At 44.1% G+C, this 144179-nt stretch overlaps 2 protein-coding genes across 3 annotated transcripts; both read right to left on the minus strand.

The window, feature by feature from the left end:
* Nucleotides 1-12315: 12315 nt before the first annotated feature.
* On the minus strand, nt 12316-69573 carry LOC133270141 (neuronal acetylcholine receptor subunit alpha-7-like). 2 transcript variants are annotated; one of them, XM_061455075.1, is made up of 11 exons: nt 68863-69573; nt 53825-53964; nt 39904-39948; nt 36381-36490; nt 33921-34000; nt 31648-31815; nt 30317-30511; nt 28935-29021; nt 27022-27102; nt 17723-17832; nt 12316-13353 (listed from the first exon to the last, which is right to left on the minus strand). In XM_061455075.1, exons 1-11 carry the CDS (start codon nt 69047-69049, stop codon nt 12829-12831), a joined length of 1728 nt encoding a protein of 575 aa, XP_061311059.1. In that variant the 5' UTR covers nt 69050-69573; the 3' UTR covers nt 12316-12828. The 2 variants fall into 2 exon arrangements, with proteins under 2 accessions (XP_061311059.1, XP_061311061.1); XM_061455077.1 differs by lacking the exon at nt 27022-27102.
* A 28363-nt stretch (nt 69574-97936) lies between these two features.
* On the minus strand, nt 97937-122727 carry SLC49A3 (solute carrier family 49 member 3). Its single transcript, XM_061455078.1, has 10 exons — nt 122579-122727; nt 114551-114709; nt 113443-113662; nt 107503-107579; nt 107263-107400; nt 106202-106318; nt 104488-104640; nt 102458-102615; nt 101320-101432; nt 97937-99917 (listed from the first exon to the last, which is right to left on the minus strand). Exons 1-10 carry the CDS (start codon nt 122705-122707, stop codon nt 99763-99765), a joined length of 1419 nt encoding a protein of 472 aa, XP_061311062.1. The 5' UTR covers nt 122708-122727; the 3' UTR covers nt 97937-99762.
* Between the last annotated feature and the right edge of the window lie 21452 nt (nt 122728-144179).

Below are 144179 nucleotides of genomic sequence, written 5' to 3' on the forward strand. Positions count from 1 at the left end.
CAGGGATGGAGCATTCACAACCTCTCTGGGCAACCCATTCCAGTGCCTCATCACCCTAACAGGAAAGAATTTCCTTCTTATATCCAATCTGAACCTCCCCTGTTTAAGTTTTAACCCATTACCCCTTGTCCTATCACTACAGTCCCTAATGAAGAGTCCCTCTCCAGCATTCCTGTAGGCCCCCTTCAGATACTGGAAGGCTGCTATGAGGTCTCCACGCAGCCTTCTCTTCTCCAGGCTGAACAGCCCCAACTTTCTCAGCCAGTACATTGGCTCCTGCCAACCTGCTGCTCTCAGACACACAAGAGGGAATATGTAAGTCAGCAACATATCACTACTTAGAAAAGCATCAGAAGGGAATGTTAATGCATGGTAAATTCTATTTGTTAGGCACCTAGTTTCCAATTTCTTCAGTTTCCGTAATCAAAAAAAGCCTCTTTTCATTTGAGAAAATGATTCTTAGAAAAGGGAAGTGCATGAAAAATGTGATTAATTTAGGCTGAACCCCTTTTCTAATTGACCTTTTCCCATCTGTTCTGTTTTCCAGAAGCTACTCTTTGATAAGCCCACCAATTGTATGGGAATAGAGAAGGGGGAATGGACTCCTGGGTCCGGATCAAGCACTAGACATTTTGTTGTGCAGTAGAAAAGTCTCAATGAAGGAGTGGAGCAAGTCCCACTGAATTCAGTGAGACTGGATGCTGACAAGCAGGAGGCTCTTCAACATGTCAGTGTAAACTGAAACAGGCAAAATATTTCACCAGCACAGTTCTGGCTTCTGGGTGAGCATATATACAGTTGTGAGATATATACATTTTAGGTGATGTGGGTGTTAAAATTTTCTTTTAGAAAATAAATTAAAATAAGAGCTAAGGGAATGTGTATTCAAAGCTGTTCACCATAAAAGAATGGTAATTTCCCTAATGGAACAAAAGATGTATATTGTTGCTATGATACCTCATCATGTCAATTTATTTGAGCAGTAGAAATGATTTTTCTAATCACTTAAGACTTCCAAATCCTTTTAGAAATACTGCTTTCTTTTCATAGGTATGCACTGCAGCCAATATAGGGCAGTCAGTACAGAAGCAAGTCAGATACAGTCACTGTTATGCTATGTTTTTCTTATGAACACTTCCCCTGTTTGCCTATAAGAATACTATACCATAATTTTTACCATAATTTTTAAGGTGTTCAGTTTGCTTCTGTGTTGTATATTTGAAAGAGTGTGATCTTAATATTTCAATATTTAATGCTTAGAACACAAGGAAAAGCATTGATTTTAGAACACCTTTAGGGAAGGAACTTCCTTAGGGTTTATAGCTTATTTAGAGAAGAATTTTTGAAGATCCAAGTACTTAAACCATTAATTTAGATCTGTGGAAAACAAAGGCTCTGATGATCATTCAAAACAAAGACAACCTGTATTTAGATACTGAGGTGTGAAGGTAGGTACCTGACTAGGAGCTAGCTATTTGAAATCATCCTTCTGATGCCCTTGAGAATGAAAAGGACTGACATTTCACTCAAGATGTGTTTGTGTTTTAGTAGCTAGTTGTCCTTGATCTTAAAACTATTTTTGCAATGCTGCTTGTAAGCAACAAAACCAGCAGGATTTAATTACAGCCATGCAATTGGTAAGAATCATAGAAAAGATGTGCCATTAATGTTTCTTAGAATAGAAGAATACCGGAATAAACTGATCGGTATTGTAAGTTGAAGTGTGTCTCACTTTGCAAATCACCCACTCCTTTATCACTCCTCAAGTCAGTAAACAAAAGTAAGTTCACACTTGTATCGATAAATAATAATTAAAGATAAAAGAATAAATCAATAATAATTAATATTATTAATAAATTATTTATAGTAATTAGACCTTCCTTCAGTAAAATGCTGAAGTAAGGTCTAATTCTCCCTTGAGTATAGACAGTACACTCTGTCATGTCTGTCTTTATCTGGAAATTGCACTCACCACAAGTACAGGATCAACCAAGAGCACAGCACCTATCTGTACACATTTCTCAGTTGCAGTTCTCTGGTAATGCCTATCACAGTACAGAATGCTTTTATCAGTCAGTCTGTATCAGGCAGCTCTGGGTCCATCCATCAGGAGGGGTCCATTCCCATTATGACTTCACCACAGGTACAGCCTTTCTGAGTTACCTTCTCCATGCTAAGTACAAACAGCAGCACACAAGCCAGCACAAAATCCTACACTACAGTCAGAGAAGAAATGTATTCTCATTCTGTGTATGTTGTGGGGAGAAGTATTCCCTGCCAAGATAAAGAAAAAGAAAAAATGAAAAAATGCAGCCACCACTTGTATTATTTTGCCTTACTTGTGAGAATTCCATAAGCTGAGAAAAGGTTTAGGAAGGGTGGCTGAATAACAAAACAGTTTTAAACAGAGCTTATCATTTTTAGAGATGTGTATTTTATTAATGGATTTTCCTGTCAGGAAACTTTCACCTTTGCTCTTTAGAAGGTTTACAGATACTCAGTGATATTTGTGTTGAGCATGGTTATGAATGAAATCCGATGTCAGCCAAGGGAGCTTGTCACTGCCTTGATCGGTGCAGTATTTTGTGAGCACAGCAAATGACTTGTACGTATTCAGTTGATGCACCCTGTTTTTAAGATGTTCACTCTAAAACAGATTAGTACTCCCATGTCAGGTACCTGCATAATCCTAGCTCTGAGCTTAGGGTAATACCGAGCTCTGAACTAGATCTCCTCATGAAGAGGAGAATATTAGGAGCACACCAGGGAGTTCTTAGTATCAGGGAGTTAATATATCGCAAAAGTGTCATAACTTATTTGCCTTCTGCCCTTTACAAGTGGTAAATAGTATGGCAAGATGCTGCCTGTGATGAACACTGAAACCTCAACAGCTGGTTATGCCAAGGGCAAAGTCCCCCATTTCACTTGTCACATTCTTCTGTTTGGGAATCTCATCAGACAGACACCAGTTGTACCACCTGGAAAAACATACATCAGCTAAGGCAAACTACACTGTCTGACAGCAGAACCCTTTGCCACCTTACCAAGAAGATTCGAATAATACATGTTACAAAAGATATGGTCATAGAGCTACAAAAAGCTAAAACTATTTTGTGTTGGTTGGTCAATGAGATAAAAGCCAGGCTCTTTTGATGTGTCTATGGGAAGGAAGCTTATGTCCAAAATCAATAATAAAAGTAATTTTTACTTTTAACAGTAAACTTTAACTGTAACAAAAGATACAATATAGTATTTTTACATCAAAACCTATCTGAAATCATCAACAAAGTTGTTGCTTTCTAATCATCCTCAGTGCCTACGGCTCCCATCTTTTCACAACCATGGCAAAGAGCATGGTCAGATTTTTTTGTCTCATCCACTTTTAGAAGACCAGTTAGTCTTTATTTGCAGTTGAACTACGTGGCCTGACATGCATCCCCAGGAGCTGTGGAAGAGACATTTCTCCTTACAAACAGGTCTACCTCTCTCTCACTACTGAACTCAGCCAAGTTCACAAGAATTGTCAGTGCTTTGCAGATTTTGATTATCTACCCTTAGTTTTCCAAAAGCCCAGATTTTCACTTGGCAGTCTTGGATGCCCCTGGTGTAAATCTGGCTGCTTTCTGCTATTGACATCCTCTCACAAATACCAAAAGTTGAAATTAATAAAAAGCATGTTATTCATTTACTATAGAGGCAACTATGAGAAAAACACAGCTCTGAATAACAGACAAGTGACCCACTTCTGATTCTGTTTGAAATCTTGGTTTTAGTGCTTTCTGGAAACCCCCAAAAAAGCTATTGCCGGGTTTGTGGTTATGTCAGAAGAGACAGAGAGTGTTCTATAGCATGCTTCTAAACAGTCCGGTTCCTACGTGAATCCAGCATATCCTCTGGAGCCTTTAGGAAGCTGAGTACAAGATTTTGTCCTCAGGATAGCCCTTGTAGATGCTATATGGGAATTTCATGGTGAACTTGATCTCTCTCAGCTTACACTACAGAAGCTGCTCAGAGATATGAAGGAAGAAGCTGACCCAAATTTGCTGTGTAGCTCTTTCTCCAAAGGTAATTTGGAATTAAATTCTCAAATTCACAGAGAGCACCCCCTAAAACGTCTGTTATTTGTTATTACTATTAAGTTAGTCAAGACTGTTTCTGAACATCTGGTTTCAATCTGCTACTATTCAACAAAGACTTCTGGGAAGTGAGGAGAATGCTGAAACGTGGCCCTTGTGCCACATGTGGTAGTCTGCACCTCCACAGCTCTAGCCTTCCAGGTCATTGTGCTTCACCAGCCTCTGAGATCAGGTCTTCTTCATCTGTCTGATCTGTCTGGGGCTACTCTTTTCCTTTCCTCTTTGAACAGCATGTGCTATTAATGGTGCATTCCCAGGCATGTATTCAGCAGGTTTCCAGCAGCAGCTTTACAATGACAGCACTTCAAGATAATGAGAGATACCTAAGTCTCTAGCTGTCCCCCTCACTACCACAAACACTACTTCTCCAAGCATCCCCTGCTGAGAACCTGAAACTCAAGCAGTCATTTCTGCTGATATTACACCTGTTTTTGCTGGAGTATGCTGGGCCACTGCGTCTCAGAGAATATTCCTTTTAAATTCAGCATCAGCAGGAATTTAGCAGAGAGATTTGCTAGGGTCATAGTATGCAGTGGACACATCTTCAAGGAGTACCCAATGGACTTTGATGAAGCATTTCAAATATTGGGTTTGAAGACAGTCAAGTGCTTGAGATTATGTATGCTACAGATTCCTAAAATCTGAACTTCTCCTGTTTGGGATCTTGTCCACCCTATAACCAACCTAGAAACTTTCCTTTTGTCAGTTCCACTTCCTTCTGCTTATTACTGTGTGCCTGTGCTATGTAAAATTTGGCACCCTTTCTTAATTAGAGTTTGACATTTGGTTGCACATAATTATAAAACTGGAAGCTTTCAGAACTGGCAAAAAACCTCTGTGCCTTGTCTCTGAATGAATTTTGAAGTCAAATATTACAATTGTCAAATATTACAATTCGGAGTGCTGAGAAAATGTGGCATTAAAATACTCCAGTCATTTGCAGAACTGTTCACACTAAGCATAAACATGTTTTATATTCTCATTACTTCTCAACATGTTAATTCATTAAGGCCTCTTAGTTCCAAAGCTGTAGAAACAAATTTCAATTTAGGAAGGCATATATTCAGATCACAGGTATTACTGGTCCTCTTAAAAGTTGGATACTTGGCTAGAAGGGTCTGTCATCAATCCCACTATAGCTACTTTTAAAGTACTTCAGATGGGCTGAATTTAGCCATAAACTTCAAAGTTTAACAAGTATGATTTAAGTACACAGAAACCTCACAACTAATATTAACTGAAATACTCAGGTTTTATAGTCTTTAAAAAAAAAAAAAGCTTATACAAAAATCTTTCTGGTTCTTTGATTCTTCTTTTCAGCAAGGATTTTTGACAGGTAAAAAATTTAAAAAGAAGACCAAAAAAACCAAAAAACAAACCCAACACACTGTATGTAAATACATTTGCTTGCCACAGAGTTCTGAGTTGTAGTGCTAGTTGTCTATATTATTCTTCTGACAGGGTGTCTCCTTTTAATTGTCCCTAGCTAAGAGGAAGAAAGGAGAGAGCAGCTGCCATTTGAGATAGTTCTTATGGCCTAAGAGACTCTGCAGAGATGTAAAGGCCATTTTGTACCATTCCTATTGATTTTAAAACGAAAAACCTTGCCTTTTGCACAGATATTAAGAAGAGGTTTTTTTCTCATGAAAAACAGGTGTCTGCAAGTTTTGGATGCACTTTTGAAACTTGTTACCAGAGTTGTCAGGAAGTGTATTTTCTTAATAAAATAAATCTGACAGTGCTAATCAATTAAAAATAAATCCTTAACTCCAGATCTTATGTCTTTGTTAGAGCTCACAAAAACTAGTAAAAAAGGTGTTTCTAACTAAAATGAAATTTAGAATAATTTTGGTAAATCTGTTTTTAGGGTTTCTGTAAGGGCACGAATCTCTTCAACTACCAAGCATATGATAAAAGGCAAAAGCATATGTGAAACCCCCCATCGTTGCCATTAAAGACCCCTCCTATGTGCGATGTACTGGGAGCTGCACATGGATCTTGTCAGACACAAGCTGAAACATAAATGAAATTCATGTTAGACAAAATGTATTTATAGGTATGAATGCATAGAAATATAGTATACTTTTAGTATAGTATTCAGTTTTGGACATTGGGACAGATAGAACACAAAAGGATGGGAGCTGCTTTAAAGTTACTTTCAGAACTTGCTGCGTGAGGGCAGAGCGAAGGTTACATCAGTGTGTAGTATAATTCTGTACTTCATGGACTGCAGAAACCTGAACCTGAAATATCCTCAATCCTACTTTTTCTTGTTCCCCAGAAGTTTCACATTGTAATATTTTCCCCCATGCTTTTTTTTTTCCTTTTTTTTGGACATGAAATTTCTGAAAAAACAAAAGTGTTATTTGCTGGCTTTTTGAAAGATACTGTTCTTCCAGAAATAGCTAAATACACAGTTGTAACCTTGAGAAATGCAGACAGTTAAAGTATGTTGGTATTACAAAGTACAATTTCCCCTTATTAAATATGTTCTAACATTGAATGTAAACAATGGCTGTGCCCTGAAAATTTTAGAATGCAATGTCATGTATAAAAGCCAAGAATGTTATAGATAAAATTTTGAAATTTATTTTTATTAGAACTCAGTGGACATCCCTCTGTACAATGTTGCGTAAGCATCCACTTTTTGGATGTTGTATAACCAAAAAATATATTTCTACCAAAATAATTTTCTATATAAGGCAATAGGTACTCCAAAAGCCACACTGCCCTATTCCTGTCCTTCATCTGAAATCTATAACCCACTTTCTGTAACAAATTGGTTTAAAAACCCAAGAAGATATAATGCTTGTAAGAGAAAAGTATGCATCCTGAAATTGCCAATCTTTCAAAGTTCTCTTTTCTGCAATAATAACTCTTTTTACAGTTTACCATCAGAATGCCTGCATGTTTTTTTCCTACTATTCTGTCCTTTGTTACATTTTAATTGTATTTGCATTTATTTTTGTCTAGACACTAGTCCTGCCATTTTTTTTCCTTTAGTTAGAGGAATCTATCTGGTTTGTGTCAAAGCTAGGTTTTACTTGGGAAGGTCTTTACTAATTTATTGCCTTAAATGAAAAGCTATACTGGCAAAGTACTGACAGTCTTTGTAACAACTCAGAGGTTTTTTTCACAGAGGAAATTGACTATGTGCTGAAGCAGTAAGAAACTTTTTCTTCCAAAATCATAACCGTGACATGATCTTCCCAGTATTACAACTGTCACGGTGGATGATCCTTGGTACTTTGATTGCTAATAATCATCATGATTATCAATATAAATATATTTTTTAATGATGCTAGGTCAGCAACAATCCTGATATTGCGCCTTCTCATACGAAAGGTGTTTTTTAAGTGTTTGAGTTTAGTAGATTCCTTTATATGCTAGAGATAAACAAGCAGTGATAAAATATGTAATGATATGTTAGGTAAATTGAATTCTCTGTTATTGGAGGTTTAAGATAATTTCTTGAAAGCACTTGAGGCACAGCTGCTCTTGCTACTGTACTGGGACAGAAGAAAGACCGTGTGAATTATTTGTACAATTCAACAAACTTAATGAGGAGATGGAGTTAGGGATCTGAAGACCATTTTAAATGGTGACAGAAAGCAGTTGTGATGGATGCCTGGATGGCCGCACACAAAGAGTTGTGGTCAATGGCTCAATATCCGGCTGGAGACCAGTAACGAGTGGTGTCCCTCAGGGATCGGTGTTGGGACCGGTCTTGTTTAACATCTTCGTTGCTGACATGGACAGTGGGATTGAGTGCACCCTCAGCAAGTTTGCCGATGGCACCAAGCTGTGTGGTTCTGTTGATACGCTGTGGTTCTGTTGATACGTATGAATGGCATCCAGAGGGACCTTGACACGCTTGTGAGGTGGGCTGATGCCAACCTCATGAAGTTTAACCATGTCAAGTGCAAGGTCCTACACCTGGGTTGGAGCAATCCCAGGCACAGCTACAGGTTGGGCAGAGAAGAGATTCAGAGCAGCCCTGCGGAGAAGGACTTGGGGTGCTGGTCGATGAGAAAATGGACATGAGCCGGCTTCAGTGTATGCTTGTAGCCCAGAAAGCCAACCCTATCCTGGGCTGCATTGAAAGTTGTGTGACCAACAGGACAAAGGAGGTGATCCTGCCCCTCTACTCTGCTCTTGGCAGATCTCACCTGGATTATTGTGTGCAGTTCTGGTGTCCTCAACATAGAAAGGACATGGAACTGTTGGAACAAGTCCAAAGGAGGGCCACAAGGATGATCAGGGGACTGGAGCACCTCCCGTATGAAGACAGGCTGAGGAAGTTGGGGCTGTTCAGCCTGGAGAAGAGAAGGCTGCGTGGAGACCTCATAGCAGCCTTCCAGTATCTGAACGGGGCCTATAGGGATGCTGGGGAGGGACTCTTCATTAGGGACTGTAGTGACAGGACAAGGGGTAACGGGTTAAAACTTAAACAGGGGAAGTTTAGATTGGATATAAGGAGGAAATTCTTTCCTGTTAGGGTGGTGAGGCACTGGAATGGATTGCCCAGAGAGGTTGTGAATGCTCCATCCCTGGCAGTGTTCAAGGCCAGGTTGGATGAAGCCTTGGGTGAGATTGTTTAGTGTGAGGTGTCCCTACCCACGGCAGGGGGGTTGGAACTAGATGATCTTAAGGTCCTTTCCAACCCTAACTATTCTATGGTTCTATGATTCTAAATCCAGCTTTAACAGCTGCTGTGTCAAATATAAACCTCAGAGACACTTCTACTCTTTTCTGCCCAAAACCTGTATTAAGTAGACCCTTGATAGCCTCCAGTTCATTCAAAAGAAAGCAAGCAGGATAGCTTTCTGAGCATATAATTTAAAATTTAGAGTTTTGTATGTTTTGAGTTCTTTTTCCCTTAGTCTGCATGTCATCAAGAGAAAAAAAGACTAAGAAAAGTTTGATTTGTTTATAATTCCAAACTGGATATCTAATTCTGGGAAAAGGAAGTCTTCTAGCCAAAGGACCACTGCACAGCCCAACCTCTTAAACCAAACGTAAGCTCACTGAGTTTCAAATTTTTCTTCAAAATTCTGCTAAGAGGAGACTCACAAAAAGAAATGTATTTCACTCAGTTTCAACTCTATTTATTTCTGTGTTTGACACTCGCATTGTCTAAAGTTCCCATACTGGTCCTGCTTTCCATTAACATTATTCTGATTTATACCATTTCTTATTCCGGGCACATGGTAATTTAGAATAAGAAAATGGGTTTAGGTTATGATCCTCTCCTTTTTTGTTTTACTCACTACCCGAAAGTTAATGTTGAATGAAAGAACTATGTAACTTTAATGTAGTAAATACTTGATATTCACTGTCAGGAGTTACACAGCCATACTGCTCATGGTGGCAGGTAAAATAGCAAACTTTCAAGGGTGATGAAAAGTTTTAAACAAAAATGGAAAACATACAGTTTTAGGAGTCAAAATAGGTAAGAGGCTTCAAAAAAACAGGTAACCTGTGAACCAAGTCAAAATTATGTTTGATGGTAACTACAGCTTTTTATGTTCAGTGAATAAATCAGGGCAGTTTCTCATCTTCCTGCGCTTGAATACCTCCATTAGAGAAATCTATCATGCCTTCTGGGAAACAGTGTACTTTTCAGTAAGAGAAAGTGCACAAAGACCTTTACTATCATGTTGCCTTGTTACCAGGGACTGGTACTGGTTTACCATCATTCTTTACGTAACTTTTGTTTAAGTGCCTGGATTTTGTAAAGGATATTATGGATTAGTTTCTTGTTGCCATTTACCTTTTGTAATCAATTTTGTATTTTTTAATTCTTTCAGAATCGTGTAATACCTTGACAGGTACTTTGTGACACCAACTAGAGATGCCATGAAGAGCTGTGAATCAGGATGTACAGATGATGCATCCGTCTTTCAAAGTGTACTGCAGTTCTCAGAAAAGTCTTACATGCTTTGCACTTTGTAATCTATAGTGCTCTGTATGTACAGCAACCATTTTTCTGTGCCATTTTATACTATTTTGTGCTAAAATGTTATTACTTTCCAAAAGGCCAAGTGACAACTGGATGTCAGGAGAATCTGCGTCACTTTGTCATTTGAAAAAGGGAGCAGCAAGCAGTTTCAACCTAGTATAAGGATTTTTAAACCACATACCACTAGCAGAATTTGTGTTTTATGACATTTCTATAAAAGACAACTTAGCCTTGGCAATCTAACTGTAGATTGGTAGTAATAATAAGGTAGTAATCTACAAATGGAATATTTTATTTGCACTGGCTTCTATAAAGTAAAAGAAGTGATTGAAATTAGTTTTCACTATTGTTTCCAGATAGTTTCCACCCTCCTCCTGATCCTAAGAAAGATACAGTCATCCAGTTAATAATACTGTTATACAATAACTCTGTGTTTCTTGTAAGGAAACATGTTTTGCATTATGATGCTAAGTTATTGTGACTGTGTGCTTTAACATTAGCTTTTATCTTTTTATCCTGTCACTGGAGATTACTTTCAAAAATAGAGATTTTCAAGCAAAAATATTAGTGGTCCCTGAACAAGTGTTCTACAGTTCATTTGGCATCCTGCTTCACAAGCTGCAGAAGAAATTGGATATTTACACCTTTTATCCATTGGTTGTCGTCATAATAAAAACATTTAATTAAAATGAACATTTCAGCTGCTAAGAGCAAAGCCTGATATCAGTAACCCAAACTCTCAGACCTGTTCTGCTCTTCAATTAGAAGTTTTCATTAGTTAAACCCCTCTTGAATTGCATTCTGTACCTCAGTGAGACAAATTTTGTAAGTAGAAGCAGTAAAATGGGCAGGAGAAAGAAACAGTAGAAGAAGAAAGAAGAAGTAGAAGCCTAGGAGTTTTCTCATGCAGGTTTAAAACCAGCTAGAGCCCTAATGCTCCTGTGAAGGAAAATTAAGATCTTTCTGAAATATGGATTGAATTTCCAGACAGGCTTTTGCTATAAGCCATTGTTACCCCTTTGAACTGCACCCAGAACTGAAGTAACTGCGAGAAGTGCAAAAGCCAAGTGAAGGATAAAACAGGTCACTATAGTCAGACTGCCAACGGCTTTTAGATGCCTTTTCGAGCATAACTCCAACCAATGTGATAAATCCATTCGTGTGATCTTTATTACACTGAAGTCTCACTTCAGTCTCACTTTAAGGGAGCCATCTTGACCTAATGAAGGAAGAAGTGGAAAAGCAGCTTACACTAAAGGGGTATTTTTTCAGCCTCTAGGACAACTAGCTTCACCATCAATTTTTAGATGGAAATATTTTCCATTGAGTAATAGTGACATGATCTGCTTCTTTCTTTCTAACCAGTTATGATGGAAAGAATCCCATCACATGTATATGGGAAATGTTAATTTTGGTACACTAACACTGGGAGAATGGGAAATTGAAAGCCAGCCATAGACGATAACAGTTTGTCACTTTCTTTTAGTGAACATCCAGAGAAGTGCTGTGTTAGCCCAAAGATGAAAGATGTCTACATTGGCCCACATCTTTTTGTAGCTCTGATGTGATCAGTAGGCAAAATAGAATTATACCAACAGAGGTGTCATTCCCACCAACAGTAGTGAGTGGAAAGAAGCTGCCATCTAAAATAGTGCTATTTTGCCCTTATCTTCCAGAGAAGTGGCATAATTGGAGTCTTTTTTATTAATATATAGGCATTATAGTAGAGTACTTCTGGAAATAAATTGATAATAAACATTGTTATGTTAAAATTTAGCAAAATACAATCAATCTTTTACACATGCGTTTTAACAAGCCCTACTGACCAAGCTGGAAAGAGGATTGTACTAGTAGGATTTTCAAAAAATACTACTTCAGTGGTGTTGACTAAATATGAAATCTGAGACCAGTGAAATCAGTGGCAATTTTCCTACAGATTATGCAGAGCCAACATTTTTGCCTAATTACTCAGAGTTAGCCAGTATTAGGTTGGCAGCCATATCCCAAGAGATCAGAGATATTTCAAATCAAGTAGAGTTTCTAGATGACAACAACAGTTAAGCAGCAAGAGAGTTAAAAAGTCACCAATAATGATATAATAATGGAAAATTAATTTTTTTCCATCCTCACAATCAGCATTTCCTAATTAAAAAAAAAAAAAATACACTCTGTTAACATATTTACTGAGAAAACATTCCAGTCACTGTAATATTAAGAGCTAACATGATGATAGTTTATTTTCATGAATTCAATATACAGCGTCATAAGACTGTGGAGATATGTCTATCAAATCCAAGAAGTAAATGTCACAGCCACGTTAAAAATGATAAATCACAAATATACTGAAAACAACAAAACACTGTAAAGCTTATAGTCATCAATGATAATTTAAATTATTAGCAATGTCTAAAATTTCACAAATCATAGTAGTACATTAATACCAGTGTTAACTTGTAATAACTATACTGTAGATTTAAATTCTCTATCACTTGTCACAGATCATGACCTAATTACACGTGGCACTAGTCTACGAAATAAGTAACAGGGCTCAATATGTTTACTTTTCAGTAGCTACAATCACTAACATCAGGAATAATTACCTCCTGAAATTATTTTCATCCCCTTCTCTGTATGTTAGCACATATAAGTACACTTCTCTATTTGAGTTATATCATCTAGCAAAATTACTGGCAATGTCAACTTCTAAGTGGTCATGCTTATCTTAAACCCTTATGCAAAATCCTTTGAAACAGCTTCTATAAAATTTGGAGCAGACATGAGTATTGTAAATGTGCAAATGATGGCGAAAAGGGTGAATGCAACCAGGCATAATCTGTCTATGACAGCAGCTGCAAATTTCCACTCACTGCAGATCTCTTCACCCTCATCTTGTTTCCTAAAGCGCATTGCTATGAACTGAACTTCCTCCAGAATCTTCACAATCATCACTGGAATAGTATCTGTTAAAGCTTTCTTTTGAACAAGGTCAGTATCTTCTGGTAAGGAGCAAGTAATCTTCCCACTCTTGCTACCCAGATCATTGTTTTGGAGGCAGCATGGATTATCCATCGTATGGTAGCTATAGATCGTGTTGCCATTGCTGGACTGGTGGCCAGGCAGAACATTCATCTCCATGCTGCTTACGCTCAGATGGTGCTTGGGATAGCTATATTTGCAAGAGAGGGGCTTTATACTTTCCCCAGGTTTTTTCATTCGTAAAAACCAAGCACACCAATTCAGCAGGATGACACGGACCTGAAAGAGAGTGATCATAATAGAAATAAAGGCAACTCCCTGCATTTAAAACATTTTTGAAAAATTTTGTGACTATTATAGTTAGCCTGTATGGTCCTTTAGAAAGACTGACTGACTTCTGTGTTCTCCAGCTATCTGCTTTGAAATTGTTTTCTGTGGGAGGTATCTGGCTTCCTTCCAAGGATGACCTTTTCTTAGATATGTCTTAAACATAGAAGTGTTGAATTCCCACTTAGCTTATAAAGCAAAAGAGATGTAAAATCTTACTTTACAAAATGATTCTTGAAGTACTATCTTTAGCAAACAATCCCAGACCTCGGCACAAAATTTGCTGCATGTGTTTCAACCATTTCTCAGTTAGTACGGAAACAGATACACCTAAATATTAGTGTGTTCAATGATTCGGTTCTGCTGAAAAAAAACACACACTATGCAACTGGCTAACAGCTGGGTTTAGCACATTCTCCACCCCAATCTCTATTGTTTAAATAAACAGCCTTGGTTGTTTTTCCTTGTTGTGTTTTGGTTTTGGTTTGGTTTTGGGGTTTTGTTTTTTTTTTCTTAATTTGAAAGTCATTTTAACACTCCTTTGAAGAGTTCAGCCAGATAATACAGCAAACCCTTTAAAACGCATACTAGTAAACCAATTAACTTGAGCAGTTCAAAATCTGAATGCTGTTATTAACTGCTGTCATTTCCCTGTTCTCTGGTGTACAAGTGCTCTGGTGTATCACAAAAGCTCTCTAACCTGCACATGACAGATTTCTTTTTTTCTTGTCAAGGTCATCAAATAAGCTAACACCAGAGAATAAGTCCAGTATTTTTTCCAGTGAACTGATCTTCAGATGTCTTGTCTGAAATCTGAGCCTGCTATGCTTTCTACTGTTTTCTGAGAGAGGCGCTAAAAACGTGAAATGAGGAACTCAATAATTTAGTTAGGACAGCTAACTAAATCAGTAAAATCTTGTAATTATAAAGTCCCTCAGATATTATGTGTACAAAATGCACATTTGCAGTGTGCTTGTGAGAGTTCCTTCGGGAAGGTAGGTGGGCTTTTTAATGAGTTTATTATTCTGGCTACAAGTCAAATTATCTGATGTCCAGGAGCGAACAGACACGATGCAGTCCTGGCCCAGGACTCTCTTTTAATTCTGCTCCAGTCACTTTGGCCATGTTTGACTCAGCACCACACTTATTTCTGAAGCTGTTTTAGGTGCAGGATTAGTTGTCTCCTGTATTTACAAAGAACAGATGCAGGGATGGGAAAACTATAGCTAACACTTTGAGTTGCTGCTGTAGTGACAAACATCATTTCAGAAAGGAGGAGGCATTAAATACCACAGGTGGGACTAATAATAGCAAAAGCCCTAAACAACGACCAGTGTAAGATGGTTACAGTTTCTAATTCTGGAATGTGAGCTCTCCTGAACCACAGGGCTGTGCCATTTTCTGTAAGCCTTTCTGCTTCTCTCCCACTAATGGATCTTTTATACTACATCCTGAAAGACTATTTTCCTGTAATTCATATTATTCTGTTTTCATTGTGGTCTTTAAATATTTTATTAATTCCTCCATGGTCAACAGAGACAAGTAGAAAACTATAATGTAGCAGCATAAAAAACTGATCCTGCGTTTAATTGAACTTACTTAATTACAATGTCCTCTGCTTATGGACATAAAATAGAACATCATGGAACAAAATAAAGGTCTTAATTGCAACTATATATCAACAGTATCTGTGGCAAAGGGGAGAGAGAAATCAGTTATCCAGTACGGTGAAATTCCAAAATCCTAAGCCAGACAAACTTTGTTATTAGAAAATAAATAACTCTTAACTCTTAACTCTAGAATTTGCCTAGACTTCAAAAAGCCTATTTCCTTGAAAACAGACACTCAGACATCAACCTGTTCTTACCATACCAGTTAATTGAGAAGACAGCTGCAGCATAAGGGTCGCTGGAAAACAGTCCAGGCATGATAGTATGGCACTGAAACCCATTCCTGATTGTCTGTTCCCAAACTGCTTCTTAGATGGACTTTCTTTAATGCTTTTTTCCATGCTAGTTCAGGTGACATTGCCAGAAGTGCCAAGCAGCCAGCAGCTCTCACTTTTCAACCAAGTAGCCAACAAATGCCCTGACTGCAGACTTTGGATTTAATGCCTCTCCTGGAAAATGTTGGCTTTAGTAAGTCATCAAAGATTAATAGAAAGGAAAGCAGAATTCTCAGCAGCGGAGTAAGGGAAGAAATGGGCATCTACAGAGAGGCTATATACTAACATGCACATCTCTTCCTTCTGGTTCAAAGGCCAAGCACAGAGCCCTTGAGAGACAAGCAGGGGAAAAAAAGATGCTCCACTGTAAATAGTTTAGAAAGTGGGAGTTTAGGCAATGCAGTCAGTCAAATTTTATAGATGTGGAATTGCTCCCACACAAGACCAATGCCTTCCCCTACAGCTTCCTCCACTAGCTAATTCAATTTAATCAGGAGGTGAGAACAATCCTGTAACAATATCCAGTGAATCAGGGTTAGAGCTTTGCAATAAACTGATGTCTGGTTTTGGCACATTTTTGTGGAGTCAGCCTCTTCCCTACATGCTTGGCATTCATCCTTTTTCTCTTGAGATCTCACAACCCTGTCAGCTTGCCTGATCTACAGCATTCACAGCCTATCAGCTGTGCTTCACAGTAATGGCTTCCACAGTTCTGCTTCCCAATGGCATTTTGTTTTTAATATATGCCAGTTCAGCTGTTAGGCAACTGAACAAGGCTCCTCAAAAGCGAGAATCTGCTGCATGCTGAGTTTCCAACCAATAGAGCAAGAGACTGGTAGAGAGCAAGAGACTGGTAGAGAGCAAGAGCTGACCTGCAGGACCTGTGAGCACATTTAACATGAGCCATTGTGTCTAGGCTCCTCAAAAACAGACAAAACAATAAAATTGTCAAGTGAGAGCTGTTGTGCTGCCACATACCCTGTCCGTGCAGACCTCTGAAGTATGTTTACTGAGATTTGTGCCCTCAGGTCTTGCTTACACACAGATTCGCCCAGAACACACATGTGCCTCTGTTTTGAAAGTAGGATGATTTTAAACAATACAGCACATTAAGAAATTGTTAGTATGGTTAATTGCTAGTGGACTTTATTTATTTATTTACTTTTTTTAATTTGCGTTAATGCTGCAGTTTATTTTTAGAAAGGCTAAATTAGAAAGCTGTTCTGTGCTCAGGCTTATGTTGGTAACCATGTGACATTCAACATCATGTCAGGATAACTGTCGAGCATGACAGATGTGGTGAGTGAGATATCAGAGGATGTTGTACAACCAGACTTCTGTGAAACCAAGGTCGGTAGGTAGCTAACTGTGACCATTTGTATCTGTTTCTGCTTTCATTCCTTTGCTTTTTGTAAACACAAAGTATACCTTGCTTATTCTAAAATCTATTCTTAGGAAAAGAAAAGAGAGAAAAAAAATCATTATCTTTTAAGTTTAAAATCTAAAGGTAACCCATTCTTCCTAACGGCCAGCTGGCATTGGTACCAGACTTCAATGGGCTAACCTAGTCTGCTGCTGCAGAGGAAAGAGGGTCCACATGTTAATGCACAGAGAGCCGATCAGATGATAGCAGATAAAATTGTTTTTCCACACAGACAAATGGATATGGTTCAGCAAAAGGCATATTTCCCAGCCAAGAAAGACAAGGGGTCTCCTTAGTACAGCCAGACTAACACTGCAGTGTTGCTTCTCTGTTTCTGCTGGTGGTGAAGTAACTGAGCTCAAAGATGTGAGAAGCACAGCTTGAGTTCAGTATTCAACACCATTACCACTCTGTGGTATTGAGGTTTCTGATCTACCAGCAACTCAGACAGCCGGCTCATAACTGAAAGAGTTGTAGACAGAAGTCAATTGGCTTCACCTCCTGTCTTTGTTTCAGGAGATTACAGCTCTGTCATGAACTACAGTGAGAAACTTTGTAAAGGCACAAAGTAGGCACTCGGCCCAGCAGAGACTAGTATGTGTTTGTTTAGTACTTTGAAATGTCACATTCTATTAGTACTGGTGTGGGATCAGAAATCAAGTCTACCCACAGGATTAACACTTGTAAAGATGCTGAGCAAGATTACTCTGCCATGACTCAACCACCCCACTGTAAATTTAAATAAAACCTTCATAACAGATACTGCAAAACCAAATTTAGTATGTTTGCTCTTTCCCTCCAGTAGCAAATTTAAGCGTCAAACATATTGTCTGCAGCTGACAGCTCAGATCAGTGGAGAACAACTGTTTCTCTCTATAACTAGTTTATTTTAGCTTTTAGATTACTTTTTTCATTCAGTAGACTGTTAAATATTTACTGCCAAAGCTGCTTACCCATTTGGGCATCTTTCCCGCTTGTGGGTCATGATGGTGAAACTGCAGAACCAGTACTGTTACCACCACAGACAGCCCAACAATGACCATGATGCTAGCAAAATACTGAGCTGCAAGTAAAAGAAGACTTGGTTAGGAAGAGAGAACACAAATAAAAGGCAAATAATATTCACTGGTTGTGCTTTAAGATCTACATTTGAGAAGCACTGCGTAACATCCAAACATCCTCTTCTCTGGTATTCCCTGCTGGAGCATTTGAGGCCTTTGAGGTTTTCAGTGTATCTGCTCACCTATCTCCTCTCCAGCAAGGGAAGGGATAGAACCAGTGAAAGGCATAAACTGCTTGTTTTTTTTTTTTCCTAGAGAGGAATGTAAAGCTACCTGCAAAGAACCATCTCCCTGCCTGTTGCCAGGACAGCAAGAAGCTGAGCTGACAAGACCAGCTGAGCATCAGCATCCCCAGTGCTGATCCATACCACAATACCAGCAGAGATGCTGCATAGTGTCCTCACAGTGTCACTGGAACCCTCAGAAAGTGTCACCAGACCCCACTCCCTCCCTCACCCCACCACTGCTCACAAGGTGTTAGTCGGATTTTTTAGCATCCTCCTTAGCCCCTCAAGACCACTTCTTTTTGTTCCTGTGAAAGCACCCTACACCCTTGCTTACCACTAAATTTAAGCCTGCCATACAGGAAAGAAATCAGTATCTTGAAAGCAAGAACTGAGACTTGAAGCTGTATCTCCTAAGTGGCAGTACAGCTTCCTCAAGCAATGACTGAGGCTAATGCACTGGAGTGTAAAGCAGAATTACCCACAGGGCTAATGGCATTTGAAGGCGGCTGTGGCAAAGTATCAGAGAGCATTACTGCTGGCTGCTACGATGGGGCAATGTGGGACAGCATGTGACAGTGCCCCAGACTGCAATATCCTCCCTTCCTCAGTCCTTCCTCCTGCAGCTTGCAGAAAAAGCCAGAAATTCAGTACAAGCTCCAAGACAAGTTTTGTTCCAGCTGTTTCTTGATACAGATTCCTACTGTCTCAGCAGCAAAAAGCTTGTTCATAATAATGGGGTTCTCAGCCTTCCTGAAAACAATGCTGCAATTGCTTCAAGAGGTGGGCATGGCTTTCCATGGCAAAACAAATTACGCAGCTGGATTAGAATAGTCCTGAAGGTGAGGTGAATTGAAGGGTCTCTGTTGCACTTGCTCATGAAAAAACAGTCAGGCAGAAGTAGAGTAAAACAGGAACTCAGGTCTCAGGGAAGCTGGCTGATCTGATTCTCATATGCCCCTCGTAACAGAAACACAACAGTATTGCTATTTCTGGTTTAAATACTGCCATTAAGTCATTAAATCTCTTCCATAATTTCTACACATTTTGATGCCACCAGAATTCAAAGGCCTGAAATGCTCTATTTAAAATGATGTTGGCTAGGATTTTTCACAGATCCTTAGAAAATTAGTCACCTGATTCAATTTAGAAACAACTTGGTATTATCTGACTCAAGATCCCAGCCAATGATTACCAAAGGAATTCACACTCTCAGTTTTTTGCACCATAAACCCAGGAACAGAGGGCATGACCTATGAAGACTTGCTAGTAAACAGGAAAAACAGTTTTATCAGGAACAGACTGTAACTGTAGAGGACCTGTGAATGCATAAAGAAAGATGTTTTATGGTTTGTCTGGTGATAGGCAAGGAAGATAGCTGGGTGTCCATCATCTGCATTTGGAGGTGGGAGCACTTCTGTTCAAGGTACAGTGAAGTTTTCAATTGGAAAGTAAGGATGGAATGTGGTACTTCAGATGTATTACCAATATCAGGTAATCAAATGTCACAACATATCTGTGAAATAAGCAGGTAGACCTATGCAGCCCAGGTAGTTGCAGATGCTGTATTTAATTTTTGGGGAAATGAATTTCACATTCATTTGCATCCCAAAGCCTTGGAGCAGACCAAACCTACTTTAGGGCTGGATTTCTCCAACCCTGAAGAACCAGCAGTGAAAGGGAAGGAAGGAAGTAGCAGTGCCTGGCACACCTGCCACATCAGCCTTCCACATCTCTAACTGGGGATTTGATGAAGGCCCTCATGCACCTCCCCTAAAGCATGGCTTAATCCTCCTCCAGTCCACTGGCTCAGCATCTCTGTTCCTGGCAGTCTTTAATCCTCACATCAGCCAAAACAAGCCCATCACTTGGTGAAAGCTACAAAGGCTGCTGTCCCTTTTCACCTCTACCACCACCTCTGATATGACCATGACTCAACCTTCTCCAGTAAGCATGTGAGCAGAGGAGCCTATGTGCTGAAAGGATCAAGCTACAATGTGCATAGATAACATGTTCCTCAAAACCACAGGATTGCAGTCTTCATTCACTTTGCCCGAGCCCCAAAAGGCCCTGTATTAGCACACTGTGTTCCTGTGCCTCCACTGATGTGCTGAGCACAGAAACAGGATGCTTTCCTGTGAGATGTGGCATGGGAGACAAGCAGTGGAGTAAGTACTGAGCTTTGGTGTCCCAAGTGGCAGCCACAGACCAGCCACCAGACTTTTTTTTTGCCAGTATTTTCAGTCCATCTTAAAAGCCTACAGCAGTTATGCAGTTAAGGCTTTGAAGCTGCTGCTCCCACAAAGTCCTACCCCATGTGTCTCTTTGCAGGGGTAAATGCAAATCTGATTTTACAAAGAAACTTCATTTAAACTGCAGAAGGGAAATGCTCAGCAACTTTCACTAAGCATCTCTCTGTATCCTACTTAAGAGCTACTGGTAGATCATTCCTGGTATGGATGGGTCAGCTTGCATGCTTTACAAATTTCTTCACCATGGGCAATGTAAGGAACTTCACTGTATTTGAAAGAGCATTTGAAATTCCAGACTCCAGTGTATTTGAAAGAGCAGGGACCTTGTTGCTGTATGTCAGCTACTCTGAGGCACAGCTGGGAAGGGACAGACCTCTCCTGGAGGGGAACTGCCTCATTGCTCTATGCCCTGGCTCATACCCTCTGCCCTGGACAGCTGCCACAGGCCAGCACAAGGAACCAGAAGACCTTTGTTTGGAGCCCCTCAATATCCCTAACTTTACACAGAGACATGCCCCAAGGATACTGAGGTCTGCACCGTACATTGCTAGAACCTATTCATGTGTTTTTGAACCTGCATGCTGCTTTGTATATGTGAATGGAAAAGCTCTTTGGGATGCTCGGTTGAATCACTGACAACAGCTATTTGTTCTTGCAGGCAACTTCAGACATTGCCTATATCAAAAGGATGGCAATGACTTGCAATTCATAACTTGAGGGGCCTCCAGTACCATTTTTGGACCTTCTGTCTTAAAAGAGTGAAAGACTTCAGGATTGGATGCTGTGTCTTTCTTTTAGTTACGGTACTTATAGAGGGCATAGGGAAAGTGTTTTTGTTGTGTTTTCAAACTCGTCTCCTCTCACATGCTTTTGAAGAACAGAAGTGCGTGTTTGAAAAGTAAAACTGTTTTTTTTTTTTTTCAATACTGAAAAAGTATCCAGGACTCATGGCTTGGGGAAAAGCGCCTTTGATCATAGGCATGAAAATAACAGCTGCTGCAAATGAGAACTTCTGTTTCACTTAAGAACTTGAGCAGGGTCCTGCCACCAGCGAGATACTAGACATGAACATGAAACAGAAAGGGGGAAAGCACTCCACAAAATCAAAAAGAGACAGTGAAGTGGCAGCAGCTGAGAGCATACAAGCAGATGACAGAAGATGTAACAGGAGATTAATCTCATTTTCTCTCTCTAGTCAGAACCACTAATGCCTTATGCTCCTAATTTAAGCAATCTGTAACTCCTGGAGGTGGCAAACACCATATTGCTTCCTTGTCTTAACAATTTGCAGCTTCACTTGCTGTATGACTATCTGCAAGAAATCACTTGAAGCATCTGCTGCCAACATACTTATTCACAGCCTAAAACTTTCATTCTTACTGAAATAATGTAGGCATGATAACGAATGGCAAGGAGGGGCAAGCTGCAAGTAAGTGATGATAGTAGAGCCCTAAGCAGCGAGTAAGTGTGGTTTTTAAAGAAGCAAAGGAGCTCAACAGAAGAAGAAAGAAATGCAGGTTTGTTACCTGGAGGTCAAGTCAACTTAATTTTAGTGTGCACTATTTTATACATCTTGCCAAGATGTCAAGCATCACATGGATGTTAATCATGGGAAGCAAGTTCCTCATATTCATAAGTCCACATTCCCCTTTCAAACACTCTTTGCACACACCAGCTTTCAGGTGTTCCATGCTTTCTGCTACAAAACTCCTTTCAGAGCAAAATACAGAGTCTTGATCCAAACCTAATGGTGATGTTTTGGAGAGAGCTGGAAGGCAATAATAATTTGCAGTATTTAGGAGTTATTTGGGCATGGAAAAAAAAAATCAGAATTACTAAGCACTTCTGTGCAAGTGGACGCCTTGAGTTTTCAGGTATAGAAAGTGTTTAAGGTAGAAACAAATCATCTGACTGGCCTGAGGTCTGAACGTTTCATGTAAAGATGTGGCTTTGGGGCGGAGGCAAACCTTAGCTGTGTTGACAAAGTACTTTGAAAGTGACACTTTCTCAGAGCCCTGGCTGGGGTGAAGGGAGGGACTGGAGCTTCTGGCAGCTTTGGTCTCAAGCTGAAAGTGTCCTATGTTGGGTGCTCCTAGCTGTTTCTGTGCATGACTGTACTTTCTGTGCCACCGGGGGTTGAAATCACAGACTCCAGTTATTTTTGGACCAATACAGGAGTGCAGAGCTGGGGGGGATTTTCAAAGTAAGCATTTTAGGGTCTTTCTCTGTACTGTGTCACCTTGCTCCCACACTGGTGGGACTGCAGCAGAGTAAAAAAGAGGTGAGAGCAAGGTGGATATAGGTGGATGGAGGTGGGGCTTCTCAGAGAGGAGAGAGGAGTGGACACGTTAAGTCATGTTCCTTAACATGATTCCTTATCATGAACTTGTTCTTAATGCATGATTTCCTAGCCTTAATTACAAGGTTGCTTTCAAATGTAAAACAGAGTTTAATGAAATGGGTCAGGGATATTGAAACTGGAAACAGGGAGGCAGAATACTCTTTAAAAAAAATTGAATTCAGGCATGTGTCTTGCCTAAGGAAGTGTCGTGGTTTAAAGCCAGTCAGCCACACAGTTTCTACTCCCCCCCTCCCCACCTCCAACCCTGCTCCGAGAGGGATGGCAGAGAGAGTCGAAAGAATGTAACTCCCACGGGCTGAGATAAGAACAGTTCAGTAACTGAGGTATAACACAAACCACTACTGCTACCACCAATAATAATAATGATAAGAGAAAATAACATGGGAAGAGAATACAATACCACCTGCTGGAACAAGCCCGACCCAGAAGAGAGCGAGTGCCCTTCCGGGTAACTCCCAGTTACTTCCCTGGGCATGACATGCTGTGGTATAGAATACCTCTTTGGCTAGTTTGGGTCAGGTGTCCTGTCCCTGCTTCCTCCCATCCTCCCCTTCTCCCTGGCAGAGCATGACACTCACAAAGTCCTTGGTTAAACATTACTTAGCAACAACTAAAAACATCGGTGTTAACAGCTCTGTTCCCAGGATGAAAGTCAAAACACAGCACCTCACCAGCTACTAAGAAGGAGAAAAATTGACTGCTACTGCTAAACCCAGGACAGGAAGGAACTCATTCTTTCTTCAGAGATGGTCATAAAACCATTATCAAAACCAGATCTGATTATACAGTGCTATTTACATGGATCATATTGTCTTTACAGAAATAAAAAAAAAAGCCTTCCAGTTGAGATCAAAATACCTTAAATGGAGTTCTCAAGTGAATTACCTAAGCCTTTTGTTTCAATGGGTGGGACCTCAGCTTGTACAGAGCTCTAATTAAAATAACAGTATTTGTTTCATTTTGATTTGGTCATGGAACCAGGAAATCAACAAAGTGGGACATGGATACGCCCTCTTACTTAACGCGCTAGACTGAGTGCAACAGTGTTACATGGTACGCCCAGAAAGGCTCATCAAGTTCCCATAAAATTATATGTATTTGTAGTGTTAAACAAATAAATGCATAATTGCACAGGTTTTTAGAAGCAGAAAGAAAAATTGTTGTAGTGTACCTGAGCTGTATTGCACAGGGTTTATAATTTTGCCTAGGGATTAGTATACTCAGACCAGTAGTTTCAGGTGTGCAACACATCTGGAGTTCTCTGCATTACTCTATAGCCTTTCTTCAAGTAATGAACTCCAGCTTCCTACTTACAGACTCTTGATAAAAGTATTTTTAAGGAGAGAAATCAAAAGTAAGTCAAATCACGAGTGCAGGCAGACACGCTTCTGCAAGGCATGATTAATCTATACTAGGAAGGGTGAGTTTAGGACACATCTGCTTCTCTATAGTCATGGTCTGAAAGCCTTTTTGGAGCTGCACTCCAGCGATTTTAAGTGCCAGGAGGGAACTCCAGGACCCTGTAGTGAAACAAGCCTTGTTCATGTAGTCACCTTGTGTTGGATTCTGGCCAAACTCTTGTGTTTGTAGCTATCCTGGGACTTTAATGCTTCTGATCAAAATGGCTGAGCTGATTTCTGTTGCTATGGGTGGTTAATGTTTTAAACAGAAATAGGTGTCTTTGCTCTGGTTCCCAGACTTCTCCCTTTTTCAGCATCACATATGAGTTTGCAGAAAGGCAGGATTTAACTTTTGAAAGATTACAGTGCTTTGCACACATGCATGGGCTTCAGAAATGTCTTGTTTCCCCCAAAAGGGAGGTGCTCCTAGTGCAGACATTTTGCGAGGCAAGGAGTAGCTAGTCACTGATGTGAATGCAAGCCCCAAGAAAGCTGAGTTCTGGTATCCAAAGGTGTTGATTAGCCTGCTGTTGATTTCTAGGCCAAACTTTTTAGTCTGTTCTTTACAGAAAGTAATTTGGTTGGTTTTAACCTGTATTAACATAACAGTCAGTAGACTATATAGAAATTGGAGTCCCTTGTGTGGGCAAGTTAGACATGTGGAATGAAAGATTCTCTGCTCTGGGCAGTGTTAAGAACACACAGACAATGCAGAGGACATACCAAGGAAGAGGGGAGCCACTTTGCAGAGAGGTAGAAAAAAGCAAGTGTCTTGCCCCACCTGCCTCCTTGTGATTATTTAGGCTGAGAGGTGCTTCATTTATTGTAAATGTAAGTTGAAGTCAAGGGAGAGTGGCCTCAACTGAGAAGAACTGGGATGTGATTTCAACATTTCTTTGCAAATTTACCGATCTCAGAAGGTAGTTCTTCTCTTGGTGTCATATTTGACTAGCTTTCCTTTGCTATTTGGAGTGGAGCAATGACTTAGAAGCAGGGCTTTAAACTAGGAATGCTGTGGAAGGGAGACTACAACCCAAATTTAAATGGAGAAACAGTGGACAAGGATGGAAAAAAAGTGGTGCTGGGCAGCCAGAGGAAGAATGACCTCAGGATGGTGACAACAACATGGATGGGCTTACCTCCAGAGTCTGTTAAATATGCAGGAACAACTGGAACTCTGTGTATGGTCATGAAACAGTAATACTGCTGGGACAACTGAGACGTGAAGGAACATCTCTCATTACCTGAATGCTCTGATGCATAGCTACAAGCTTTTTAGGAGGAGCAGGCAACAAAGACATCGTGGGCTGCCCTCTATGTGAAGGAGCCACTTTGATATGAAGGGCCCCTCTATGGAATGGATGAATGCAGCTTGTAGGTCAGGTTCAGTGAAGAGCTCTTCAGTGAGAGTGAAGCTGTGGTGGTATTGCATTCTCCAAACACAGTGGATACAGGGATGGGACTTTCTTAAAACAACTAAGGGAAGCCTCCGTATCACAGATCCTGGTTGCCACAGGAGACTTGGATCTCCTTGATGTCTGCTGAAAAGGCAACACAGTGTAATGCAAACAGTCAAAGATTTCTGAAGGATGTAAGCAATAATACTCGATAAAAGGACAGGCCAGGCCAATCAGATGTGGTGCACAACTGGCTCTGTTCTTCGCTACCAATGAAGAACTGTTTGGCAACATGATAATCAATGGCAGCCTCAGTATAGTTATTATGAAAAGTGGGAGTTCAAGATCATGAAGGGAGTGAGGAATTCAAATGGCAGAGTATAGACCTTGGACTTCATGTGAACAGACTTCAATTTTTTTGAGGAACTAGTACCTGGGATCCCACTGGAAGAAGCCCTGAAAGATAAAGTGGCACAAGAATACTTCAAGGGCTTAAAGTACAGCAGCCTCAAACTGCAAGAAAAGTCTGTTCTATTACTTAAAGAAATAAGCAAGCACATCAGGACACAAGCATAGCTAAACTGGGAGCTCATGGTGAAGCTCCAGTGCAGAAAAAGTGGTATGCAGGAAGGAGGGACAGGCTGCAAAATGAAATGCCTGTGCATTGGTGTTAGGAATGTTATATAGCTCAGGAGCTGAGACTGCCAAGGGAGTCAAGGGGAACAGGAAGAGTTTCTACCACTACACAAACAGTAAAAAGCTGAACAAGCAAAATATGGGCTTGCTGCTGAGTGGAGAGGATGATCTAGTGGCAGTGGACAGAGATACAGTGAAGACAGTATGTACAGTTTTCACCACCAAGGTCTCCTATGTCTCCATACTTAGCGACATGGTTAAAGGAATGGGAAAACAACCACCAGTGGATCAGGATGGAGTCAAGGATTGACTGTGAGATCTGAACCTGAAGAAGTGCATGGGATCATCTAGGTGTCACGAAGAGTCCTAAGGGTGTCCTTGCAAGGTCATGGAGGTGGAGTAAGATCCCTGACAACTGGAGAAAGACAGATGTTGTATGCATCTTCAAGAAAGTCCAAAATGACAATCCAGAGAAGTACAGCTCTGTCTTTCTGACTCTGGTCACTGGATAAATCAGGAAGCAAATCCTTGGGGAACATTTCTGGACACTTGAGGGAGAAAGTGGTGACTGGGAGCAGTCAGCCTCCATTTGTCAAGGTTAAATCATGTCTGACCAACATGATTGTCTTCTACAATAAAATAGCAATATTTGCATATAAGAGGAGAGCAGTAGATCTCATTAATATCAAATTCAGAAAGGCTTTTGACACAGTCTTCCACTTCTGAGGTCCTTTATACCCTGAACTATCTTGTGATCCTATGAAACAAGAGATTCCATTGCAACAGTATTGTTGAGTTTCAAAGCATGGAGGCTGAGCACACTCCAGTGTGTGAGGGTTTAGTTTTCTTCTGGGCTGTAACAGGGAAGCATCAGATGACAGTAGCCACAAGACTTTTTTAGACATCCCTCATCTGAATACCCGAAGTCAATCTCCAGGGTGTTATGAAGCATCCATGTGCAAGGATTATTCTTTTGCAGCATTTCACAATACAAAATTTGTCTAATGAACAGATGAAAGAAACAGACTGTGTTTGACCTAAATGACAACTTTGAGAGGTGCATTTCTAATACATTTTATATGCTCTAATTATTTGGGCATAAGGAAATAACTTTCAACAATACAAGCAGTCAACAAAGCATACTTCTGAATAGGTTATCACCATCCTTGACTGAGATCCAGAAAGAGGGAAAAGATGTGAGAGGTCCTAACAGCTGAGCCAATATTCACCTGGAGAAGGGGGACTTAATGCAACAGAGGTCCCCAACACTACTGCCCCTCATCTTTTCCTTATAGGTGTTCACATGGCTATGCTATGTGAATATAGCTATACCACTATGTGATAAGTGGAAATTAATCTCTTATTACAGAACCAAAGTCTGCAATGTGACATAACTATTCATAGATTTTCTTGGTACAAATCTTACCTTCTGTGGAAGGGGATTGTACCAGTATAAACTGGTCTGGTTAAGGCTAGTGGACTGGGAATAGGGCATATGCATTTCTTTACTCATTCCAAATTACTTTTGTTACATATTACCCAAATCAAAATTGTGTGAAGGCTGGGCCAAGATGGCTTATCTGTCCTCCCTGCACACAAAGTTTCTTTTAAAATTGTATCTGCCTCTGTGGAGTCCTCGGTACATGTCAGAGAGAAGTTTTGTTAGTTTTTTGGAAGTTCCTGAATGACTCAGAGGCTATAGTCCTGCTGACTGTCAGTAAGAGGCTTTCAGAAACTCTTGCCTATAGTCATTGTTGCCCGTACTGTTGCATAAACAACCTCCCCCCCAAAAGTTAGGTCTGGGATTTTAATTCATGAAGTTATCTAAGTTAAATGCCCTTTTGTCTTACATGTAACTTGTGAGGGGTTTTAATTACACAATGGTGAAGTGCACCTTGCATCAGCAGCTAGATATATTGTTGAATATTTTGTTCATTTCTACTGTCCAGATTGTGTACTTTAGTCATGATTTGTACACAAAGATAGACCTTAGCTCAGGAAATGATACTTAAATAGGTTCTGAGTTTTCCTATGGTATTCCTACTTCTTTATTTTGTAAACAAGAACAGGTTTATTCTCTCTATTCTGAGTTTAGGGAAAAATGTTTTCTTCAGTTCACAGTTGAGAAACTGAGGCTCCATGAAACTAGGGTAAAGGGATGTTCCTATGAAAACAGAGGATGTTATAATGCCTGTCTGGCCCACATCTCAAGATGATAATCTATCCAATAGTTTTCAGTACATGTTAAAAATTCTCCAGTGATATATTTCAATTTTGACTGTAGCATCCTGAGTTGCTTTTCCTGGAAAGAGAAAAGAAGGAGAGGGGAGCAGGCAGGGAAGTGATACATAACAGCAGGGAAGGCAGTCGATGCTGAAGAAGACAAGTAAATTTTCTCCAGACAGCAGCACTGGGATCAACACAGCTTCATCCAAAGTGCTGTTGAAGGGACTTTATGGACAGACTCAGTGAATCCAGAGCTAGGTCTGAGAACTATGCTAGGGCTGAGTACTATTCCAGTATCCCACTCGTGCCTGTGCACTGGAGGTGTTGGCTTTGTGCTTTAGTTACCCAAACCTCCACATTGCGTGTTGATTCTGTGTCCCCTCGATCCTTGCAATTACCATCTTATCTGATTATTTCCAGAGCCTTTCTGTATCCCTCATGTAGCCTCATTTCATACACGCAAGCAGTAAAGGCCAGGCAGAGATTTACCCCTGATATTGTTGAAATACAAAACTATAGCAACAAAAAGAGTCAGTCCTCAAGTAGGCTTTGAACAACTCTTGAGAAGCATCATACATTGTGCATAGAACAGAAGAAATCAACTTACCTATTAGTGGGACTGAGTCAGAAGTTGCAGGCATGATCTCAGCCACAAGCAGCATGAATACAGTCAGGGAAAGCAGGACAGTGATACCTTCCGGGAGTGAACATAGAGGGAAAGGATGAGAAACGTGAATTCTGCAGCTGCTACTCTGATGTCTTTGCTGTTAAATATAACCTTGTCCTGATCTGCAGCTAAGCCAAACCCATGACTTCACATCTGTCAGTGAAGATAAGAACTTCCACAAAGCGAGAGCATTTTTGGATGCAACTTTATCTGCTGTCTTTTCACTTTTCTTAATTACACCCAAACCTTTTCTCCTCTTTAAGTAAAGGAGAAATCTTTCCTGCCAAGTGAAATGAAGCTTGCAGAACTGGTAAATTATATTGCCTTTCCAAAGAATAGTGCAAACAAAGCCCAGATGGTTATTAAAGGCTAGGAGAGATTTGCACAGACATGACTCCAGGTTTTGGATATTGTATCTTACAGAACACTCTCCAAAGAGCTGTAGCCTATTTTAAAAGAAGCTCTTTGTTTGTTCTATCTAGAAAGATGGTTGCTAAATGTAACTGTCATGGTACTGAGAAATCACAAGGTCAATGCAAGAACATTATCTCCTATTTTTTTTTTGTCAGCATTGTACGTCAGCTCAAATAACACTTTTCCTTGTCTCCATCTTAAGTTTCATAGACAGCAATTGTATCCTCCATAGCCTGTTTTACTTCTTGTAAGACAGGCTGCTCAAATCCCTCATTGTTCTGCTAACACTGAGGGCACTTCGTATGATTTAAAGGTCTCTGTCCTGAAAAATGCACAATTGACTCCTAAGGTCTAACCTGAGCCAGTCTTGTGTATTTAAACATCTCCCCATCTTCTCTTTGAAGCACCCCTCCTGTCTTTATCAACACACACAACAGTAAATCTCATTTAGCCCTTCCTTGGCTGTCACTGCTTTGCGTTCGTGGAGGCTCATGGCTTGGTGGTTTGGGAGCTGAACTTGGAGGTGAAAACCCAATGTTCAGCTGCTGCTGCTCACACCCCTTCACTCTCTGTGTCTTAGTATGTCTTGTCTCAGAAAGAGTTAACCAGCTGTGAAATACATTGAAACATGCTAAAGACAGAACAACAGGAATTGAAAGAGTACTATCACTGTTGCCCGTGCCAGGGACAAATTCTGCCTCATTCCACGGTAAAATCCAAAAATTTTACAAGTGTTCAGCACAGGTTGTATGATTGCCATAACAGAAAGCTGCTCCCCTGGTTTCTGCAACCATACAAGTGCTTCTGTTGCTCCTGAAGGGAAATCTTTATTCATCAAGCACCATGAGGTACTTGTTTTCCATTTCATAGGAAGCACTTATGAAAGAAATTAATCCTTTAGCACTTACCTAAAGAAATTTTCTCCCCTGAATCAGCTGGCAAAAGGAACACAAGCAGTGCCAAGCCAGATATGAGAACGCAAGGAATGAGTAGGTTCAAGCCATAGTAGAGCGTTCGTCGACGCATGGTGATGGTATACGTCACGTCTGGGTATGGTTCTTTACAGCATTCATAGTACATCTCATTCCTCTTGCCTGGGACACCTACAGGGAAAGAGATCAGAGTAGGAAGAGAAGCATGACTACCATGTATCTCCTTAAAATGGGCCAAGAACTGATGGTTTATGAGCCAATGTGCAGCACCTCCAACACACACTGTGCATAGAAGAGTGCTTTTAAGTGTCCTGTAGCAATTGGTAACAGAGAAAAGTTACCAGGCAGAAGTAATTTTTCTAACACTTGCAGCCAATGATGCATACATGTATTAATAGATTAAAGAGGACAAAAGGCAATGTGCCTCATGCACCATAAAGGAGCACTGTAAAGTCAGGAGTGTTTTAAAGTGGATGCACTTTAGTAGAACTTCCCTACAGAGTCCTTCATCTTCTCATGAAACTGAATACCAGTGATGTTTCTTATTGTATTATTTCTCAAATGCCCTGAAAGGTAAAACTACTGCATGCAGTTAGTCAGTTATATCCTTGTCTGCATATCCAGACAGAAGATGATGTGCATCTTCTGCAAGCTTTTCTCAGAGTGGCCTAAGCTCTATCCATTGATACTGCTTCTGACATGCAGCTACATAAATGAGCTCAAAGTAACTCAGTAGGAGCTCACACTGAATATGAGCTTGCAAGTTCTATGCCCAGACCTTGAATAACTAGTTCTGGGCATAGATTTATCTTTTAAAAAAACAGGTATTCTCTAAAGCACAGAAGGGAATAGAAACATACAGAACTGCAGTTATTTGCAGTTATTATGTACTGGTAGACACTTTGATGGTTTTTGGGGTGACAGAGATCCATCTTTCTAAATGCTTATTCCAGTTTTGCTGAAATAGTGGGATTAACACCAATCAATTTTTGGCTGACATGTTAGAATAGATGTGACAGTAGTGTTCCATGCATCTACATGAGGCATCCAAGTTTAGATATACCATTCAGATGCATCAGGACCAGTAGATTTCATTATGTACTCAGCTGCATGCAATTGCTTCAGATCACAGCCTTTTCAGACACAGTTCAATAAATGCAGCTAAAAAGATGTCTCTGATTTGTGATATTTTTTCTCTTTTTTAAATATCTGTATTTCATGTCCCAGTGGGATTGATCATTTCTATATATTTGGGGGTTGCCTTTGAAAATTGGGATTACTAAAAATTTCTAGGCCAGATGATTTACCCACTAAATCCCATTCTCCATTTGAGATGTAGTTGGAAATATCTGCCTCGAGCATCTGCAGGTCAATCAACCAGCCACTGTGAGTCCAGGAGCCAAACTTCAGATCACATTTCTGCACATCAAAGGGGAACCAGCGGACGTCAATGTAACATGTGCTCTTCAAAATACCTGTGAATAGAAATCAGGCAGAAGCAAGCATGTGCAGGGTGTAATTAATTTCTACCCTTATCTGTCTGATCGACTGTGAGCAACTTTGCTCTCCAAAAGTCTGTCTGATGTAGTCACAATGTAATCAAACAACTAGCGCAGGCAGAAGATGCTGCCATGGGTGGAATAACCTTCTTTCCTAGGGTATCCAAGAAGATCCCTCTCTCTTTCACTGCATCCTTGAGGAAGGCTGCCCAGGACATTCTTGCCACTCAGGAGCAGCCCAGCCTGTCTTCTAATGCTGGCTGTACCCAGCAGATCACAGTCAGTGCTGCAGGGCCTGACAGAAGCCAAGACTACATGGATGTCGACTACACACTCTGGCTGCAAGTTCTACGACAAGTTCTTTGAAAGGAGCTCTGTATTAGACCCTGCATTATACCCACAGTCCCTTGAAAATACATGCTATGCTAAAGCTCATTCAGTGCTGGCATTGTCTTCTGTATGTTAACCTTGAATTTTACTCTGGATATGCCTAGTCCACTGTCATTATTTCATGTGACATTTTAAGCAGCTTAAGAGATGAATACTTGTTTATTGTTGCAATCTATTTTTTTGTTGTTTTTTTTTTTTTAATTCAGCTGAGAGAACTAAAAAAAACCCCTAACTGATGCTTCAACCTTTATTTGTGGGGCCAGAGCTGCGGCTGTGGGACTTCCTCAGTTGTCCAGGAGTATGGAGGGCTTGGAGAGTGGGGAGATGATCTGCGCAGTCTGTAACACTGGCAGCTGGTGGCAAAGTACAGAGGTCATGCCTGCAAACCCTCACCTTTGTAGGCCTTCACCTTACCTCATCAGCTCACTGCATGCTGGCCAGTTCAGAGGCACTGTGTGAGGAAAGGCAGCTCTGCTTTGTTGGAAAATTATCACCAGTACTGCACCTACCCTCATATTTGCAGTTATTGTGTCTGTATGCCCCCTAAAACACCAGCTAATGCGAGTCCCAGCTCCAAGTCATCTAACTGATCAGAGTTTGGTGTTTTACAGTAAGTTCTTGAGCTGTGCCTTCTGAAGATAAAATCTCCAAAACAGATATCCCTGAATACTGACTTTGCCTTCTGCTGCAAAAGCACAGGGCACTGTGTCATAACCATATGTGCAAGACTATGTTCCTGATCTGGGATGGCTGGGTTTCCTTTGATTTTTCTCTTCAGAATCTGGGAGGTCTGACTCCCACCATCATGGCCATTTTTGGATGGGCTACATGGAGGCTCTGATCACAGCTTCTCCTGAATCTTGGCTGTGATCTTTTCCTTAACAGCAGACGGTTGTTCCCTTCTTGTGCTTTCTTTTCCTCCAACTATCTTTTTTCTCTAATTGAGAACAACAATGAGGACAGCCTGTTCTTAGAGTCATGGGAAATAAAACTTTCATGAAGCTTTGGAAAAACCATTTTTTCCACTCTTCCATGTTTTTCGCTGTCTTGATTAATCTAGCTGCTTCTGTGAGTCCTTGTCAGTTAGCAGGCTGATTATAAACTTTTTTCTTCCAAAATTTTGCAGATTTTTGGCAGCAGTTAAATCACTGTAACAAAGGATTTCCTGTATTTTATACAACAGATTTCCTTTATTACTTTTTCTGTTTACTCTTTCTTTTGGTTCTTAAGTAATGAATTCTTTACCATGAAGTTTGTAGCTCACCAAGAGATGAGCAGGATACTAGATCAGCCTACATAGGCAACCTCTGCATCGCCTCCTTACCTAGAGGGATGGAAAAGTCTCTTCTCTGGTACATGTCAATTTCATTCCTGTGGTCACACGCCTTTCCACTCTCAAGAAAGAACTAACATGAAACACGATGTGAGAGTGCACACTACTTTGTTTTAGACAACACCTCAACTGGGTCTCTTAATGTTCTAAGCAAACTGCTTAGGAGAGTAATCTATTGATTTGTGAAGTGGAAATACACCACTAATAATGGATATAAATTATATCACTATGTCCCATAATTATATAGCTTGCAAAATTTCCACAGACTGCTTCTAAACACCTTGGTTTCATGCATGAAGAAAAACTTCTTGTATTTATTTGACTTTAAGCAAACAAATGCTTTCTGTGTCCTACCTACCTGGAGGTATATATTGGCAGGATCCAGAGTAATTCACCAACACATTTGTGTGAAATGTCGCATCAAATCTTTCATCTGCACTATAACAGAGTATAAACAAAACAAACAAAAATCAAGCTGATGTTTGAGTTAAGATGTAGTAACTGTCAGCATAAAAACAACGTTTTGGCTGAATTTTATGCACAGACTGAACTAAGGTCTTACACCTGGGTGACATGTCCACCCTCGATCAGTATCTCAGCTTCTCATAGATACTGTTGGCCTGCTCTCAGGTGTGATGGTTCCATGCTGCAATGTCCGCAAAGAAGTGAGAAGCAAAGTTGCTTGATGTCTCGGAGAAAACACAGAAGTGAAAGGAGCAAAGGTGTCACAGTATCTGTATCCTAAGAGTAGAGAGTCAGGATGATATGGCTTTTCTGGGGCTTCTGTCAGAATCAGGCAGCTACAGTGAAAATCAAGTTATCTGTTATCCAGATACCTTTTGCAAGAGTAATAGTGGCCTAAGACAACAATTCTGCAGTCTTTCAGGATGCAGAGAGCCACGGGTTTGCTTCCAGCAGTGGAGGAAGGCACTGGGGCTTGTAGGAAGAGATTGAGACTCTAAGAGGAGAAACTAGGTGAAAGGGACCAAGAAAAGATAATTTCTTTACAGTTCCAGCAATTATGAGTAAAACGGGAGTAATGAGCCAGGCAAAGACAAGAATTCTTCAAGGGAGCAGGCCTGGAGACTTGCTCCAGAGGGTCTCTTGAGAAGAGTTTAACTAAAGTGGGCTCCCCTACAGGCTGATGGTGTAAGTGCCTTGCCTATCACGGCTGTTGCATGACACAGCCTGCACCTTACACACCCTGTCTCACAACTAGCTGTAGAAAATTCAGACCCTCTGTTTCTCCTATGACCTCCTTTTTATTCCATTAATACTGAATTCTCAGTCCTCAGTATTGTCCCCAGCACAAAGCAAAGGGGATAAAATCGAAAAGGCTAAGCGCAGAATGAGTAATAACTATGAAAAGACATGAAAAGCAGCAAGAAAGTTATTTAAAAATGCAGGGAAATCAGGAAAACACAAAGGACCACATAGATCCTTTCCTTGCTGTGGGAGGAAAGGAAACAAGTGCGCAGACAACTGCAGTCTCCTTTACTCTCTATGCTTTACTCTTCACAAGCTGAGGCTCACAATTAATTCTCATACAGTGGAAGGAGTTCAGAGCGGAATAGGGGAGGAATAGGCTAAAGAAATGCAGATAAGACAGATTCCAGTTGGCAGGGCTGACGAAATTTACTCTTGAGAACTGAAGACACTGACCGAAATACCCTCTGAAGCATTAACAATTATCTGTGAGAGCTCGTGGAGAATATGGAAGGGCTCAGTGAATGAAGAAAGATCAAAGAGAATTTTGATTTATTTTTTTTTAAAGGTGAAATTATAGACATATCAACCTAACTTCAAAGCTCATGAGGTGAAAACAGCTGGCACAGATTTGCCAAGGGTCAACTGCATCAAATCTATCCACTTTTCTAACTGACTGAGCAAGAGGAAGCAGGTGATCTATCTGAACTTCAGAGAGCTTTTGCTACATCATGTCCTTCTAATGTAATATGGACCAAGCTATATGCCTCCTTTTTGAAGACTGAAAAGGAATAAAGAGACTGTGAAGAGTAAAGCTGAAGAAGAACACTTAAGCAATCCAGGTCACTCTAAGACTCCTTTGGATATCTTCTCATGAGCCTTAGAATGTAAAATGGATCTTGGTGAACTGGGGAAACAAACAGAATGAAATTCAGTCTGGATGGTTAGAAAGCTTTACCCTTGAAACTCCCAGAGAAGGGCAGATCAGTGAAAATCTACTAAGGCAGCAAGGTTGAAGTACAATGTCTGGAGTTTGTGATAGATCAAAAAGTCCAAAATTAAGCTGTTAGTCAAAGCAAAACCCAAATGCCCTCTTCCTGGAAAGCATTAAAGAAACATCTATCTAGAGAGCTTCCACTCTATTCAACACTGCAGAAGTGCTGGCTAAAGACCTGGATTCAGTTGTGGAGGAGGAAAAACAGATTACAGTGTTCAGAGGAGAACAGGAATGATGGTGAGATTTATAAAATATGAGTGATGAGGAAAGAGGGAAGAAAATCTAGTTTGTTTAGTTCAAGCAGGCACACTATAGAAGATACCTGATAATAATTTTCCATGAGAGCCATGGTAATTATAAGAAGAATATGGATTGTTTTCTGTGTTCACTGGGAAAAAGGTAAAGACATCTGCAGAGCTACATCAAGGAAGACTTCTATTGGCTATTAGAACAATCTATTAGTGGGTGCTTGTTTGCTTTTATTGCTACTATTTCTAGAGTAAAAGCCAAATCCCCAGATTGCAAAAGCCCCAAAATATCAGTGAAGCATGGCCAATATTCAGCATCAAATGGTCTAGTTCTAGGCTTTCACCAGCTGCTGCACATCTTGCTTACCTGTTATACAGAAGAATGTCTGGTACCCAAATCTGGTCGGCTGGAAATCGCAAGTTCTGCACCCCCGGGTATTCATACTGATCCCAAGACAAGTAAACATCAACCCAGTACTGTTGGCAAATACATACATCAGATTATATGAGCTGGTAAAAGTCTTCAGAGCTGTCTGGAATATTATGGGAACAGAATGGATTTTCTAGTAGTAATAGCAGTATTATGATAATTGTTTTATTCTAGACTTTAATTATTATGAAGTATTAGCATATACTGAGAAATCCACAGTGTGATGATTGAATGCTGTGAGCTTTATTTTAATTTAGTGTCTAACCTCTCCACCTTGTGGCCTGAAGCCAGGCATCCCAAACCTTTTCTGACGGGCTGGCAAAACACTGGCAGTAGGCATCCCCATGAGGCATGGTGATTCTGAGCTGAGGTGGTTTGAATGACTTTGGTATCATCAATCATACAGGTACTACAGACTGAAAGTCCCTATTCAGTGGAAATAATTTAATCCGTTACAAAGGTTGGGTGACTCTTTTAATAACCACCTTGCTAGGACAGGTAGGCAAGTGAACTTTAAATCCTAAGGGGTTGTTTCTAATGCCCTATCCTACAACTCAACCCAGTTAATTCAAGAAAGGTGCTGGTACAGCTTTTATGCTGAACTTTGTGACTTTCAGCAAAGCTCTGTGGGAGGGTTGCAAGGGAAACAGTTATCAGTGCTATAACTGAAGAACACCTCTGTTGGGTCAAGACATCCACAGGCTCTTGTCTATAGTCCTATAGGTTGGCCTGGGTTTGTTTTTGCAATAGGAAATAACTCACTTCTACTGCAAATCCCAATAGGTAGCTGAGGAAGAAATAGTCTGTTCAGTTGCACCGATTAACATGAGACAGTTTTTGGCCGCTGAACTCAAAGCAGAATTAGTTCAATCATTCAAGTCTCCCACAGGTTATTCCCTCCAGAACTACATCCTTACTGAGCACAAGCCATTAAGGAGACTGGTTTACACACCATGAGAAAAGATCATACCTACCATACAAATTTTGCCTTCTTTGTCTCTGTCTACTTGCCTTCTTTGTCTCTGTCTACTCTGCTGCGGGCAGTCCTGAAGAGCCCTGTACCCCTGAGACCTTAGATGAAGTCAGGTCGATGGAGCGGTTTGCCTTAGTCGATGAGGAATGGGTTAGAGACCAGTTGAGCAATCTGGACATCCATAAATCCATGGGTCCAGATGGGATGCACCCGCGGGTGCTGAGGGAACTGGCGGAAGTCATTGCTAGACCACTCTCCATCATCTTTACCAAGTCTTGGGAAACGGGAGAGGTGCCTGAGGACTGGAGGAAAGCAAATGTCACTCCAGTCTTCAAAAAGGGCAAGAAGGAGGACCCGGGTAACTACAGACCGGTCAGCCTCACCTCCATCCCTGGGAAAGTGATGGAACACCTTATCCTTGGTACCATCTTAAGGCATATCAAGGATAAGAAGGTTATGAGGGGCAGTCAACATGGCTTCACCAGGGGGAAATCATGTTTGACCAATCTCTTAGCCTTTTATGAGGAAATAACACAGTGGATGGATGATGGCAGAGCGGTGGATGTGGTCTACCTTGACCTCAGCAAAGCATTTGACACAGTCTCCCACAGCATCCTCACGGCTAAAATGAGGAAGTGTGGACTGGATGATCAGGTAGTGAGGTGGACTGCGAACTGGCTGAAGGAGAGAAGCCAGAGAGTTGTAGTCTATGGGGCTGAGTCTAGTTGGAGGCCTGTGACTAATGGAGTGCCTCAAGGGTCAGTACTGGGACCAGTATTATTTAATATATTCATCAATGATTTAGATGAGGGAATTGAGTGTACTATCAGCAAGTTTGCTGATGACACTAAGCTGGGAGGAGTGGCTGATACGCCAGAAGGCTGTGCTGCCATCCAGCGAGACCTGGATAGGCTGGAGAGTTGGGCAGGGAGTAACTTGATGAAATATAACAAGGGAAAGTGTAGAGTCCTGCATCTGGGCAGGAACAACCCCAGGTTCCAGTATAGGTTGGGGAACGACCTGTTAGAAAGCAGTGTAGGGGAGAGGGACCTGGGGGTCCTAGTGGACAACAGGATGACCATGAGCCAACACTGTGCCCTTGTGGCTAAGAAGGCCAATGGCATCCTGGGGTGTATTAGAAGGGCGCTGGTTAGTAGGTCGAGAGAGGTCCTCCTTCCCCTCTACTCTGCCCTGGTGAGACCGCATCTGGAATATTGTGTCCAGTTCTGGGCCCCTCAGTTCAAGAAGGACAGGGAGCTGCTGGAGAGAGTCCAGTGCAGGGCAACAAAGATGATTAAGGGAGTGGAACATCTCCCTTATGAGGAAAGACTGAGGGAGCTGGGTCTCTATAGTTTGGAGAAGAGGAGACTGAGGGGTGACCTTATCAGTGTCTATAAATATATAAAGGGGGAGTGTCACGAGGACGGAGCCAGGCTCTACTCAGTGGCAAACAATGATAGGACAAGGGGTAATGGGTACAAACTGGAACACAAGAGGTTCCACTTAAACTTGAGAAGAAACTTCTTCTCAGTGAGGGTGACGGAACACTGGAACAGGCTGCCCAGGGAGGTTGTGGAGTCTCCTTCCCTGGAGACATTCAAAACCCGCCTGGACGCATTCCTGTGTAACATTATCTAGGTGTTCCTGCTCTGGCAGGGGGATTGGACTAGATGATCTTTCGAGGTCCCTTCCAATCTCTAACATACTGTGATACTGTGATACTGTGTGATACAGGGCCAGCAGCAGACCTGACAGAAAACTCTCTCACCCAGAGCCCCTCAGTGAAGACCAGTTTTGCGTATACTGCATGACTGGTGCAGGTCATGCCTCAACTGCAGCAGGTTTCAGAAGAGGAAGGGGGAACATTTATGGATGAGGTTTGTAAACCAGGAGGAAAAGCAGTTTTCCCAATGACGTGCCTGAGCACTGCTAGCAGGGGCTGCTTGCCACACCTGGCCACCCCGCTGCCCAGCCCAAGCAGTCTCCATGTAGTCCAGCATGGCTGCATCACTGCTGTGTTTGGTGGCAAGTGCAGGGGATATTTGTGCCCTGCCCTCCTCGCGGGCAGCCCTGGCTCCCCGTTTCAGACAGAGGTGGGGATTTTTCCAGAAGCCATGAGTGCAGGATGCCTGGCTCTTGCTGGCATTTGGCTCCTTCACAAGAAGTCCCTGTCACCGGCCTTGGAGAAGGCCTTGAGCCCCTTGAAGAAACTCTTCTTCAGCTATGGTGGGACCCGATCTTTGGGCTCTTTGTTACTAAACCCGTACATCTGCTGGCCTAACAATGCTGCAAAGGTCAACAGGTCCGCCCAAAGGATTTATGACATCTCAGTGCTAAAAGGAGCACTAGAGGAATTCTAAGATGCCTGCTTTTTTTCACATTATAAACAAGTTAAAAATATATCAGTCTTGCTTTTTGGCTAAGATACCACATTCAGTAGTTTGCTATTAGAAAAGAGGTTTTTCCTTATTGACATAGGTTACTCACCATCTGCAGCCAAGCATTTGTAATCAACACCTGATTCTTCTCATCCTTTGAATGAAAGGGGGAAGGAAAGGGAAGAAAAGACAAAAAAGAAGGTGAGACTCAAAGTACAGCTTGATTACAGGTCAAGAGTTTCCGTTTCCTTTAGAATACTCAGATTCTCAGGTTAAATAGCCACAAACTTTATGGAGTAGACTGAGCTCAGTGCAAAACCACTGAATTGTATGGCACAAAAAATAACAGTTCTTTTCTACCTCTAAACCTACAGACCTCCTGCATTTACCATAACTGATCAACAATAAAAGTGTAAATACTAGATAATTGCTCTTACTTTGCTGGGGACAATCAGACTGCTTACCAAAAGCACAGGCTTTTCTTTCTAGCTAGCTGGTCAAAACAAGACAATTTCCAGTATCACAAGTTGGAGAGATTTTATGCTTTATTTGCTGTACTGCAAAACAACTGTGAAATGGTGCTGGAACTGCTGCTCTTTTGGAGTGATCACATTATGTAGCTTAGCTGAGGCTGGAGGGGAAGGAAGCGCTAACCTTGGGCAAAAGGATACAAATGCTGCTTTAGAAGAGCTCATATGGTGCCTACACAAATCAGGAGTCTATAGGTTCATATACCTGCATGAAGAGGCCACAGGGATGCAGCTCTAACGCACAAAAGAGAGAAGCTGTCACCCAGCTGGTCTCCAAGTGTTGTGGGGAGCCACAGCGTGCCCAGCTTGCTGCAGCTGGCCTGCAGGTGCAGCACCCTGCAGGGCTACTTCCAACTGCAGGGATGGAGAAGCAAGGCTGCAGGGTTACTTCAGGGTTACATTCCAGATCCACATCCCTGCCCCACACAGCTCCCATTATCAGCACATGCCCTGGGCTTCCCAAGAGCTGAGGCTGGGGTACTCAGTGGGGCTGGCTCATGGTATGCCCAGCTGTCTCCACACCATTGGGAGGTGTTTCTTCCCCCTCAGAGCATAGAATCATAGAATCACAGAATCAACTTAGTTGGAAAAGATTATCAAGTCCAACCATTACCCTAGAACTGCATCACCTGTATTTAACCCTTACCTCTCCAGAGGCACTGCAGCTTTGACAGAGGTGCATCCTCAAGCTTGGTTTTGATGCTGTAGCTGGGGCAGGCCTGACCAAGACAGCCACTATCTGAGAAAACCACATTCTTGGCCAAGAGGCACAGCAGAGAAGCAACAGTTTCCCTCTTTGATTCAGCTCAGCTGTCTTGGGCACATATTGGAAGGCACAGCTATGGCCTGGCCCAGGTGACTCACTTGTCCACAGCAAAGTGAAATCACCTTCAACGTATTTTCTCACAGATTCCCACCCTGTGGTGCACTGACTAGACTTACCTTCCTATAGGTAAGTTGAAATAAACTGATTTGGGCCCCTGAAACACTACTCTTCTTTAACTACAGGCAAAATTTTTGTTTTCTTCTTTCTTCCACAGCCATTGAGAAATACCTAACTCATGCAGAGACTGGAGATCAGCTACATTACAAGGAAGATAGTATCTCCAAAGGACAAAGATATATTTTAGCATCAGACAAAGCCACTGTGAAACTGCAGCAAACCCAGTGAGCTGCAGCCCATCACTGCTGGACTGCAGTGATCAGACAGCAGGGTACAACACAGAAGTGTGGGAATGTGGAAGTACCAACAGGATACAAACATTCATGGCAAGTATGCTGTAGAAACAGCCAACATGAAGCTTCACCAAGATGCAAGATGATATGTTGACCTAGCAAATTTCTAAGGACAATGCCTACCCATGGGCCCAGGCTGAGGCTCTCTCCTAACTAAGTTAACTTCCCGGGGTCACAATGCAAATCCCCAGCTGCTCCAGATGGCTGAGCTACCTATTCACATGTCTGTGTTCATGCCATGTGAAGTATGTAAGGCTATTTTCAGTGTTTGGGGTGGGAACACTGCAATTGCAGACTGCTCTGGCAGGCAATTAAACCCTACAGAGTACCCTGGGCATGCATGCCCTCTCTGGTCATGTCCTCAATTTAGAAGATAAATTACTGTGTGTGTGCCACTGTCCTTCATGCCAAATATCTATCTCACTACCACCTTTCCTGCTGCACTTGAGTCCATGCCACTTCTACTCTTCATTGGCACTCAACATCCACAAAGCTTGCTCTCCGAAACCACAAGGTAAACCACAGTCCTGAAATAGGCTTGGCTTTTTGGTTCACTCTGAACCTAAATTATATTATACTTTTTGTAGTACTTATTGGCTAACAAGGTAGCAATGCCAAAACTGCCTTACTCACTTTAGAAAAACACCAGTCTGCTCACCTTCAGCAACATTCATGCTCTTTCTTCCCCTCCTCTCCTTCTTTCCTACAGAGCTCTCTACAGAAAAGCTCTCCTGTAGCTCTTCCTCTACAGAGCTACCCTCATGGTACATATGTAAAGAAACTACCTCAGAAGTGCCATGGAAGATGTGAGCTGCTCAAAAGTAAATTGCATCATCTCACTGAGCTGCACCACTTGGCACGTACCTTCTTGTATGAGGCCTCTAGGTTTTAGTTCTTGTGTGTAACACACCGGGGACTGAAGACTCAGGCTAATGCATGAAGCAGAACTGCCTGTGGAAGCTTCCTAATTACTGATTCCCCAGCTCAGATGGTACTCGACCAGTGGTACTGCTGAGCCCTTAGCAGAAACCTTGTCTGTGTCATAATGTCCTCTATTTTCTCACTTGGGTTGTTGGAGTTGCAGAAACCTCACAACCTGGAAAGGCAGACATAATTGATCTCGAGAATTCCTGGCTCTTTTGGCACTATGGACAGTTACTCTCTGCAATCAGGATCATGTGCCCAGAAAAAACAAACTTCAGGAATGAAACAGGACTTTGCCATACTCCTCCACATAAAACTGTCTATCACACTACTTCCTCTTCTGCTTCTCGAGTTCCCTTGAAATCTTCCTAAGCTGCTTCTGCTGCTGAAAGACACCAAACAAAAATCAGCTGTGATTTTATGTCATTATACTGCTCATACATTTCCTTTTCACTTCTCTGCTGCTCCCCAGATTTTGGCAGCATATATGTGCCTTTCTTTGGGCATATCACAATCTACCTCCAGAGGCCCCATCCCTCTGAAGCTCCCTTAGTCCCCTTGGTGGCAATTACTGAAGCAATTATGAAGCCTACAGAAAAAATAAATAACACACAGGACTAAGCTTGCTAAGACACATTTTTTTAGATGCTAAAGGATTCAAAGGGATAAACACCAACTTGGAAAGGTATAAAACCCTAAAGTGAAAAAAAAAAAACAAACCAACAAACCAGACCTGGTAATTGATGGGGTTACCAGAGCTATCTGTGTCAAGTGACGTGGGAATTGAAAGCAACCCAGCAACAATAGAGGCTGTGTCTCAGTGACTGATACAGGTCAGTCTCTCTCCCTCCGACTGATGCTTTCCTGACCACCAATGACTTCTCAGACGTCTTCTAGGGATGGAGAGCATGATGCTTCCCTGACTCACTTATTAAATCCTAGACATATTTTGTATTGCTAGCCAACCAGTAATTGCTTTATACTTGTAAGTTGCACACTACTCTTACGAAGTCTTTCTGCATACTGCTAAAGAAGCCTGAAAACCATGACCAAAGGTGGACTGCAAGAGCTAGGCAATTCCTTTCCTGTGCAAAATAAAGGATTGTACACATCTACATTGCACCCTATAGGGAAGAAGAGGAAGGGACCTTCCTCTTTTTGTTGGCTACCTAACAGCCACAGGGGGATGCATTAAAGTGCAGTGCAGATGTGAGAGGTCTATGGGTTTCCTGCATGTGGAGATGCCTCCTGTCAGGACCCTTTCAGGTGTGGCTGTTTACAAGTAAACTCCCTTTTACCTGGCATAGTAATTTTATACTTGATGGACTGCAAAAGAAGACATCTAGAGCTAACTTCTGTATTTCACAAAACTTTGTTGCCCTTACCTACTCCCCTGTCACACCTCTGTGAGCTTTTTGCTCAAAGTTAGATGCTAATGATCTTGGTAATAAGCTTTGACTCCAAGCATCTATTTCCGGTAGCATTAAATTTATTATTTGGGGTATCCTTTTCACAGTACTACTGTGCTCCTACTGTCCTGCTTTTCAAATTTGTTTTTCAGTCAAAGAAAAGCTTGTCTATCAAAGTTCTCACAGGCTTAAATACAGCCCTGCACAGTCTTCTTGTCTTGCCTTTTGATAACAGCAGTCAGCAAGAACACAAAGTCTAACCAGGGCATTGGAATGCTTACGTCTCTGTCATCCTGGGGGTTGGGAGGGAAGAAATGTCTCTTCAGGATGTTTTCATGGCCGTACAGAGTCTATTTGCATCCTTGCTTTCAGGCTGCTGAGCTTTCCAAGGGTTTTTGGCTTTATGGACAGCAAAACACAGACAGTGTTACTTCCATATTCAGCACTCATCAAAAAATGCAGCCTGATGGGTGCTTCTTAGTGGTACAGCAAGTCAGCAAGTTTTACAAACAAGGATGTGCATTTGACAAAAGTGCCTGGTTTGCAAGAGCAGCAAAGCTCACTTCACACTGGGCTGGCCTTTGTCCAGGTGTATTTGTAGGTTACAAAAATACTTACAGTAAACCATGAGATCATGTGTGTGTACTCTCTCCCAAGAGGTCACTGGCCAGTACCGCTTTAAGTAAAAGCTAATTCTAAACAAAAGCTTGGGAAGTGCTGGAGGTGGTTCCCTTACTGTGTGTCATTGGTTAGTGCAGAGGGATTTAAGGTTAGCTCTAAGGATTCCTTTCTTCCCAGGAGAAAACATGAATGATTCATCACACTGCTTTTCATGTGAGAGGTTTCTGTCTCATTTGGCAGTGTTAGCCTTAGGAATGACCTTCCCTCCATGTCTGGCAAGCTCTCAGCTCCTGGCTTTTCCCCCTCAGCAAAGGAACAAAACAGCCCTGATAAGATCCCATGTGAGACTGGAGATGACTGGTCCCCAGAGGTGCTTCTCTAGCACTCCCCTGAGAGTTCAGCTCAGTGGGCTGCAGATGTTCAGCTCAGACATGTGAGTTTGCTTCTGATATTCAAAAATGCTGGGAAAAGTTAATGCTGTTATCACTAGCTAGTGCAACAGCTGTCCTCTAAATCCTTCCTGTCTCTGTCTGGGTCATTTTCTCCCCTTTCTATCTTCTGCTTGACCCCTGTTAATTCTCTGTCCTGGATATCTGCTTATTCTTACAGCCACCTTTGACCCAAGGATAGTGACTGTTTGGTTTGTTGTGGTGCATGTGCGGTGACACGTGAATGTGTTAGTTCTGTTTTCTTTCCCTGCTCTCATCCAAAGCTTAGAAGGTATGTAGGTCTGCTTGCCTTTTGCACTGTTGCCTGTAAGTAGGTTCTCCCTTGTCAGGCCAACATCTAAATAAAATGTATTATTCCCAGCCACATAATTACCAGGGTCATAGCACATGGACAAAAAATCCCAGAGCCCTTTCCAGTTCAGTAGTCACATCATATGGTAATGTGTCATCTCTGTAGCAAGGCATTTGTTAATAGGTGACTAGCAGGCATCATTAAACCTTGTCCTCTCAGAGCTACAGAACTGGGAGTTGAATCAGTCACTTATTTATTGCAAGATACTGGCCAGAAAAGTCACAAATTGAAAGGTTGCTCTCAGAAATCACCAAAGGCCATACATGGCTACTTTGGTTAATGTCCTTTTTTTCTTTTTTAACATTGTTTTTGTTTTTTAATACAAGAATGGATGTCCTTGGAAAGATTTTTAGCAGAGGCATTGCCTCTGCACAGGATTTTGAAGAAGAGTATCAAAAGGAATTGATGAGGCTTTCAAATATTTGCGTACTCAATCTGCAACTGCAGCAGGCAATCCTTTCTACTGCTTGAAACAGCCATCTGCCACAATCTTCAGCAGATTAACTAAAACTCATCTTAAATGCAGTGTATGGTTGAAGTCTCACAACACCGGATAGCTTAACGAAAACCCAGGTTGCTTTGGTAACATTCAGTAAGTATCGCTGGACAGCCTTTATATCTAAGGGGTGTCATTAAACAGTTAGAATAAATGTTGCCATAGTAACATCAACTTTGAAGAGATACCTGAAGATTAAGTATGTCATCTCAATACCTGTAACAAAGAGGAGAAATACAGGGGGAGAGATACAAAAATACATTGGAATAACAAAGGATGAACAAATATCCACTGACACCTGCTAAGTATTTCTTTGCCCATCAGGACTGAGATGCATTGTCAAGTTAAGAAAGATATGGTTAAGAGCTCATAGTGGAACAACCACAACATTCTCCTTTTGTTACCTTTCTGCTTTGGCTTTTTCTCTTATGAATGATTGGAGGTGATGTCTTGTAAGCATCTTCCACCTAATGTTGAGCCATATTCCCACCTGTTGACACTGGCTTCTTTTTCACTGTGGGCAAGCAGTGCAATCTGCCTTTGGTCTTTGAACTGGGTAGCAGCATGACACTGCCTGGTCCCACTGCTTCGAACAGCCCACCATGCTCTTCTCAAAAGAGCATTCTGAGTGGAGTAGCATGGCTCCCTACCTGCTGTTTACAGCAGCCCTGTATACACTTGTTTTCATAGCAGGAGCTTTACATATTGGAGGGTCTGGCCACTGTCCATTCACACTGTTCCCCTTGCAAATGCCCAGAGCCAGCCACTTTAAGAAAATCTGCAAAAGACATAGCATTCAAACAGGGGCTGTGTAAGAACAGCCTGCAAATACAGGAATGTGAGCTCTGCTCCTCAGGAAACATAATGCGTGGCCAACAAAGGCTTTGAAGGATGTTCCTTGTGAAGGCCTTGGCTCCCTATATGTCAGAAACCACAATTTGCTTTGTTATGAATGTCAAATGAGAAGGCCTGGATGTAAAACCTGCAGCAGAAAGTACTGAATCTGCACATTCCCCAAAGGCAAGAGCAGGAAGAAGGAACATAGGAAGAAATGGGAGTTTGCTGCTGCCAGCCAGGGCATCCAAGGAGGCAGCTCTCCCATTCACTAACACAGCAAGTGACTGAAGGTCTGCCAAGCCTACAGATTTTTGCCTTACCTGCCTTATTGCCCACATTTTCCAATTTAAACTGCCACTATGGTGAAAAAAGGAAGACTTGTTCTTATGCTGCATATGTCACATGACCTTCAACCAGGGCTGTGAGTACCTGTCTTAGGAAACTAGGGGTTTTCTTCCCAAGGTGCAGCTTCTCAGCCATCCCTTAAGATCAGTACTGCTGTGAAGTGTGTCATGTTACAGGCTCCAGCACTGGTTTTGAGACTGTTGGACCTCAAGTCCTTCAACAATGACCTGAAAATTCCAGGAACAAACTTTTCACAGATTCTGGGGAGAATGAAGACACCAGCCTTGTCTTACTGTTTCACAGATGCTTTTCATGGAAACCTAGAAGCTGGGTTAGAGGTCCCTGCATGGCTTTCCAGCATAGCATTGCTCTCTGCTTGGACGAACTGAGATACATACTTGGTTCCTGGGGGAAAGGATGTTATGTCACCATCCAAAAGCAGTCAGTCCTCCATTAAAATCCCAGGTCATCCACACATAGCATGTAGGTGGTTTCTATATTCTCCAGGGTGGATACCTCATCCTGAAATACCCCTCTATGTGTTTTGTGTGCAGTCAGCAGGTGTTTCAATAAACAAAACTAGACATGAATTGTTATTCCAAGCTATTCATTATTCATTTACTTTTTCAGCATTTGAAGTCAAAGGGAAAGCAGTAGAAGAAGGGTTGAGAAAAGTCCCAAATAGGCCAATCGTGAGAACTTCAGACTCACTCACACTCAGTCTAACTGCAAGGCTGCCTTTGCTTTTTCTTCCTGTATTTGCACACTGCTGTGACCCTACAGGAAAGTAAAGGGATGCAGGCCTGTTCAAAAACTCAAATGAGTGCTTAAAGCCTGTGATCAGGGATGGAAAGGTTGTTACTGAGGAGCTGAACTCACTGGCTCTCAGGGTTTACACTCAGAGAACAGTGTTCAATCATAGAATCATAGAATGGTTTGGATTAGAAATGACCTCAAGATCATCTAGTTCCAACCCCCCTGCCACGGACAGGGATGCTTCACACTAGACCATATCTACCCAAGGCTCTGAACAGCCTGGCCTTGAACACTGCCAGGAATGGAGTATCCACTTCTTTGAGCAACCTGTTCCAGTGCCTCACCACCCTCACAGTAAAGAACTGTAAAGCTAAGTGTTAAGATAGTAACCTCCCAAATACTGAAAAAATAAAAAGTACTAGGTCCAGCACCATCCCAACAGCTTTGGTTTAACTGCTTTATTGCAATTGGTGGAGTTAGAAACATCACCATTTGCAGTGCCCCTGCCATATGCTAGCTTCCACAGTCCCCTGGCAACAGCAAGGCATGGCCAGAAGTGTCTGATTTTGGGGACCCTGCTGCCTTTCCCAGATGGAGTTGTGGAAAATGTTTTCCATTTCAAACAGCTAAACGTTTCTTCAAAGGATGACTTTCTTAACCTACCACTGCTATTACATTCCTGAGTTCTCCTAAGTTCATCAGGAAAATCTCACCTTAAATAAATTTTGCTACTGTGCACCTTGGGGAACTGATGTAAAAGTACTAAAGATGCTTAAAAATCCTTGATGGATCAAATTAGTTACCCAAGATTATGGAATATACATGATCTAAATTCACACATCTTCAAAGAACATAGTACAGACTTTACACCAGGCAGGCAGTAAATTGGTTAGTTATTGTGAAATACCCAAGCTGGATGACCATCACTGAACACCTCAGAAGGAAACCAGCCATTCTTTTGTTAAAGCCAGAGCCATCAAGTACAGTTTGAGGAACCATGCTGAGACAAAACTGTTTTGCTGCTCCCTAAGTGAGGTCTCTCTGCTCTTTGACCTAAGTCAGGCAGAAGCCAATGAAAAAAAGCTGCAGTTGTAATTCATATAATTAAGACTTCATCATAATATCATAATGCTTCATGATGATATGTCCATAAAGTAGTATTATACGGGAAGCCATAATATCCATAATTAACTTCATTGTGCTATAAAACTCACTCGTCGTGTTTAATTGGTTTAGTGAGACTGACATTTTCATAATGCCTGGCACCTAGAGGGCAGGTGTAATAATAATTCATGGCTCCATTAGCCCCGGTTTTCCCTTCTTCAAGCTTCTCCCGTGCTAATGAAGAGGACAATGTATTTAATTTTTCCTCCCAGAGTTCAAAATTCATCACACTATGTGAGTTTTATGACCAGAAGAGAGAGCTTGGGATTTAACTTTAATGAATCTGTTGGTCTAGCAACCTTTCTGTAATTTTTCTGCCTGGGATTTTAATGACTCCTATTCATGATCATTAATTACTGATTTTCAGCTTTTATAGAATCATAGAATAGTTAGGGTTCGAAAAGACCTTAAGATCATATGGTTCCAACCCCCCGCCGTGGGCAGGGACACCTCACACTAAACCATCTCATCCAAGGCTCTGTCCAGCCTGGCCTTGAACAACTCCATGGATGGAGCATTCACAGCTTCCCTGGACAGCCCATTCCAGTGCCTCGTCACCCTGACAGTAAAGAACTTCTTCCTTATATCTAATCTAAACTTCCCCTGTTTAAGTTTTAACCCATTAACCCCTTGTCCTGTCACTACAGTCCCTAATGAAGAATCCCTCCCCAGCATCCTTATAGGCCCCCTTCAGATACTGGAAGGCTGCTATGGGGTCTCCACACAGCCTTCTCTTCTCCAGGCTGAACAGCCCCAACTTTCTCATGATACCCAGTTTGTTTTCCTTCTCAGTTACACTGTTTTGCATCAGTCTTACTGCTCTAGTCTCACTGAACTTGCTCTTGCCAGATAAGACTCAAATTTCTGGTGGAGAAAAAAGTTTCTGGAAAGATACATGGCTTGGTAGAGTAGGTCTATACAAAGAGAAACAGAGTAAACAGCTTACAAAGGCTACACAGGAAGCCCATTGCTGAACACGAAGGCATTTCTAGAAAAGGAAAAATAAAGGTACTTTAATCTGAAAAGAGTTGAAAGAGTCAGATTCTCTCTCTAGCACTTATCAATGGTGTGTAATTAAAGAAGTCTCAGAATCCCGTTTTATAATCCTCTCCTTATTAATTCTTTCTCTTTCTTATATTCTGTCTTTTTGAATCTTGCATAGTCAAGCTTACATTGTTGAAGTCATCTGGCCATAAAAGATTTGTACAGGATGTACTGTTAGGATTACAGTTTAAGCTAGTGAACACCAATACTATATTGGAAATAATATGTGAACAGGTGCTTATGTGTACTGGAATATTTATATTGCCTTGAATCACCTGTCTGTTGATCTGGGTTTGCTACTTAACACCCAGCACAGAGATTTGAACATGTAATGGTGCTGTATTGAAAGGTGGGAGGGAATGACATACCTGCTATAAAGTCCGTTTAGGAAAGGAGGGGTGAATTCGAGCTAGAAGTTTAACCCTTGAACTTTCTGGTTGTTCAGTTTACCTGAAGAACCAGCCCTAGAAAGCCTCTGTCCTAGCAGATGGTATGGCTAGGAGGTTAACGGCTTGCTCTTGGGGCAGTACCTGGGGCCAGTGCAGGTGGCTACCACCCTTCTCTGCCCCTCTAGCAGGCCCAGTGCCAGCACTGGCCTGCTCACAGCCATGTAGCAACTCTTGCCTCTAACCACACCTCACAAAGGGGGAAACAGTGCCTGTGCCACATTAATACTCAACAGAATGAACAAGCACATTTTCAGATGAGAAAGCAGAGTGGTTTCACAAGTTGGTGGAGTTTATCAAGGCTCTTCTCTATTTTGCAGCTCATGAAGCAAAACCACTTAGATGCAAGGAAAGCAACTTCTTAAAGGAATTCAGACTGGACAAAGATTATGTGAAGAAACTGACACTATGAAGGCTGTGTCAGACAGTAAGTACCATAGGGCTAGGTGTTGCCTTCCTTCTGCCTTCTCACCTTCACCTTCTGGCACAGAGTCTACTGACAGGCAGCTTCTAGCTTTGGCGATTGTCACTCAAATGGAGTACATGTTTCTCCTCTTGTTTATTCCCCATGCTACGTGCATTTGCACAGAAACATTTAACTTGTGCCCCAATGAAGCTGGCTTACTGGCTGGAGTGGCAGCAATTCCTTTGTGATGCTCTTCAGGTGTTCTCCTGCTGACCTGTAATCCCCCTCAAGGCTCTGAGCAATCTCTTGCTGGCACTGGCATCTATCTGGTAGGAATGGGGTGGATTGATGTTCCTCTCCCCTGGCAACTTTAAAGCCTTCTTCACCAGCTTGGCAATCTTATGACTGAAGATGCTCTTCACCTTCTCTGACAAGTGAACCCCATCACCCCATCAGTAGACCATATTTCTCAAAGCAACTCCTATGGTCCAAGTAGCCAAACCCTCCCCGGCTGTGGCACCAGGCCCATAACCATTCATTGGTCTGCCAGATCTGACCAGTCCTTTCAAACCCCTTCCTTTTGACTAGAAGACTGATGAAAAACTATATGCACTCCAGAGTTTATGAGTCTTTATTTCCTCCCCAGGGAGCATGGTGCCTGAAGTCCACTCAGCTTGAGACCTTGCCTAGTACCCTGCTCTATTACGGTAATGGAGCATGCTGGACAGACAAGTACCTCAAAAGAGGAGCCTTGCACTTTGTTAGTGCATACACCACTGCCAAGACTGTCATGCTGTCTATCCCGTTCTTCAAGTAAGAAGCAGCTGTGCACAAATTGCTTTGTATTGTGCCAAGCAGGGCACAATCTACTCACCCCCAGCCTCCCATCTGAGTGGACAGAATGACAGCCTCTTGGTTTGCTTCATGGTGTGTCAGCTAATAGAGGTTACCTCTCCTTTGTACCTTGTCTACTACTCTTCACATCACTGTGGTTGTAACAACCCTCCTTTTAAACAGACATTTTCTTCAGCAGCTGGAGCACCCAGATGCTTCAGTCTGTCCAGCCAGACATGGAGACTGAGGGGCTGTGTCCACGCTCACGGCCTGCCTCCTGGGACCCACAGGAAGGTAGGGTAGGGACCCACAACATCAGTGTTTTGTGGATTTTCAGGCTGGTTGCTTTAGTCACTTACTGACGCCACAGTGACCTTTCTACTACAGGGACTCACCTGCAAGGGATTTTCTGTCCCTCCCCAGAGGAGGCAGGTACCTTTTCACGTCATGCAGGGTAAACCCTTCAGGTGACTCTGGATGTTTTTTAAAACAACATGAGTGCAGTTTGCAAGACCATGAGCCTGAGACAAGTCATAATGCTCTGAGCTGATTAAATTCTACCATCTGCAGTGTGTGCAGATTGACGGAAGCAAAGCATTGTTTGTGCTATGAATGACCATTTAGATTACCTCTTTCCTACAGTCAGCAATCAAAAGGGAAGTCTGGAATTAAGTTTGTTGCAATGGACATTGTCATAATGCAGATAAAGTGCTTAAAGAAGTGCTGATTTCCTGAACGGAAGGGTTACACACGTGAATGTGAAAAACAACTGAAAAAAGGTTTTATGTAACTGCTCCTGACTGACTGAATTTGAAAATGTACAGTCACAGCCCTAAAGCTAAAATCTCCCCTTTACCACCCCTAACCTTCAAATTACTGCAAGAAAATACCACCAGAAAAAGGACTGGAGCAAGATCTTCGGAGCTAAGATGTTTCTGCTAAACCTGGAACTGGCTGCTGAAATTTACTTGAAATTAGCTGGAGGATTTTTCTGCTCTTTTCTGGGAGCTCCTGCTGTAAATGAATGACTTTGGTTCAGAGTATTATCTCCTCTCTCTTCCAGATCAATGCAGTTTCTAACATTTCAAAACAGAAAGCTGTTTGCCCTCCCTGAGCGGCTGCTGCCTGCCTCCAGGAGCACCACTCAACCTGCCACTTCTATGGCACAATGCTAGGGGCTAGACTTCCAGGGTCCTACTTACCCATCCAGGGAGAGCACCTGGTGCACCACACATTTCCTGAAAGATTGAGAAAACTTTAAACTGTTTAAATATGTAAGGCTTCTGTCAAACTGGTTTGCAAATGCACAAAAATTTGCACATCTCTCTCTCTTTCTTGTGCCTTTCATAACTAACGGTGCATTGGAAAGCAGCCCATAATACTGACTATGGAAAGGGTAACAGGAAAGAAGCACTAATGTGTTCAGTTGTTTGCTGTATTGACAGGATGGAGGTAGTAAAAATTGTTCTTCTGGCTTAGTTTTTCCATGTAGATGACAGCAATTCTCTCTATGTATCACAGTTTATCATACAGAATCCTCTTCATTATTGAAGAAGATTCCTTGAATCCAAGAAATCCTCTTGGATTATTATGTTAAAATTTTCCATGGGTCTGATTGCCAATTCTGAGAGCATGTTGCAGTCAAGACAATTAGGTGGCTGTGCCTCCAGGTTTTGCTTTTCTATATTTCTAACCTCGTCTCAGGGAAGGCTCCTTCAACTACAGCACATGGTAAAGATGTGAGAAGAGGTCAATGCCATTATAATGTCTAATGAAAAAGTGTGAGTGCAGTGGTGCTAGCTTTGAACACTGCACATGGTCTACAGTTATTGCATTCCACATCACTCTGAGGAGGATTCATCATTAATAATTTGTAGTAACACGTGACTTCTAATTTACTGAATTCTTCTTTCTGTTTAAAAAAAAAAAAAAGGAAAAAACTACATAATTCATCTTCTTGCAGCTCATGTTGTATCAGAGATGGCTGTGCTTTTAGGAGGATATTTACTCCTCCAAAGTGTCAAAGCATGTACTCCAGCATTTAGGGAGGCTGCTTAGCCAAAGACAGTCTGCACTCAAATCTGATAGCCTGATTAAGAGGAAAAATACGGTCCCTACACAAGAGATCAGATTTGTTACGCTGCATGGGTGCCTTAGAGAACAGAACAGCAAGTAACTTACCACGTCAATTATCTGCAGCAAAGAAAGCTGGAGCTCGACTACAAGGGGTTGGGAGTCATTCACCACTGGTCTTTCAAGACGATTGTAGTTTCTCAGCAGTTCTCTGTACAAGCGCCTCTGGCTTTCGCCCTGCTGAGAGCCTAGGGGAAAAGAAAGAAGGCATCTATCATTTGGGCTGGTCACACTGTCCCTACTGCTTGTCTATTTTGTTGAAAAACCCATCTTTATGAGTCTTTAATTTGAAAGAAGTTCCCCCCAAAATTCTGTACATGGGTTTGACAGACACAGCTTTTATGAATACACGACTGAGAACCTCTTATGAAAAATTAATTATTAAAACTCAGAAACTACTGACCAGCCTCTGGGGCTCTGTGTAAATGTCCCTCTTCTTTGGTGCCCCTCCTGCTGATGGTCAGTGATGTGGCTCCAAAACCACCAGCCAGCTTCCTAGAAGACAGTCAGAGCTTTTATTGGCTTGTCCTTATTTCCTAGAACTGGTATTACTTGGACATACTGTGCATTTATGCAGCATGAGTAACATGTATTCTTATTTTTTGGAGCTGATGTATCACACCCTTTGCTGTGCTCAGGAAAGAGTGACAAGCCTTCTTCATACCCTCTTCAGTTTTTTGTGGCAGGCTTTCCAGTCTTTGGGTTACTTCCCTTGTCTTTTTTCCTTCTGAAGGCAGCACACTTTGTTAACACATAATAAGATAGTGGTATGAAGGTTGAAGTATTTGACAGGTATGTATAATGATACTGAATTCCTGGTGTTACATGCTTAACTTAGTTTTCATTGGGAACAGCCTCAACACAGAATCTGTCATGCAAACACATGAGCATGATAAAGACTAGCAGAATTTCAGTCTATGCTTATATTGCAAGATGCCCCTGTCCCCCAGATTTGGGGTGGGTATGGAGAGCATCCATCTAACCTGCATGGCCAGGTTTTCTTGCCACAACAACCATGGATGGAGCAGGACAGAAGTGAGAGCTTGGGTCTCTTTCCACAGAAAGGTGAGCACTTTGCTGGGAGACACTACCGAAGAACTTGGGTCCCCCGAAACAGTGTAGGTGCTGGTGTGGTGGCCAGCAGCAGCCTGAGCCCTACCGAAGAGCTGCATCTAACAGAGTGAGGGTTCATGGACTGCAGGTTTCCTGAGGCCAGACCAGTTCTGTCAGCATGAATGCGTATTCTCTGAACTGTAGAAATCCAATCCCTGGCAGGGAATCTGCACTCTAAATTATTATTACTTTGGACTGAAGAATTTTTTATCCACTGCAGCTCCTAGTCTCTGCGTGTGACTATTTTTACCTCTTAAGCAGAGCTCTGCACATTGAGACCAGGACTTCTCTCACAGTGGTTATGATGAATATCTTTTTGACAATGCAACAGTTTGGCCTTCCCCAGACTTTTCCTTCAGTCTTCCTCTGACTCTCTGCTCAGCAAGCCTTGCAAGCCTGGAACACGGTGTTTTCCAACACTGCATCCATGCCTTTTAAAAATAATGTAAATTTAGTTTATAAGCAGTTTGTAAGTCTGCTTAATTTGTGTTCTCCTCCGTTTTCCTGATATTAAAGGGAGCTTTGCAGCTTTGCAGTATGGAAGTGCCTGGTGAACAAGGAGAAAAAGCATTTTTGTTTATTTTGGTGAGTTACACCAACATATCATCTTCATTGGCCCTTTCTGCTCTTGTGTAATACATTACATGATCATGGGGATCCAGAGGAGCAGATTGTGTAAGCACTGCTTCAATAGCCCTTGCCGACATGTCAGGATTGTATGCTATGTTTTCACCATTGGCAAAGACAAGCTCTGGCCACAGTATCTCTCCCTCACAGCTTAAGTAAGCTTCCCTGCAGTGATTTAAGTGCTCTGTGTTGGCATTAGTACTTGCTTTCTAGTGTCTCAGTACATCCCAGCTCTCTTGTAAGACCTTCCTGTGGAAATGACACCAGTGAAAATCACAACACCTTGTTCTGTGGAAAGAGGTTGTGAGCTTTGGTCAAATTTGCTGTCCTCTTACCCACCTGCCAATCTCACCACCCTCCCAACGCCACCCCCATGTTGCTGTGTTTTAGGGGAGAAATTACCGTCTGCACTATTGCTCTCGAGTACTTACATAATATTTGTCTTTAACCTTCTTTTTAAACTGGCTGCTACAGCTTTTATAAGGGAAAAGTGCCCTTCATCAGTCTGTGGAAGTCAGCTGGGCTGCTAGAGTGCCCTGGTATCATTGCTGTCATGGTGCATTAAAGCAGTCCCGCCAAGGGAGTTCTGACTTGGAAAGATCTGACCATAACCCTTTGCTGTGTTCTTCAGAAAGCTGTCTTAGTACTGTGTGCTCCAACTGTGCTGAAGCCAGGCTCCTTTCCCTGTTAAACTTCATGAGTTGAAATAGCCCAGTAAAGCAATTTTGCACCTGGTTTTCTACACTTCTTCAGCTCTCCCCTCTGCAATGTGACCCTATTACTTTGTGACCTCTTATATCCAAAATTGTTAACACAGCCTTAGCTGACCTATTCTTAGCCCGCTGATTTGACACTGGTGACCACATGTTCATGTGCTGCATCAGTTTTCTTTAAAAATTACATAGATTCCAAAGCAGTAGAGCCTTCGGGTGTCCTGGCAAATAGTCATGGTGGCTGTTGGTACCACATAGATCTGGCTAGTGTAATCACACTGCCATCTCTCTGTTATGGCTGTGCTGGAGAAGGAATTGAGGTGGGTCACAAGTCAGATTTGTATTTTCATCAACTTTTTCTTTAAATTGCAGTCTTCAAATACTTAATGTTTCATACTCCAGAGAGTTTTCTGTTTTTTTCCCCTCTAATCCTTGTGCTAATGCATTGTGACATTACATCTTTGTGTGTTACATGGAGGGCGTGCTGGTGATGGGGAAGCCTGGATCTCTTAGGAGTAATGATAGAATAAGCTTTACCACTGCTTACCCCTCAGTCACAGAAATCTAACTAAAGTCTATGGCACTGTTTCAGCTTGTAAACTAGGCTAGAAGCTGGACATCAATATTTAAGGTTGCCAAGTCAGTCTCCCAAAAGGAATGCCAGACTTACTTGCCTATATGTATTACAGGAAGTTACTGGCAAAGTACAAGTAACTGGCAAAGGGCAGGATGACCTCTGGGTTAAGGATCTTTAAACTATAGATATCCCACATCCCACTGCCTCAGACAGTATCCCCCTTGTTTCTGAATTATCTTTGAATACCCCAAACCTATGAGTAGGAAAAATAAATTGAAAAAAAAGAGAAAAATAAATGAATACCATAAAAATAGAAATAAAGAGGAGAAGGAAAAGGAGAAGGAAAGGGAAAAGGATAAGAAGGGAAAGGGGAAAAGGAAGGGAAAAAAGGACACTGACTAAAACTGTCAAGGCCCTTCCTCATTCCTTGTGTACTGGATATGGTTTCAGTGGTTGCACTGGTTTGTTCCTTTACAATTTTACTTCACCTGTTGAGGAGACACAGTGCTCTAGGCATATTGCTGCAGGTTGACAATGAACCTCTTCCATGTTCTCTGTCCAGGTGGGATCCTCTGGGCATGGACTGCCTGTTGCATGCTTGAGTGTCATCCTATCGTCCTCACCAGTAATAGTGGTGCCACCATAATACTCTTTATTTCTTCTGTGGGTTTGGGTTCAGACCTGGGGAAGTGTTTCCTGGGGCTGGAGGCTATTCAGCATTGTCTGGTAGGAATGAATGGCTGTCAGAATTGCAGGTAGCTCTGGCCAGACTAATCATATGCCACCCCAACGGAGGCCAGGTGCTCCTTCCTTTCCTAGGAGTTGTGCTGTCATATCTGGTCTTGGCTGGTTGATGCTTGTGCTCTGCTTTGTATACAGAGTTCCTTGAGCTACAGGGCAAGAGTCCAGTTCTTGCCAGTTCCCCCAGTTTGCTCTAGAAGTTGTCAGCATCCTGGACTGAATGTGTGGGCCACATTCTGGCTTGCTATGCACAGTAAAGAATAATATTGAAATATTAACAAGAGTAGGTAGAAAGACACGGATTTCCATGAGATTTTCAGCCACAATACCTGTATTTATACATCATTCTGGGACAGGTTGCCCAGAGAGGTGGTGAATGCCCCATCACTGGCAGTATTCAAGGCCAGGATGGACAGAGCCTTGGGCAACGTGGTCTAGTGTGAGGCATCCCTGCCCATGGCAGGGGGCCTGGAACTAGATGATATTATCGTACTTTCCAACCCTAACCATTCTATGATCATATGATTCTATGATTCCACCATCGGTTCATAAAGTTCCCTAGTTTTATTTTCATAATCTTTGAACATTTTCTTTGGCCAGCTGCTAGGTGAATGTTCTCTAGCTGTTGCTTTATTTATACAACGTTATGGAAGTTATTGGGACCAAGGGATCCAATAAGGAATGATTTCAGACCATTCTTCCCATATTACTGTATATTCACACATACACATCTCTGAATTCCAAAACATGCCCTTTTTTAAATTTCCCTTCTCAAAAACAGTTCCTAGAACTGTTTGCATATTACAAACTGTTTGCAGATTAAGTTAAAATCAACAGTAATCAACATATTCCTGGTCCATCACATTATTGCTTTTAAAAATGTATTTTCCCTGATACCTCATGGAAGATCCTAAACTGCAGCAATACTGTGGTTGTGGTATTTATTCACACCTTCTGCAGGTACTTCAGAACACACATGTAATTTTTTCTTTCTCTGTATTGTTACTTTGCCACATTCCCATGATTTATTTGCTTGTCTTACTGTTTCCTAAAACAAATCAAGTGGAGTTCAGGCATTTTTTAAAAAAACAGTGTCACTATACTGAAAAGTATTGTTATATTTTGCTGTGTACAATCTTGTTATAACTGGAACATTCAGAGAGCAAAAAGCCATTACAACAACCTATAGTTATTAGAGCTAAAACTTTGAACCTTTTAGCATTTTTCTAATAACCTAACCTAACAGCTCTTCTGTCATAGTTCCTCTTGGATTATTTATTTTTTTTTAGTTTATCACTGTACTTTTATAGAGATTTTTAGCAATTTCTTTGGGAGTACAAATAGAATCATCACAGGAAGATGCACACACACTATATGCAATTATGAATTATGGGGGAAGTAACAGAAGTAGTATCAGAAAAAAAGCAGCTTGCTTCACAGCCAACTTCATCAGCATAAAGAATTGGAACAGCACCTTCAAAAATGTGGCATGTTCCAGTGCTTTGGTAGCTATAAGAAACAAGCCACCTTATTTTGTATATTTTGCAGATTTCTGAGAATGTAAAGCATGTCACTGCCATATGTCACTTAATCTGCAGAGACACAGATGTGTCCCATCTGCTTTTGTTCTTATGTGCTGCTTTGCTGCTTTTATCTGCGGCTGCAAAAGCATTATTTCTTTCAATGTCCTTTGATTTAAAATGCATGCCATCACACCTTCTGGGAAGAGTACCCACATAAGAAATAGTGGAATCACATCAGCTACCTCAGCCCTGTGTGTGTCTGTGTGTCTGTGTGTTTGTATGTTGTTTATATGAATACCTCCCTCATTTAAAACCTCTTTTTAATCTACTTCCTTTATGGGTAATCTTTGACTCTAATCTTTGGCTCTCGCTATGCAGATTGTTTCTGCAACTTACACACAAAACTCAGGCAGCCAGAGGAATGTGTGAAATGCCATGCTTTCCTAGGCAAAAAGGACCTAATCTTCCTGATATTGGCCATTTCTGTTCTTTCCTAGAAGATAAAGAGCTCCCAGCAGAGATTGGTATTAAAGGGTAAGCTAGGAAAGGTTTCATCTCAAAGACTTCAGGCATATGACAATATGCTAAAAAGAGAATATAGGCCATTACATAATGAGAGGCTGGGATTATATTTTTGGTCCTGCTGGCATGGTGCAGATGTTTTAAAGCCTGGGGTATGTATGTAAGGTGAAGAAACACATGTTAAGATATTAACAGTGGGATACCTCTCATATGTGTGATAGTTATCTGAACTGTGTTATTGCTCCAAGTCAGAAACATAACTGGCCAGAGGCAAAAAGGGAAAAAAAAACACACTTGTATTTTTAGTATAATGACAGTTTACGTTAGCTCCATGCAATATAACTGAATTACTACAATACCATATGTGGAGTAAGCACAGGAGAAGGGAGTTGGAACAATGGTGAAAAGGACTCCCCTTGTTAAAAAAAGCTGTGTCTGCCTGAAGGTGACTCATCAGTCCTCCTGGGATTTGTGAGGACAAGCAGTAATGGAAGTCAATGGAAAGAAATAAAATCATATGACAAAAGTGAGATATCAGTGATGTGGTCATCAGTGTATTGGAGGAAGCTTTTGGACTCTCCAATCCCACTGGCTTGCAGAGTAGCTTGTCACATCCCTTCATGTTTCAGCACCTAAACCAGTAAATCAAGGGAAAGCCCTTGCGAAAGCACTACGGACCTCGCTCACCAAGTGTTGCCAATGAGGTAACCATGGCAATCTGCACAGCATTCACAGATGGCTCTGAAAAGGGTCACAGTGAATTTGCACCTTCCCATCAAAAACCCATTCAGCACCATGCCAAGCACATGTGGGGAGCTCAGATTTGGGAAAGCCATATGTGAACAGACAGGTGTAATAATGATTTCAGTGAAAACAGATAAGCAAATCTCATTAGGGCTGAGAAGTTAGGAAGAGGTTTTTCTTCCTAAACTCAGTGCAGATAATAACAGTGATAAAGTCTGCAATGAAATTTTCAGTTTACTGTGCAACACAGTTCTTCAGGCTCCACTTCCCATACTGAGAATATCAGATACACAATATAATTACAAAGAAGCCCACATCAGGGTCAGCAGGACCCTGAAGGAAGAGGAAAACATGTTAACCTCCCAGGAAGAGAAAGGTAAGTAATTCTGTCCCCAACATATGAAGAGAGCAAAGATAAAAAACCCCACAAAATTAGTTCTCCTAAGCACTATTCCTTAGTCACAGACATACTTTTACTAGGCATGGAAAGTTTGTTCCTTTTTTCATAGTTCAGAGATGAGGGAAGCCTCAAAACCATTGCCTCAGTGTGCTGTTACCAAAGCAGTGGGGATATTGTTTAACTTCTCTGGACAACGCAGAGCACAGGTTGAAGTGGAACTGTTACAGAGAGTATTATTGTGCAAATGAACCATCCAGTATGCTCAAAGATACTGTAGTGATTCTTTCTCTGTCTCCTTCTGCAGTGCTGGCCATTGGCAATGGTTATGATCCCAGAAATGGCTAACTTCTCAAACAATGAACTTCTGCCTTGTCAGCCTACCAGCTGTAATTGCATAGCAATACTAAGCAACAAAGGTACCAACGATGAAATAGGCTGGACTAGTGATGGCTCCTCCTGTCTTCTTCCCATATTGCTCAAGCCTCATCTGTTGCCTGTGAGCAAAGTAAGAGCTGCACTGGCTGCAAGGCTCAGGCAAGGCACAAATGGCTAAGCATTTTCTGATTCATAAAGTGTACAGCTATTTGGTTGGTTGTTTTTTTTTTTCCCAGACTTTGAATGTCACAAGGTCTCAGTAACAACTGAGCATTGGTTAGCCTTAATCTGCCTGGTTTTAGAATGCTAAAAGCATCCTGAATGCTAATCTTTTTCTCAGGTACAGTGCTTGAATCCTGGGTTTGTTGGGATCAGTGGGGATATGAAATACGTGGCTCTCCTTGCTGCACCCTGCCAGCCAAACCTGCACTGGCTGAATCACTGATCCTGACTAAGAGCAGAGATGAACTACATGATGTACTTCTAGATAATGATGATCTGGGGAGCCTGATTTTGTCTTAACTTTACTCTGTTGATTTAAAGCTTTGGAAACGTCAATCTAATGCTCCTGGATTATGTCAATGCAAACAAAATAAAATTAAAACAAAACTGGCATCCAGGTGGAGTGCAATTGTCATCTTGTGATACAGTAACAATGCCTGCAGATGCAGGATGCTTGGTCTCTCAGAGACCAAAAGTAGCCTGAACAGCAGGAAGTGACCCTGTGCTGTCTGGCCTGCCTTCTGGTGCTCCCCAGCCTCCAGAATTCCTGAGCCTGATAGAGCATTTTGACCCAAAAAGGGGAAATTATTTTCCCACTTGGGAAAAGGTCTTCTATGGAGAAGGATGTCTCTTCTCCTTACCCACAGACCTGTTCCCATTTGGTTTATCCTTTCTCTATCACCCTGTCCTCTCCTTGTCATTGTCAGGCAACACATAAGAAGATCTGACAACGGCAGGGGTGCTGAAATGCTTGGGCTGAGATATCAATCCAATAAATTTGAGTTACAAAGTGAATGGCAACTGGGGACCATAACTATCTTTGGAGACTACATTAGAAAGGCAAATTTTTTGCTTAGAGCTTTTGAAGCTGTCCAGTTGCCTTTTACAAATTGTGCCTGAAGCCTGAACAAGAACAGTTTCAATTCAAAGTTACTGCCTACTTGCAACTTGAAACATTGACAACTGTAAACCACCTAACTATATATTTCAATTTTTATCTCATCTTGCTATTGTTACAGCTGCCTAAACTAGATTTCAATTTGCTGATGACTTTTCTAAAATGACACAATATTCAAAGAAATGTACTCCATAATTTGTCATGACCTGCTCTGCCACTTTGCAGACTCAAGATGAGGAAATTCTTCAAAAAGAACACAAGATGGCTAAGAATTTCAGAATATATTTTCTGCATCATTATATGACCTACTTTTGGGCTGTTTTTTTATTTTTTCTCAGACCTACTGACTCAGAGGTGGTGAAAACACTAAGCAGCAGCAACCTGTACAGCCAGCCTATATTCATGCAGTGTCATCACTGAGACACAATGCATGACACACAGTTAGCTCCATGCCAAATAAAGCCTCCCCAGGACAGCACAAGACATACACTAACCATGTGGAGTGAGTCAAGCAGAGGTCACTGACAATCAGCTGCTGGAGCTCAGCATGTCCGATGAGAAATGGAGACAGGCCTTTGATCAGCTTGGGGTGAGAAAGCAAGGAGGTGCTCTTCCGGCTGCCTTCAGCTGCCACGAGGAAGGGCTCTATGATGAAGGAGCCAGACTCTTCTGGAATGTGCATTAATCAGATTAGTGTATCTGCACTATAGCATTCATCAGATACAAGTTGCATCATGAAGCACTGCCAGGGTATTGTGGGATCTTTTGTTTCGCTGAAGAGAGGGGAGACCACTGCCCCGGAGGTCTTCCCAGCTTGACTTCTTGGGAAGCAGCCTAACAAAGCTGTACCTGCTCTGAGAATAGGGGTTGGGCTGGGCAACTTCTAGAGGTCCCTTCCAGCCAAACTATGCTACCAGCTGTATAGACAAGATTCTCTTTCACCTCAGCTGCCAGAGACATACCTTTTCCAATTTACAACTTAATATTCACATTTGGCATAGTGGAGATGTAAGTGACCAGAGATTTTTCCACGTAGTCACAGCTGAACTTCAAGGAATACAGTGCACAGTCTTGTCAGCCCAATTTGCAAACTGACTTAGGCTGTTTGAGCCCTCAATGTGAAATGATATCTCCTTAAGTCTGTCCCTTCTCTTTAAATCCTTTCTCTGTCCAAATCTATGTTGCATTAAGTACAGAAATGAGGACTGTGGACTTCTCTGCAACACTCTAGGATTCCCTAAGTACTGAAGACATCCATTTCTGGAAGGTGGCAAGGATTGCAGACATCTGCTTCAGTGCTCTAGTAACCACAGCTTCTCTAACTGAGCAAAGCTAATTGATAGCAAGGCAGGACAGGCCACCTGCACCTCACTGTTGACATGCATAAGTACTTATGCTGACTACAAGTTCTCTTATTTGCAATTTACTGACTTAATTGCAAGCCCCATGTGGGAAGACTGTTATTTCCAAACACATCATCTGGTTCTGGTCTTGTTATCAGCTGCTTTGCTCAATGCAGAAAGGACTTGATATGCAAACCTCTTTCTACAAGCTGTATGTGTTCAGAAGTGTGTCCCAAACCAGCAATAAACTCCTGTATACCTTTTTCATTCCCATGGATCCTACTGATTGCCAGTGCTAGCCCTACCTGTCTCAGGCAGATGTGCTCTCTTCCTTAATTAGATTACGCAGGATCTCTAGACAGTAGGCATCCTTGAATGACCAAGTCAGGAGTGATGAGGAGTCTGATCTACTTTAATCTACCCTAGAGCTAGAGAGACTATAAATCTCACTCTTTGCTTGTCACACACAAACAAAATGCTGCACTAACCATTTGTTTAGGATGTAGAGAGAAACTGAATGGTATTTAAGTACACATATTCCCTTGAAAATCGTGTTCAGATGGCAGTATTTCCTGGTTTGTGACTGATGTAACCTATTCTGAAAAGAGTTATTTCATCATACAGGTGTGAAAGGGATGCTGCTGCTTACTGTTCTCACTATACAACACAGACATAAAATACTTCTTTCACTGCTTGGAAAAATTCAGAATTACTGACAAAATAATCCAATATGATATCACCACCACTAACTCATGTGCTCCTCCACATGTCTTAGGAAAACAAACGAGAGAGAGAAAAAAAGTCTGAAGCTGTCTTTACAACATGAATCCTGTGCCTGGAATGGTAACTTCTGCTCTGAGACCATCAGAAGGCCCCCTGGACTGGAGCAAGGCAGGGGGTTCCAACATAACATCATACACTGGAGCGTTCCAACATTCTAACTTACCATTCCAATGTTCCAACATACCAACTGGCATCATCCCAAGGACCAGATGGATACTACTTTTACGTGCACTGTATCTGCTTCTGGATCCCTCCCTACTTGCAGCATGCTGCACCAATAGGTGCACATAACAATAGGTGCTGGGGATGTCAGGGCCCAAGTACTTTTTCTGGACCTTCCAACTTTTTTTTTAGTGAGATTTGAGGAGAGTTAACACAAGAAGATTTAGCTGGATTACTATCAGCAAATGTGCATGGAAATACCTCCAACTATCCTGGAGCCTGGCACCTTCTCATAAGCTTGGGCCAGCTGCACAATTGCAGCTGTGCCTATGATAATACAGATCAGCCTCAGAGCTGTGCCAGTGCATGCACATGGAATATTAGTGACTGAACATGAAGTCTGGTACATTGAACTGAAAAGTCAGTCTCAGAAGGCTAGTATGTACAGCAAGTTACCTTAGCAAACAGTAGTTCACAGTAAATAATCTTAAAAAGATTCGCCCAGGACTCTACCTGCCTGTCTCAAATGTGTTGACAGAGGCATTTGCACTAATGTTCTTGATCACAGAGCAAAGTGACACCTCAAAACAGGCATGTACTATGACAATTACATTAAATTCCATCTGACTCCCTGCATATGCGATGCCTCAGCGTGCTCTCAGCATCCAGGGTGATGAGACTCTCATACCTCTGCTCCCAGTTATTATAGCAATGGCAGAGATCTGGCAGTAATTTTCCATCTCTGCAAGATGCTTCTGCGGCATCTTTTTAGCCAATCTAGAAGAAAATACCTACTTGCACAAGCAAAGGTCTTCCCCATATCTTTTCTATTTTAAACTTGATTCAGCTTCATTGGTATCTTTGAAAATCAGTGGGGTGATACAACTCAAAGCATTAACATAGAGAATGAGAGGAACTAAGGTGAACGCAGCCTTTAGACAAATGAAGCGTATTAAAGATTTTAAGTGACCTAACTTAAACGCCTGGTTCTAGAGATCTAAGGGTGGAGTTCCTTCACCAACCACCTAAATTACCACTGGCATTACCTTGTACTCTGTTAAGGCACATGACTTCTCACAGCTGTTCCACAGTGTCCCTTTGGAGTAAACCAGTTTGATTAACATAGCTCACTGCAATTTCATCTGTCCTACCTAAGTGAGGCCTTAAGTTTAGATTCCATATAAAGGTGTTTAAGAACCAACCTTGATTCTTCCTGCTACACCTATCTCTAAACTCATGTCACCTCAGAATAACTCATATAGCTCATATTAGAGGAACTGCAGCTCAGCAGCAGAATCTGGCCTTTTGAGACTGTCTTGCCAGTGTTACTGCTGCTGGAGAAACACCACCTGCTTGCATGGAAGTGAACCAAGAACATTATCTTTGTGAGGATCTGCTCCTAGGGATCACCAGTTGTGTTCTGATATGGTCACTAGAACTCACCTAAATCAGCAAAGCTGTGAAAAATATGAAATGAGTGTAGCACAGGAATTAAACTCCGGTTTTTGACTGAGCCAAATAAAAACGGCTTTGTACCAGCTGGGTACACCAAGTGAGGCTGAGTAACTTCATAATTTACATCTTTTAGCTGGTTAGCTTGCTTGCATCATCCCCTGCCATAAGATTTGTCCCATACTGCTGAACACTTACATTCCCACCTGACTGCAGAGGAGAGGCTCTGTCCTCAATTTGCCTTTGCCAGACTTTTCAAAGCCACATGGCCAGAGTCTGACCCTGACGTCAGGCTACACAGAGCAAAGAACCTACGTCTGACTCTACTCTGTGTGACATGTGTGGCACTTTAGTGGCCTTGCTTGAAAGAAAACAAGCCCAGCTATCAGACACAAAAGCCCAGTAATTAGAATGCATGGGTTTATTTGAGACCAGCAAAGTGAACCTTTAACTTCCCTGGATGTTCAAACCCAGGAGAAGCCTGTGCACTGAGCTCCTCAGAGAGGCTTAGGTGCTCAAGTGGTCAATGGGACATGTTTCTCAGGAGAACTCCCTTACAGAGTCATCTGCTCCATGGATCCCAGACTGCACTATGCTGAGAAAAAGGAGCAGGAGTGAGTCTAATCCCTCCCTTTCAATCTCTCCCTGGAGCAGGTTTTTCAAGTCACTCCACCAGAGGTTGTTATGTAGCTGCTGGGACTCACAGGGTTCTTAAATTCTCTGGATGCTCCTTCAAGGATTGCACCTGGCCTAGAAGGGATGTCTGGCTCTGAGAGATGTCATCTGGAATTCAGGGAAGCTGAAAGCCAGTTTCCTGGTATTTCCTAAGATCCATGTCCCACGAAAGCATCACTAGCTCCAGGATCTTCAGGAAGGAGGGCTGCAATGACCTAACATTAACTAAATGTGTAGCAGGGCTCCTAGCAGCAGTGCAAGCAGAGTCCAGTGAAAGCAGAAAGCTGTGGAAAGGACTGAAAGAAATGACCATGGTTTGGTTTAGTTTGTTTTTTACCTAGTCCTTGACACAATTCTCTGTCAAACAGCCCTGAAGAAATTTTCAATGAGAAATTGTTTCAGTTAAGAAATTATCAATTCTGTTGAAACAACTCAGCACTACGTGAGAGTGATGTTAGTTATGATGGACTTTCTGTACTTCTGTGTGGGTTCTCTGAGAAATCCTGGGAGAGTTCATTTGGAGTTTACTGTTAAAAGCTTACTGGTATCTGCTACCAATAACAAGCTAAGATCATCTTGATTTCTTCCTCTTCTGCCCCAACTGAACAACTCAGAAGGCTCTTATATTTTTATTTTTTTCCTTCTCTTAGAAAAGAAAAAAAAAAAAAAAAAAAAAACCACCCACAAAGAAGAGGTCAAATACAGACCACCTTAATCAGAGGTCCATTTTATTCTGCTTTAGCGATTGCCTATAAAATTGCATACATGTAAACTGCTGGTAAAAGCACCTAATGAAAAAAATCCTCTGAACTATTTGTAAAAGCACTTTACATCTTCAAAAGAAACTTTAGAGAAACTAAGCTTTCCCCCTGATGATTTAATGATAGCCAGTATTTAAAAGGCGCTATTTACATGATAGACAAATGCTCAAATGGGACTGCATACAAAGTGAATTATATCATAACTAGCTGCTACCACCTGCCTGTTAGTAGCACAGAGATGCCTTTCAAAGACAGCAAGGTCATTAATTTAGCAAGGTAGGGAAATAATTTTCTGGAATACCATTGCTACATTAGGCAGCTGAAATGCGGAGCTGTAATAAGGAAATACATGGATGTTTTGCAGATTCAGATAAACTAATAAGGAATTATCTGCATGCATGAATAGTCCAATGCAACATCACATACAGGTAACTTTACCATGCCCCTGTGCTTCTGATATATGTGGACCGCTTTCTCTGTTTTAAAAAGACAATCCTTTTTTCTCTATGCATAAATAGTGAGTATTATGACATGGTTCCTCACACCTGGAATACCCAGTTTGAGAAATTATAGTTGCTGAAGACATGCATGTTTCAGCTGTGGGGAGGAATAAAAGCATATTTTGTGCAGAATCCTGAACACCTTTCAGGACTGTGACTATTTTACCTTCCCGTCTCATTTTAAAGTTCTTTATTATTAGCTTTGCAATCCTCCATGTTTCAGAATAATCACACAGTTCCTATATTTGTTTCTAACATGGTGAGACTTCAGAAGATAGCTTGGTCACAGGTGACATAGAAGTCCATTATTATTTTTACTAGATGTTTCCAACTTATACCTATCACTGCCTGGATAGATTTTTATTAAACACACTAAAAGCTGGAAGAGAAAAACAAACCAGAAATAGTAAATTTATGAATTTATGCACAAATTTATTTATGTACAAATCTTTCCAAATGATACACAGAAAGTAAACAGTTAAAAATTTTCTTCAGGTTATTCTCCTTTGTAGAACGACACTATTTCACACTCAGATTTACAGGGTTCTCACAGCCATCCTGTACAGCCTGGAGATATAGTTTCCCATTCCCCCCCATAAAACAACAGGTTCAGTTTTAAAGGAGAGCAAGAACATATTCCTTTTGAAACAATCATTTTAATTCATTCTTGAAAGTGAAAATTAGTTACTTTTCATTTAAAAAAATGCCCGCACCTTATCCTTTCTTAAAAGAAGGTGCCCAGCACTGGTAATAAAACTCTGTGGAACCAGCACTGGACTTTAACAAGATTAAAACTAGAAGCAGATACAAGTCTTCCTGAAAGTAGTGGGATGTGACTTGTGTTTAATAATAATAAATTTAAAAAAAAAGGAAAAAAAAAAAAGAAAAACATATTAAACAAACCAAACAAAAATTACAAAACAAACTAAATTCAGACAATCACAGATGAGCTTACCTTTAAAGAAAGACAGGAACAAGGATGCCCAGAGACATAGTCCAGAATAAACAAATCCCAAGCACTTTTCTGTGAGCATTGTCAAAATAGGCTGGCTATCCTTCCTGAGCAGTGGATGAAGAGAAGATGAAGTCTTGGAGACAGCCTGCAATGACTGATGTATTTGGCAATTACAGTAATAAGGCATCAAACCAGCTTCCCACCAGGAGAGAGAAGTGCATTGGCTTGTGTGCTTCTACAGTCCCTAGGAGCCAAATTAGCTCAGCGCTCGGTCATTAAATCCAACCACAAAGGGGCTGGTTACTTTACTTGGGACTCACATTCCCAGGCACTCTGAGTCTTTTCTTGGTCAGAAGCAAAAGCTAGTGATTCACACACACAGCTGTGTGCGTACTGCAAGAAGGGGGAGCGTGCTGCCTGGGAGATGCTTTCCACATCCCCTCAGATTGTACCTAACTCGAGAGAGCACGTCTGCAGTGCTTCCAGTGCTTGCACTCGAGTGCCTCTAGAGCTGCTTCCCAGCAAAATGAATGTGTCCCTCTCTGTTCTCTCTCAGCTGCCTGTGCAACTTAAACACCTGTGGCATAGTCCCTCTGCCATGCTCCTGCTTCTACCAGCAGAGATAGCTGGGGAGATTCAATAATGCAGAAACTGGAAAAGATGAAAGTAGATATTCTGATGTCCTTTTTGGTGCAACCCTTCTGCAATCAGTAACCTGAGGTTAGCTATTACGTGATTGTTGTTAAGTCCCTTCAAACAGAACTATTCTATTCTGATCTCATTTGTTCTCCTCTATCCAGTTTGATTCTATTCTGTTCTGATCTATCCAATGCTATGACCTCCTATGGGAGGTCAAAGGCAGCATTTGACTTGTTCTCAGGGATTTCTCCCCTCATTCTCCCCTAACCAGGGAAGGCAGAGGTGATCCCCTCTGCTCAGCACCCATCAGGCTTCATCTTGGCCCTCTGTCCTGCCTGTGGTCCCAGACAGGAGATACACCGAAAGACCAGGGGAAAAGCAATGGCAGTTGCAAGGCTGGAAGAGCAGAAAGAAGCCTGTGTGTGAGAGCAACAACACAGTCATCCTGCCAGGCTCGTGCAGGGCCTCTTTGCTCTGAGCTGAGCACCACTGGTCTGCCCTGGGTTTCTCAGGGCCTCTTTGTCTCTCTCTGACTGCCTTGCCAAGCCCCATGGCAGCCAGAGCAGGGCAAACAGACGCTGCCTGAGGGCTAGGCCCCACGGAGGAGGCCAGCAGGGCTCACCTCCACGGCAAAAGCAGCCTGCAGGAGCACTGGGTCAGACTCCATGGCAGCCTGCGCATGGCACAGGAGCCGTGTGCAGCCATCGTGCCCAAGTAGGGGCATAGAGGCTCTGCATGAGCAATGAGCCAGGCCCCATTGCATTCCACGGGGTGCTCCAGGGGCCCACAGGCACCTAAACAAGGGCTCAGCTGCAAGGCCACATGGCCCTTGGGGCCCTCAGGCAACTGAGCACCATGCAGCCATTCGCTCACTCCCCCCATGGTGGGATGGGGGGAGAATCAGAAGAGTAAACGTGAGAAAACTTGGGGTTGTGATGAAGACAGTTTCATAGGTAAGGCAAAAGCCACATACACAGGCACAGCAAAAGAGGGAAGCCATTTGATACTTCCCATCACCATGTGCCAGGAGACCTCTGCCATGGCCAGCGCAACCTGACCATGCCTGAGGAAGATGTGGCTGAGGCCTCAGTGGCAGGCATGCAGCACCAGTGCCCAGCACAAGGCAAGCTACGGGGGATTGAAGGTGCAGCGGCATTGCACTAATGCCAGATGCGCGTGCTGGGGCCAGAGTGCTGCTCGCAGAGCAACACATGCTGGGAGAAACCATCAGGATGTGCCCGCCTGATGGATGGTGACATCACTGCACAATGGGTTCAGAGGTCCTCGAGGGATGGAACGTGACATCTGAAAGCAATGGACTCTTGTCCCTCACTGCTTCAATCCAGGTGCCAAATCTCACCCAGCGGCTCGCGCCCACTGTCCAGCTGAGCGAGTCCGCATGGTCTGGAGTGTTGCACAAGGCTGTTGGTGCTGCTGTTGTTCCTGGGGAGTTGTCGAGTGCAGCTCCCAGTGCCCGATGCCAGAGCTGTTGGAGGATTTTCCGCACCCAGCCCTGCCAGGTTCAGGCAGCTGGGGCACCCAGGAGGCACGCTTGCAGCAGCAGAGGTGAGCTGCATGGGGAAACCTCTCCCTGGGCAGCTGGGAGGGCTTCCTTCTTGAGGGACCTGGGCATGTCTTCCACCCCTTGTCAGGCCAGACAACAGTTGTGCTCTCTCTTCCTTTTCTAGCTGAACACCCACTGATGCAGAGGCCACGAGAGGGAGCAGCTTTGTTATCCCCTGTTCTCTCCAGCCCATTGCAGTCCATGGAAAGCATGGTCATGGAGCTGGAGACCCAATGCCCAATGTGCTTGGACAGCTGGGCAGACACCAGCTATGTGATGCCGTGCCTCCACCAGTTCTGCTGCACCTGCATCCTGCGATGGGCTAAGAGCAAGCCCAAGTGCCTCCTTTGCAAAAGGAGGGTGAGCTCCATCATGCACTCGGTGTGGGGGGATGACTTTGAGGAGCATATCATCCCACCACCTGCACTACCACCAGTCATTGTCCAGTTGGCAGGAGGAGCTGAAGAACACCCAGCCAGCCAACACCTCCAGCACCCTGCATCACCCTGACCAGCAGGGGCAGGGCCACTGCCCTGGGCTCCAGTGGGCAGCTTCCACACCTATGTCTGGGCATCCCTCTTCCCTGTCTACCCTGCTGTCCTCCAGCTCCTGCTGTCCTGGGGGCCTTGTCCCCACTGCCTCCTGATGTGGGTCCCAACAGCCTCTTCTCTGCCTCCATCCCCACCACAGGGAGCAAGAAGAGGTCCAGGAGGAACCCGCGGAGGTGCTGCCAGAGCCCTCCATGCACAGCCAGGGCAACAAGCACTGCCCTGGGAGGCCCCAGCGAGCCCCAGCGAGGAAGGCCAGCAGATCCCAGGACCCTTCCAAGTCCCCCAGGAAGACACCCCGTCATCAGTGATGCTGGGAAGGTGCCTCGGGGGACAGCTTAATGGGGGATGGGCCACACACCAGCTGCAGCACACACCAGCCCCTCGTGATCCCAGCCCCCAATCTATTTAGCATCTAATATTTAATAAAAAATTAAAGCATCAAAGCTGTAGAAAAATTCTCTGTGTTACTATCAATGCCTTGTGCATTGCTATCCCAACCTGCGCTGCTTTCTCCCACTTCTCCTGGTGCTACGGCTACTGTTTCCTAACGTGTCCCCCAGGCCCTATGGACACTGGGATTGGCCTCTTGTGACAGGGGCTGCAGCAAGGCAGAAGTTCAACCAGGTAAAGTGCAAAGTCCTGTACATGGGATGAAAAATCCTAGGCACCAGCACACTCTGCGGGCTGGCTGGCTGGAAGGCAGCTTGACAGAGAAAGGTTGAGGTGTCCTGGTGGACATCAAGCTAAACATGAGCTAACAATGTTCCCTGGCCACAGATAACGCTAACAGCATAATTAGAACCTTTACATGAAAAAAGCAACAACCTCAACGTTACATATTCACACAAATGGCGGAAAGGATCACAGTGCATTTCTTCCCACATCAGTATCTGGAGGGAAGGGATTCCTTTGTAATGTAACATGCTAAGTAATCCCAACATTGCTAATGTAGGTGGAAGAAAAAGGAGTTTTACTACTCCAAGAAAGACACCTTGATCCATTCATCCAGCCAAGACTCCTGAAGTGTATTTGACTGCAGGAACCTTGACTGCAGCTTTGGACAAGGCCAAATCTCTTTCTTCCCCACTTCATCAATGACCGTTAAGTTGCCGAATGCTGTGGATGTTATAAATTTGCAGCACATTTCCTCACATGGACGCTGGGGGATGTTTCCTGTTGGTGGCACACATCTATATCTTATTTGAGTACTTAAATTACCTTGACAAGGCAATGAGTTGTCAAAAAGCTATTCTTTCAGCTTCTCCCAGCTAGTTGATTTCACCCATTTTGATCTGGGCTTTCTCATCTGTTTTGTTTCAGTAACTCCACATTCCTGCACAGAAGGCCAAGAGTTTAACAAGCAGCCTAGGATGATACATATTTCAGTGACAAATGTTGTGAAATGTTAAGTTTTATTTGTTCATGAAGATGTCAGAACTGGTCCCTGAGTCTTTACAGCTTGAAATGTTAGAAACCTACCCATACTTGGCCACAATCCCAAATCTTCAAGGTCTTCCTTTATCAGGAGTAGCACTATACAGGTAAGGTGTCCTCCAAGACAAGATAAAGTGGGCTCAAACATGGTTACAGACCAGGGCCCATGTTCTCCCTGGGGTAACCACAGCCTCTAACACTGCACCATGAAATAACGTCAGTTGAATTGCTGACCCTCTCTAAAGCTGCTTATTTCTGATTTCTCTGCTGCCATAGAAGAACAGTGCTCAACTCACACGATTTAAAATCAGACACAATCAAAGCAGTTTATCAGTTTCTCAAGTATATGCAATTAACTGTCAATCAGCTTGTACTTCTAGTCTCCTAAGAGGTCTTGGGCTGTAAGTGGGGAGGGCAGTTGGGCAGGCCCTACCTTCAGGTCCCAGACCTCTCCTATAGGGGATCAGCACTCAAAGCAGAATAGAAAAGGAAAATGAAGCTGCAATTGCTCCCTGCAGCAGGAATAGAACAGTTTCATCACCATTCTGACCCAGAGTTAGGTACCCCCAAGCCAAAGTGAGAAAGAAAAACATAGTCCCTGGAGTATTATTTTCCTTCCACATTTTGGGCTACAGTATGTGACAACTTCACTCTGCCTCTCACACTTTTGCCTCTGCTCCTGAAGATGAGTCTTCAGATATTGCCGGCTCGTGGTGGATGGGAAAGGTCTTCAGTGTGTTAGAGGAACTGCAAACATAGGCTTCATACTTACAGGTGGCAGAAACAAGCATGTCTTACTACAAAATAGATACCCTGGAGCCTAGAAAATCATACTGAAAAATCATCCTTTTTCACTGTGGTCCTGCGAGGCAGTGGTGGACAGGTACCTATGGATGGCTTTTGTACCATGCACTTGGGGAGAACGAAGCTGGGGGCCAGTCTTAGTGTCATGGAGTTGGCAGGCCAGAGGGCACTGAAGATGACAAATTTTCTCCTTTGAAAATCATGAGAAGGCACTAGTGCTATGAATGACAGTATGTAACTTACTGCACTCCCAAGCTGGAGCCTGGCTTCTTCTCAGGCTCATTGCTCACACAGGCTTGGTCATCAGCACAGAGGCCTGAATGTGCAGTTCTCTGTTCACAGGCTACTGACAAGAAAGGAAACAGCAAGAGCAAGCTAACACATGCAAGTCTGTGTTGCTCCTCCTCTCTCCTGTTCATCTGAACTGTGCTGCTACTGCAAAAGGCTTACCAAGAGATGATAAAAGCAGGCTCTTCTGGCTAAGATCATACAGGAAGGATGCATACCCTTCAACTCTGGCCAGATTCATTGCTCAGCCTCCCTGTCCTATAGAAACAGATTAAGTGAATACAGAAACTAAGATATTCCACCAAAAAACTGTGAGGCAAACATTTTCTTTTGCAACCATTTTCCTCTGTGAAAAACTGGGATAAACTACTGCGGACTGGAACTTGTGGAAAAGGTGCAATACAAAGCTCTGTCTAGAAGTTTGCGCTGTACTCTGATCTTGTAAAGTTACATGACTTGTTACTCCTCTTCTTCGGGTCAGTTCTGCTGCTGGCCACAGCACTGCATCTCTGCAAACTCAGCACTGGCCGTCCCTCCTCTACAGACCTATGCCTACAGCTGGGCCAGCTCTGCTTTTTCCACCATGTATGCTGCTGAGCCTCTGCAGTCAGCCCTTCCAGCATTAGCTTGACTTCCTACCTGAACCCCAGCACCTGAGCCTTGGAGTCGACACAAATAAAGTACAGTCAGCCACAATCACACTTAAAGCTGAACAAGAGGATAAGGAAAGCACTTGTACTGAAAGCAGCAGTGCAAAATGCAGCTGTGGGTTTTGTTAGCCACTGCAGGCTCCAGGGAAGAGTAGAGACACAAGACCCTCTGCTTTGATTCCCTGGAAGTTATATGGGCTATCTTAAATCTTCAGGCGAGCTTTTGATTTTCATAAAGCTGTTTTCCCCCAGGAGTGGTTTGGGTGTCTTAGGAGTAGTTTAGGGAAGTTTTGTCAAAGGTGCCAAGTGCTGGCTCTAGAGTGGATGTGCTCTGCAGTGCACTGGTGATCAGTAGTATCACCAGGGCTTCCCCATTCATGTCAAGCTGCAAAGTCTACTCACTGTGTTCAGCTACTGTTCAAGGAAGGCTTCTCTCCACACATAGGCTGAGTGGCCTCACTGGCAAGGCTGGACATGCTGGAGGTAGGCAGGAAGGCAATGCAGCATGCGAACATCTGGCTGGTGGAGCAGGGAGGTGGCAAGGTGATCCCAATGCTGCTGGGTGCTGAGACAAGCAAGCTGGGGAAATGCGTGATGGGGGACCAGGTGCTGGTGTGAAGGGAAGCAGATGGTGGCAGGAGGGTCTGCATGAACTGGGGATGTCATGGCTCCCCATTCCTGCAACCAGCAGAGGCTCCAATGAGTGGCCAAGGTGGCAGTGGAGCTGCTGAGTAGCACATGGAGCTGTGCTGCACGGTAAATGCAAGGAGCAAGAAAATCCATCAGTGCCAGCCAGATGTGCACTGAGGCTCTGGCATTTCAGCTTCTGCTTGGTTCTTTCCCCACACAGGTGGAAGCTCTGGTAGGATCTACCAGAGCTCAGCTGTGAGGCTGAAGTCCCCTCCTCAGCCCATGTGCCATGGCCAGGGCAGTGGCTGGAGTTCACCCCTGCCTCCAACTCTTTCGCAGAATCATGACATGGCCCAGCAGTACCAAAGTAGGCACAAGTTGCTCTGGATGCTGGGGAAGCTCCTGCCACCGCTACAGCTGCAGGTAAGAACACCCCAGGGATCATTCTCCCTGTTCCTGAGTTCCTGCAGAGCTGACTGGGAGAGGGGAGCCAAGTGTAAAGCCAACACCCACAACAATGCATTAGTGGAAGAGAAGCTGTTGGGGAAAGAAACAGAAGGGCTGTGGCAAATGGCCAAGGGCATGGGAAGATGAACACTGACATGGAAGCCTTACATGAAGGTGGTGTGACCACACAGACTTGTCCCCTTTCCTAAACATTCTTACCATGTACTAGCCCATCTGTGACAGGAAGCAGGGAAACTGTGTGGGGTGGCAAGGAAAGGAGTCTTTTCCTTAGTTTGAAGTTGAAATAGCTGGTAAGTGCTGGGATATAGCAGTAGCACATAAGCTCCAGATATCCCAGGTCTGGGATCTCGTCTGATTTGTGCTATTTCCAATCTCTACAGCACTTCCCCAGCTGTGTCCATCTCCCTCTAGTCCTCTGTCCCTCTTTCCTGCTCTCCATCCCTTTTCTTCTTTCTCACTACCCTTCTTCCAGGCCTTCAGACTGTCTTTATTCTTGTGTCCAGCTCCTTACATGTATTTTTCTGTTCACACCAGTCTTTCTCCAGCCCCATCTCCCTCCCACTCTACTCGCCTCCATTCGTTGTCCCCATTTCATTCTCTCTTTCGCACTTTCAGTCTCACCATTCCCTCTCCTGATCCCTCCCTTCCACCACTGGTCCCAGCGTCCTCGCCCGTGTCTTCACTGCCGCACTGCTGCTGTCCGCGCTGCCATGCTCCCCGTGGGGTCGTGCCCCTGCTCATGGGCCGTGATTCCTCCGTCCCCCTTCGCCCTAACCCGCTTCCAGGGACCGCGGTCCACTGCAACCACTTCATGCACCCTCAAGGTTACCTCGCCCCGAGCGAGCACGCGAGGTTTGCCCATGCGACTTTCTTTCCTCCCTTCAGCCGGCGGCACTGAGGGCAGCACCATGCCCACAGCCCCATCGCGCCTTCAGCTTCCGACAGATTTACGCATGGGCACTGCTCCACCTTGCAGCCACCTCGCTACTGCAGGCAGAGCCACACACGTGCGCACTGCTCCCCCTTGCGTCCACTGAGACACAGCGGGCACAGCCGTAGATAGGTGCACTGCTCCCCCTTGCACCGGCCGCTGTACTACGAGCAAAGCCGTACATGTTAAGTACATGTAAGCACTGCTCCCCCTTGCGTCCACCGAGATACTGCTGGCAGAGTCGTAGATAGGCGCACTGCTCCCCCTTGCAGCCACAGAGGTACTGCGGGAAGAGAGGTAGATACGCGCGTTCCCGCCTTCTTCCCGGGAAGAACGTACACGTGCGCAGTGCTCTCCCTTGCAGCACCGCGGTCCTGCAGGAAGAGCCGTACAGGTGCGTTCTGCACCCACTTGCAGCCACCGCCGTACTGCGGACAGAGCCGTACAGATGCGCATTGCCTCTTGCAGCCAGCACGGTACTGTAGGCAGAGCATTACACTTGCGCACTGCTCCCACTTGCGGCCAGGGCGGTACTGCGGACAGAGGCGTAAATGTCCACACTGCTCCCCGTTGCAGCCAAATCTGTAACTGAAGGCAGGGCAGGGTGGGTGTTCACTGTTTCCCCGTTACAGTCACAGAGGTACTGCAGGCAGACCCGCACAGATGCGCGCTTCTCCCCCTTGCAGTCAGCGCGGTACTGTAGGCAAAGCATTACACGTGCGCACTGCTCCACCTTGCAGCCTCCGCGGTAGCGTGGACACAGCCGTACACATGCGCACTGCTCCCCCTTGCGTCCACCGCGATACCGCGGGCAAAGCGCTGCAAGTGCGTTGTGCCGCCCCTCGCATCCACCGTGCTGATGCGGCCAGGAGCATACACGACTTCGCTGCTCCCCCTTGCAGCTACCATAGTAATGCAGGGAGAGCAAGGCGGGTGTTCACTGATCCCCTTTGCAGCCATTGGGGCAAAGCGAGCAGAAACGTTACATGCACACTGCTCCCTACTGCTGACATCGCGATGCTGCGGGCAGAAAGCAGCGGTTGTTGACTCCTCCCCCTTCCAGCCACCGCGCTACTGCGGGTAAAGCCGGGCGCGTGCGCACTATTGCAGCCACCGCGATAAGAGTGTAGAGCCTTAACACGTCCGCACTTCTCCCTCTTGCGTCCAACGCGGTCCTGAGGAAAGAGCCGTACACATGCACACTGCTCCCCCTTGCGGCCAACGCGGTACTGCTGGTAAAGCCGGGCTCGTGCGTACTGCTCCCCCTTGCGTCCACCGAGATAATGCGGGCAGAACCGCATATACGCGTTCTGCTCTCCCATGCAGCCACCGAGATACCGCTGGCAGAGCCGGGTGCGTGTTCACTGCATACCCTTGCAGACGTCGCGGCAAAGCGGGCAGCGCCGTACACGTGCGCACTTCTCCCCCTTGCAGCCACAGCGGTACTGCGGACAGAGCCGTAGAAGTGCGCACTGCTCCCTCTTGCGTCCAGCGCGGTACTACGGTAGAGTCCGGCGGTCGTCGCCTCCTCCTCTTCACCCGTCGCGGTACTGCTGGTATAGCCGGGCGCGTGCGCACTGCTCCCCCCTGCAGCCAGCGCGGTACTGCGGAAAAAGCCGTACACATGCGCACTTCTCCATCTTGCGTCCACCGCGGTGCTGCGTGCAGCCGTATATAGGCACACTGCTCCCCCTTGCGGCCACTGTGGCAAAGAGGGCAGTGCAGTACACGTGCGCACTATTCCCATTGCAGCCTCCAAGTTACTGCGGCAGAGCCAGGCGCCTGAGCACTCCTTCGCCTTACCTCCACGCGATACTGCGGCCAAATGTACACATGCGCACTGCTCCCCACCGCATCCACCGCGGTACTATGAGAAGAGCCGTATCCATGCGCTGTGCCTCCCTTGCAGCCATCACAGTACTGAGAGTGTTAGAGAGGGTGAAGTTTTTACAATAAAATAATCACATAAAATAGTAAAATGATTATATTTAAAAAATTTATAAATCAATAGTGAGGCTTTGTATATTAGAAGACGTTGTAACTTTGCCGTTTTGTATCATAGTTACTCTGTAACTAAATGTTACAATGGTAGTCTTGGTAGCAAGAGCTAACATAACTGTATATGGTGAGGGGAGTATGGGTGTATGTATTGTAAAACTCTACCCAAGCAGAACCTAAGTTTAAGATAGCCAAAAAGGGCATATCAGAAGCATCCTGGTGAAGATAAGAGAATGCTAGCATCCACAAGATGATTGGGACCTAGCCAAGTAGAGAAAAGGTGAAGAGGACAATCTGAGGAAGACTTCTTACTTCATCTGAGGAAGACTCCTTACTTCATCAGGGCGACCACCAGAGGGGGCTGCGCAAGCTCAAAGGAGGCTGATGTCGTAATAGACTGATGTAGCAATCCTTGATGCTTATGTATTAGTCAATGATGTAATCTGCGTTGAATATGTATTAGTTACAAAATTTTTAGTGTATAAATTGCGAACACGATGTGATGGGAGTCGGAACCAGATTTGGGTGCGTACCCCTGGTTCCCAGCGCCTCAATAAAGCACCTCATATAACCATCTCGGTGGTTATGCTTTTGTCTCAACGCTAACACTTTGGCGACCCAGATGGGACCTCACGGGCATTGCTGAGGCGGATCATGTCTCGATCCTGCTCCAGCCGGCACCGAGAAATTCTCGGGGAGCCATCGACTGCGACCGACCTCCACTGCTCACGACGGACCTTCATGCGGTAAGAAAGGTGCTTTTGATCTGGGTTACGGTACCGATTTCTAGTAAATGTATGGTATTGACCTTTGGTAGTAAATGTATGGTATTGACCTTTGGTAAAGGTCTGGTAAAAGCCTGCCTGTTACATGCAGGGAAAAAGCTGCGTTTGGCTTGGCTAGTAGTAAAGCCTGCCTGTTAGACGTGGTGAAAGCTGCGCTTGGTTGGGGCTAGAGAGCTCTCGGGGTAAAAGCCTAGGCGCCGTCTGTTAGTAGCGAAAGCTCTGCAGGTTTGGCAAATGTGGTTTGGTATTGGTATTGGTACTTGTGCTGCAGGATCAGCATCTGTCTAGCTAGACATTGTAACTCAGTGGTGAGTAAAAAAAAAAAAAAAATTGTTTTAGAGATCTCTGTATTTGTAAAATGTTGTCAATCCCTAAGTCGTCCCCATTAGGCTGTCTTTTAAGCCACTGGAAGGAGGGTCGATTTGGGCAGAGTATGAAGAAAAGTAAACTAATTGATTACTGTAATGTATGGTAGACACAGTATGAACTAGAGGATCAGGAGAAATGGCTTGAAAATGGGACTTTACAGTACAATACTATATTGCAGTTGATGTTGTATTGTAAAAGGGAAGGAAAATGGGATGAGGTACCATATGTTTATCTATTCTTTGCTTTAAGAAATAATGATGAGTGGCAAAAAAAAAAATAAAAAAAATCCTGTGGAATAATGGATGTGAAGGTAAATGCTAATCAACAGTATAAGGGATGTGTTACCAAAAAGGTATATGCAATGTCTTGCTGTAGACAATAGTTTACAACACCAAAGGGACATTGAAAGTCTGGATTTAGTAGTGACCCATCAGCCCCACCGGCTTTGAATGGAGGAAAGGGGGAGGGGAGAAGATGACAGTGAGGAAGAGAGTGATAGTCATCTTGAAAGCATGGGAAGTTGCCAGCATAGGGAAGATCAGAGGGAACCCTCCCTGCTACTCTGGTTTCACACAGAACTCGCTGGAAGGGAAATCGGGAAGGAAAAATGTGAATCCAGGTACCTAAAGCAGTGCTGGCGCCTTTAAGACAGGGGGTGGGAGCTGAGGGCCCGGTGTATGTTAAGGTACCTTTCTCGCCTGGAGATTTAATCATCTGGAAACAATCAGCAGGAACATATAGAGAAAACCCTGATAAAGTAGCCCATGTAATGAAAATGATTATGAAAACTCAAAATCCAATTGGGAGAAAAAGAAGTGAAGTTTTTAATAGACACAGGGGCTACCTATTCAGTTTTAAATGATATACACGAGAGGCTAGGGGAAAGAACTACGACAATTGTGGGAGCCACAGGGAAGGAGGAAATACGGCCATTCTTGCAGCCCCTAGATCTGCGATTTAGAAGGAAGGAATTAACACATGAATTTCTATATGTAGCTGAATGCCCCATTCCCCTTTTAGGATGGGACTTATTGGCCAAATTGGATGCAATGATCATTTTTGAGAACGGTGAATTAATAATGCAAATCCCTGAATCAAAAGCAGGACAGATTTTGGTTCTTAAAGAAAAGCCTATTGTTCAAATCCCAAAGGAGGTAGAAGAGGCTGTAATACTGGTAGTTTGGGAAACAGAAATCCCGGGAAAATCAAAAGCAACTCAACCAGTAATAGTGGAGCTAAAGGATGGGGTTAGGCCAGTAAGAATTAAACAATATCCACTGAAGCTAGAAGCAAGAAATGGGATTTTAAAAACAATTGAGAAATTTTTAAAATATCGCATTTTGGAAGAATGTGAATCAGAATATAACACTCCAATTTTTCCAGTAAGAAAACCAAATGGTGAATATAGGTTAGTACAGGATCTGAGGGCAATAAATGAAATAACAAAAGACATCCACCCGGTGGTGGCAAACCCTTATACATTGTTAACATCTGTGAAGGAAAAATATAAATGGTTTACAGTGATTGATTTAAAGGATGCCTTCTTCTGCATTCCCCTTGACAAAAGTAGCAGGAAACTGTTTGCATTTGAATGGGAAAATCCACAGAATGGATGGAAAACACAACTGACATGGACCAGACTTCCACAAGGATTCAAGAACAGTCCAACCCTATTTGGAAACCAATTGGCTAAGGAACTGGAGGCATGGACCACTCAAGGAAAGGTACAGGTACCGAGATCACAATATCTCCTATTGCAATACGTAGATGACATCTTTATTGCAACAGAATAAAAATCGTTATGCATAAAGGTGACTATTGAAATCTTAAACCAACTAGGCCTGAACGGGTATAAGGTCTCAAAAGAAAAGGCGCAAATTGCATGCACGACTGTGTTCTACTTAGGATGTGAAATTTCACAAGGGCAGCGAAAGGTGGGAATAAATCACGTAGAGGCAATTTGTGCCATTCCAGAACCGCGGAACCTACATGAATTAAGAACATTTTTGGGTATGGCAGGGTGGTGCACATTATGGCTAATGGACTATGGACTCATTGCTAAACCCCTGTATGAGGCCCAAAAAACACCTGGTTTTGTTTGGAATAAACCACAGAAAGAGGCCTTTAAGAAACTGAAAGAGGCGTTAATGAAATCTCCAGCTTTGGGACTCCCAGATCTGACAAAGGACTTTCAGTTATTCGTCCATGAGAGACAGAGATTAGCGCTGGGAGTGTTAACTCAGAAACTTGGGAGCTGGAAGAGACCAGTAGGATATTTCTCAAAACAGCTGGACCCGGTAAGTGTGGGATGGCCTGCATGTTTGAGAACAGTAGCAGTGACTATTGTTCTAATACAGGAGGCCAGAAAACTGACTTTGGGAAAACACATGGAAGTGTTTGTGCCACATATGGTGACAATCGTCTTGGAACAAAAAGGGGGGTACTGGTTATCCCCTAGCAGGATGATGAAATATCAAGCAATTTTAACAGAACAAGATGATGTAAGCTTAAAGACTACTAACCTGTTAAATCCAGCAGCCTTTCTAGGAATGGACCTAGAAGAAGGGACGCTTGAACACAACTGTATAGAGGTCATCGAGCATACATATGCAACTAGAACAGATTTAAAGGAACCTCTTGAACAACCTGACTGGGAACTTTTCACAGATGGTAGCAGCTTTGTGGAAAATGGAACACGATATGAAGGATATGCTGTAACAACACAGCAAAAGATAATTGAAGCAAAAGCGCTACCTCCTGGAACATCAGCGCAACGGGCTGAACTCATAGCTCTTATGAGAGCACTGGAACTGAGTAACAACAAAAAGGTAAATATCTGGACAGATTCGAAGTACACGTTCTGTGTAGTACATATACATGGAGCATTATGGAAAGAACGAGGGCTTCTATCTTCTCAAGGGACTAATATAAAATATCAAAAAGAAATTTTGGAATTAATAATTGCTGTGCAAAAGCCTAAACAGGTGGCCATCATGCATTGCAAAGCGCATCAAGGAGAAACTTCAAAGATATCTGAAGGAAATACATTGGCAGACCGGACAGCTCGACAGGTGGCCCGGAAGGTATGGAATATGATGGCACTGATACCTCTGAAGGTAAGCCCACTCCATACCTGTCTCTCACAAGATCCAAACTATTCAAAGGAAGATGAGATATTGGCAGGACTTTTCAAGGCTCAAAAGAATTCTGAAGGATGGTATACAACAGTAACTGGACAAATAATAGTGCCACCAGCTATAATGCGAAAAATTCTACAGATCAAACATCAGGAATGTCATTGGGGTGCAGAAGCATTGGTGACTTATTTGAAGTGAGGAATAATTTCCACACAGATGTTAACCATGGCAAAATCAGTAGGGTCAAAATGTGAAATTTGTTTGAAAAATAACCCAATAGTAAGGAAACAAGTTGAAATGGGAAGGATCAGAGTAGGGATGGAACCAAGAGATTATTGGTAAATTGATTTTGTGGAATTATCAAAGACACAAGGGTACAAATACTTATTAGTAGGGGTTGACACCTTTTCTGGATGGCCAGAGGCCCTTCCCTGTCGCACCAATCAGGCAAAAGAGAAAGTAAAGTGGTTACTCAGAGAAATTATTCCACGATTTGGTGTTCCTTTAGGAATATCATCAGACAGAGGCCCACACTTTATCGCAACAATAGTACAGGAGATAGATAAGTAAACTGCTAGGAATATCATGGAATCTACATACCCCCTGGAGACCTCAATCTAGTGGGCAGGTGGAAAAGATGAATCAGACAATAAAAAGGCAAATCAGTAAAATATGCCAACAGGCCAAAATAAAGTGGCCACAGGCACTGCCCATAGCCTTGTTGCGAATCAGAATAAAACCTAGAAGTGGAATGTCAGTAAGCCCCTATGAAATCCTCGATGGAAAACCATATGAGGCACCAGAACCCAATACCCACATTAAAGGGAATCAGGATGTTTACAATTACGTACTATCTCTAGGTAAAGCCCTAACCAGACTGAGAAGCACCCTGGTGTGGAACAGGCCACTGTCCTTGGAAAATCCAGTGCATGACATTCAGCCAGGAGATCAAGTATACATCCGAAATTGGAATGAGGAACCATTAAAAGAACAGTGGGATGGACCTCATCAAGTACTATTAATAACGTTCACTGCAGTAAAGGTAGAAGGGGTGGATTCTTGGATACATTATACACGGGTAAAAAGAGTTCCAAAAGTCTGGGAAACACAGATACTAGGCCCTACGAAACTGAAGCTGAAATGTAAATAAGATGTCTGGGTTTTGTTACAAAACTTGGATTGTCATTTGGTCATTAACACAATTGACATTTAATCCTATCCTAGGAATTTCTCAGAAAAATGGTTTGACAAAACTTAAGATGCCATTCTGACCTGCAAGTTCACGGAAACCATTCCGATGGGACCAACACTTATAAAGGTAAACGGTTCTATAGGACTGAATCTGCAATTAGCCACAGCAAAATCGAAGTTATGGGAAAAAGAAGTAAAAGATCAGTGAATTCCACACAGATAATCCAATCATATCGCCGAGATCCTGAGGAAAACCTAATGATAGGTCTGATTAAGGATTTCGCAAAAATGAAAAACACAATAACAGCATGTTTGTCGATACCCAAAGCAGCTGGAGAACCGACTGAATGGGGAGTAATACCGTTTTCACTTTGAGAAATTAACGGAAAAATCACTTGTCAGGAAAAAGAGGTAACGAGAAATATAACAGTGATAGAATATCAGGAAGAAGGTGTCTTTGGGGATCCTGCAATTTTGATATTAAAATCAGTATGTGAAAGGTACCAAAATGCTCAGTTTACCTCTATAAGAGACGAGTGGGGAAAGTGTGTCTATAATAAAGGGAAGAAGATAAACAAACAAGAAAAAGTATGGGAATGTGAAAAAACAAATGGTTTAAAACAAAACTGGGACACGGCTTGGTCAATGAGCATTTTGCAGAAATTTCAATATATTGGAAACACATTTTGGTGCCTTAGATGGACAGGAAAGTAAAACGTAACAGGAAACATAAACATCAATAATTTGCTGTCCATAAACAGAGTTAGTTGAGATGTTATCAAAAATGTTCCTTGGTGGAATTGTACCAAAATTTTAGATTGTGACTCTGACCCCGAAGAAATCACAATACCTCCAGTTAGAGTTGCTTTAATGGCAGGATGTGCATGTCGAGGACTGAGAATTGGAGGAAAAGTGATACAGGTCCCAGCTGACAATGTAGACTGTAAATATTCTACGGTGCGTAGCATGGGACATTTTGTTTGGGCAGCAAGTGATGGAACTTGGACTACCCACTTATCCATGGACGGTCCAGCTAAAGAAATCACTTTAGGATTACCAACTCTTTGTCCAATTTGGAAGAGGTCACCATTCAAAGGCAGATTAGAAACCCTGCGGATTCGACCAAAAAGAGATATAGGTGATAACAGTGATGATGAAGACACTTGGCAGGAGCCCTCCACAGGAATTAAAATAGGATGGGCTTTTGAATCCTTATTTGCCCAAGTAGCGGCATATTGAAATAGAGAGATGATTGACAGTCTGATTGGCCAAACAAAAAGGTTAGCCAGAATAACAAAGAAAGGATTCAAAGATTTAAATTTGCAATTACAGGCAACAACCAGAATGACTTTGCAGAACAGAATGGCATTAGACATGTTGTTACCTAAGGAACATGGTGTCTGTGGGTATTTAAAGGACAGAGTGGATCATTGCTGTATTCACATTCCTAATGTGACTGCAGATATAGAACACGACATTTCCCAACTAACCAACATTGAACGAGAGATAGAAAAAGAAAATGCTGAACAAGATTGGCTAGGGACAATATTTAACAGTCTGGGTTTTCACCTTACTGGATGGGTTCGTTCCCTCATACAAACTGCAATTATAATATTAATTGTGTTTTTGATAACATATGTATTTTTATATCCAAAGGGAAATGACAGTGCATGGACTCATCGAATCATAGGAGCAGTAACTAGGGAACATCCAAAGTACCCCACAGCTCCACCTACCTATCAGGAGACAGCTACCTAAGAGAATGAAAATACTTGCTTAAGTTAAATGAAGTATTTTCAAAGGGGGGAAATGTTAGAGAGGGTGAAGTTTTTACAATAAAATAATCATATAAAATAGTAAAATGATTATATTTAAAAAATGTATAAATCAATAGTGAGGCTTTGTATATTAGAAGACGTTGTAACTTTGCCGTTTTGTATCATAGTTACTCTGTAACTAAATGTTACAATGGTAGTCTTGGTAGCAAGAGCTAACATAACTGTATATGGTGAGGGGAGTAGGGGTGTATGTATTGTAAAACTCTACCCAAGCAGAACCTAAGTTTAAGATAGCCAAAAAGGGCATACCAGAAGCATCCTGGTGAAGATAAGAGAATGCTAACGTCCACAAGACGATTGGGACCTAGCCAAGTAGAGGAAAGGTGAAGAGGACAACCTGAGGAAGACTTCTTACTTCATCTGAGGAAGACTCCTTACTTCATCAGGGCGACCACCAGAGGGGGCTGCGCAAGCGCAAAGGAGGCTGATGTCGTAATAGACTGATGTAGCAATCCTTGATGCTTATGTATTAGTCAATGATGTAATCCGCGTTGAATATGTATTAGTTACAAAATTTTTAGTGTATAAATTGCGAACGCGATGTGACGGGAGTCGGAACCAGATTTGGGTGCGTACCCCTGGTTCCCGGCTCCTCAATAAAGCACCTCATATAACCATCCCGGTGGTTATGCGTTTGTCTCGACGCTAACAAGAGCACAGCCGTACACGTGCGCACTGCTCCCTACTGCTGATATACCGCTGCTGAGAAGCAGAGAGCGGCGGTCGTTGACTCCTCCCTCTCTCAGCCACCGCGCTACTGCGGGTAAAGCCGGGCGCGTGCGCACTGGTCCCTGTTGCAGCCGCCGCTGTACTCTGACAGAGCATTACACGTGCGCACTACTCCACCTTGCACCTACGGCTTTATTGAGGGCAGAGCCGGGCGCCTGCGCACAGCCCCCCCCCCCCCCTTCCCCCGCAGCCACCGCGGTGCCGTGATCGAGAGCCATACACATGCGCACTGCTCCCCCTTGCAGCCACCGCGATAGTGCGGGCAGAGCTGGGCGCGTGCGCACTGGTCCCTTTTGCAGCCACCGCTGTGTTACGGGCACAGCATTACGCGTGTGCACTGCTCCTCAGTACTCTACCGCAGTACTGCGGGCAGAGCATTGCACATGCGCACTTCTCCCCCTGCAGCCGCCACGTACTGCGGGCAAGAGCGGTGCACATGCACACTGATCCCCCTTGCATCCTGCGCGTTACTGAGGCCAGGGCTGTAGACAGGCAGACTGCTCCTCCTTGCAGCCACTGTGGTACTGCCGGCAGAACCGTACACACGCGCACTGCTCCCCATTGCATCCTACGCGTTACTGCGGGCAGAGTGGTAGGTAGGCGCACTGCTTCCCTTTGCAGCTACAGGAGATATGACATGTGCCTCCCGCCGGCGCAGTTGGCGGCGGAGGAGCAGCAAGGCCACCGTAGAGCTGCTGCTTCCAGCATGGAGCCAGCCGTCACGGTGCTTACTGTCATAAAATCATGGAAGCACCTACGTTGGAAAATACCTTTAAGGTCATCAAGTCCAACCATTAACCCCGCACTGACAAGGCCACCACTAAACCATGTCACTGAGGGCCTCATCTCTACATTTTTTTTTAACAGCTCCACAGACAGTGATTCCACCACCTTCAACTTCCCACCACTTTTAACAAACGACTCCCACTGCTGCTTCAGGGTATTGGGTGGTCCCTGAACGTGGCCCAGCTGGCCCGATTGTTCCCAAAACACCCAAACCAGCCCCAGGCCCCAGACACCCAAAGCTCTGCTTGTAGCCCCCAAAGGCTCTGATTCAAGGTCAAGAATTTGTGCCTAAGTCCAAAGACCCTAAAGGACAAAGGAGGCTATCCTGCTGTCGCTGAGACCTCATTTGGAGTACTGTGTGGAGTTCTGGCATCCTTAACTTATGAAGGACATGGAGTTGCTGCAGCAAGTATAGAGGAGGGTCATGAGGATGATAAGTGGGCTGGAGCACTTCCCGTATGAAGACAGGCTGAGAAAGTTGGGGCTGTTCAGCCTGGAGGAGAGAAGGCTGCATGGAGACCTCATAGCAGCCTTCCAGTATCTGAAGGGGGCCTACAAAGGTAGCAGAAAGGGACTCTTCACTAGGGACTGTAACGATAAGAAAAAGGGTAATGGGTTTAAATTTAAACATTGAAGATTTAGGTTGGATATAAGGAATAAATTGTTCACTGTGAGGGTAGTGAGGCACTGGAACAGCTTGCCCAAAGAAGTGGTAAATGCTCCATCCTTGTCAGTGTTCAAAGCCAGGTTGGACAGGGCCATGGGCAACATGGTCTAGTGTGAGGTGTCCCTGCCCATGGCAGGGGGTTTGGAACTAGATGATCTTAAGATTCCATTCCAACCCTAACTGTTCCATGGTTCTATGTTTCTAAGTTTCCCCAGGGCCCTGAAACATCCTAACCCTGCTTGAGCCCTCAGCCTTACTCAGTTTTTTGCTCCCCTGAATGATCTGCACCCTGCCTGAGTGCACCCAAACGGAGTGCACCCATCCCTGTACTAGCATCCCAAAATGCCCTAAACCAGCTCCAGGTGCCTCTCTTTACCCTGACATCCTACTTGAGTATACCTAGTATTCCACATTCCTGTCACAGTACACTCCCAAGACCTGTTTCAGGGCCCCCAAATACCTTCAAAAGCTCCTCAGAGAATGTCATGTGTCATATCTGCAGATCCTACACTAGTACCCCTATGGTGCCACAAACCTGCCTCACAGGCCCCAAAAACTCAAGACCCTGTTTCTAAGTCCCTGAAAGTCCTCCTCCCATGAAGACTGTACAAACCTTTCTTCTGGGCCACTAAACATTCACAAACAGGCGCTTCCCAGGAGCTACCAAACAACCTCAAACTTGTCTTAGGGCCTCTGCAGTCCCCAAACTCTGTTTCCATGTCCCCAGAGACTTCCCCCAAATGCTCTGAAACCTTGCTCTTCAGCCAGAAAAACACCTCATATTCAAGTGCCCCCAAAGACCCACCTGAAATGATCCAAGTGGTCCCAAACAACCTAAGCCCTGCTTCCAAGCTTATCTGACCTCTCCCAGGCCACGTCAAAGGGTCCAGACACTGTCCCAAAGCTCCCACCAAACTTCCAATATTCTCAAACCTGCCATAGGTCTTGCTGGCTCCAAGAGACTCTGTATCTTGCCCAGTTCTTCTGAAAGAGCACAAGATTTGCCCCAAGCTGCCAAGCAAACCTTCTCCTACTTCAAGACTCTCAGAAACCTCCCCCAAACTCTACTACAGGAGTCCAAACGTTTGCTGAAAATCTAAAAATGCTGAAAGCCCCACACCCTCCCAGTGACCCTAAAGACTCCAAATCTGCCTCATGCCCAAAACCCCCAAAGTGTTCTCCATAAATCTAAAATACTTTCAGTTGACTTCCCCTCACACCCCGCCCCGACTCATGACCAGGGCCTGCTGAAATCCCTCAAACCCAGACCAATAGTCTCCAAAGATCTCCAAACCTACACTAGGGCCCCCAAATATCCCAAAGCCTGCTTCAGGTTTTCCAGAGGTGTTTTCCAGCTCCCAAATCATGTTTCAGGTTTCCCCAAAGTCTGCCAAAGTGCTGCCAGGACCCTAAAACCAAGCACAGTGCTGGGAAAAAAAAAAAACAAAAACCAAACCAAACTAAACAACAAAACAGAAAAAAAAAACAAATGAACAACAGAACAACAACAAAACCACAACATGAAACCAAATGAAAACCCCAAAACCAAACAACAAAAAACCCCAACAAACTCAAACCCTCCAAACCAAACAGTTTCACAGGCTCGTAAGATCTCTTCAGACACCCCTGGATACCTTCCCAGCATCCATAGTCCTCCTAAACTTTGTGCAAGTTCCCTGCAATCTGCTTCAGGTCACCGTAAAACTTGCCCTGAACTACCTAACTCACTCTGTGCTTCAAGTACCTCATTTGCTCCACACAACGTCCAAATATTCTGTGTCCCACAGTCCTGACAAAGGGCTCCAGTCCACAATCAAAACTTGCTTCAGGACCCTCAAAGACCTGAAACCATATCTAAGATCTGTCAGTAGACCATGGACACCCCAAAACCCCAACTGCATACCCACATAATCCTCAAAAACCTCCTCCCAGGCTGCACCACCTGCCCTTCTTCTAAGCTTCCCTACTCGAAAGATTCACAGACCCTGTCTCAGAGCCACAAAACCCCCACAAACCTGACCCAGGGCCCCCAAGCACTAGCAAACCCTTCCCAACAGACACCAAACAACCCCAAACCTACCCAAAACCCAGAACAGCCAACCCAGCTTGACAGCCCATAGCCAGTTTCCCTAAACCTGTCCAAAACATGCCCCAAGCCCTGCAAAGATCCCAAACAATTCCCAAGTGTCTCCAGAGATGCCCAACCCTGCCACTGATTGCCAAAACCTGTCCCAGGGTCCTCCTATCACCCAAAACTCTGCTTCAGGGTCCTCAGACATCTTCTTCTGAACCCACCTATACCCTGCCCACTGCACTTTCTTGCTTTCTTGGGCTGCTGACACAAACCCTGGCATTCCATACCTGTGTCTCCCTGCAGACTTGCCCTAGGAAGGTCTACCAGCAATGGATTTCACCACAGAAACGCCTTGCTGCCTCACAGAGGTCATGCCTGTCAGGGCCAGGTTTGGTCTACCATCAGGCTTTTATCCTAAGGAATCTTTAGGGGGTCCCCCAGCACCAAAAAACACTGGTGATGTGGGGTTTGGGTCACACCTTTGTGGAAGACAGCATGCAATGAGCTAAGGGTTTGGAAGGGAGGGAGAAGCTCCTTCTGGGAAGGCAAGAGTAATGCATCATCAGTCTTGCTAGGTTTTGCAATCTGAAAGGGCAAAGTATTTGAGGGTTGGGCATTCCTGCCAAATCTCAAAAGATATGACCTTCTTTTCAGCTTGTATTAGCTAGTTCTAAGTAATTGGAGGCTTTGGCTTTTGCAGATGAGATCTGTTTTCTTTTAGTAGTGTGCAACATACGGGAATTGCTGTGAGCAGCCTGGCAAACTTTGTGTGTACACGGAGGCAGGTTTCAAACAGTGATTAAAACTTGCATTTTTTTTTTCAGAGCCAAGGAAACTTTCCACCACAAGGGCTTAGTTCAATTCCTGTGGTGACAGGAAAAGGAGCAGTAGGATCGAAGTTCAGTCTTTCATTTACGAGCATTTCGAAGAGCAACAGAGTCTGAAGGAGTGGATTTGTGCCACATGTAACTGCTTAAGCTTGAGGTCCCTCCATCCTGATGACAAATTCAGCATTTTAATGTCTTTCTGCTAGAAGAGCACATGCAGCAGCTGCCTTCCCTGGACTTCAGGGGAGGTTGTCTGAGAGCACTGCCTTCAACACTGAGGTGCACTGCTCTTCCATACAATGGATTCAGAGTGGCCATAAAGCTTTACAATTACAATTACCTTTAGAACTTTTCTGTACATTTAGTACATAATCCCACCTCACTGCAGGAAAGACCACTTGGCCATAGCAGGGATGCCTATTCCTGCAGTTGATTGTGCTGATTGGGGAGCAGCTGTATCAAAACTTCTCTTCCTTTCCTCCTCCTCTGCTCCCCTCACCTCCCCACACTAGTACAGCATAGACCATAGTTTTGGCCATGTTTTGGTTTTGGTTTCTTTTGGGTTTTGGTGGGTTTCTTTTTTTTTGTTTGTTTTTTTGTTTTTTTTTTTTTAATTTCTGTAAGAATGAAGGCATTCACCAGTGGGCACAGCTTCACAGAGATTGCAGTTCAGGTAGCAGTACTCACCTCCAGCCACTGGAGGTAGCTGTCCTCCTGCTTTCTGTCTAAGCACAGCGAAGTCCTTGATTGATTAAAAGCCTGTGCAGCTACTAGAGGCTCTTCAAATTACTGTGGAGTGATGCAGCGATAGACTCAGGCAACAATGCTTAAGTCTGCTATCACTGTTTGGTTTTACATGTGTAACTTGCTAAATTTTATTTACGTCTTCCTTCTCCAGGCAAGGTATCATAGCGCTCATTTGGGGGGAAGCTGGGGAATGAGCTCCCCAGGTTGGGTAGTATCCCACATCCCTGCCACATCCAGAGTATCAGTGGGATTGTGCAGGGGGTGCACAGCCTGTGTTCTTGATGCAAACAGAAGGTACCAGGTTGGAACAGGTAGGAAGTGCTGCCTGCCCTCGCTGCAGGCAAGCAAGGGCCATGGGGATGAAGAGTGCTGGGCAGGAAAGGGTGGGGGAGGTATAGCAGTGAGTCTGAAAGAGCAACCCATCCAAATGGAGGGGCTGCTTCTTTGGCCACAGCAGTTGCCTGCACCATGACAGCACGAGGGAGCCCAGAAGAGCCTGGGGACCATCAGCAGAGGAGCACCTTTTGATTCCCTCCCAATCTTCTTTGTGGGTTCACTGGTGGGACTGATCAGGGAGCCAAAGTCCCCAAAGATCTTCAGGACACTGGCCTGTAAGCTCCTGCACACCAGCAAGGCCACCACCTCAGGGAGGAAAGACTGTCTGGGAAGCAGAGCCCCTTTGCTCCCTGCCTTGCTGTGGGTGGACAGGCCACTCCTTCCTGGGTGACACTGGGAAGTGGATGCCTGCCTCTCCACTTGGGTCCAGACGGCTTAAGCAGCCCCAGCCTGATTGCATTTGGCTTGTCAGTGCTGATACCAAGTACTGCCCATGGGCATCCCTTCCTTTGCCCCTCCATGTCACCCCCTTGTATACCACATGCTCCCAGAAACAGCAGCCCCAGAGCAGGACTTTGCTTTTCCCCTCACATCTTGCTTGGGAGGGGAAAGAAGGCTAAGGTGAGGCTGCACGATGGGCACAGCAACACCTCTCATGGCTTCTTTTTCTCTGTGTTTCCTTAGTGCTAGAGGAAACCCAGCGAAGGCTTCAGTTTCCCCAGCTTTCTGAGAATGTGTCCTGCAAGGATCTCTATAGGGAGAGGGCATCAAGACCTGCAACAGGAAGACTTGGAGTCAACAAAGTAGCCCAAACCAGGACTGACACCTGAGTAAGTGCATGTTTATCTATCAGTTTGGGAATTGAAGATGTATTCCTTAACAACGCAGTTCTTGCTAATTCTTACGAGATATTCATTATGCTCTCTTCCTTTCCCACCCTGTGGGTCTGTGGCTCTGCACTAAGACATGAGTACCATGGAGCTGATGCCATCTCTTTAGCATGGCTGGGTACAGTTCTGAGTGACTTCTAGAGACAGAGAGGCAGGTGATGACGCCCAAAAGCTCTTTGAGGAGAAAAGTCAGGACTTAAATGAGCTTGTTTTATCTCTTTTGATTTTCCTCCTTTGCTGCCTCTTTCCCAAAATGGGGAGGAGAACTTCTCTGTCCCTTACACTCTTCATCTTGATTTTGGTTCTGCTACTGTGTATTCAGGATTTTTCTTATTTGCAGTTCCTTGTGCTTATCTTCTGACAGCATTCAGCTACTTGAAAATCTTCCTTCTGCACCCATTTTTGCTCAATTGCTGATTACATAGTTCATATACTTAGACACAAAATGTGGCTGGCTATGCCATCATGGTTTTACAAAGTTCTTGGATACTGTTTGCATTACAGTAGTTAAGTATACTTATACATGTATTCAAGAAAAGCTAATATTAATTATATCTTGATTAGCACACTTATAACCAATGCATAACCCAAACATTTGCTCTGGTTACACAAATCCCTGACTTGTGTTACAAATCCCTATGTGGCGAGATGCTACAGAGGGTGTGATATATGAGGACTTTTGCAGGGTGTGACTGAATGCAGAAGTGCCCAAACCCCAACCCATCTAAGGATGCCCTAGAAAGTTTCATACTTAATGGTGGGGCTGGTGCAACCAGACAGTCTCTGTAGGACATGTGGCACATCAGCTGCTGTAACTGCTTGTCATCATTTGCAAGTTGCAAACGGATCTAGAAGTCTGGGTCCCAAGGTGCTAGGGTTACTAGAGGAGGCTTGCGGTATAGACTCTCAGTGAATCAACCCACACACTTGTTTTCTGCAACGGAGTCCTATGCAGGAAAGTGAGAACACAGATGTGACAGGCCATCTTCAGTATAGCCTCCTTCTCACATCAGGGCCGTTTCCAGCAATAGGTCAGGAGATCATGCCTTTCCCAGTGCCAAAGTAATTGTTCCTTGGCTGTGATTGAAACACCCTCACTACAGGAAGAATAAGAAAGAAGAAAAGGAAAATAAGAGATCTTTAAAGGGGGGTACACTGGGTATTAGTGGTAGTGGTAGTAGTGATAGTAATAATAGTCGTAGTAGTAACAGCAGCAGCAGTAAGGTTAAAGTGGAGATTTGGTGTTCTGCCTAGATTTCTCCTTACAAGGAAGCATGCCAAAGAGACATGGGGGTCTTTTAGCTCAAAAGAGCACCTTTTAAGCAGGATACACAGAAAGGTTGGATTTTTGGGAAAGGGAGAAGAAACTAAGAGACAAGGCAGAATGGAGAGGATGAAGCAGAGCTTCAGAGTTTTCCTACAGGCATGTTGTGTTATTCCCTCTTCCTCTGGAGGATGCACAGTCTCTTTTATTAAAGGAACATGGTGTAGCAAACTAAATAATGCCAGTACCGTCCATATGTTAGTAAAGCCCTTAGTTCCTGAAGCAGGATCACAGACGGTGTGCATGGGGGAAATCTACCTATGCAGAAAGTACTATAATACGTGTTTTAGCTAGTTAGTATCTTTAGTATCATCCTTCTGGGCTCCTTTCCCACAAAACCTCCCAAGAAAGCTAGTTTTCTTCCATTTTGTAGCACATGTGGTTCTGGGATATATTTTTTTCCATCCTATACCACCATCTGACTTAAGCCAGAACAGGCACAAACAGGAACACATTGCAGCTGCAAGTAGGACCACTTGTTTTAAACATGTGATAAAAATCCCCTGGGGAGTTTTAAAGCTTTTGGTGTTTATTTTATTTAAGACTGTAGAGTATCAAGCAGACCTTGATACTCTTGGACATGCTAGCTAAAGCTTCATGCAGCTCTGAAGAGCTCCAGCCTCACAGAGCTCCAGAAAGTTAAACTGTAGTTTGCTTTCACTGGTAGGCCATGAAATCCTTGTGAAAAACATGACAGAGAAATGTACATGAATGTAAGAAGCGGACAACAGGTCTTGAGGCTGTGGGGAGTGGAAGAAAATAAAGAAAGGCATGAGGCACAAGAAAGTCTTCTGCAGCACCAAAATATAATTGCTTTTCACTTTCAACTTGTGTCTGTCTTGCTTACCGAGTCTCTGCTCAGGGCTAGATGTGTTTGAACACAGTGGTCCCAAAAAAAGGGCAATAAAAGCTGACAGAATGGCTACTCTGGCCTTTGGTGTAATTTGAGGGTTTTTAATTATGTGTTCCTTCTACTGACAGCTCCAATCACTGCAATATTTTCTCTCTTTCAGTTTATACACAAGTTTGGGGGCTTTTCTACAATATTTTGTTTCTTTCAAAGAAACAAAAAGTTATCTTCAGTCTTAAATTTTCCCCAGATTTTTTTCTTTAACACTTTGATGACAAGTTTATTTTAACATAATGTCCTGGGTTCAGCAGTAGCAGTCATGTTTTTCCTTTGTTAACTGGTGCAGTGCTGTGATAAGAACAGATCTGACTGGATTGATAGTCACTCGTCACAATGCTGATTTATTGGCTCTCAAGGTTGTTCCTCTTGATCTCACAGTTTCAGTATATCATATCTTACGTCCATCCGGTATTGGCTGTATTAGTGTTTTTCAAGTGTGGGGCCAACAGCCAGATCAGTTTCATGATCAATGATTCTATTGTATTACAAGTCATTACCATAAAGTACAATGGGATAAAAACCTTAGCCCAAGGTTGCTAATACAGCAAATACCGGATGGACCTAAGATATGATATACTGAAACTGTGAGATCAAGAGGAACAACCTTGAGAGCCAATAAATCAGCATTGTGACGAGTGACTATCAATCCAGTCAGATCTGTTCTTATCCAGCAGTAGCAGTCATGTTTTTCCTTTGTGTTAACTGGTGCAGTGCTTAGTTAAAAAGACAGCACCGTTGTTAGTTTTGCTTGCTTTAATGGGGGGGAAGTTGGTGTTTAAAGTGTAGACACCCTAACTCCAGCCAGGGTGACTCAGTCCCATAGAGGCAGGCCTGCCTGTGCTGGTGTGCAAGCATCGGTGGAGGAAATGTGGACTTCGCTGGTATGTCCACTGTCCCCTGTGAGAGGTGCAGCATGGGCGTACTGGACAGACAGCTCGTCCCATAGCAGTGCAAAGGCTCTCACCTGAACCTCTCTACAGGTCTCTAATGAGGTGGCTGTACTCACAGGAGCATCCCTGGGGCTGCTTTTCTCCAATACAGCCCTTGCCCCTTTTGCCTTCCTAGCATGCACAGCCAAGTCTGACCAGTACAGAACAGAGTGGGCAGGAACTGCTTGGTCTTCAGACTGCAGCATACCTGATCCCCAGACTCATATGAACGTGCCCTTCTGCCAGTCCCCTGCAGTCCCTAGGGGAGGCTGCAGAGAGAGAACAGAGAGAGTCAGCTGTTTTGAGGGGCTGCAGGAAGCCTGTCAGGGCATCTCACTGAGCAGAGTTGCCCTAGAGACAAGTGGCGATAGTGTCCTGCAGAAAGCCTTTGGACTGAGCCTCAAGACCGTTTTCTGTGTTGGTCCTGGTTGCTGAACAACCTTTCTTGCAATAAAAGTTGTCCAGGCTCCAGCTTTGTGCAGGATGCAAAAGCGTGTATCTTTGCCTGTGTAAGAGGGCTTCTCTAGGATCCACAGCTGTGATGGGAGCAGTTGGCTGACTTGTCACTGTCCTTTGGATTTACAAAATGAGGTGGCCTCTAGTGAGACCAGATCACAGCCAGGACCATTCACCTTTGCAGGAGGCTTTCTGCAGTACCAGTTTTACAGTGACCCCCCCAGACCTATTGTAGAGGCCTCTGCTGGGGTTACTGGTGTCACAGAAGACTTGTTTTGGCAACCAGAGCCCTCCTTGGGCAGGAAGAGAAAATGGGTCCACTCCCAGCATACTCAGCCCATGCCTTAACATCAAAATCCTTCTGCCCTGCCAAGATTTCATCTTCACACTTTCCATAGGCTTTCCAGGGAACACCACATGTAAATGTGAGCTGTGAGAGAAGTTACACAGTCTTGAGGGAAAGAGCACACAGCTGTAAACCGACTTGATCTACGGTGGTCATTACAGACTAGCACGTTAAGTTTGAGTCTCTTTCATTCTAAAGACAAAATGTGAAGACAGCTGAGCCAGCAGGAATAGCTGATAGTGCAACATAGGTGCTTGTGAGAGCTACCTGGCATTGCTGTCAGCAGTGCTGTAATGCCTCTATGGCATGCCAGCATTATGACAAACTGTATACTGGATGAGCAGCTTGCTCCACTACTCATTAGGAATTCAGAATTAGACTCACGCACCTGTATATCTGATGCATTAGTAGAGACAGAAATCTCATTTCAAATCTCTTTTATATGCTTGGATACAGATAAGAGTGTCTTTGCTGGTGCAAGGCAGACTCTCTGACCAGGGCAATGACAGATTTTGGAGACATCTGAAAGCAGTACTTCCTTGCTCCTTTAACCTGTCTTTCAAAATAAAGCTAACTCTAGTTTAACCTACAGCTAATTTCACACAGTCATTTTGAGGATCTGAGGCACCACATCATCATTTTGAGTACAACTTCATGCATCTGGCAACTTAATGCATCTGGCAAATATGGAGACCTCTGGTTTGTGCTACATAGCAGATCTGATGCACCCTTACATCTAAAAAATACTTTTATTAGTTTAACATGTTCAGAAAGGATTAGTATTTTCTTAAACCTTTATTAAAACCCCTTTATTAAAAACAAGTATTTGTAAATATATAAAACTATAAAGTACAAAGTGCTTCTTGCTTCCCAGTACAGTAGGACTCAGGAGTGGCAGGTAAATTTGTTGTTAATTTGTTCAGTGTATTAGGCCCAGGGCTGAAGAACTGACCAGCTAGTTTCAGAAAAGACAGCTAACCTCATTCCTCCAACAAGTTCAAACTGATCTTGTTTCACCTCAGTTTCAGACTTCCTTCCTGCTCCTTTTGACAGTGCTTACTGGTGAGAGCAAGACTGAGCTGTAGGGACTAGCAGGCTCCCTAAAAGGATGCACCTAGGTGTTTTACAACGGGAGAGCTTTCCAGTTGCTAATGGGGAAGAGAATTCAGGCACTGAAAGAACAATCTGTACAGTGTTCTTCATGGAAAGTACATTCTTTGCTTTGGGATTATCTTCTAGCTGGACTGGGCAAAGCCACTGGTCCAATTTGCATCAAGTTCAATTAATCAGCAAGTACTCAGATCCCCTCGCAAAATGCATGGTATGAAGTATTACCAAGTCCCATCTATTTTTTTTTTTTAACCCCTGTTAATATTACAGAGTGAAAAGTTCTTAGGTTATACATCTAGACTTGAACACCTAAGCAGGACAATGAACCACTGTGAAAGTACTGTACAATGAAAAACACAGTTGTACCCATTGCAGTTGTTAGGGTAACTGAACTCCAAATAGGATCTTTTCTGTCACTATCCATCTATTCTAACACTAAAGAACAGCTGTGAGTTGTAGAGAGAGCTGGAAGGTGTTTGTTGATGATGTTTCTTACTTGGTCTCCTCCCAAAAGCCCCTATCATCTGCAGAAACATGACAGGTCTCTGTGTTCTCCAAGTGGTCACCTTTGCTAGTTCTTCTGCCAGCTTCCACCTCACGAGGCACTGCTCCGTCACTCCCCTAGAAGAGAGCTGTCCTCTCAGTGTTCCCACATAGGAGAGCATGACTTGCCCGGGAAAGGTGACCTACCCCAATCTTAGACCAGCAAGTTCATCTTCTTATGGAAAATCTAAACCACTGGAATTGCAGGAGAGGTGAAGAAGGAACAGAAAACCAAGTAGAACAAGCTTATCCTCAATGTCTCAGCATCTGGCAGGACACCAGAAAGGTGAGAAATGCTGCCATATTTACCTTCTGCTGCTTGCTTTCGCAGGCAGCACTGTAGGCAAGGCTCTTCTTTTCCTGTTCATAGGAGTGGACAAAGTGGCTCATTGGAACACACTTGTATTGCAGATCACATACCTACACTTACCTGCTGCAGTGGAAGGTTGTTCTAGCTCCTACTGCCCTTTAACAGAGGCATAATTAGCTCCAAACTCTGAGCAGAAGAGTTGCTGTGCTGTGCAAGAACCACAGTCCTTAAAGTTTTCCACCAGGTCTGTGACAGGTATGGCTTCCACCCCTGAAAGCTTCCTCCCACCCCCACAGTCCGAGTACATGAAAACTAACAAGATGGCTGAAATATAATGTTCCTCTCCTCTGCAACATATTTTTACCTTCACTCAAGTCAGCTGTGTTACCTGCATAGTTGTCCAGTTCCACTTTGACCTTTCTGGCAGAACAGCCTTTCTTACAGCCCAGACTCACAAATAAATACAACATTGAGGGAAGCACAGCAAAGGTGCTCCAGTGATTCTGCCCTAGCCCTGGCCTGTTATGCAACAGGACCCTGATATCCCAGTGTGCCAGCAGAGCATTTGCAGTCATGGTCCCTGCCCACAGACCTGAGTTCTTCCCTTACTACACCCTTGGCATCCCCTTTTTGGCCTGGCTAGGCTTCAGGAACATCTGCCGTTGCTGTATCTTCTGCCTTAGCCAAATCACCACTGTTTGTCTCAGCACAGAGCCGCTTGTAGTCAGTGTGGAAGAAGATGATGTAGAAACAAGCCATAGCACTGCAGAGGCCAGCCAGCACCAGAACTGGAGCTGCAAGGAAGACACACGCTTAGTCAGTGATTTCCCAGCTCCCCATGGGTGGAGAAGTGTCAAGGTCAGCTCCCAGCACCTGCACAGCCTGAGTGACCACCTTCTGAAGCTACCCCTGAAGACAGTGTGCAGCTCACAGTGGAGCAGTGCCAGTCTACCAACAGCCAAACCTCATCCATGCAGCACTGGCACAGGATTTTGGTGAAATGTGGGAGGCTTCCAGGACTCTTGTTCTGCATAACCCCACAGGTTGCAGGTCTTACACCAGTGCACAGAATGTGTTTGTGAGGGGTTATGCGAAGATGTTTGTGTGTTGGGGAATGGTGAACAAAGTTATGAGAAAGACTGAATCAAAACACTTGAACTTTGTAAGTGAATGGGTCCACACAGGTAGTACTTCTTGTATCATCTGAGAGCAAAGTGTAGGAAGGGTTCACTACAGATAAATTTCAATCAAAGAAGAAACTGTGTTGAAAGAACCTTTTCTGAATTAAAAAAAAAAAAATTAAAATAGTACATCTAAAGGGCTATGCAAAAAGACCTGGAAGTAGTTACATTCTTATTCCAGCAGTGCCTCAAATAAACACCTCCATCCTTTCTCCACAATGTCCCTGTGAGTATCAGACCACAGATGAGCAGAAATGGGTTCCTGTCATGACATCCAGCTCTGATCTGACAAGATGGAGAGTTGCATGCTTTCAAACAAAAAGCAAATTGCTTTTAGGGGCCAGTTATTGTGAAGCCTTGTTCCCTGACAGCTAGTAGAGCTTGTTCTATGGAGCTTCTGCTCAGCCTTCAGACATGGTAGCTAACCTTTGTCTTATGGTGTGTCCCTGAACTCAGGGTCAGTATTACATAAATATGAACCAGCCAAGAGATCAAGACCAGGGTTTAGCCTGCAGTAAAAACACAGTTGTGCTCCTGTTCATTCCAGTTGCTGTTTGGAATATGGAATAAGTCAGAACAAAGCTGTACTGGCATGTTACAAAGAGGCAGCTGTGTATGCAGAAGCAAGGGAAGAAGCTTTCAATCAAAGCCTTTGTAGTCTCAGCCACCCACACTGCAAAGCAGCATAGGCTGTGCTACATGGACAGTGTCTTCGCCCCGGAACAGCTGCTTTCTAGCTTGGTGGTCAGGTCACTGCAGGGTGGCCGTAAGAGAAATTTTAACCCAGAGTCAGCAGCAGCATCCATGGCACCTTAGATGTCTTCCCATTCCAATCTTGCAAGCCTGGTTTAGCAGGAGCAGCAAAGAGTGCACCATCAGACTGGGAGAGGGGGCTAAGAGATAGGCTACCACAGGCATCAGTATTGCAGGCTCCCTCACACTGAGACCTGCAGGAAAATGGGGGCACACAGGGTGCAACCAAGCATCCAGCATCGTTTCCCAAGGATATACATACTTGTCCAGTCCAGGGCTCCATCCTGGTCAAGGGTGCAGGTGGAGGACGGATCCTCAGAAACACGGACGGTGAGAGCTTGTAGCAGGATCATTAAAATCACACCTTCAATTTGGCTGTGGGGAGAAGCCAGCATGGTTATGATACCTGCCTGATTCATCAGTGCTGCAGACAAGCCCAGCTTCCCCAGTGAGAAGAACAGGAAGCCCCTTTCTGGAGCAAAGAAAGCTACTGCTAGCTTCCTCTGGGCCAGGTGCTTGGTTAACTGGCCCTTGCTTACACGGTATCCAGGTCAGCCTTTCAGCATGCTCCAGACATGGTGGCAGCATGGTAGGAGCACTATACATTCCCTCCAGAGGCATGCAGATGAACTACAGCTGTCAAGGAGCTGAGGCTTAGTCACTGGGCAGAGACTTAGAAATACCTCTCACTGCAGGACTGAGGACTGGGAGGAAGTCAGCCAATGACTTCAGCTTCTTCCTCATTCATAGCTGGCTGGCTATGAATGAGGCAATGGTCCACAGCAAGTAGGAGACAACTGCCTTCAAAGGCAGTGCCCAACACCTCTCTTTGACTGATGCTCTTGCTTCTGCAGTTCCACCTGACGTACATATATGGCACCAGGCCATGCATACCTGCTTAGGCCTCCAACAAGTCATTCCTGCTGTAGTCCAGTGCCAACCCTAAGCATGTCAATTGACCACAGGAAGGACGGTCACTACCCCATCTGTTGTGGCCAGCTGCCCTCTGCGTGATGAGCCCCATCTCCCTCAGCAGAGCAATGGGACCTGTCAAGTCCTTGTACTGCCATGGGAATGAGTGCCCCTTTCAGGCACATAGAGCCCATCTGCTTCAAAGGTTAAGAGATGCTGGGCATGGTTAAATCCTGATTTGTGCCAAGCAAGAGAGACCTTCGTATTCCTTCTTGCTTTTCTTGCACCAATTTCACACACTCTTCCTTCCTCTAAAACCTTAGCTCTTTCGCTCTATGGCTCAGGCAGCCAGCTTCCCCCTTATGGTCATGTGCATGGACACCAGAAGGAAGTACAACAGGGTGGCTACCACTGATGTCCTCCCTCTTCTTTGTTTGCTTCCCCACCTCTGTGTGTGTGCCTATGTGTTCAAACCCAAGCCTACTTACCTTGCAACAAAAATCAGGCCTGTAGATGTACCCTCTCCCACAGGGTAGGAACACTCCACAGCCAACTCCATGGCAATAGGATAGATGGCAAAACCAAAGAAACCAAAGAGCGAGCTGGTGATGGCCAGCATGACAGCCTGGTTTCTGAACCGAGAAGTCTGCAGGCAGAAGAGAAGAGAAATGAAGTCTCAATGTCAGCACAGTTGCACAGAAAGTCTCTGAACCCATAACCTGCAGGAAGTCCTAAGGACTCTGTTCTCACCAGTACCTTCCCTATGTTTTCCTGAAATCTTTTACCTCCAAACCCCTGAAGTCAACAAATGGCTACATGATGGAGATTTATCTGTTGAATTTAAGCAAGAAGAGACAGGATCAGCAGAATTACCTGAAAAACAGTAGTGTGATCATATATCTGTGACCTGACTTCCTGGTCAGTAACTTATCAGAAGCATACTAGCACCAAGTGAAACACACAGCTTCCTCCTAGGTCAAGCTAACATTTAAGAATTGGTGTTTGCATTGGGTTACATGTGACAATTCAGTGGGTTGCTGCAGCACATTGATAAGGAAAACTATGCCACAGTTGCAGAGCTCAGTGCCAAGGGAAGTTATTCCTTATCATGGCAGACTCATGTTTGTAACACTGGGGTTTTACCACAAAGAGCCCCCACAAAGCAAACAAAAAGAAATCAACCCTGAAACATTCAAAAACCCTCAAGATCAGTTTAGTGCCTAGAACAGCCTTGTCCCTAACTCTTGAGGAAAGAGCATGGCCTTGTCCAGCCAATGCTAGAAAGAAAAAGCCATATATCCTGCAGCCACAGTGCTGATACCTCATTCCTTAATCGTGTAAGAAGGTCACACAGAGGAACATGAGGTGTCTGAACTGGCATGGCTGCAGCAGGCCTGGTGCAGCTGAACTAGTACAGTCAAGGAAGACTCTGTGTCTGGAATCTGAGTTCAAAGTATCAAGGCATCAAGCAGATTTGAAGAGGTATTTTTTGGTTTACTACTTTGAACATCCCATCTGTATGGGATGAATGTGGTGGAGAGAAGGGGAGGATGGAAAGATCTGCTTGTTGCTCCTGATACAGTCTTTTGCCTATGCCATGCTTTACCTGAGCCCAGGCACACTGACTTGCATTCAGATCATCCCCCTAACAAATCCCAAAGTACTAAGCAGGGAAATGAAAGATTTGCTTTAGGCATCTTGTCCTACACTGAGAAAGGCACTGCATTTATCTGTCTCTTCAAAGTAGAGTTAACATCACTGGGATCTTGGCCCAGGGGGACATGTGATCATGCTGTATTGAAACTCTCGATTTTTCAACACACAGGAGAAATGCACAGCACAAGTCTATTGAAAAAGCAGAGTCCTGCACCAGTCTGGATCCTCTGCACTGCTAGGAGTCCTCTGCCTCATGCGGAGGTTCCTGCTGGGTGATGGCTCCCATTGGCAATGACTATGCTCAACTGCAGTACTTGCACTCCAGCTCCATGGGAGTAAAGTCTCCAGGTTCTGAATTCCTCTCCTGGCTGGATTCAAGTGCCTCAAGACAGGCAGAAAAGGCCTGTCTTGTATTCCTTGAGGAACTACTGCAGAAACAGACACATAACTAGGTCCTTTCTGCTAATCTTACACTCTTGGCAGCCACCACTGTTGAAAACAAGTGTTGGGAAAACTACGTCATTCTTTTTCATTTTTTGTAAGATGAATATTTAGTAATTCCATCTTTTTTTGGGAAGAGTGGTCTTAGGGACAGTAAACAAACATGGTGATCCAATGTGAACAAGTAAAATTATGGCAATTTATTTATATCCTGAATATATCTCAGGCTCCACAGTGACTGTGAAATCCTCAGTAAAGGGTTTTTCTTTAAAACATTCGTAGCCAAGAGGGATCATCGCAAAGCATAACAGGTGGCTTATTGAATGTTGTGACATCAGATAACCTTGGTTTGAGTTGATGATTTATTGGATGGTAACAGAACTGAACCCACAGGTATGGTGCAAAGCAAGGGAGAACTCACCACTGCAAACACGATGCTGGCAAGTGCACTCAAACAGAAACAAACCTTGGTGGACTCTATGAACTTTCTTGTCCGGTCGACATACAGGCCTAGCAGGAATGCACCCAACAAACCACACGTTGTGAACAGTGCACCATTCAGGCCAGCAAATTCCTGGAAGGCAGAAGAATAAGTAACTGAGCAACTAGAGCAGTCAGGAAAGAGGTTTTAGTATCACTGACCCTTCTGCCTGCTGCTGCTGAGGTAGGAGAAGCTTCCTGGCCTGTTGCAGTACATGAGGCCTCCATAGGACTGAGTAGCAAGTAACAGGGCTGAGGTGCTGCTACAGGTGTGAGAGGACACCCAGGGCACATCACTCCCAAGGTCTCTATGGATGACAGGTCTCTGCAGACCTAGCAAGGGAGGCTGGGTACATAGCAGCAGTAGTTCCCTAGCATTAAATGCTCCAGCGCATGCATGCAACTGTACTCTATGGGTAATCAGGTGATTTGTCCACACTTGGTAACAGGTCCAACTGCCTTGGGATCTGCTGCTGTTTATAATCATGCCCCTGACCCTTTTCTTACCAGGGACCACAAGGCAGGCATCCCCAAAGTGTGTTAGACAAGACATAGCATCACTTGGCTGTAGCAATGAGGTCTAATTAGCCAGTGAGCAGTAGTTAGGATGGGGTACATGCTCTGTTGCCTGCAATGACTTTGTCCTCCTCCTTCAGCTCCATAAAAATTCAAATGCAGAAACCAATTCTGAAAGCAGGGAAGCTTTAGCAAATTTGGGTAAACATTTTTCGGAGCCTCAGGGGCAGACTGGAAAGAAAGGGTACCTGGAATAGCTTCTGTGGGCTAAACAGCCAGGACAAGCAAGTCACACACAGACTAAGGCATTGTGATGCACACAAAGCAAGGCTACAAAGTTTAAAAAATTTTCACTTAAAATCCAATGGAGAGTGCAAGTGTGACATGACCAGAGAGGTCACACACTGGTTATCAGACCTGGGAGCTGAGAGGGAGCGGACGGAGACCAGAGGTGTGGATGTGCAGATACAAAAGGTGGAGGGGTGTTTTAAGAAGACCTCCATGGGAATATAAGCAGCAGGACTGAAGTGCTGCCTGCCTGAGGGGAAATGCAGGAACTGGGGCAGACCCTTGCTATTGCAGGAAGCAAGCAGGAGGAATAAGCTGTGCACAAACTGTGCTCAACTGTAAAAGCAGCACCTGGCCAGAGTCATGGGAAGGGTGGGGAAATAACCATTACAGTACTTCTGACTTCATCTGCTGCCCTGGCTTCATGAAAGACTGCAAAGAGGAAAAGGTACTTGCATCAACCTGCGTTCAGTTTCATCCTAGTGCCTGCCTGAGCCCCATCCTACTCTGGGGAAAGTGTCCGGAGGCTGCATAGGCATCAGTGGTCTGGAGTGGGTTAGAAAAAGCACACTACTCTTTTTTTTTTTTTTTTCTCAAAAAGTGTTTGATAAGTAAAGGCTTTTCATTTGCAAATGGGAGCCTGACCATGGGCAGTAATGAAAATGCAGATCGGCCTCTATACTGAGAGACTGTGCTCTGGATTAACATGCTATCTATGTTAGATAATATGAGCAAATAAGATATAAGACAATGCACTGTATTCAGCTGTCTTCATTTTGCTCAGAGTTCCTTGTCAGGGAAAATCTTTTTTATGGTATGTGGGCAACGGGCAGGAAAGAAGGAAGACTCACATTTGAATACCCCTTCTCACAAAGGATCTGTTCTAGCAGAGCTGAAAAGCAGGTGAACATCCCAATTCCTCCTCCAAAGCACACTGCCAGGATGATGTACGCCTTGTTTCTCAGGAGCTAGAGAAAGAAGTTAACATAACATTTAAATAAGTGGAGGAGGAAAAAAGGCATGGCTGTAACAGTAGAGTTGAAGGTCGGTGGCTCTGACCCCTCATTTGGAAATGTTGACAGGGCAACCCCATGATCATTAGAGGAGTTTGGCTCTCTCCTGTCACTTCAGCCAGATAACAAGTCCAAATATGGGGAGGAATGGTCTCTTCAGTGCCCAAATTCTTCCTTCATTTTGCCATGTGCTCTCTCAGCTGCTCAGAAGGCTCAGGTTAAGCAGTCATCCTGGACGAGCCCAGCTGTGCCTGTCTGGGCTAGTCAAATGGCAGCCAGGCCACAGCTGAATGGTGAGAGAGTGTCTCTCACAGCTTTGCTGTGAGCAGCTTCTGCTCCCTAAGGAAGGGACGGAGGGAAGGGAGGGAGGGAGGGAGGGAGGGAGGAAGGAGGGAAGGGAGGGAGGAAGGAGGGAAGGGAGGGAGGGAGATGGAAGGAAGGGAGGGAGGGAGACGGAAGCAAGGGAGGGAGGGAGACGGAAGGAAGGGAGGGAGGGAGACGGAAGGAAGGGAGGGAGGGAGGGAGACAGAAGGAAGGGAGGAAGGAAGGGAGGGAGGGAGACAGAAGGAAGGGAGGAAGGAAGGAAGGAAGGGAGGGAGGGAGACGGAAGGGAGGGAGGGAGGGAGACGGAAGGGAGGGAGGAGGGAGGGAGGAGGGAGGGAGGGAGGGAGGGAGGAGGGAGGGAGGGAGGAAGGGAGGGAGGGAGGAAGGGAGGAAGGAAGGAAGGAAGGAAGGAAGGAAGGAAGGAATCCTGGTCTCCTTCAGGAAGCTTTCCATAGCAGCTTTGGTGGAGTACAGTTCAGTGTCTGCTTTGTCAGCAGATTCCCCAGCATATCCCTGTCTAGCAGGGCTGCATTCGTCACTCCAGCATGGGTCTCTTTCTGTGCTACAGCACTTACCATTTTGAGCCCTGCGAGGAATGGTTGGGAGGTAGAGGTAGTGGCACTGGCCGAAGGAGGTGTTGGAGGCACCTTCTCGTGAATCCCCACAGTTGCCAGAGCACAAGCTGTTACCGCCGGGATGGCATAAACACCCAGCTACACAACACAAAGTAAAGACATGTTAACAATCTTTCCAGCACCATTGCCTCCAAATAAATCTATTAGCCCAGCTGGCTGATTAAAGTAGTCTTCATTTACCATCAAAGGGATGTGCTTTCCTTCAGGCACTAGTGCAGGTGACAGCACGTTTGCTATTAGAATACCCAAGGGATTGGCTAGAAGGAAATAAAAGAGACACTTTTTCATGCAAGTAGTCAGAATCGTGTGTCCACCCCTACTGCCAGTCAGCACCAGAGCTCAGTGTGCAGCAAAGCAATGAATAGGGACAGAAAAAAGACATATAAAGGGAGAAACCAGGAAGGCAACATTTGGAGAAGTTGATTCTGTGGTCTCACTGTTGACACATCTGTTCCCTCACCCCCATGAAGCCCATTGTCTCAATCTGTTTCCCTACAGATTGGTTCTCATCTATAAATTACAGTGTCCTAACCCTCACAAAGCTGCCTCAGTAAATGCTAAGCTGAAGGAACAAAATGAAGATGGACAAACCTGTGACATCTGTGCTGATGTTATATAGCAGCAGTAACAATTAGAACTTTCCATTGTTTACTGCTCCTATGCCATCAGGTACATATACACATGGATGAGATCCCCGATCTGCTCATCCTGAGCCTTCTCAAGGGTGAGCAGCCCCAGCTCTCTCAGCCTTGGCTGACATGACAGATGCTCCATTGCCTTAATTGTCTTAGTGGCTCTTAATCAGACTTACACTAATATATCCATATTCTTCTTGTACTGAGGAGCCTATAACAGGACACAGCTCTTCAGATGTGGACAGGGTACCTCCCTTAGGATGCTGGCAATGCTATTCCCAATGGTCATGAGGATGCCACTGGTCTTATTTGACAAAAGACATGAAAAGCAGGAAAACACTGTGACAGCTCTCTAAATTGACACCTTTCAAGACAATATATTACCCCAGTAAAGCCCAAGCTGCCATACAAGATTATCTCTGCTACCAACTACAAAAAGTTACATAGCACAAGAAAATCTTGGACGCTTGCCTGTACTGGAGTAGGGGGTTGCATTGTTACGGGGCTAGAGTTGAGGAGTGTGTGAAGCAGTACTGCTGGGACTCAGCCTGGGAATGTCTAAAATTGCAGGAGACATTATTTTAACTTTTAGGGTGATGTTCTGCAAACGGTCAAACAAGTGAAAGCTGATTTTTGCTAGTGTGTAGGAATGGGATTTGGGATTGAGAAAACCAAAGCCAACCTGGAATCGAGTCTGGTGAAGGGCAGTAAGAATGGCTTCTACAAGTACACTAGCAGCAAAAGGAAGATTAAGGAAAATGTGAGCCTGCTGCTGAATGGGGCACGAGACTTGGTGACAAAGGACATGGAAGAGGCCAAGGTATTCAATGCCTTCTTCACCTCAGTCTTCACTGGTAAGGCTGGCCTTCAACCCTGAGACTAAAAGTTGAAGTCTGGAGCAAGGAAGATCTACCCTTAGTGGAGGAGGACTATGTTAGGGAACATTAACTAGACCAGACATACAGTCCATGGGACGATGTGATGCACCCATGAGTGCTAAGGGAGCAGACTGTTTTCACTGCAAGGCCATTCTTCTTTAAAAGGTAGGTCACGGCAATTTCAAGAGGCTTCTGAGGACTGGAAGAGAGTGACTGCCACTCCCATCATTAAGAATGGCAATAAGGAGAACCCAGGGAACTCCAGGCCTATCAGTCTCCTTTTGATCCCTGGGAAGGTTCATGGAACAACTAATCTCAGACACCATTTCCAGGCACATGAAGGGCAACAAAGTGAGCAGTAGTAGTCAGCAAAGGAGAAACGCTTAACCAACCTAATAGCTTTCTACAGTAAGATGACTGGCTGGGTGGATGTTTTTTATCTCAGCTTTACTAAGGCTGTTGATACTGTCTCCCACAACATCCTCATAGACAAGCTGGCAAAGTACTGGCTAGATAAGTGGACAGTGAGATGAACTGAAAGTCAACTGAACAGCTGAGCCCAGAGGATTATTGTCATTGGCATGAAGTCAAGCTGGAGGTCAGTCACTAGTGGTGCACCCCAGGGGTTGGTACTGTTGGTACTGGGGCCAATACAGTTTAACCTTGAAGAAAAACCTGGACAACAGGGCAGCGTGCACCCACAGCCAGTGTGACACTGTGAGGAGTGGTTGACAGAACAGATGCCTACACTGGCATTCAGAGGTTCCTCAAGAGGCTCAACCTTGTGAAGTTCAACAAGAGAAAACATAAAGTCCTGCACCTGGGGAGGAATAAACCCCTCCACCAGTACCCACTGGGGATGACCAAATGTAAAGCAGCTCTGCAGAGAAGGACATGATGTGGGGGAGAAGATCCTGGTGGACATCAAGTTGACCATGAACCAGCAACACCACCTCACAATAACGAAGACCATCAGCATACTGGGCTGCATTAGGCAGAATAGTATCAGCAGGTGATCCTTCCCCTCTACTTGGCAGTCATGAGGTCACATCTGGGGTACTGTGTCCAGTTCTGGGCTCCCCAGTATGAGGGAGACATGCACTTACTGGTCCAGCAAAGGGCCAAAAAGATGATTAAGGGACTTGAGCCTCTGTCATGTGAGGAGAGACTGAGAGAGCTGGGACCGATCAGCCTGGAGAAGCTGCTTGAAATCAGTTTTGCAGAGAAGGACATGGATAGACTGCAAGTGTAGCATGAGCCAGGAAGGCACCTTTGCAGAAAGGTGTCCAAGAGTATCCTGGTCTACATTAGGCAGAGCATTGCCAGCAGGTGAAAGCTGGTGAATCTTCCCCTCTACTCAGCCCTGGTGAGAAGCATCTGGAGTGCCAAGTCCTGTACTGGGCTCCTCAGTACAAGAAAGATACGTAGTTAATGGAGCAAGTCCAGTCAAGGGCCAAAGACATGATTAAGGGACCAGAGCATCTCCCACATGTAAAGAGGCTGGAACAGCTGGGACTGTTCAGCCTGTAGTAAAGAACTTAGATCGAAGATTGTACAGAAGAGGGAACCACACTTTTCTCAGTGGTGCCCAGTGGCAGGATAAGAGGCAATGTGCAAAAACTGTAACACCCGAGAATCTATCTGAATATAAACTTTTTTCCTGTAACAGTGTTTGAACACTGAAACAAGTTGCTCAGGTAAGTTGCAACGTCTCCACCCTTGGACATAGCCAGAACCTGGGCAACCTGTTCTAGTCAACCATACTTGAGCAGAGGGTTGGACAAGACCAAGAGGTGCCTCCTAACCTCGTCTGTTCTGTAATTCTGCTAAGACATCATTAACAGTGCCACAGAACACAACCACGATAGAATTTCTGTTCTGTGTTTGTACTAGCTTATGATCCTGGTGAAATCTTACCTGCTTCTATGTAGGCAGACACAATTAAACAACAGTTTCCAAGGAGACGGATTAAAGCTTCTCTGTTGGGGTAAAATGTGTCTGGGCATTGTAACAGACTGCCTGAAAGGTACTGTCAGATGTTTCCATGAACTATCAGCATGCTAAAGCAGTTCCTGAAGGTGTGGGATAGGGGTGGGAATGTGAGCATTGGGCTAAATTTGAAAAGACTAAGTGAGACTATTTGAGTAATTACAGGGTTTCAGCCGCTTTCTCTTCCTGAGAAGAGAAATTATATGAGCCAAAAGGAAGAAATTAAAAGGTCACTTGAGTTAATGAACTGTACATTATGGTCCAGGGGTCCTGATGGATTTGCTCGCAGTACTCTGCAATGGGAATGTGTATTTTGTGGACAGCGATGTTGACACACTAAAACTGCAGGGTGCAGAAAAAGACAAATGACATGCTGACAGACAGCAGTAAATGAAGCAGAGGCCACTTCAGTGGACTCAGACAAGTCTTTCCTGTCTGACACAGGAGAGTTTCTCACGGTCTTCAGAGGCCAGCTCTTAGCCCTGCATTGCTTCTCTGTAGGTAGGTCTCTGTAAGTGATGGGGAGAACCAAAATAGGATAAATACTCAAAAGAACAGCTGAGTCATAGTGACTTCAGCTGCTCCACCAGATCTTGTTTTGTCACAAAAGCATAGGCAAGCCTACCCAGAAGCACTGGGGATACTGACAGGAGGCTGTAGGACTGGTTTCTATGTGCAGCAGTGATACTGACAATACTGGAATGCCGAGTGCTTCTCTGGCACTAATACAGGAAATGGGTATTGATAAATTGGAGCAAGATGAGAGAAAAAGCTCAAGTGAGCAACATGCAGACATGGAGACATGTGGGAAGAGGCAAAAGGAAATATCGGCATAAGGTGACTGGGTTGAAGCCATTCAGTCTTTATAGGCAAAGGAGAGAAGAGGTGACTGTCCATAACTACCTGACAAACGGGTGCAACAAGACTGAATAGCTGGGGAGATAGGAGCATCAAGACAAGAAGTAACATGTAGGCATTTGCCAGTGAGGTAATTAACCACAGAGTAAATTACTGGGGCTGTGGCAGATGCTCCTTCCTTCTAGGCAATATTTAAACCTTCTTGAAATGAAATCCTGATTTTGTACAGCACAGTAATGGGTGTAGCCAGACATTATTAGCGGAAGCCCTTTAAACAGCAATATGCAACTGTTGCAGCAGATAATAATCACTGTACATACAGTCCTCACACTGAAATCTCAACATGCTACCAACTGAACAGCCTCAGATCTTGGGTTTCCACTGTTCCTTGCTCTTCAGTTTTATTCTGTCCTACAGTTAGATCCATTTGATCCTGTAAGGACTGAGAACACTTTTTAATTTTTTTTACTTTTACACAAAGTGAAAGAAATGCCTTTTGGCTGCTCTCTCACTTAAAAAGAGTAAGTTGCCTGCAGGGTGGAGTCCTTCAGGGCAGTGAAGGATGAAGTGCCCAGTGGTCGGCCCCTGGTAGTACTTGTATTACACCACACAGACAACAGAGCCCCTTCTCCAGCACGCAAGGTGAAGGTCTGTCTGCGTCCTGGGAAACAAGGTGGGCCACAGGTCCATTCTATTCTAGGGAAGGCACTACAAGAAGAGTTTATTTGTTCTGACACTATAAACCCATTCTTACTAAACAACAGTGCCTGTGCTCTGGGTTTGCAGCAGCATTGGAAAAGCGGTATAAGGGTGCCCCTTTACTGCCCTATTCTCCATGAGTATGCCTTCCCAACTCCAAGACAGTAGGGAAAGAAGGTGGCTGTTGGCTGTTTTGAGGGAAGGGCAGATGGGGCTGCCCCACACATTTAGGTACTGTAAGATTCCTGGCTGGAGCCAGTGAGCCAGCCCAGTTTCTGCAGCACCTCTCAAGTCTTTGGAGAAAGGAGGAAGAGATTTCTTCTCGCTGCTGGGGAGAATGTCACATGGAGGGATGAAACAGGTCTGTCAAGTGCAGTATCCTGTCTCTAGCAGGGCCCAAAAGAGCAAGAGAGGAATGAGATTAGAGCAAGTGTACCTGGTGCCTCCCCTCCAGTTTCTCAGCTTCCAGACAATTTGCAAGGCGGATGTGGTTTCTGCATGGATAGTCCTGCTGCATTTAGCATCCCCAACATGTTCGTGTGGCCAGCTCTGTATATTTTATCTGTGTGTGCATACACTGAGCCTTGCTACTGAATGAACTGGTGGACAAAATTGCTGCAGCAGCCTCACCTCTATCTGGTTACAGAATTTGGCAATTGTGACCACTGGCATCAAATGCAATTTGGACACCTTCCTAACAAGTTGCTGAATTAAGGCCACTACAGACATTAAATAAGTAACGCTGAGGACTATCCCCAGCCTCTATGATATTTACTTAAGGACGATCACCTTGTCATTGCAGAGAGGAAGGAGGTTGGGAGCCTGGGTAGCTTACTTTGAGTGCTGCACCTGGATTTGGCTAAGGCCCACTTCTTGCTCCCCACCTTGGAAAAGCTGTCTTGCAGTGCCTTGAAGGCGCTGGTTTATTGCACATGGCTACGAGAGTCTTGGATCGAGTGGTATATGCAGGGCCAAATGGGTGTAGTACAGAGGGTTTCCTTTGCCTGCTGCTTCTGAAAGGCAAACAAATGCAGCAATATTACTTTGCAGCTATCACTTACACATTGATGCAATCGTATTCGCTGTTGCTCTCTGGTGGTCTGGAAACCATAGTGCTGCCAGCTTTGTCGGTGAAAAGATGATAAGGGGCTGTGCCAGTGCACAGAGGCACTGCCCAGTAAATAGGTACCAGTAACTCTGGGAACCCAAGTTCAGGAACTTCAGGACACTGAAAACCCGGATGATGCCACCCATCATGTTCAGCCACGCGCTCAGGATCACCTGCAGCAAGCAGAAATAGACATGATTTGTGTGCTGAAGCCTGAAGGGCAGAACTTAATACAACTGAGCAGCTTGAGCCAGGTCTCAGATGCACTACAGGAGACACTGAGTGTTAGTAATCACTGCATGCGAAGTTGCCTGCAGACCACCCCTTTGGGCTACTACAAGATGCTCCTGATCCAGCAGTGAGTTACCTGAAACATTAGGCAGCATGGTGGCTGTCCTGGCCAAACATAAGAACTACACCACAGTATATTATGCAAGACAGAGGATATTGTAATGGAATTGATGAGATATTCAAAGTTCAGTAATTAAGTTCTGTTTGCAAGTTTGCACCATCACCCATATTTTGATGTGACAATCTAAAGATCATAGCAATGAGTCATTCAGCCTGCAGATGCTGCAAATGCTCATCCATGCCACCAGCATGCTAGTGTTTCAGTGCCACATTCTCCAACACTCTTGCTTCTGGGAATACTGTGTAGAGATCCCAAGATGGCTTAGCATAGACCTCTGAGCTTACAGGGGTCCCTTGTTTGCATCCTGCCCTGCTGCCCCTTAAACTGGCCCTGCAAACAAAAGAGCTGTGCTATCACTTCTCTGCAGCAAAGCCTACCCATTTACAACAAGCTCTTCACAGGAGCAGCCCACAGCATCTGTCCCTGTCAGCTGACTAAGACAACAAAAACTGAAGCAAGAAAAGGCAAGTAGGGATGCAACATTATTCTGATTTTTCCCACTGCTACCCACCTTAGAGGTGACGCGACAGCTATTAGGGAAGCAAGACAGAGCTTTCAACATTCTCATCCTCTGCACTATTTGGCAAGACTCCCATAATGCTATCTTTAGGTGAAAACACCCTCAGGAAAACAAAACAGTTCAACTCACGGCACATCTGAGCCCCAAGCTGTCAAGAACCCACGTTGCCACCAGACCAAATGGGATCGAGATGAGCAGGTACACTACTGAGAGCCAGTTGACCATCTCCAGGGAAATGTGGAAGTAGACCGCTGTCTTATCAGCCACAGGAGCAAACGTCAGCCACAGCTGCAGAGAGCAAAAACTGGTAAACATGAACACCTCCACCAGAACAGAAGTGTAGCATACCCTCAGACTGAGTTGTGAAAGAGTTTGCCATCTTAGTTTCTCCTTGAAATTGCAATAAAGCTGATAGTAAAAATTCAAACCCACAATGTCTGCAGTTACTCATGCTAGGACTATTTTACTACTGGCATCGTTGTTATTTTGGCCCAGAGCACAAAATCCATTTGACTACCTCATCCCCAGTCACCTAGTCCTGCTGCTGGTAGATGGCAGAAGCAAAGGTCAGTACCTTTTTCTGTCCCCTGGTTGTATATGTTGGCCCCTGATGCACTTACCTGATGCAAGCAATTCTTACAAGCAATCCTTCCATGCTACCATAAACCAAACAGAGGCTGCCATCTCTTCTTTGCAGCTAACAGCCTCTTAAACTGAGCCTGATATTTACAGTTACTGGTAATCCCTGGATGAGGCCTTGTAAGGACAACTTTGCTATGTGTTGGCCAAGACATTATTCCATGCTGTCTTATACCCACTCAACAGCTAGGTAAGGGTCTAGAAATCCACATTATTGAGTGCTTCAGAACATGTAAACACAACAGATAACTATTCAGTAACTATCCGTTTTTACCTTTCAGTGCCAGATCTGAAAATATTTCCCTAAAGCTCGTTTTAGGCACATAAGATTGCTGTCCGCTTCTGATTTCTTCTGGAAAAAATAGGGCCTGCTTTGATCCTCAAATCAGGTCCTGAGATCTTGCCCACAAGGAAGAAATAAGGGTACTACCCTAATTTTAAGGATGCTACTGTGGGTTCTTTGTGAAAATGTGCCCTCTCTGGTGGCCTAACCTGAGAACAGGTTTTAATAATGTGAATGTAAGCTACTCCACTGTTAGAAGATGACCTCACAGCTGTTGTATACTTAAGATGATCAAGTTTGCAGAAACGTGAACAAAAGCTTCAGCTACAGCTTCTTACAAAAGAACTCCAGCCGCTGTCTCTTTCCAGGTACCCCTCTCTGCCATTACAAGCTTTCACTTCACAGCCCGCATCCTGCAGAGAGCATCACCTGCAGCATTAATGTATAATTGAAAAGGGCTTTGGTAACCTCAGAGGAAGGTGTGCCCCTACACTCTGCAACTTCTTATTTCCAGTGTTCCTATTTACTTCTTCCACACTGGATACCACAAAACCTACCACAATGAATGGAAGCAGAAGTGACGATGAGCTTTTCTTCTTTCTTAGTGTCAAAGTGTGAGAACAGCCACATGCAAATCATTGTTTAGCTAAGCTTTCTCCTTGCAGGGATGTAATAAATAAATGGCAGTAACAGAAATTCTGAATGTATCATCAGTGCCCTAGCAAGGACTCCAAGCATTAGGCCTTTGCTCCTTGCTGAAAGGAGTCGACATGCCAAATCTCCTGCATTCAACACACAAAGCTCACATCACCACACTGGGCTCAGACCAAGCCCACACTCACGTGGCAACAGTCAAAGGTCTGGCAGGGGATAGATCTGGTGTTCACTCAGCTTCTACAATCAGGTGGATGAAGATGCTGGGTGCTGAAAGAAACTGTACTCATTAGACAAGGAGGCTGTTCCAGGTCACTGGGAGACTTGCAGCAGAGATCTAGTAACATGAGCTTTTTAAAATTCCTTGAAATAGTGTATTATACTGGAATGATGTTATTGTCTTGTCTCAGGAAGAAATTTCACCCACCTTTGTTTTCCAGAACTGATCTGCATCATATTGGGACAGGAATTTGAATGTTTCATGCTATTGTAACTGTTTAAATGTTACAAGCATCACTAAGGCATGAGCATTAGTTTGATTATGGGATGCTAAACTGCTGCTGAAAAAAACCATCTGTGTATTTCCAGCAACAGCAATTCTCAGTTCCTCACTGTCTTCCAGATTGGGCTGGTGATGAAATACCTTACAGGGAACAGTGTAATTAAAGAGATGGTACATTTTGTAAGCCAGCTTGAGGTACATTTTCACTTTTCCCACTCCTCCACACAAGACCCTCACCCATGCATGACATCACTAGAAGAGTGATGCCACTCTCCTAATGCCGGAGCACAGCATTTTGCCTTCAGTGGCTGTATACACCTAGGCAAGCTGGGATCAAGCACTCTGGCAGGTTTCCGTTAGACCTAGCAAAACCATTCCTTGCTGAAAACCAAGCATTTGGGCTGCCCTGTATTTCTATACTAAGCAAGAGTACCAGTTCTAGCGTGTGTGAGAGCACAGAAGGTGGGAAACTGCAGCATGCCCAAGCCTGAGTTTGCTCTTCAGAATAGGAAGTGGGTTTCTTTATGAAAAAGTACGGTTTTGACTCCATTCAGGCAAGGGCTGTTTAGCCTGTCTTGGTTTAACAGAGAAATTCAGAACTGGGCAATGGAGTTTGAGGTGCAGCTGCGGTCAAAGTGGTGGCCAGGTGACCCAGCAAGAAAGAGATGGCATCGTCAGATTTTGCCAACACAGGGAAATTGCCACGCTAAGCAAGTGATTTGGATTTTCTCAGCTTTGGATCTTCTCAGCTTTGGATTTTCTCAGCTATAATGACTTTATCCACAGTAGTTAGTGAGCTCTTCTGCTGGGAGCTTGTGCCCTCTTCTCCTACATGTTTTTTCTGAAACTCTGCCAAGGCTGGTAGTTACTCAGGGACTGCTGTGATACATGTTCCCTCAGGCAGAACAGGGTGAGGATGATGCAGCTCTTTTCCTAGCAAGGTCTAAGCCCTGTAACAGCTTAAGAAGCAGAATAGAAACCGAGAGGTTCCTTTCTCCTCCATCCCCCAAGGGCCATTACCTTCACTCTGCTTTGCCACACCGAAACCAGTATCAAAGCTCCGTACTGTAGACGACAGATGCAAAAGAAGAGAGAATGTGTGGGCTGGTTGCTCCTGAGACAGATAAAAGAGCAACCTCTGTCCTTGCAGGGCTGTCTACACACTTTTCCAATCCCCGCACCCTTTCTTCTAGATAACCTTTTGTTTTGTCTTCTCCTGCACCTTCCAGAAACTGCCTGCTCCCTTCCCCACTAATTGTAGGCCTGCTTGGGCATTCCTCTAACCTAGAGCAGGTTACAGCTGTTCCCATCCTGCCCTCATTTCTAAGCCAGTTTGTTGCTCTTTCTGATACCCTGATAAACCCCTGATTCTTGGACATGGATTTGGCTGTCTTCCTCCCAGTACTAGCCCAACCCCTTCAGTTTTCCCCCTCCTCTCAGTCCCTTCTACCTCCATCTTCTCCAGGTTCCGTTCCTCTACCCTGTTGCCTTTACTGTTTTCACTCCACCACAGACTCTCCAGGACCTATTTCACCTACAGGATTCAACTTCTCTCCATCCATTCCAAGGGAGCCCAACATTTGCCCTCTCTCTCACCTCTGCAGGAGGTAACCAGTGGGCTGTGAACCACCGATTCTCTGTCTGCAATGGCTGAAGGCAGGACTCCATACAGACTTTACACTTTGGTAAGCAGCAGTTGTGAGCTGCTGTTGGTAAGCAGCATAAATAAATACCACCCCAGGATTTCTGGAGCTCAAAGAGCAGTAGGGATATATATTGATGCATCACACATGTAACTAGGCACGCTCCTGCCAGAAGCAGTACCAAAAATGTTGTTCATGAAACGCAACTTATTAACCAATGTCTGCTCTCCTTTTCAGCAAATCAAGATTCTGAAAGTGAAAAGCAAATCGACTTGTAGAATGGCAAGTGCATGCAATCAGGCAGGTTGCAAATTAAGCCATTTTGCCACATCAGTGGTGGTATTAGCTAGCTAAGGCTGCCGTATGTAGTGTTCTTTACTATCTGGCATATTGTATAGGTGTGCACAGTGTAGAAATGCCTTTGTAATACCTTTTATGTACAGCTTGAAAAGGAGGAGCCAACAGGACAAATTAGATGAAACAGGATGTTCTGCTTTGTAAGAGGCACAGCTTGCCTATCCCCAGGCTAGCACTGCCTGCAGCCTCTCTCCCAGTCCCAGCATGCTCTCTCCCATTCACCTAGGCACTGCTTTGAAGGTGATGTAGGATGTCTTTCTGAGACATGAAGGCTGCCTCCTCCTCCCCTGGGCTGGGGTTAGGGTAAGGCTATGAAGACCTTACACCGGAGTCCTCATCTTCAAGGTCAAAAGGAACCTACAGTCTTGAAGCAAACAGCCCGTGGCCTCATGGGAAGGCACCCATGCTGACACAGCAGCCTAGCAAGTAAGGGCAGAGGCAAGACATTCATACAGGTCCGATTCCTGCTTAGTCTCTGCAGCTCTCAGGAGGAGTACAGGACAGAAGAGCCAGGCAGCAGGAGCTGTGAGCACATGCCTATCTACAGTGGAACTGCTGGAGCACACAGGCTAGGAGCGTGCAGGCCCTGCCCTGGAGCATGCCAGTCCCCACTTGATCAACTCTCCTTCCTCTTCCAAGTACACTAAGAGGTGGTAGAAGTCCTTTAAGCTGGTGAGTCAGAAACACCTGGCCAAATGTAAGCCAGCTCCAAACCTCTGCTCCCTTCCTCTTCCCAGCTTGCTCACACTGATAACCACAGAGTAGGGCATGAAACATTCTCTTTCATTCTCTGTGCATTTCCCTGTTCCCAGCCCTAAGGCAAGAAAAAGTTCCTCCTGTGAAACACAAAGCTCTCACTTGTTCAGCTTCATAGGAAGGAAGCAGTGAGGGAGGATGTCTTTGTCTCAGCAGTTTACTGCTACAGCAACCGTCAGCACACTATGAATACTCTTAAATATTAAAATTGCATATTAAAAATCCCCACACACTTAAAACCACAGCATCAGTTTGACAAAACAAATCTGGGACTTCTGTTGACCCTCACCAGGAGTGCTGCAAGAGACAGCCTGAGATCAATCATCTAAGCCCAGCTGTGGTCAGAACAATCTCTCTGCCCAGGACTGAAGGCAGCAAGTAAATTATACTGATGCCTACTTATGGCCTTCTTAAGACAACACAAGGGCTTCGTACGCGATATTGTTAGTTAGGAATTTCCAGAATAGGTGTATTTAGGAAATGAGAACCAATCCCTGGCAAGATAGTACCCACTTTCTACAGCAGAGACAGTGGCTTTTAAACTCAGGTCAGTAATAGATATTCAAGTACGAACTAGCACGAAAAGCCTCCTTTATGCTTTATTTACCCCATAGTGCTCTGGTTAAAGACGGGTTTTCACATGATGTGGAGCAGGAGGAAGTAGGGAAGAGTGCCCCTTTCATCACCATATGGTCTGGCCTGGCTTTGTTCAGTCTAAAAACTTAAACAGGGGAGACTTAGGATAGATATAAGAAATAAATTCTTTACTGTGAGGGTGGTGAGACACTGGCACAGGTTGTCCAGACAAGTTGCAGCTGCCCCCCATCCCTGCAAGTGTTCAAGACCAGGCTGGATAGGGCTTTCAGCAACTGGGTCTACTGGAAGGTGTCCCTGGCCATAGCAGGAGGGTTGAAACTAGGTGATCTTAAGGTCCTTTCCATTATGATTTTAAAACAGACTGAACTAAAAAACACTGCTTTCTCAGCCTGCTCTTGCTGCATGATGAAGTGTGCTTCCCTGCAGTTAAGCTGTTTCTATCTTGTCTTCCTGACAGTCTCTCTCTGGATTGTATCCAGTCTGCCACTTTTAGTGACACAGAAGGCCACTGAATTGCACATGTGCACAGGTAAGAGCAGGGAATACAAAGCACCATCCTGGAAGCCTGGTCCAGGACATGAGCTGATCTGTTCTTTCCAAGTCAGACAATTCAAAGTTGTGACCCCTCATCACATGCTGTTGCAGACAGCCTGACACAGTTATACATAGAACAAAATGCTGCATGCAACATCTGCACAGGAATTGAGGCCACCTCTAACTTGCAAAGCAATTTTCACACCATAGGACTGGTAAATTAATCTTCCCATCTGGAACTTTTAAACAGCACCCAACCACTTTGATTTCACTGGCTTTTAACTGCTCCCTCCATTTTAATGTGGTTTTTATGAGGAACATTTAAAAGAACCTCTAGCATCAGGAAATGTTTGGTTACAACTTTGTACATCAACCTACTTGCAACTCCAGACCTTTGCAATGGCTTAGGAACAGTATTACCACCGTAGGATATTTACTAAACATCCTATTTTGAAGTGGTGAAGTCCTGTCTTAAGTTCATACTGGGGCAAAATAATATCACAGATAAATGAGAAGTTGGCAAGAGATGAAGGGGACAGACAACAGTACAATCTTTCATGGCTATAAAATTTACAGCAACATGAGTTGGGACACATTTATACTTGCAGATGCATTGAAAGGGTATCTGTTTTTGGAGTAACCCTCCAATTTCACTGTTAATCTTTTAGCAAAGTCAAAGTCTGACAAGACATCCTGTAAAGATTTTGTATCGCTTCCATCATCCATGCTGCCACAGTCCACTTCTAGCAGGATGTTTTTTCTTCCTAACGTTCTTGTGCTGTGCCGACTTACCTGCAAGCAAACAGCAGGGCTTCACGTTGCTTTTCTGCATGACATGTTTTACACTCTTAAAGGATACACCAATTTTCCCTTGAGGAGCCACATTCATTTTTTTTGTTTTCCATATACAGCCAAATTCTCACTATGCTTTCCCATTTATCTACTCCAGCACTCTTGCATCATGGAATACTTGCTCTTCCTTCTGAGCATTTAATGTCTGCAGGTTGCAGTGCCTAATTTTGTCTGCCACACAGTCTGCATTTGCAGCATCGTAATCCTCAAGCATGTGAATAATTCTGCATCAGTCTGATAACTATCAGACAATGTTCTCAATGGTTTCTGAGCAAAGATTTGGGCTTCCATCTCATATACCAGGACTTGGTACAGGGAAACTTTACATGTTTATCTCAAAAATTACTGAATTTGGTTTTAATCTGTTCAACAGGGGGGTTATCTATCATCCCCTTTTTTCAAGTTTTCTGAATAAAGTGCCTGTATGCAATAAGAAATTCACATACCAGTACGTTTTAATGCAGACTCACTCCTAAATTGCTGCATGTACAACAGAAACCTACTTGCTCCTTTTTCTGACCAGATAAATCTGCTGTCATACGTCAGCAATAAGTTACAGCTAACTCCTGCTCCTCTACCCACAGAATTTCACCACTGTTCTCACATTACTAGGTTTGAAATATGTGGCTCTCACAGGCGCTGAATATTTCTATTCCTCCCAACGGCCTGTGGACCAGACTCGGCAGCGAACTCAGCTTCATCCCAAACTTGCTCTGCGCTGCGGCACTTCCTGCTGTGCTCTTCCAGCTCACACACACCCTCCCGCCTCATCCTGCCCTTCCCCCACCTCCCCTCCACACCCCGGATCCCACCGGTCGTAAGAGAGGTGTTCAGGCCGAAGTCGTAACCAGAGACACAAAGTTTAGACAGAAAAGCCGCTTACTCGTTCCCTAAAACACGTCCGGGCTGAGGCGTCTGTGCGCTACGCGAGCGCAAACGAGCCTCGGTGCCGCAAGGATGAGGGGGTGGATCTGGGACAGGGCACCGGGGCAGAGTATTGACGATTGGTCGGCTGCTTCTAGGAAGAGATGGGAAGCGGTTTGGGCTCCGGAGAGCCCTGTCACCCCATCCTCCCCGGGCGGCAGCAGCCAGAGCTGCGGCACAGGAGCGGCTCCGCCTCCTCCTGCGCTCACGACCGCCCGAGTACCCCGGGGCTGCCGTCGGCCGACCCTTCCTTGTCCCCCGCCTCCGCAAGCCGCGCGCCCCTCCGGAGAAGCGTCCCCGCCGTCCTGCGCCGCCGCGGCCCGCTCTCCTCAGCTAAGGGGCCTCCGCGGCGCAGCGGGCTGAGCCGGGCGGCCGGCGGGTCCCGGACAGGCGGGGCGGCCCCGCGCCGCACTCACCATGGCGTTGGAACAGTTCAGTAGGCACACGGCGGCCAGCAGAAACCACCGCCGACGGTATGTCTTGAACTGAGACAGCCGGCCCACGCCCTGCTCTCCTAGCAGGCTCGCTGCCTCACCATTCTCCATCGCAGCTCGGCTCGACTCGACTCGGCCCAGCACAAACAGCACAGCACGGCTCGGCTCGGCTCGGCTCTGCTCGGCTCGGGACAGCCCCACCCGGCGCGGCGCGGCGCCGCCCCGCCCCTCCCCGCCCGCCGCGCTCGCCGGCCTCCCGGGAGCGGCCCCGGCCGCGCCACCGCCTGCCGCCCGGCACGGCACGGCAGGGCATGGCACGATCAGGGCCGCAGCGTGCGGCAGGCGGTGCCAGTGCGTCCTGCGGAGCAGCAGTAAGCCGGGTGACAGGTGTTCCCGCGGGAGCCGGCTTTGCCCTGTCGCATTTGGCAGAGGAGAAGAGGCCGGTGCTCCGAAACGGGACTGCTAAAGGGCTCGGGATAGTGGGGTGCTGCGGCCCACGGGGGAGAAAGCTTTTCCCCTGTGCCGTGAAAACTGCAGCAGCACCAACATCACTAATGCCCGCTGGTGACTCCGCGTTATGGTGAGAGTCACTATCAGCTCTCGCCTCCGGCCACAGCGGCAGCTCCCGTGGCTGTGGACACCGGTGGCGGCAGGAGGGAGAAGCGTTGTGGTAACAGACTTGTCCGAGGGGTGATTGCTTTGTGCAGTAGAAAAAGACAAAAGGAGGATAAAGGGAGGATGTCTTAGAGGTCCAGACCCTCAGAGGCCTATCAGCCACGGGATGTGCAGTTTGGTTATGGTGTTACAGGACTGATTATGCTGCAGACAGCAATATTTTCTTTATTCAGTGCAGACACCTGCACAACCTGTTACCTCCTTCCGAAAACCTCACCAAGGGTGCAAAGCAAAAGGCTCTTCCACTCCTGAACAAGGCTGGACGAGTGCCTCAATGCCTCAATGTCTTTCTCACAAGACTGAGGTTTGATCCCCCTCGCAGATCACCACACACCCCCTGCTCATCCTCAAAGAGTGCCAAGCTGACAGGAGAATGGATTCTAGAAATGGCTCCAAGGCACTCTTGCTCACCATTTTGTCACCTCATGCTCAGCTTTTTGAAACCTTTGTGCTGTTCCTCACCACCACCTGCTAGGAGCACAACCACCTCTCAAGTCTGAGGCAGGGGTTTCTTTACTGTGGGAAGGACTTTATTTCAAGCTCTTTGGAGTGAGTATTTGGAAGAGTGGATGTTATCCTTCATGCAGATATTTTCTCATGAACAATTTTAGCTGAAATTTTCCATTCTGGGACAAGGGAAGCTGGGGTAGGGAGAAGAAATCATTTCAACCCCAAGTTCAGCCTGTTGTTGCAGCGTGTAGAGAAGCAGGCATTGTGTAAGCTAGTGAGCAAGCTTTACTGATACATGACTGCCTTCCAGTCTGCCACAGGTGGATTTTGGGGTTGACATTTAGTGATAGCAGGTGGGACTGTTAAGGTAATATTAACGATTGACCTGTTCCTTTGTCTGCAAATGCCTGGCTAGATTTGCCTGGCTTGTGAACTGCTGACAAAGGAGCACTTCTGTTATGCTGTAGGCTGATGTCCTGCTCTGAAAAGATGTGGTCTGATCTGGGTTGTGTGCATGAGTTCACTACCCTCCTGACCCATCAGTGCTGAGACATGGAGAGAAACTTGTATGTCAACATGCTAGAAAGATGCCCAGGTGTATGGGACAGCAGAAAGCTGCAGTGGTCATTGCTCACCAGAACCGTAATTCCCTTCTGTCCCTGGTCTCTCATATTGGCAGAAAAGCCCTGTATGACAATGGAATTCTGTGAGGCTCTGCCCATGTCCACTGTGTCCATTCATTTTTCAGCTAAAAAATATGTGTTATCATCAGAGATACCTAAATGATGCTGGCAGAAACCAGAATGCTGTTGTGGAATACTCCTTTTGCTCTCTGCTGTCCCTTTTATTAGCAAAATACTAACACCTTTGGGGCAGACATCAGAAAGTATCAATGTGTCAAACAAGGCCACAGAAAGAAAGTAAACTGCAGCAGGAGATAACTGCTTTTCTGTTTAGACCAGAATAATCAGTGGACTCTTAAGTCACATCTGTGAGGAAAATAATTATTTTTCCCTACCTCATGTTTCTCTTACATGTATTGCCTTGCATTACATACCCTAACAGGACTAGTCTGGGGCTGCAGGGAGCTAAGAGCACTCGGAGAAGCTCTGTGCAACTTTATTCCCTTACTCCATGCCATCTCTCCCATGAACAAGGACGCCACTTGTTACTGGCAGCACACCAAGGGCAGCAGGAGGATTAGAGCTGAAGGAGAGCATTTCCATCTGCCATGCAGCTCCTCATTCATTTCTGTTGCTCTACTTCTGCCTCATGCATCTCTATCAGTCCATTTATCCACAGTGTCACCCTCTCTTCCACACACCCCAGCACGTCCTAGACCCCTTCTTCCTCCTGGCTTTTGTTTTCAGGAACTGGCAGCTTAAGCCAGATGTCAGGTGCTTCTCAGGCAGTTTCTTGGTTTGTACTGAGGTACCTAAGGTCTCTAATGTGTGAGCATGTGTGGGGTACACTGAACAGACCCAGCTGCACAACTTGTGCACTGAACACCCCCTCTGTGCCAGGGAGTGAAACACTAAGACAGTAGGGATGTGAAGGAAGGTTTTCAGCAATGGAGTAGCTGAAGTGTCTGTATCTGGGTTGTAAAATGGGTGTGGAACAACTTAATGTTGAGAAAGGATTCTGCATCCAAAGTAGCTTTCCACTAGTGGGCATTGATGGCAGGAATTACAGGATCGTTCAGGTTGAAAGGGACCAGAGGAGGTCTGTAATCCAACCTTCTGTTCAAAGCAGTGTCATCAATGAGGTGAGACCAGTTTCCTTTGCGGTCAGTCTGATCTTGAAACCTCCAACGATGGAGACTGCACACCCTTTCTGGGTAACTCGTTCTACTGCTGGACTGGTCCTGGGATAGATGCCACAGTACAGCCTTCAGGTACAGTACAATTCACTAACTGCAACTCTCTGACTCAGTCCAGTCAGTACTATACCCATCCTGTTGGCTACCGGTCCAGACCATAATGTCCTAACTTACAAGACCAGAACACTGGGGGAAACAATGTTGAAAATGTTGTTGCTAAACTCAGGGTAAATGCCATCCACTGCTCTTCATCCATCCATCCATCCATCCATCCATCCATCCATCCATCTATCCATCCATCCATCCATCCATCCACAAATCCCAGTCTTTTATAAAAAAAAGGCAATCAGGCAAGTTCACCAGGTATGATTTCTCCTCAGTGAATCCATGCTGATTACTCCTAGTTGCCTGTTTGTTTTTCATGTGCCCAGAAATACTGTCCAAGTCAGAACTTGGTTCCTGTTTTTTCCAGGGTTTGAAGTGAGACTGGACAACCTGCAGTTGCCTAGTCTGTCCTGAGTGCTTTTTGAATATAGCTGCAACATTTCTCCAGTTGGCAGAGGTACCCATGGCCTCTCAAAGAAGATCAAAAGTGACCTTACTTCGGCATCATCTCTCAGCAATCTTAGACACAGCCCTTCTGGATCCATGGACTTGTATGAGTCAAGTTTTCTACAGCAATCCCTAAGTCATCCACTAATGGTCATCCTTCCCTTTCATGAGGCCTGAGAGACCTTACTGGTGAAGATTAAGGCAAAGAAGGCATTTTGTTTCTCAGGTTTGTCTGTGCCCACTCTCACGAATCACCTAGCCTATTCATTAATAATCTGCCATTTTCCTTGTTCAGCCTTTTATCACTAGTTCAGCAATTGGAGCTCTTCTTGTTACCCTTGACATGCAAGCTTAAACTCCAGCTGATGTATAGCTTTTCCTGACACCATCACTCAATGCCCATGCAATGTTTCTAAATTCCTCCTGTGAGTTACATCGGAGTGATTTGTGTCAGCAACTCAGAGGTCCTAGTGATCATTGCACTTTGTGTGGAGATGGAATCCCTTGTGATCATTGTGCCATGTGCAAAGGGTATGATAAATGTCCCTGTCAATACCACAGTGAGGAAGAAGAAGAAACAAGGGAATAGTCCCCCTGGGTCAACCGCGATATTGTGCAAAGAAATGCTTTGTTCATTGTTTGATTGCATGAATGTTCTTGGGGGGGGGGGGGGGGTAGGTAACTTAGAGATATGTCCTGTTACAGAATGTTGTAAAATCTGTGTGCTGAACAAATAACCATATAAGGAGTGGAATTTATGGGGGCTAAGATGGCGGTCAGACTTGTGATAGACATCTTCCTGTTAATGCATTACCAAGACGTTTAGTAACCTTTCTAAGATGTTTCTTCACCCAGAGACAAGACCCCAGCAACAGGAGGAGAGCAATAGTAAAGAGCCAGCCACTTCAACATCCAGGATTGGCTGCAACCCAAGATGCCCGGGAAAAGAAGACAACAGGATTGGCTGAAACCCAAGGCCGAAAAGTGTAAGAAACTACCCCCAGAAGTTCCCCTTGTGTGTCTTGGGCGGAGCAGAGACTCCCCAGTGCACCCAGCGCTGCTTGCTTATTGCCCCTTGATATTAATCAATTGTAATAAAAATTAGTTAAACGAGATTGGCTAGATGAGATTTATATAACACTCCTTTGTAGCCTACCCCTGCTTCCACCTGCTTTATGCTCTTCTTTTACATTGGAGTCCTCATAGAGACCAGCTCTCTACCTACCCCAGCTGGTCTGCTGCTGTCTTTTTTCTCTGAATACTGAGATGACTTGTTCTTGCACTTGGTTGAAGCCCCAGAGATACCATCACTGTTGCAGACGGTGATACAGTAAAAAGGCTGCTTTTTCCCTGCTGTGCACTGAAAGAGGCAAGGAACAAGATGTCCTGAGCTACAGAACTCTGATACATTGTGGGGTACACCTTTGCTAGGGTGGACTAGCATTGAGCAGGTTGCAACCTTTCATCACATCTGATACATTAGTAATACTCCCCCCTCCCCCCCGAATGGGTTATCTGCTTGCGGCTGACACCGAAACATAGCAGGTTTTCTATGTGGGGATGTGAATAGGTTCTTCTCTCTCTTCAGCCACAGATTTTAATGAAATTGTAGGAACTTTGTTGTTTTTGAGAAGGCTGTCCCTCTGCCAAGTCCATTAAAACTTGCTAACATAAAGGAGGGGAAGGGGCAGGAAGCAGGCAGACATTCTAGTTTTGTGCATTCCTTACTGTCTAAAGATCCCAGGTTAAAATAGTACCCGAAAGTATAATTAAAGACTACGCAGGCTCATTAGGTACAGAGTGTGTGTATGGGAGTGGAGATAGAATTAGGTTTGCTCAAACAATTCTTATGCTAGCATTTCCTAATATTATAATGTTTAAATTTTAATTCCACAAAAAATCAGTGACAAGTGGTGTTGTTACATAAATGAATTCACCATCCACTGCTGTTGTGTCTCGTGACCTGGTGTTAGAAGCGTGAGGAGACTTCTCCAAGAAACCCTGGCTTTTGATTAATTTGGACCATTTAATGCCAATTAAAGTGTGTATTTATATGGTTTTTGGCAGAGAGGGCTCTGAAGACTCATTCTGCATACCTGGAAGCCACCATCCTGTTTGTTTGCACAGTGCACACAGTGGGGGGTGAATTGGAAAAAGAAAACAGTAAGATCTTCACTTCCAAGACTGTCACGAAAGTCTGTGTACCTTCATGGAGCAGAAGATCATATATTTAAAAAAAAAAAAAAAAAGAGGGAGAGCGATTGCTAAGTGCACAGAGCAAGCAATGCAGCGCAAAGGTTTTGCTCTGTGCACTCCTAGACTTAAAGATACTATTGTATATGCAGGTTCTTCATTACTAGCAGGTATGGGGAAGGAAAGGAATGCAGAAGTCACTGCACTCACAACTTTGCACACTGATGAAGCAGACCCTTTTCTCCAGGCATAAAGATTAGTTGCTAGCTTGGCCAAACAGAGCAAAACAGGCCAGTCACATCAGAAGAATGTCTTAGGAGATAGCAAAATACATGTCCAACACTCTGGGTGGCAAAGCAGTTGTTTGGGGGCTGAATCTTTTAACAGCAAGGGAAGTCTTGGGAATAGTTCCTTGTTTCCACTTCTCTCAGTTGTGAGTGTGGAAAGTCAACACATCCCCTGAGAGAAGTGCAAGCAGCTGACAGTCATTTCTGCCACTCTATAACCACCAGTGAAAGACCAGTCCATTATGCAGTGTGATCTCCAAGTATTTTTCTACAGAATACAGTTTTAAAGAATTGTCTGCACTTTGGCTTGCTTCTGCTTATGGGGATGTTGATTTTCCCCAAGGCAAACTACGGATTTGTCTTTGCAGCTGTAATTATTCCTGAAAATGGGTGGATGCAACCCAACAATAGGACTTCTCTGGCTAAAAGAAAACATGTGCCTTAGAAAGTTCTGATTGTGGACTCTGCGAATGTGAAGTAAAACACTCCTGATTGCTGTATCTGTGCTGCTGTCCTGGGTTCAGCAGTAGCAGTCATTTTTCTCCTTCTTGGTAGCTGGTGCAGTGCTGTGTTTTGACTTTCGGCCTGGGAACAGAGCTGATAACAATGATGTTTTGGTTTGGCCAAGGACTTTGTGAGCCTCATGCTCTGCCAGGGAGGAGGGGAAGCCAGGAGGAAGCAGAGACAGGACACCTGACCCAAACTGACCAAAGAGGTATTCCATACCACAGCACGTCATGCCCAGGAGGTAACTGGGAGTTAGCCGGAAGGGCTGGGAGACTGCAGGGTTGGAGGAGGTATCGGTCGTTGCTCGGTCAGGTTGGGGGGGGGGGGGGGGCAAGTTATTGGTCGGCTGGTGATGAGGTGTTGTATTCTCTTCCCTTGTTATTTCCTTTATCATTGTTATTATTGGTGGTAGCAGTAGTGATCTGTGTTATACCTTAGTTACTAAACTGTTCTTATCTCAACCCGTGGGAGTTGCATTCTTTTGATTCGCCTCTCCATTCCTTCGGGAGTAGGGGGAGAGAAGGGGGGGGGGGGAGTGGGGAGTGAGCGAACGAGTTGCCTGACTGGGTTTAAACCACGACAGCTGCCAATCTTTTCTGAAACTTAAGATAACCCAATGAAACATTTCCTGATATTTTCTGATTTTGGCATTTAGATTCCCTGAGCCATTTTTTTTCCCATTTATATCTATAGCAAACTTACCCACTCACGTAAGACAAGTGATTGGAATTATCAATATGTCTACATAAAAATCAATTGTTTGTGCACTGTCAGTTCCATTAGTGCCTTGTAGGGTGACTCTTTCAAGGAGAGAAATAGATTATCCCTCCCCCCCGCCCAATGGAAAGCATAATTAATTTCATGGCTTTGCAAACATAAGCAGCTGAAGCTATTTTAGAATCATTATATCTGACTATATTTCATGCTCCATTTAAGATAAGTGAGTGCAAAATCCAAACAAAGTAGGTGTCCAATTTACATCTCAAAGCAAAAGAGAATTTTAGCAATAAGCTCTCTTGGTGCAGCATCGTCTTTGTTTCTACTTTGCAAACATCTCTCTTGCATGCCAAGCATGGCTCGCTCAGTCACAGCCTGCCCTGTGTGTCTATGGGGGCCTGGCAGAGCTAACCAGCCAGCGCGTGGCACGCAGCACACACAACCTTTTCTATTGTACGTGTATAGAGATTTTTTACCTTTTAAACATTAGTAGTAGGGGCTCTAGCCTTCACAATTCTTGCTCATTACTACTTTGCATGCTGGTGCACACATAATGTACAGCCACATCCAATTAATACAACAGTTAGCTTTCCTTGGTCCCTGCGACAATGGTGGTCTCCTGTTCCAAAGTCATCATGGATGTCCTCAACACATCCTCAACACACAAGCAGCTGCTGCTGTGTCACAGGCACACTGTTAATGAAACAAGCAAAGACAGTCTTTTTCTCAAAAACATCCCCACATTTATTCTTTGTTCTCTGCACAAAGAAACTTTTTATATAGGAGCTAAAGAATGGAATAAAGATCCACATATTGTGAAAGCGACTGAATGCCTCAGGGTCCCAGAAAGCAACTGCTATAATTCCAGGTGCACAGCAGCCAAGATGAAGACAAGAGGAGGTGCTCTGTGCTGGAAGTGAGCTATCCAGGTAGAGCACACAAGGTACACACAAGGTATAATTATTACATATCACAACCCATCATTGTTCATATTCCTAGAAAGCTGTGATGCATGGGGACAGTGGCTCCCTGTTCTGCCCTTCTCTGTCTTTCCCTCTCTCCCCTTACTCTTTAATTTCCCTTCTTTTGGCAAGACAGAAAAAGGTTGGTTGATTTATCCATTCTTGCAATTTTAGTTATCTTAGCTCAATTTCTGCTGTTCGGAAGACTTGTGGCAAGTGCAGTTTCTCTTTGGTGCAATCTACTATGTAATTGGATGCCTACTCTGTTTCATACTCTTTCAGCTGGATATTTACCTGGTATAGAATTCCCTTCCCAAGAATTATTTAAAACACCAAAAAGAATACCACCATTTGTGATTAATAATAACTACAGAGAAGTTCTCAAACCCCTTTTTCGGGTTTTGTGGGAGTTTTGGTTTTGTTTAGTTTGTTGTTTTTTTTTTTTTCCCTTGTCTTTCAGTACTCACATTCACAAATGTATTCCTTCTGCTCTATACCACTTCACAGATGTAGAGAGCAGGTACAATACACAGGCTGGGTGAGGAGTCTATAGTCCAATAGAGGATTTTAGGTAAATTCCTGCAAAGGACTATAAGCACATTTCCCTCCTACTTTGTCTCTACCTCTGCATGCTGGAAATCTGCAGCATGGGTCTTCTTAATCCCTCTGCAGGAGAAAACACAGGACACACAATACATTCACATGGCCTGCAACACATGGAGGCATACACACTTATTTTACTCCTGGCCTTCTGCTGTTAGTTTGTGCAATTGCAAATGAGCAATTAATTTTTTTTTATTACATAGTGGCTGCAGGAAGTGCCATTTGAAAACTTAAGAGAAGTCCAGAAATAATTATCGTTCTTAAGGATATTTAATAGTAGTCTCAGTCTTTCCTTTGTTTCTGAAATAGCTGTTCATCCAAAACAACCAGTAAACATAAAAGGAACCAACAGAGCTTTAAACCAGCCCAGAAGGATTAGAAATGGCGCATTAACTATTTTTGTTATGCATATACTCAACACTACTGAAAATGACAGCTAGCAAGTGTTTGGGAAAAAAGCATAGTTTTCCTTAGTGCTGTACTAGAACACCCTACCCTTTGGCAAGGAAGAAACCAGTGATCTATATAAGTAACTGTAGAGTCGCCATTTACTGTACTAGAGTGCACCACTGGGACTAGTGCTGTGCAGAGAGGTGGCCAAATAGGACACTGGGGACACAAATCTACTGCTGAAGGCAGTAGATTTCAGAATGAAATTGCACTCAGTTTATATCATTTCCCTGCAGAGTTACAAAAAAAAAAAAAAAAAATCTTTACAGAGGAAAGATAAGAAGGTTTTGGGGCTAAAAGCTGCATTTCATTTCGCAAACTTTGCACACTCATTATATTAAAATTTCTTACTCTGGATTTAGTATTTCCTTAGTATAACATAAGATTATTCAGAAGAAAGAATTGTTCAAGGCTCTCTTGTTCTCCACCTCACACCCTCCCCCCCCCTTTATTTCCCAGTGGGTGTTTTAATAGCACAATAACTTCCTCCCTCCACTCTTCCCCTCCCCCCCCATCAGGAACATGCATTTTTCAGTGCTGACTGTAGGGCACAAAGATCTACAGTTCCATTTAGCTTGAAACCAAATACTTTGTCTTTCTGAGTACGGGCTGTCCCTTTGTCATGTGTTTTGATATTTTGGGGTCTTTTTAATCATGTGAGTTTTTATTGTGGATTATACTCTGCTCTATGTTTGTTTGTTTGTTCTCATTGCTAAAGGAGTGGCCCCTTCAGCATTTTAATATTCTTGCATGAGAGGCTGTCTCGAGCCTTTTAGAACAGTTTGCTTTAGAAAAGAGGTTTATGCATTCATGCTCTCTGCATGTGTCCATTATTTTTAGTTCCTCTGTGATGACTTCATATCTTCTGGACAGCTTCAGTCATACTGGATGGAAGGGTAGAAAACCCAATGAATTGGATGTCTTACACATTTTGTAAAATTTGGTATCTAGCAAGGCAGACCACAGTACCATGTGTAAGGGTAGGCAGAGGCAGGTCAGGTATTCTCTCTTCTGACCAGCTTAAGAACTTGTAAGCAGGGGTAAACTGGGCATTTGGCACTCTGAGTCCTGTTCCAAGTCAGCCACAGCATACATTGCCTCTTGACCCCTGTCCACTCAACCAAAAAGATCTCATGGCCCTGGGAGCTGTTATTGCTGTTTAGCTATTATTTGGTAGGCTCCTGCACTTGCTGTGGGACTTGCCTGCCTCACTATGTTTGAGTCTAACGCTCATTAGTGTCTGTTTCTTGCTTTTGCTGCATGCTGGAGTGCTGTACTGCTTGCCATCTTACTCTTGTATGCATGGGAAGATCTTCATAACAGCAATGGCAACAGATCTAGAATGGCAGATGGCAGTGGCTGTGCATGAGGTCATGCTGTGTTGTCATGGATAAGCTCATGACAGAGCAGGTACACCCTGGAGGGTCTGCAGCCATGGGTAAGGCCATGTTAATGCAGATTGACTTCTGAAAGAACCGTGACTATGGGAATGGCCACACTGGAGCAGGTATCTCTCTGAAGGCATTGTGGCCCATGGATAAGGCCATACTGGAACATCTGCACATCAAAGTGACCATGGCTGTGGCTAAGTATGTAAGTGTGGGAGTGAGCAGCAGGAGTACTCCTGAAGAGATTGTGGCTCATAGATAAGGCTCCAGGTGCAGGCTGTTCTGAAAGTTCATTGCAATGTTAAAACAGATGGTCTGGTCCAAAGGGACCGGGGTGGATATCATAGTGGAAATACATTTAAATTGTTATAACCCATTATTTGAGCTGCATGTTACAGGAATTACTATAGCAGAGACTACTTGAACCAATGGAGGACAAACCTTAGGAGACACAGTGCAAGTGCAGCAGCGACCTGATCTGAGCTGGCTTTAGTGTGTCCATATTGCCTTATCACTAAAGTTTCACTTGGTGCTGTAGAACTAAACTCCTATCAGAAATTAACCACCCAGAGGCTGATTTGTTTTCTGTTCTGTGCTGTCACACATACTAATATAGCTGAAAATGCAATTACACCATTTAAGTGTTCCTAATTGCACAAGTTTTTTAAATCAGAATTGTTATAGATAATTTTGAATACTTCCAGGGAGTAATTAGCATCTGTATAAGTGACTGGATTTTACATCCTGTGGCTTCAGACAAGGAAGCTAGAATAATCATTTATCTTAGAAAATCTGGTAGACTGCATGGACTGCAAAACTTCTAAATGATAGACCTGAACACATTTTCTTATTCCAGCAGTAATCTCATTTAGATTTAAATGTCATTATGGCCTTTACACTTGCTCAGGACATACATTATACTGTTACAGAGAGACAGAATGAGGAGTTGTTCATACAAAGACCATGCGATAAACTTCATAGCACAGAGGCCAGTAAAGATAATCCACGTGGAATTGATTGCTTGTAAAACAAATGTAAACTGGTAGCAAAGCCAATGCAGTCAGCCATTCAGGTTGATGTTGCAGTATTTTATGCTGATTCATTACTAATGCAAGGAAAATCACACATGAAAATAATTTATTAAAATTTCGCTATATTAATGCTCAAAAACCCACCTGTGCATTTCCACATGGACTACACCCTCAGTTGCATTTTCAGATGGGCTCCTGTGCTGAGTGAAAGGTTTCCTGTAAGATCCTGTATTTTTAACGTAAATGGGGAAGTGCCCATACTGATGCATTCTGATTTCATAAAGGTGAGGTTGCTTACTTTTCATCTACACACAGAAAATTAATAACACTATTGTGGAAAAAAGTGGCCCTTATCTTTCTCATGTCAGAAGTGCTGTGAATTACAACAGTAGCTCCTGTTGCCCTGAGGCACCAGCTTCCTTCAGCAGAAGAGGTGACTTCCGGCTGACTGTAAATCAAGCTGCTCTCCTCTGCTTTGACTCCAAGTGCAGTCAATACGAGCTCCACAGTAAAACTGTTCAGTCTGCCTAGTTACTGAACAGTCAACAGGCCACAAGGAATTTTGTTTGTCAAGGTAAGCTTTGAATTTGGTGCTGAAATATAGAAAGAGGCCCAACTGGGGAAGGCTGCATCTTAAAACTCACTTTCTCCTCCATGACTTTATTTCTTGCCCCTCAGCCAGGGCAGAGGTGGTGTCTGCAATGGGTTGTCAACTATTATTTTGTACAAGACACTTAGGGACTCCCTGGATTTGCACTTCACCAGAGTATACCCAAGCTTGCCTTGCAGACAGCTACTGTAGGCTCATCTCTTCTGACACTGGTACAATATATTTAGACCCCAGGGCTGGGTTAAGACCCTAGCTTCCAATACCTGTTTTTTAATGCATATAGGCCAGGTTTTCTTCTCTGAGCCCTGCTTTATCTTCAACAATCTGCGTGTTAGTGTAAAAGCAAAGACTGTCCAATAATAAAGTTTCCCTCAATACTGGAATAAATACTTAATATACCTTGAGAAGGCAAAAAAAGCCATCTCTGCAACTTAGCTGTACAACCTTTTTCCCATATTTTCTTTTTCCTAAAGAGAGGTGTCTTGCAGAAGACTTGTTGATATCATGCCTACAGTTTGCATCTGGGATAGTAGGCCCACGGTGTTTTTAAACAGCTCCACAGCTGTAAGAGCAATGACCTAGAGCTGTACAGAGTGAGGAGAAAGCAGGTACTGATGTAACAACTTTGGAGTTGAAATGAGTGTTGAGAGACTGGGTCATGATACTCTCAATGGTGATGGAAAGAGAAGCAGTGATCGAGAGAATCATTCTCTTTACAACTACCTGAAAGGAGGTTGTGGTGAGATGGGGGTTGCTCTCCTCTCCCAAGTAACCAGTGATAACACAAGAAGTAACAGCCTCAAGCTGCACCAGGAGAGATTTAGATTGGATAATAGGAACAATTTCTTCACAGAGAGGGTGCTCAGGCACTGGAAGAGGCTGACCAGGGAAGTGGTGGAATTCCTGTCCCTGGAAGTGTTCAAAAAACATGTAGATGAGGCCCTTCGTCACATAGCTTAGAGGTAGACTTCACAGTCAAGGGGTAAAGGTTGGACTTGATGATCTTAAAGGTCTTTTCCAACCTAGCTGATTTTGTGATTCTATAATTCTTAAAACCAAAGCCATTCATGTATTCAAACTTAGCCATTTTTTTTATTTGGCCTCAGACTATTTTATAACAGCTTGAAATGTAGACCTATTATGCTAATTCTATGGTAGAAAGTCCAAATAACTTTCCTATCTTTCCTTAGGTTCAACATCTAGGTTCACTTAGATAAAAGACTTCACAGTAAAACAATCAATGAAGCTCTCAGGGAGCTTTTAAAGCATGTATTTCAGTCCTATATTAACAGCTTATGTTATTTTCTTTAATCTGGTTCTAATTTGGCAGACTAGCACCATTACAAGTAACAGCATATTAACTAATTAGGGAAATAAAACACTAGGTAGAATAATATCACCGAACAGCAAGTGTGTTAGGTAATGTTAGGAACTGTAGCGATAGGACAAAAGGTAATGGGCTTAAACTTAAATAGGGGAAGTTCAGGTTAGATATTAGGAAGAAGTTCTTTACTGTGAGGGTGGTGAGGCACTGGGACAAGTAGCCTAGAGAAGCTGGGGCTGCTCCATCCCTGTCAGTGTTCAAGGCCAGGTTTGATGGGGCTTTGTGCAACCTGGTCTAGTGGAAGGTGGGTTGGAACTAGATGATCCTTTCCAGCCCAAACCACTTTATGATTCTATGTTCAATGTTTAAACTAGAGTAGCTATTTTGAAGTTAATAGTGAACAAACCATGAACAGAAATACCTATTGTGACAAAGCACATTGATAGGGGAAGGTAGATAAAACCTAACAGCATGGACTGCCCTTTGATGAGAACAAGCATGTGGCACAAACAACCAGCTCCACTTAAACCGGAACTTCTCATGCTCTATGATGTTGGCTATGCTTTGGCTTTCTTCTGGATGCTTCCTCCTGCAATGAATTATTCTGGATCCTAGGGTCAAATGCAGTAATGTCTTGTCCTGGAAATATGGTTGAAAGGCTGCAAAGTAAGAGCCAGTCCCATACTGTTAGTCAATTCCCCTTTGACCTGTAGCTATAAGGCAAATCAGAAATACCACAATTTAGCTGATCTCACTACTAGCACAAAGAAATATATACCACACACACTGCAGGGCAACTCCTAGACTAAAACTAGCTTGCATGAAATTGTAGGAATTTTTCCATATTGCCAGTGTGGAAAGAAACACTTAGCATGTTTGTCATATCTTGCTGATGTTAAATGTCTGGAAAAAAAAACAAAAAAAACTGGTGGAATCTGCCCAATTATCAAGATTTAAACACCTGACATAGGTATGTTGGTTTTAATTAAGCCATAGAGGGTTCTGATGGGCAGCTGCCTCCCTCTTTGCTGGAGTATTTTCCATCTATCCAAGCAGACATTGGGAACTAAGGTCTCTAGCCTGCTGCAGGGTTACTGCTTCAGAAATGGGAGAAAAGCTTCCGAAATCTGCTGCTGTATCCCTTCTGCAGAGCAGGCTGAAAGGTTTGGCTTGTGTTTAAAAACAGCAGCAAAAGCACATTTCAAAATAATGAATCCTTTTTTTATAGCAAAGTACCTATCTTCATCAAATCCTCCTACAATAGGCATCTAACAACGTAATTTATAGGCTTAGCAGCTGAGTGAGCAAGAACTGTAAGTGGAAAAATGCCTGTTATGAAACTCTGCTGTGTCCTGAGCAAACTGGGAGACAATAGCACATCTGGTATGACAACATGGTTCATAAAACTCTTTTTCAGATAATACAGCAACAGCAAAACATGAACAGATTTTCAGCCTAGTGGTCAGCCCTACATTTGCCGTATGTAAACATTCACAAATCAAGAAAGGCCAATACCTACTCTGCCTTGTTTTTCCCAATGCTACCTATATGGTAAATCACTCATTTAAGAGAAATAAAATGTGAACTTTATCACTGCTTCCTGGTCTCCAGGCTTTTAGGATTCCCTCATTTGATTTCCATATTCTTTCCAGAAGACTGGAATTTTACTCCTGCATTTTCAAGAGGTCTTTTTAGTGAAAATTTGACATTCACATACAGTCATCAGAGCCATGAAAACTAGGTCTCATTGCAGAGAGACCTGGACTGCAACCTATACCACCTGTATGGAAACCCCAGCACCCATTCACATCAGTCTCTGCGTTGTCCAGTGTTTTCCCTTAGGGGTCTTTTTACCTAGACTCATGCTTAGCATAAAACTTGTCAATGTATTACTGCCCTACCCACATCTCTAAATCACTCTCTGTTCAGGAATTTTGCCTCTTGCTTCTATTTAAACTGAGTCAGCAGCTGCATTGTAATCGTTCAGTTTTGACCAGCAAGAATGACTTGTTAGGCTAATACTTCTTTAAGCATTCTTTTGAACAGGGTTTGTGTAGGGGGCAGAATGACAAGATCTTCTTCTTGCAAGAAGATTAAAGAACACTGTAAGTTACATCAGCCATGTTCATGTCATTTCTACATATAATCTGTAAAATTGCTTTTTAAAATTACTTCAGAGCTGGAATGTATTTGTTCATATTAATAATGTCCTAAAGGGTATGGAAAATGAACTGAGACTCATGTCATCTCCTTCACCAAACTGGATGCTCTGTCTCTAATGTGCAGCCTGTTTTTCCGGCTGGTAGTTTGCTGTGGATGGGTATCGGAGGATGTTTAGAACGTGGAAATGTTATTACAAAGACAAGTCAGGGCTCTCAAAGTCTGGTGTTTGGAGAGTTTATCCTGTTTATCACAGTGGCTGCACTTCTGCTTCCCTGTCAATTGTCCTGACGAGGCAGTGCAGCTCTAGGCCTTGCATCATGCTGCCTGTGAGCCTGTGGGCTTTCCCTGCCTTGCCAACATGTCCTATGTACTGACCACAGCTATTTTGTTGAGGCTGCCTGGAGGCTTGATCTGTACAAAGCACTTCTTCCATATGCAATGACATCAACCAATGAGTTCCTAAAAACTGTTTATTCAGCACCAAGCATAGGTTTTTCTTCTTCCATAATCATGGAAGAAGGGACAAAGCTACTCTCATTGCCAGCACAGGCCTCCAGAGAAGTAGCCTGTGTCATCTGAAAGACAATTCTACCCCATCTCAGGTGGGAGCCTGTGTTTTATGGGCTTCTAAGTTTTGGGATGTCCTTGATCCCCAGGCCAATGAATGCACAGGGCTTCAGCTTTGGTGGTACAGTTCTGCTCTGCAGTGCTGCATCTCGTGCTCAGGTGAGCGCCTCACCATTGTCACACCCTCTTCAGCTTTCTTCTCAGTGCAAGTTCCTACCAAGTGACTTCAGCCCAGCAGGAAATGCTTCAACTTCTACCCCTCAGCCTGCCATTGTGGCTAGTAAGTACCTAGCTGGGTTCTTTTGTAGAGCAGGGGCTGGAGTAAGGAGGTGAGAACTCCTGACCTGGGGTTTGACAGGGGCCCTCCTCCTCTTTGCAGGAGTAGGGCTATCTCAGGGACATGGCTGCTGACAGCATCTCCTTATTGCTGTGGTGGGGATCACAGGAATGACAGAGCCCCAGAAGGACTGAGGTTGACAGCAACCTGTGGAGGTCATCTGGTCCAACCCTGCTGCTCCCACAAGGCCCCTGAGAGACAGGTGAGATGTAAGAGTGAGCTGGAACTGCTGTGAGTGTTTATATTACAGAGGGTATGCAAACTCCCTGCAATTAAAGGCAGCTAATGGCTCCCAGACCAGTGTTAAATAAACATCCTACATTAATAATTATATGTGGTTTCTCACTTCTCCGTTGTATGGGAACTGACACTGTAGGTTTGTGAATAATAAGCTCTTGCTACTGAAAGGAAAGTACTGGTCTAGTTTTCCCTTTCTCTAGGGTTGTTTGCAAGTCGCTCGTATTCAAAATGATTACAGTAGGGCTGAGTTTGAACCATGGGGTGTGCTCTGCTAAACCAGTTGGTTTTAGTTTTTCAAAATCAGATCTTCCTTAAGCTACCTAAAATGCAATTGTAACTGATCATCTTTGAAGTCATGCTCCAAATCCAATAGTTTGTTTAAAGAATCTAATTCCCAGACTTTTTTATATTTAAAATTTAATTTGTGTTTTTGTGAGGGAAGTTTTAAAGACAGCTCTAGATAAATTCTTTAGTCCCGAAAATTTATTTGAATGGAAACAAATAGATTTTAAATCACTGTAAGTCTCTTAAGTAGTTTCTGAAAGGTACTTGTAAAAATTTGTACTAAAAGACTTTCAGCTATGTTTAAGAATTAGAAGGGTGTCCCAAGGTGGCAGTGTTAGACAGCCTTTCAGTTGTTTTCTGTTGGACAAGAAGACCCTGTGCTGTGGGCAGACAGGCAGTGGAACAGCATCCATTTTATTATGCAAGACTCTGGATCACTGTTTCACACATCAACATGTGCCACTAATAAAAAACCAAAATGAATAAATGCAATTATTTAGGAGGTCTCATGGCACAAACCAGATGACAAGCTTTTTATTTCTCTTATAAGGCCAAAGAAAATCAGACTGAACTTTAGGTAGAAGACAGTAGGAAGGAACACATGTACTCCAACATCCTTAGGAGGCAATTTTAAATGGTGTTCCCATGCAGTGCTGGCACAGCATTAAGGAACACCTTGCTCTGTGTCATACACACTTTGCTGTCTCCTCCTGGAAAAATCAGTACCTTGTGTACACCAGCTTCTAATCCAGGAATTCCTCTCTCAAACCCACGGGAGAACCAAGGCCATTGCTTTGGACAGCCCCAATAGATTAAGCAGCCTAAACGTGCTTCTGTGCCACTTCATCCTGATCCTTGGTATCTTACCCCTTGCATCAGCACCATTGAGCATGACTGCACCTGGGGACCTGTATCCAGTTCGGCCTTCTCAGAGCAGGGCAGCCATTGACTCCATGGAAAAACTTCAGGAGATGCCAGAGGGATGAGGAGGGTGCTGGAGCACAGCACAACTGGAAAGAGGCAGAGAGAAAGGCCTTTGCTCAGTATGGAGATAAGAAGGAAAAGGAGCACTCCTTTGGATGTCTTCAACTTTTTTTTGGGTGGGGGAACAGAAGGAACACAGCTATACTCTTCTCAGAGGTGTAGAAGGACAGCACCAAAGATACTCATCAGAGACAAAAGGACTCTCCCCCAGGAAGATGCCTGACTCACAAAGAGAGCAAAGGGATCTCCACTCCCATGGATCTTCCTAGCTCTACTGGGCAAGGCTTGCAGCAATTCAGCTGGCACTCCTTTAAGGTCCATGGGCGGTGATGGGCAAGTAGTAGATCACAGACCTCTCTACAAGTCTCTTGCGAATGTAATGAACCTGTAATTCTACTGCACAGATTCCTGAATGTTGCTTCAGCTCTGCTCATTTTCCTGAAATACCCCTTTGCAATATGTTAGCTTTCTAGAGCTAACAGGGGTAGTACTCTGTGTGCTGACTGAATTACCCCTTTGGAGGACAAGTGAAGGCAAGGGGAGATAATTTGTTGTGAGGTTTCTTTGCACTGAAGTTGTAATACTGGTGACAACTATCCTGGCTTCAAATCAGCAAATGTATTTCTACTGCCTGTTCTTTAACAAACTAATTGAATCCTCAGATTCTGAAAGTTAATAGTGCTTTAAAAAAGAGACTTTTAATGTGTCATGTTACAGCCTGGCAAATAAGGTGTGATTCATCTACATATATAGCTTTAAGAAAGCCTTACAGGAGGAAAAGGAGTCTGGGGCCTCCATAGGTAAACCTACATGATGCCTTATCTACTGGAGAGGGGTAAGAATGATGGCTGAAACTGTAGTTGCAGCACCAGGTACAAGCAGGTAGAAAGGGCTAATGGCCTGCTCTAGACTCTCTCTTTACAGCTTAGCAAGGAATGGGACAGAGCTGGAATCTAACATGGGCATATGATTTCAGTTTGTGAAAAAAGGGGAATACTATCAGCTTGGCTTGCTGAGAACATGAAGGTTCTTCCAAGGAAATCAGCACAGAACTAAGGGTAACATGTTTCTCTTTACATACAGCTCTTCTACGAAATACTGCGTGGTTCATACCTAGATAGGAACTTCGGAATTATTTTCTAAGTCTTGGGTTTCAGTCTTCTGTCCCATGATTTGCCTTGGCTTCCTTAGTAACAAAACCTCGATGTCCATGCTGAAAAAAATTAGCTGTGATGTTTTTCTAATGAGAAGCTGAAAATGCTGCCTTTGTATTCCTCTGGTATCCAGCTTCACAAATGTACCCATTGTTTCTGCTTGTTTTCTGCCTGTTGCACTAGAAATGCTGAAAAAACAGTGTTGGAGTCAGAGAGCTGTTCTTGGAAATCCAAGAGCCCTCTCACCTCAGTTCCAGATTCCTACATGGCTGGGGCAGTCTTTCTGTCTGCATTTTCAGCTGTTTGAAACATCCTCTTGATCTTTTTAAAGTGTACTCAGCTTCCCTGAAGATCTGGCTGCTTCAGGAGCCATTAACATCTTTTACCATTACAGTCTAAATACGATATACGATATACGAAATACCCTGTGAGTCTTTCATGCATTCTTCATCATGCAGAAACGTGTCTTTTTTTTTTTTTAGATCTGAACTGCAGTAAGCTAGCCCACAAATGTCTTGGCATGATCACACTATTAATCACTGTCATTGTTTCGTGGGATTATGGCATCTCTGTTTATTCTGTGTTCCCAGTTTGCTCCTTGATACTAAGGCTAACCTGGGAGGAGAAGGCTGGGACAGCACCTTCCCTGCCCTCAGGCTTTTGCCCACTCAGGGCTGCAAAAGTTTGTGGAAGTCTTAAGCCACTGAAATAATTCTGCAGCCTGCAGATCCTCCCCCATGTGCTTGGAAATGTTGCACAGATGGAGCTGTGTGCTGTCAGGGGATTTCATACTGGGGGAGAGTGACTATGTACAAGAACCCTAGGAGTGTTTAAACCCACTCACTGGGGGCTCATGGGGGGAGTGGGAGGAACAGAACATGGGGAAGAGCTGTGACATCCCCTCTCTGTGCTAAGTCCTGTCCCAGGGAGGGAAGCACAGCATTATAGGCTCTCTTCTGACCATAGACAGAGGAGTACCTCTGGAAACACACAGTAAAAATGGATTTCTTATCACATGTAGGAAAGACGTAAGTGAGGCTGATAAATAGATTTTTAAAGATTTTTTTTTTTTTGAATTTACAGTCATAGAATCGGAGAATCATAGAATAGTTAGGGTTGGAAGGGATGCACTCACAGCCCAGAAAGCCAACTCTATGCTAGGCTGCATCAAAAGGAGTATAACCACCAAGTCAAAGGAGGTGATCCTGTCCCTCTCCTCTGTTCTCATGAGACCCCCCCTTGGAGTTCTGTGTACAGGTCTGGTGTCCTCAATATAAGAAGGACATGGAGGTGTTAGAGCAAGTCCAGAGGGCTGGAGCACCCTTATATATGAAGATAGGCTAAGGAAGTTGGGGCTGTTCAGCCTGGAGAAGAGAAGGCTGCGTGGAGACCTCATAGCAGCCTTCCAGTATCTGAAGGGGGCCTACATGGGTGCTGGAGAGAGACTCTTCATCAGGGACTGTAGTGATAGGACAAGGGGTAATGGGTTTAAACTGAAACAGGGGAAATTCAGATTAGATAAAAGGACGAAGCTCTTTACTGTGAGAGTAGTGAGGTACTGGAACAGGCTGCCCAGAGAAGTGGTAAATGCTCCATCCCTGTCAGTATTCAAGGCCAGGTTGGACAGGGCCTTGGGCAACATGGTCTAGGGTGGGGTGTCCCTGCCCATGGCAGGGGGGTTGGAACAATCAAGTAAATAAGTCAAACTGTGTTATGTTTTCTGTCTGCACAGAGTGTATGTTACAACTCGGACCCAAAAAGACCAGATCAGGTCAAATGGAAGTAACTTCTGTCTATCCCTACTTCTCCCTGCAGAGCTGTTTCTTCAAAGCTCCTATTTTAGGGGTACAGTAGCTCCTGCATTGTGCACCACTTGAAGGCTACACATGCTACCACATCAGGATGTGCCGACGATCTTTTTAAGAACATCTCCCCTCCTCACAGAAGAATCATGCACTGATTTGTATTCAGGAGTTTCAAGGCTTCCAGTATGTGTCTTGGTGTTATATATAGAGATAGTAAGAAGGAATTACTTTTGAAGCCATTTACTCAAGCGTAGGTCTCTTAGCTCTTGTAGGTTTTTTTATTGCTAGGCTTTCTGAACTATAGTTGAGCATTACATGTATCTCAGACAATATCGTAATTGAGCTGGCATTATTGGCCAAACAGGTTGTATTAATTAAGTGCTGGATGGCTGCACAGTATGCAAGTGTTATAATGACACTGAAGTCAGGAAAGAGAAAAGCACCCGTATGGAAAATGTATATTGTGGCATGCAACAAATC

This window comes from Pezoporus flaviventris, unplaced genomic scaffold, assembly GCF_033815535.1.
Source record: "Pezoporus flaviventris isolate CSIRO_AGI_PZ_B2104156 unplaced genomic scaffold, CSIRO_AGI_Pfla_v1 ptg000018l, whole genome shotgun sequence".
NCBI lineage: Eukaryota > Metazoa > Chordata > Aves > Psittaciformes > Psittacidae > Pezoporus > Pezoporus flaviventris.

Bases quoted from the DNA above. Each gene is read 5' to 3' on its own strand.
- SLC49A3 (XM_061455078.1), bottom strand. From the start codon at position 122,707: ATGGAGAATGGTGAGGCAGCGAGCCTGCTAGGAGAGCAGGGCGTGGGC. The intron at 113,663-114,550 runs GTGAGTTGAACT...TGCTTGCTGCAG, and splicing joins GCTTGGGGCTCAGATGTGCC to GTGATCCTGAGCGCGTGGCT. The intron at 107,580-113,442 runs GTAAGTGATAGC...ATTTCCTTCTAG, and splicing joins GAATACGATTGCATCAATGT to CCAATCCCTTGGGTATTCTA.
- LOC133270141 (XM_061455075.1), bottom strand. From the start codon at position 69,049: ATGCCTTATTACTGTAATTGCCAAATACATCAGTCATTGCAGGCTGTC. The intron at 39,949-53,824 runs GTAAGTTACTTG...TTTCATTCAAAG, and splicing joins TGCTGCAGATAATTGACGTG to GATGAGAAGAATCAGGTGTT. The intron at 34,001-36,380 runs GTAAGCAAGATG...ACTCTGTTATAG, and splicing joins GACATTCTTCTGTATAACAG to TGCAGATGAAAGATTTGATG.